The sequence below is a fragment of the Cinclus cinclus genome, chromosome 2 (genome assembly GCF_963662255.1).
Source record: "Cinclus cinclus chromosome 2, bCinCin1.1, whole genome shotgun sequence".
Lineage (NCBI taxonomy): Eukaryota > Metazoa > Chordata > Aves > Passeriformes > Cinclidae > Cinclus > Cinclus cinclus.
The window spans coordinates 24,443,531-24,586,723 of record NC_085047.1 but is presented as its reverse complement, the minus strand read 5'-3'; the positions used below and the strand labels follow the sequence as shown (position 1 = coordinate 24,586,723).

The 143,193-nt window shown below is 43.6% G+C and overlaps 5 protein-coding genes across 5 annotated transcripts; 2 read left to right on the top strand and 3 right to left on the bottom strand.

The window, feature by feature from the left end:
- The first annotated feature begins 5,840 nt into the window (after positions 1 to 5,840).
- Positions 5,841 to 6,938, top strand: GPR15 (G protein-coupled receptor 15). The gene has a single exon (XM_062512552.1). It carries the CDS (start codon positions 5,841 to 5,843, stop codon positions 6,936 to 6,938), a length of 1,098 nt encoding a protein of 365 aa, XP_062368536.1.
- A 13,068-nt stretch (positions 6,939 to 20,006) lies between these two features.
- Positions 20,007 to 21,323, bottom strand: LOC134056041 (apovitellenin-1-like). The gene is made up of 3 exons (XM_062512541.1): positions 21,263 to 21,323; positions 20,731 to 20,890; positions 20,007 to 20,106 (listed from the first exon to the last, which is right to left on the bottom strand). The coding sequence occupies exons 1-3, from the start codon at positions 21,321 to 21,323 to the stop codon at positions 20,007 to 20,009; spliced, it is 321 nt and encodes a 106-aa protein (XP_062368525.1).
- A 7,793-nt stretch (positions 21,324 to 29,116) lies between these two features.
- ILDR1 (immunoglobulin like domain containing receptor 1) lies at positions 29,117 to 50,545 on the bottom strand. The gene is made up of 10 exons (XM_062514873.1): positions 49,989 to 50,545; positions 49,663 to 49,761; positions 49,227 to 49,435; positions 46,149 to 46,319; positions 44,186 to 44,335; positions 43,435 to 43,554; positions 43,143 to 43,289; positions 32,130 to 32,261; positions 30,333 to 31,135; positions 29,117 to 29,186 (listed from the first exon to the last, which is right to left on the bottom strand). Exons 1-10 carry the CDS (start codon positions 50,543 to 50,545, stop codon positions 29,145 to 29,147), a joined length of 2,430 nt encoding a protein of 809 aa, XP_062370857.1. The 3' UTR covers positions 29,117 to 29,144.
- Positions 50,546 to 54,948: 4,403 nt separating this feature from the next.
- On the top strand, positions 54,949 to 92,698 carry CFAP44 (cilia and flagella associated protein 44). The gene is made up of 33 exons (XM_062512528.1): positions 54,949 to 54,991; positions 57,096 to 57,273; positions 58,294 to 58,456; positions 59,471 to 59,573; positions 59,890 to 60,106; positions 61,492 to 61,606; positions 62,097 to 62,261; positions 63,334 to 63,489; positions 64,088 to 64,135; positions 64,878 to 64,977; positions 66,223 to 66,317; positions 67,910 to 68,116; positions 69,029 to 69,139; positions 72,260 to 72,412; positions 74,153 to 74,371; positions 74,810 to 74,952; positions 75,797 to 76,067; positions 78,002 to 78,057; positions 78,485 to 78,647; positions 78,973 to 79,103; positions 80,045 to 80,262; positions 80,651 to 80,816; positions 81,777 to 81,954; positions 83,097 to 83,576; positions 84,896 to 85,099; positions 85,502 to 85,697; positions 86,668 to 86,772; positions 88,244 to 88,374; positions 89,488 to 89,604; positions 90,178 to 90,379; positions 91,066 to 91,226; positions 91,987 to 92,121; positions 92,615 to 92,698. Exons 1-33 carry the CDS (start codon positions 54,949 to 54,951, stop codon positions 92,696 to 92,698), a joined length of 5,214 nt encoding a protein of 1,737 aa, XP_062368512.1.
- A 1,875-nt stretch (positions 92,699 to 94,573) lies between these two features.
- Positions 94,574 to 116,853, bottom strand: BOC (BOC cell adhesion associated, oncogene regulated). The gene is made up of 18 exons (XM_062512515.1): positions 116,769 to 116,853; positions 116,110 to 116,388; positions 108,377 to 108,523; positions 107,936 to 108,079; positions 107,239 to 107,532; positions 106,352 to 106,624; positions 105,500 to 105,798; positions 102,651 to 102,813; positions 101,955 to 102,065; positions 100,561 to 100,767; positions 99,558 to 99,739; positions 98,330 to 98,435; positions 98,021 to 98,143; positions 97,191 to 97,412; positions 96,583 to 96,809; positions 95,917 to 95,996; positions 95,092 to 95,285; positions 94,574 to 94,758 (listed from the first exon to the last, which is right to left on the bottom strand). The coding sequence occupies exons 1-18, from the start codon at positions 116,851 to 116,853 to the stop codon at positions 94,574 to 94,576; spliced, it is 3,321 nt and encodes a 1,106-aa protein (XP_062368499.1).
- Between the last annotated feature and the right edge of the window lie 26,340 nt (positions 116,854 to 143,193).

Sequence of the window (143,193 nt, the reverse complement as noted above, 5' to 3'; positions counted from 1 at the left end):
GAAAAGTTACCGAAGGTTGAAGCCAGAAAACATTAAAAAGAAAAAAAAGTCAACAAAACCCCTGTGTATTCTAAGCCATGGTAAAAGCAGAATCTGAACCATTTACTGTAAAGTGCAGTGAATTATCTAATACTGGCCATCTTCAGCTTTTCTCCTAAAAGATCTAATTTTGTAAAAATGAAAATGAATTCTGAAAAACTTTGCAGCCATTACGACTTCCATTATTAAATTAGGCTACACTGGCCTCTTCTTTTTTTCTAATCTGCCCTGATCATTGTGAAATGTGCAGTTGCTCAAAATCATCTAGAGCAAAGAGATGCATTTTCATTTTATTTACTTAAAATCAAATACTCTCTACAGACTTCACCTGGACTTTTTTTTTTCTGGAAAAATACCCTTCTATATACTAAGAGTAACCCAATAAAAACATTACAAGTGAATGAATGGGGTCATTCCTTGCCAACAACTATCTTTTTTCCTTTTTCTCTTCCTTTCACACCTCCTCAATGTGCCACAGCAGAACTGCTATTTACTGCTGGTTTTGATCAGTTTAGTTACAGAACAGGATCAGTTGAGAAGGTTTTAAAAGTAAAAGTTTGCTTTACTGTGCACAGGAAAGCATAAAGGGAATAATGCTGAGGGAGTAAGCTGAGGGCTATAGCATAAATGCTATTTCTGCTTTTTGCAAAAGTGAAGTTTCTTTGATAGCAGACCTGGATCACGAGCATTACTAACTTCTCGGGCACTGACAGAGAGTTTAATCAGAGTACTGCAAACAAAACTAAACCAAACCCCAATATGTTACAAAAATAAGTAAATTGTTTAATACAAAATGTCTGTAATTTTAATTCTCACAATCTAAGAAGATAAGTAAACATTTGTAGGAGGTGGCTCTGTTTATATTAAATGAAGCTGATATAGGATGAAAAAAGAACAAAACCTTCTACATATATCACATTCACATCAGGAGTTATTGATTCAGACCTGAAAGAGGTATTTTAAAGTCTGCCCATTTTTTTCCAAAACCACTAGTTAATTTACATGATGTCACCTCCTCCAACAAATACTCTCTTTGCGATAACAGAAAGGGCAGTTTTAATTTTAGGCACAATCTATGAGCATTTTACACAGACTGAGTGAGCAGAAAATCCCTTTAATTCATTCCCCTCGGACCTCTTTATGCAGTTTGCCTGGTTTTATTTCTGCCTTCTTTATTTTTATTTAATACTTTTGTAACAAAGGACACAGTATAATTTTCACAGACAGAAAACCTTCTAGATATGCTTCTCCCAAGTACCATGAATAGCACTGGGGCACTATAATGATACTCATCCTCTATGACAGTGGTCTCCAAACCTTTTTATCATGTACCTTGTCAGTAAAAAATTTTTGAGCAGGCACCCCTATGAAATGTAAATGTTGTTTTAGAATTATATACATGTACTGCAGCACCAATATATAATGTACATTATAAAACATACACAAAAGTATAAATTAAATACAATAAGATAAATGGCAAGGAAAAGAATCAATATTTTAAAATTAAGTGTACAAAATCATCTTCTTCCTGCACTGCATTTTGTAGACTGCTGCTCTCAGCATGAAACTATTTCAGTCTATCCTGATAAATTGTCTCAGTGCCCACAGTTTTACCTGAATAGGTTCCACCCTTTCCTCTTTGTTGAGGGATGAAACTTCCATTGGTTAGTCTTCATGTGGTTTCCTCTGAGCCTGCCTTCAACTAGCCATAGCATGGTAGGGCAGTTTCAGCCAATTTAGTGTGTAGGTTTCTTTTATTTTTTTCTTTTTAAACTTGATTTGGTTTTTTATGTGTTTTTTTAAGTAAAATCATTCAGAAACTACTATACTTCATTTTACAGCAAAATGGACCTCTGTCCTTCTCAGCATTTAAGACTATTAATAATTTATAGATATGCAGCTTATTTTATCTAGATGCCTGTGCTTATATAAAGATTCATGTACAAGCTTGAATAAAATTACATTTAAACTATCAGTAAAACAGAGGGTGTAAAACAATGACAAAAAAAAAAAAAGAAACAAACAAAAAAACCAAACCCACATCTTGCTATGTGAAATGCTTCAATTACAGAAATTCATATGGGTGAGGTGGTGTGTGTAATAAAATAAATCAGCAATAGTGCCTACTTCCTGTGCAGGTATTTGCCCCACAAATTACGTGACTTCCAACCACAATACATGTATCACAGACAGTATAGAACTCTGAACAAAGACATGAAACCTCTTCCCTTGCTGCTGTTGGAAATACCTCCACATTCCTATTAGGAAAATTTAAGGAATGCAAACTCTGACCTGGCAGATCTCACAGGTGCATTTGAGAGAGGCAAAACCATCAGAGAAACAGACAATTTAAAGCAGATCTGGCTAAATGCAGGGCCACCATCATATCACAATACCTGCTCTGAATGTCTGGGTGCAAAAGTTGGTTCTCAGGTTCAAAACTACTCAGCATCCAGAAGCTTCATTTATTTCAGAGCTGCATCAAGAGCTGGACAAGATGGGTATCCCAAATGGAAGAGCAAGCACCTGAGCCAATACAGTAGTTGCTTGCTTCAACAGAGAATTTTTTTATGGCAAAAGGGTTTACATGTATCTGGTGAAGCTTGGGAGGAGGAAAATGCTGTGGAAATATAGGAGTGGGATGAGGAGAGGATGGAGTGTGTCATCCTCAGCTTTCTGGAATATCTATGCAGGAGTGTTATGAGAGGAATTTCCACATCCTCAGTATTTTTGATAGCTTATCTCTGTCTCAGGAAAGAGAGCTGTGGGAAAATTAAGACCCTACATGATGCCCTAAGTGAATCACTATCACATAAAAACACCCCAGACTGCTGACAAATATGCCTGCAAGCTGCTCCACTCAGATAATTACAGATCACTTTATTTCACAACAATGCTTTAGATTATCTTTGCAAATCTGCCCATATAAGGAAGTGCCATATGTGGAATATGTCAACATGCAGTGAGATATCTCTAAGTATGCTTAGAGCATTCAAGAAATACAGAGAAAAATCAGTAGAGCAGAGCTGGTCCCCATTGGAAAAGGTTTACTATTTATTTTTCTATTTTAGTGAGTAAGGCTATTAATCTAAAAGGAGACAACACAGTGGGGAACCACAAACACAGGAATACACAGACATAAACTTGTATTTATGATGCCTTTAAGCTTTTAAAAGTTACTCACTTTTTTGTTTGCTCTGAGGTGGAGAGGGAAGAAGTGAATTTCAAGGAGTATGAAGTAGTGTGCAATGGAGGGAAGTTTGTGTCTGATTTCTAAAGCTGTTATTTTCTAACCACAGAGTAAAATAACACATAGATCCACCTCTGCAAGAGAGGCAGAAGTAGTGTAGAATTGACTGTAGGGTTCAGCTAGTCTCCGGCTCTAGTACTAATGGAAAGAGATTGCCTCTATTTCCCAGTGCTTCTCAGAGAATCACAAAAACCAACAAAACTAAAACACATTCCTTGAAGCAGCAATAAGCAAAGATCACAGAAAATTCACCTCTGCACTGAATTCATCAAACATCACTTTTGTAAAGTGTAAGCTACTTGGGCACAAGTCTTGGCTGAAAACTCAGTATATTCTTTGTACTCTTCAGATGGTGAGAGGATGATTTTAGCCTGTGCTTTCTTGCAGGTTTACACTTGATGTCGCTTGCATACAAATTGCAATGTCCTCAACACAACCTGATTTTAAGAGTTTTAGGAGTTTGCTGCTCTGTTTCCTTCTCCCAGATTTGCCATGGAAGAAATAAGCTGGCATCAAATCCATACTGTAACTGACCACTGACAAGTCTGTCATAAAGTAAAAGATTTGCAGCACCAGCACCTATTGACTTTAATCATCAGGGAAGAGACTTTTACATTTCATTGAAAATAAGAACTGTGTTTTAGACAATCAGGTGCAGGAGATTACTTCTAGAATAACAACATCTTTCAAATCTGTGGAGTTTTTTTACTCTGATTCATGAGTGAATTAACTAAACAGAGTCACTGCCTTGTACTTAGAAGAAGATATAATGATTTCTAGGGTGAACGCTTACAACCCACTTTGAGATGGCAGGAAGATGGTTGTTAGCCTGTTATTTGTTACAGGTTCACATTTACTTCTGTGACATACAAATCAATAATCTTAGCTGGGGTGTTTTTATTCACCTTGATCCTTTTTCAGAGTTTGTGATGGCTGAATTACGCTCACTAAGTTAATGCTTACACATTCCATAAAAATAGTCAGCTAGAGTTCACTACAGTTAGGAAGGCAGTTGTGTATAAGTGGGTACTTTTTAGATATCAGCATATCTACACATGAGCCAGTGCCCGCCTAAATACCCTTCCATCCAGCAGTCAGTTGCTATACAGCAGTTTCTTCTTTTCCAGGTGCCTGGAAGTCTACCAGCCACCTGCTGCACAGGAGCACATAACCTGAGCACTGAGAGAGTGAATCTGAGTGCATCCAGAGTGCGCTGGAGGAACTAACTCTCTATGCATAAAATCTGGAGTTGCTCTTTACATGTGGAGACACATACAGATGCAAGCTGTCTGCCCAGGGATGGAGCATGCACCAGGAGGCAATTTCTTTCAAAGCTTTGAGAATCCTGGAGACTTGCCTGGTCTGTGAACATGCTGGTAGGAGGGAGAGGAAGGTGAAAATGAATTTATTTTTAGAAGAGAGGAAAGATGATGAAGACCAATAGTGCAGGTTTCAAATTAGTATACACTGAAAAAGCTGTAATGAATTCAGTAGTTTTAAAAATGAGAGTTTCTGTTTGATTTATGCAACGCTGAAAAGGCTGTCTGTAAGGTATGTCACAGCTGGATCAATACTGATACTGCAAATGAAAGATGAAGGAAATCAGAGGTCGTTAAAACAAGTGAGTGCTGTATATAAGAACAGCTCAAGAGCCATGCAGGCTGTACAGCCAGAAGGAGGAGGAACAAACCACTGCTCTGGAGTCCAGGACTGTGGCTGGTAAGGAAGCCTGTGTAGGGGATGGGAGCATCAAGTCAAGTTTCAAATGACAGAAGAATAGACAATACTTTGGAAAACTGTTCTTGAAGTTTCTAATACATTCCTAATGTTGGGTGTGGAGAGTCCCTGTCTAGGGGAATTGGCAAGGCTGCAGGGCAGGAGGGGGGCAGTGGCAGGGCAGCTAAGAACCTGGGACTGGTAAAGAACAACCAGCTCTAGGGCAGAATGGATAGACGAGTTTTAAATGTTTCTCCATACATATATTCATATGAGAGAATTTCTTTCAAAGAGAAAACAACAATCATAAACAGTCAAATAAAGTAAAAACCTCCAAGCCTCAGGAAAGTCAGACTTGCCCTGACAGGCAATTTATAAAAAAAGTTTTGAATATAGATAAAGATTGGGGCACCTGAATTCACTGATCTTGGGCTTCTTATAAAATGGTACAATCTCAAATTTCTTCAAACTACCAATGTACTTTCCTGGAAAAAAAATAAGTTCAGAATCTCAAAAACTACCTTCCCTCCACCAAAAGAAAAGCAAAACCTGAAGCCGGAAAATGCAAAATGGAGATAGAACCAGTAAAATTAAACCTGATTTAAAAAAAAACAAACATGCACATTTCTTCTGAAGGCAGGGTTTTAACTAATCAGATACTCTTGTCGCTTCTCCCTTGCCTATGCAGTTGGTTAATAGTGTACAAATTACCTCCCCACAAAACCACGTTCCTCCTCCTCCCCCCATTCCCCCTCCTCCCCGCTCACTGATAGAATGTTTTTAAAGACCTGGAAGGAAAGGGTAGGGGAAGCTCAGAGCCTCTCTCAGAGAGAAGATGAGGACAACAGGGCCAGAAATGGACTTCCCCTTGTCATCCATGGCTACAGTCACCTTCAACTATGACTACTATTACAATGACCAGTGCCAGTACCAGCACCTTCAACATATGTCTACTTTCCTCCCTATCCTTTATAGTGCCGTGTTCCTGGTGGGCATTGTTGGCAACTCAATCCTGATAGCAGCCTTGGTCTTCAAGCGACGGGTCCAGAGGCTGATTGACATCTTTATCATCAACCTTGCTGCATCTGACTTCATCTTCCTCATCACACTGCCCTTCTGGGTGGACATGGAGGTGTCGGATGAGAGCTGGAGGGTAGGATCTTTCCTCTGCAAAGCTAGTTCCTATGTCATCTCAGTCAACATGTACTGCAGCATCCTGCTCCTCACCTGTATGAGTGCTGACCGGTACCTTGCTATCCTGCACCCCTCTGTTGCACGACGGATCAGGACAAGATCCTATTCCAGAGCACTCTGCATCTGTGTCTGGTTATTATCCTGCTGCTTAGGGATGCCAACCCTTTTGTCCAGAGAACTGAAGAAGGAATATGGAAAGACTTACTGCACAGACAAAGCTGTGACAGAAGTCAAACAGATCATGTCACTGATGCTTTTAATCCTGGCCTTCTTCTTCCCACTGTTGAGTATCTTAACCTTTTATTGCTCCATCACCAAGAGACTCTGTGTGCACTATCAGAAGGGTGGGAAATGTGATAAGAAACTGAGAAAATCCATCAAGATTGTCTTTATTGTAGTGGTAGCTTTTGTTGTCTCCTGGGTTCCTTACAATCTTTTCAAGCTTATGGCCATCCTTTTGCGACTCCTAAAGCAGCCCGACTGTTTTTCTGGCAGGGTTGCCCAGCTGGGCATAAAGGTGAGCAGCCCTTTTGCTTTTGCCAATAGCTGTGCCAACCCTTTCATTTACTTTTGCTTTGACAACTACATCCGCAGAGCAATGCTCCAGTGCCTGTGCCCACAGGTAAAAATCAGCAGCAACAGCTCTGATACCCTGGACACCCATCTGAGCCATTCCTTATCCAATTTTGTGGCAGGGGAATATGCCACCAGGAAGAGGAAGTGCTCTGTGTCCCTCTGACTGAGAGCTGGGACTGTGGAGGAAGGAACTTCTTCTCCCAAAACTGGCAGGAAAAGAAAAAGAGAAACAAGCAACAGAGACAGGTACAAGTGTAATGCAACCAGTACTTCAGGTGGGAGGGATGTTGCTTCCTTTTAAATGCAGATAGATGGAATAGGAAACCTTAGCCAAAGAATTACTTCACAATGATTGCTGTGATGATGGATGGTGTAAATGTGAAACCATCATGCCAAGAAAATCATACCAAGCTACAATTGCTTATGCAAACTACAGAAAAGAACCATGTGATTCAGCCAAGCCTCTCCGATACAAGCTTTGAACTTATGGGTATATAGGTTTTTATTCTGTGCAAAAAAAAGCAACACGAGCATTTCTTTTTGGTTTCTAGCTTGCCCACAAATAATTTGCAATGTCCTCAAACTGACCTGACCAATTCTGGGGTTTTGGAGGTTTTTTGAACTTAGAAATCCAGTATTTTAATGAATTTGTGTGTTACCAGTTCTCATAAATTGAGTCTTGTGCATTTTATGTCTCAGCTTCTTATTACAGCATTAAATCTTTAGTTTTAATTGTAATAATTAAAGTGTTTAGTCCCTCAGATTTCAGGAAAAAAAACAGAACTTGAAGGCAGAGAAGCCAGGAGACAAGAAAAACCTTGCATTTAACCTTTTTCTTAAAGAAAATAAGACAAACAAAAGCACACTTGCGCTTTTTAAGAATTTTTTGAGGACCTGATCTAATTTCTGATTGCTTGGATCAGAACTAAAGAACCACTGCCTTCTACTAAGGAAAAGGACACAGTGTGAGTAGAAGGTTACACACAGGCAAACCTGCTAAAAGGCTTCAAAGGGAAGACAGCTATGTCAGCTAACACAGCTCATGAAGAAGCTGTCTGTTCAGCAGAGAAAAAAACCTCAGAGAATGGATGATGGAAGTGGTATTTCTCTGATGTAACTGCAGCATGTGTTCACTATGGCTTTTCTTTTCACACCTCTGTATTTTCTAAACATCTGTAAATGGGAATAACTCTTTTGAGTGTTACAAATAAATCCTGGTATTTGCATTTTGTATCGAACCTTGTTGAATGGTTGAGCTGTTTAATGTTTGCAGAGGAACAAGAGCAGACCTCGTGCAAAGGCAGTGCAAGCCTAGAAACCAAGGTGTGTATGTCTTGCCCAGCTCCCCAGACACTGGACCACTGGCTAGCAGAGCACGTGGAGAGCTGGTTCTGCAGGCTCAGGGGAGGCAGAAGTGTCTTTCAGCAATTGCTGGTAGCAGAGTGCTCTCTGGCACACAGTGGGATACTGGGATATGCACCTGAGCTAAAACAGGGGTATCACAGAGACAAACACAAGCTTTTTGCTCTCCCCTCCCTTCACTGCATGTGTTTCTTTCCTCCCTCACTACCTCTTCTAAAAGATTTTGTTTTCTTTCCTCCTAATGACAGATTTTCGCTCCCACCCCCACCTAACTGCCCAACTCCTTTCTCAAGCTTATGGCTACATGAAGAGCATCAACTCTTCCTAGACCTGCCAGTTTGAGAATGAGGTCAGTGTCAGTTCCAATTTCAAAATTATAAAGTTTTACATCTATTTGCAGTGACCCTCAGAAACTACTGTCTCTTCTCAATCTCTTACCTAGTTTCTACCTTTATAAGTGTATAACAAGTTATACTTTTTTTTAAATAAGCCTATGATCTGTATTTCAACTAAGATATGATTTTTATTATAGAAAAAATCAGTAATTCAGACTTGTTCATTATTAGTCCCTGCCCAAAGCACTACAAAACTTCAGAATACATCCAATCTACAAGACTTCTAATAATTCTAGTTAGAGCTGCTGGTTTCATTCTTTCATATTTTTTTAATACTTCAAAATACCAGATCAAATTGGAAAAAATTGCTGAGGAACTACATCAATATATCATGCCTAAAGCTTTAGTTTCTGGAAAATAACAAATGAACTTGATAAATATTGCCCGGTTTGAGGAGAATTGGGTGGAAATGTCACAGCAAACACGCCACATGAGCAAAGAAATAAAATATACAAGAGGTAACTAATTCAGCAAAGGAAAACTCACTAGAATCTTTCAGACTTTCATCCGAATTAGTGTAACTTCTTTTTTTTTGTTAACTGCAGGTCATTTGACACTTTCATGACATGGTAAATATTTTTTCTTTTTTTTTTTTCTTTTTTTTCAAGAAAAGACAACCTATGTTTGAACAGCCTTACTTCAGGAAGTTTTAATATTCCATGTTAAAATTTATTCTTTGTTTGTTGGCACTAACATCTTAGGATGATACCAAAATAATTGTGATGGAAAGTATTTAATGTGGTAGGCTTGAATAATGTAACAGGATGTCTATTTTGTCTATGTTAAAAATATTGAATGACAGTAAATTGGTTTGCTGTGTAAAATGGAAATAGTGCAATTCTGATATTACACCTGCTGAAGACCTTGACAATTAATTTGGATTTGGCTTTTTTCCCTACAACATTTATTATTTTAAATCAAATCCAGTATGTCTGCAGCTAATAAATATGGTTTGGCTTTTTGTAATCTAACTTCTGCTTTCATTGTCATGAAAAAGTAGCAAAGCATTTCTAGAAAATCTGTCAGTCAGTCTGGATGGGAACATTCATCTGTCCATCCCACAAACATTTTCATTATTTCAGAGATGCTTTTATATCACCTTAGAATTAAATCAAGACTGTTTGAGGTTTTTAATGAAAACAACTACACTACCAGTACCACCCCCGGTCTAGAGGCTGGTGCACTTTCTTGAGGTGTGCACAATCAAAGTTGGGGTGCCTTTGCTTCTTGATATGAATCAAGATCCTGTTAGATACATCTCTTGCTCTCCATTTTGGCTTGGACGAATCAGCAGTTTTCAGAAATAAAGTATTTAATCTCAACACAAAGAAAAATTGTGCCCAAACCTGATGTTTGCTTAAATAGGCAAAGAATTTTTGCAACCTTAATTTCAGCAGCAAATGTGGTAACACTGACAACTGCTCTGCAGCTAAATCGAACTTTGAGCTGTGGAGAACTGAGGACAAAGTCACACAAGGAACAGCTTCAGACCCAGGATAAGTAGGGCAAACTTGCAGCCCTCAAAACAAGAAAGGTGGTGTAGTCACTGTGTGGACTGACCCTCCACAAGTACTTCAGTGATGATCGGGTCCTGGAAGTCAAGAGGAGACCTTCCACTGACTTAGATGCATCCAGATTTCATCTGCAGCTTCTTGTCCTGGCTCATCCAAACTGGTGAGATAAAAAGCCCCTGGCATCATGTCTGTGCCTCAGGTTTCTCAAAGGGTAGACTACAAAAAGAACATCGCCTGACTTTGCAACAATGTTGCAATGATATATTTGTGGACTGCTACACAGGAAGAGTAAGGTTCTTGACAAAAGAAGGTTTGGGGTTTTTCCTCAGGTGCTTGCAGGGCTACTGTACAAAGAGATGTCAGCTCATGGGTGGGGACACTTACGTGTACTCCTAACAGATACATTGTTACTACTGGAATACTGAGTTCTTAGCCCCGTAGGATCACTTACATTCCTGAGATCAGCAGGAACTTGTGAGTAGATTTGCAAGGTGTGAGCACAGACCATTACACGTCCCAAAATGTCTGACTGAAACACTTGGACTCAATGCTCTTAAAGGTCTTTCCCAATCAAAATGGCTCTGTGATTCTTCTCTGGCTTAAAAGGCTTCAACCAGTTAAGCAGCACATTTCACAGCAAGTGAAGAACAGAAAGCAGTGACCACAATCCTGAAATGGAAAATCCACCACCTCAGGCTATTTACCAAATATGTTAACATTTTGCATATTGTCAAGGAAAGAGATCAGTTCATGAATAGGAACAAAGAAAGAGCTGCCTAAATCCAACAAGGATGGAAACAGGTTCTGGCCATGCATCAAATAGCCTCAGAAGTAATTACAATGCTACCAAATGTCTCACACAGAGGTGGCTGGGAACCCCTAGAAAAACAGAAAGAGCCATGTTATCTCATCTAACATTTTAATATTATACCACAAAGCCTGCAATTAATGCACTCTAGGTCTCAATAACAACCGAAGTATCTGCTCAGTTTGCAGGTGCAGGTGTTCAATACTCTGCTGGAGTCTTGCTGCAAGTGACAGGAGGTTTTGGAATAGTCCAGTCTCACTAAATGACAAAGGGGCTTTGGCCCCAAGCATCAGGGCAGCTAACACCTGAGTTCATAATGAAGTAAAAGAATGCAAAATATGGGAGATGAGAAAGCAAGTGGGTTGGAAAGCAACAGCCTTCAAGGAGAAGTGCAGTCTTCCACTCTGAGATGGTAAAAAATTCATGCCAAAGGCCAGGCTGCTTGTGTTGATACTTTTTTAAAAGTATGAGTTGAAATGTAGGGGTTTTTTTCCCAATTCACCTCACCTATGTTTCTGTAAGAGATTGCAGCAGCTTTGGAAATTGAGGCTGCTTTTTATGGTTATATTATCAATATCAATCAACTAAATAATGCTTTGTGACCAAAATACATATTTTCAAACTTCAAAACAGTTTCATTATTAGTAAGAGACCCCATTCTAAGTCAGAATCTCCCTCTAAGTCTAGCCAGTAAACATACATCCTCTGCTGTTTATTTCTCACATTTTCTAGAGTTCATGCGATTTTACAAGAGGCATCTCAGCAACAGATCACAAAAAAAGAAAAGGCAAATGTTTCTCTTGAAATTTGGACTGCATTTAGCTGCTTTGGGGACTAGAGTAGGTTACAGGGAAGGTAAGGTGAGAATCTCAAAGAAAATGCTTCCCACAAGGTGAATTCAGAGGCTTTAATTTGTGTTAGTTCAGATCCTTTGCAAAGCACTGATATCCAGAAAAGGTGAATACTCACTTTCTAAACAGCAGATCCTTCAAAAGTGAAGTGGATTCAAGAATATGAGGAAATAACTGGATGCATCCAAAAATTACTAGATAGTTCTGGAAAAGAAACCAACAAACTCCATCTTTTACTGTGCACTGGAGTCCCCAGAATTCAATGCCCTCTTTCTTTCTACACTGATAAAACTAGTTAATATGACTATAAAAGAACAGCTGTTTCTCTAAGGATGCCCTTTCTTTAACCCTCAATTTGAGGCAAAGAAAACCAGCCTGTGAAACTGTGTGGCATCTGCTCAGAGAATGAAACTTGGTCTGTGATTTTAAAATTGGTCCAAATTTTCAGTCTAGCTTTAAAACTGTTACACAAAACATCCAAAAAGTCAGACTTGAAATGCAAAGAGCAGCTTTTGCACTGAGAAACACCACGTATAAATAAATGCAGCACAAATGTTTGCCACATATAGTACCATGAACCTGACTTGACCACTCACTTGAGTTCCCTCTATGCACTGCCTAAACAACTGCACAAGTACAACCACCATTTCCCCTGTCATCCACTTCTCACCCCCCTCCTCTGGCAACCACAGAAACTTCTACCCATGCCTCACACAAAGAAAACATGCAAAGAGAGAGAGAGAAAGAAAAGAGACAGGTGCATATTTGGTTTTGCCTGTGTTTGAACCTGCGGGAGTAACCCACCATGGGTACAATCACACCACCTAAAAGGTGTTGCAAGAAAGAGTAGAAGCTTGACAGCTTTCAAGAAACACATATATGTACACAAACTTCTGCTCTCCCCATAACCATCCAGGACACTATGGATAGAGGGGTGCTGAGAAGCAGAGAGGGCAACAAATGCACTGAAATGTGCAGTGACATGCCCAAAATCTCAGCTCTAGATAAAGTGTCAGATATTGTAAAATCTAGTCAAAGGACATGGTACTTCTGACCACTTAGGAACATACTCAAGTAATTGAAAAACTTTTTCGGTTATCTCACCAAAAGACAGAAGAGAAGAGAAGAGAAGAGAAGAGAAGAGAAGAGAAGAGAAGAGAAGAGAAGAGAAGAGAAGAGAAGAGAAGAGAAGAGAAGAGAAGAGAAGAGAAGAGAAGAGAAGAGAAGAGAAGAGAAGAGAAGAGAAGAGAAGAGAAGAGAAGAGGAAGAGAAGAGGAAGAGAAGAGGAAGAGAAGAGGAAGAGAAGAGAAGACCTTGAACAACCCTTATAATTCCCTAGCTTCCAGGGCTCATGTTTTGGCAACTGCATTGATGGTACTGTGACACACACTTTTGCACAGCACTTAAGAGGTTGTGACTTTCCTATTAAAAATGTCTGAAACCCCTGCTGATTCCTAAAGGAGAGGTAACCGTCCTACTCTTCTAATTTTTAAGTACTTGTGCAACTGGACAAATTATAATTACAGGTCCTTATTTCCACTGTTGTCCAAATAAATACTAACTAAATTCAGAATGGAAACTGCTGGTTTTGTTGAAAGTCAACTGGAATTTTATATTACTAACTTCAAGAAAGCTGGGGTTTGGCTGACTGAGAAGATCAAAAGCCTAACTCACAGACTACTTAACCCAGTAGCAAACCCAGCTGAATTAGTGTGTCTTTTAGAATTCATGCTAATGATTCATCTCCAAAAGCTCTGAAGACCAATGAAACTCCTAATTCTGTGGCCTCACACAGATAGAGGAGCCATCCAAATAGGTGCTCCCACCTATGCTGCTGGACTAGGTTTCCTGATGCTGCTGGCTGCACCTTCTTTAAAGTGCCTTTAAGCAACTTGGATAAAACGTAGGGCAAGGTGACAGTGATTTAGGCATCTCTGTTCCCTGCTCTTCTCCCACTATAAAAACACAACAGCTGAAGTGTCTGCTAACAGCTGTAGGATAACTACTGGGCTTTGACATAGTGTGTCTCATGTTCATGGAGAGGACAAATACTGACATGGATATTCTTCCTTTGAATCAGAGAAAAAGGAAGCCTGTGTTCTGACTCATGCTCTAACAAGTGCCATTACCAGCACAGCTGGAGAAGACTGCAGCCAGTCATCTGGTTCTCTAAGAGCAAATACTTAATAGATTATTTTTCCTATATATCTGCCAAAACCTGTAAGGGTAGGTAGCCATCCTTTATCCTCAGAACTCACAAATTCACTGAAAATCATGAGATTCAGAGGTTCCTTTTACTTGCTTTTGAACTGTTGGTTTACCCTTTAACCACACACTTTCCTTGCACACACTGGAAGGGAAACAAACATTCCTTTAAAAGGAAAGCTGAAGGGTTTTGAGGGTATAACCACCTATTAGCATCACACATAGTCAGTCTACTCAAGAAACAGACTTGCTGCCACATACCAATTTAGGTGCTTAAAAAACACCTAAACCTTGGGTTTTTTATTTACTCAGTTATTTAAGTCAGGTCTGAGATTTGCTTCATCAAGGGAGACAGTCATAAACCCTGGTACCCTGTGGGAGCAAATGTGTGTCAAGAACTGAAGTGCTTTCTGCATTTGCGCTCCATATTTTGATTTTATGTGTTATGACATAAGTCTGCAATGTCTGCATTACCTAGCAGCCCTCTATGATGGATAGCTGCCAACGAGCTGCCCAAAAATCTTCTAAAAGTGCCTACTGTTCTCATCTTTTGATACAATAATTTTTCTCTAGGTTTGCAGATGACAATCACCTGCACCATATTTCTAACACTGCACATGAACTGGCAAAAATTACTGACGTATGGTGAGTCAATTCAACAGAGAAATATTTATTTTCCTCTCTCCTTCTCCCCCACAGTGAATCCTCCACAATAATATATGATGGAGCAAAAGGCACTTACAATTGAAGTGGAAAAATTTTAAACCTAATTGCTATTAAGAAGTCCTCAGAAGAAGGATGGTGTTTATCTGAACCCAGGACGTTTTTAGAAACACAGTTAATCAGACTAATGACTGGTTTTGGATGAAGCATTGCTTCTCAATAAATAGTAAAGTATTATGTGTCATGTGTATGTACGTTGATTTTATATAATAGATCTTTATTTTTCTGGGGTATCAAAGTAGTATTTGGAAAAATGGTTAACTCCAAATAAAATTATAATTTTCTCTTTCCAGCAAAATCTACCAGTTATTTTTTACAAAATAGGACTTCTAAAAAGTCAACCTTAGAATAATAAAAGCTCTTTTGAAATCTAAAAACCACAAGCATTTTCCTGACCAGAAAAGGCTTGATTAGTTACTTAGATTGCTAAAATAATTGTATATAGCTCCAACTATTTTTGCCACCCAAAAAGAAGAAACAGGAGATTTCCCCACTTTCTTGCAGAACAAAGCAGCTCAGACATATGGGCGACCTAAAAGACTGAATTGGCCAACAGCCACAGTGGCAGTTTAACCGACAAAAGGCAGCACTAAATTAAGGACACAGCCTGTGGCCATTAACAAGGTTTGATTTATGTGGGTTTCCTTCCTTAACAAAACAACAAAACTTTGGATTTAATTGACCACAACTGAAAAGAGATTATTCCTGTGGGTCACACAGCCACATTGGCTGTTTTGCAGTTCAGTGCCCTCCAAGTATCAAAGCTGATCTGAGCACGGCATTTGGAAGCTGCTACTGAAGAGGTTACCTGGGAGGGTCTGTGCTCCATTTCAAAGGGAGCAATGCTTCACTGTCAGGACTTTTAATATCAGGCACCCCAGAGAAATGCAAGAGACAATTAGACCTTTGGAAAGAAGAGAAAAATGTTACAATCATGAAAAAATAATAATCTTGAAGTAATGTTTCTAAGCAGAGAACTTAATCCTGTTGTTTTCAAACACTGGGTCACTCACACATTTTTGCTCACATCTGAAGATTTTGTCTCTTGAGAGACAAAACCGTGAACTGAGAATAAAACAGCCCCCAAACCAACATCTGAACCCATTTAACAAGGTAAACCTGGTATGGTAAACCTGGAGATAGGAAGCTGTGAATATAAAAGTGAATATAAAGGATCTGTGCTCTTCACTGACATGTACAGCAGCTGTACTTGCAAATATTTCTTCTGTTAAAATCTTCAGTAGTCAGTGCAACTCGGGATTGATAGCAAATGGTCTTTAAACACTCCCATATGACAGTGAGCAGGTTAATGCTTCTCCCATGAGGCACAGGTGGTACCTGATACTGTGGTGGAACACCACCATGTTACGGCACTGGGAAAATTTAATAAAGCATTTTAGTCACAGCTACTGTCAGAGCAGTTAGCTTGGACCGGTGCTGTAATTTTCTAGGTTTTTGAATAGCAAACCCAGAAACACTTTGAGAAGTGGCCTAGTTGCATATCACTCCCAAATCTAAACATAAATAAATCTGCAACATAGGAACACAACTCGACACACCCTTTCTCTCCCACAAAAAAAACAAACTGTGCTTGCAAAGCACAGCGTGGTCACTACACACCCAGACGAAAGAAGCCCCCACCTCTCTGGTGAGCACGCAGGTAAGCCAGCAAACACATGCGAAAAACTTTCCGTGTATTACGGAAACAACATTCAAACCTTCCCCACCCAACGCCGGCCCGCTGCAGCCTTTCAAAGCAACCGGGCCCATGCCGAAACACGCTTCCCATTCCACGGGGTCAGGCGGCCAGCAGGGGTGAATTTACCTCTCCCAGCCTCATCAAAGAATGGGATTATGGCTGTAAAATCGCTTCTCCTTTCCTCCAGCCATTCTTGCTCGGCTCCCGCCTCCTCGAGCATCCCCTGCTGGGTTGGGGACCCCTTGTCCTGCCTAGGCAGCTCCCGCCGTCTGAGCGTGTCTGCGCTCCCTGTGAGGGGGATGAGGAGATCCGGCGACATCGCGTGCGAAGCGGCGGCGGCGGTGGTGCCGTTCTGAGTCAGTGCCTGCCCTGCGGCTGGGAGCGCGGGCGGGGAGCGAAAGGTAGCGGGCGCTGACTGATCCCGGCCGCCCTGCCGGCACGCAAGGCCCCGGGCTCCCGCCGAGCCCCTCCGAGGGAGCGCTGCCCCGCAGCCACCCGCTGCATCCCTGTGCCTTTCCTTCCTTACTGACTTCACCCATGCACACACAAGTGCCCCGTTTGTGGCTTTGGCGTTTACGTTCAAAATCTGGAAAAGCCTCTTTGCCGAAATCCGTGGGGAAGGGCAGAGCCTTCAGAACGATGGCTGTGTCAGCTCTGCGCCTTAGCGCGAGTCCAGCATCTCAGCCTACTCCTTCCCCTCGCTGTGCCTGCCCGCACGGCCCTCACCAGAGGACAAAAACTGTGGTACCCTCAGATAGAATGTGTGTAGATATGAGTATCAGCCATAGGTTTCAAATATTTTACAAGACTTTTTCCAGTCCTTGCCTTCTTAAACATCCTGCACTGGACTTTCTGCTGCTGAAGGACTTGGGCTGTTCCTCGACAAAGGCAGCAACCACTGCTCAAACCAGCACAGAGCCCAAGGCGTGGGTTCCCTTAGCATTAATCAGTAATTTTCCCAACTGTTAAAGAGGCAAGGGGATCTAGGAGGTGTAAAAACCATCAACACTCCGAGCCACTGAAAATGGTGTAAAGTACCCAACATAATAAATACTTTGCAAGAAAGGGTGTTTTTTGCAGAAATCATGAACACTTGAAGGGTTATTCCCCCATCTCAGAAACAACAGAAACCTGATATTTCTTAAGATTTCATTTTAATTGACTCAGTTGAACCAGTTGCACCACAAGATTTTCCAAATCTGTGAAGTGAATTATTATTACTCAGCAAGAAAGTTTCTATGACATGAATCTCACTGAAATTAATACTTCACTTACAAAGCCTCTCCAAGAATCTTGAAGCATTCAGTGAACTCTGTAACAGACATCACTTGGGAAATGATTTCTGTACATATTTTATAAAGAAATTACAGATTAACCTGTTTATTCCAAATGAAAATTGAGAATAGATATGAAATATCTGAGATATAAAATGGCCCTCTCATTACATGTCCCATAAATTTGCCCCAGGGTCCTTTTTGGGATAAAAATATTTTTTTTCCTCAACCCAATCCCAGTCTCAGCTGCTAGTTTCTGTCTCAAAGGATGCCACTAACATTAGGGAAAAAAGTGACAGTGGAAAGTTGTCTAGTTTGCTCTTCATAGGTTGCCCCATGTTGCAGATTGTACAAAAGATTACCTGGAATGTTTTCTACTTATTTTTTTCAAGTGTAAAAATGCATAGATAACTAACTACATGATCAGGAGATTGAGTACAAACAAGCACAGAGATCTATAGTCTGATTCTGTTTTGCTCATCTGCCAAAATCAGACATCAAACTGCTAATCAGGATTTGTCTGGCTTGGATTTTCTGGAAGTTACATTGCAAAGAAGTGAAAGGATATAATTAAGTGCACTGAACAAAATGTCAACTTTGTTAAGTTTTAGCACAGAATTAATATCAGCTACTGCACTGCTCCAGCTGGGCAGTGATGCAGTACAGAAATGCCACTGGGTTGCATTGGTGAAGTCACACAACAGGCTCAAAATGCAGCACGTGGAGCCCTATACTTTCCAAACTTTTTCCTACTCTTTTTGGCAGTGCATGCAAATAGATTGCAAAGGCTGAAGCACCAAACACCACATTCTTAAGAGACTATTAGGCTCTTTCATATGACTCATGACTTTCACTCTTTCAGAAAGAAATACTTTTGAAATGCCAGAAAAACAAGCTCTACTCTTAGAAAATTCACAATGTTGAATTATTCCTTATGATAAGATAGGATTTAAGTTGCAGGGCTTGTCATTTTAAAGTCTTTATTTAGGGAAAAAATAATGAAACACGCAAAACATGCAGGAAGAAAATCATCCCTGTAGCAAAAGAGCTAAAGGTCCTGGCTTTTTCATGTGGTTAACATTCTTATTGTTCTTATCAGCCAAAACTTCTGCCTTTCTGAATCTCCTCCTGAATACTGGTGCATTTACATAACACATATGCATGTTTGTGGCCAGACAAGCACAGACTGTCTAAAGAAAACAAGCAGCAATGAATAAACCTGCAAATGAGCTCTGCAGAAGTGGTGAAGCCACTGGAGATGGAAGAACTTGCTGCTCTGCATGGGGACACTGATTTCATTCTGATTGCACACAGTAAAAATGAGCTACTGGGATAAAGAAAATGGAAAATGAGGGGATTTTATTCCAGTCAAGTGGCTAAGTGCAAGCTTACAGCTGACCTGACTGACAATTAAAGAAACAAAACAACAAAATAATGGGCTTGCTTTAGCCTATGCCACAGTCTCCCACTGTGATTTCAGAAAAAATGTCTACTTGCTTCTGCTTGCTTAACAAGAAAGAAGATGGATTTCTTTGTCCAGTGTGGGCATCTGGGCTGATGCAGTTACACAAGGACTGATGAGGACCTGCCAGATCTTCATGCACAGTGCTGGGCATAGGTGTCCCTCTCATAAACTGGTCAAGATAGTGAGAACTTTTCCACCTATATCTCCTTTGAAAAAGCTCATTCAGTAGCCTCTCTGGCTGGCCAATGAAACAACACTTCCAAAGTCCAAAGTTTAGGTCGGCGGACAGTTTAATTTACTGGCACATGTTTTCCCAAATTATCTGAAATCTTCAGCCTCATGATACTGGTGCACCTAATTGTTTCCTACCTAACCAAGGAGCACAATCAGTTGTACGATGAATTGTGGCTACTCTGAAAGACTCAGGTAGTGCCTCCTCCACCCAAGAAGAATCTGAGCTTAGTTAAAAGTGCCTGAACACTCAGGGTTTGTTAGCACTGACTGCAAAAACTTCCTGTGAATCAGCTACATTCGCAGCAGAATGGGATGCCAAGGTGAGTCAGATTCCATAACAGTCAATACAAACAAGAAACTTAAGGAAGTGTAACAACCAACATTTTTTTTATTAGAGGGGCAATGGCCAAGCCATTCAGGAGGAATTAATTTTCAAGATTTGGCTACAGAAGAACTCTACAATCTCTATATTGCCTTCCCCGTGCCCAGCCGCTTGATTTTTTTTTTCCGGGGAGGCTTCAGCAGATGCCTTCATCAGATGCCTTCAATCTTTTGGCCTTTGGGTTCCCTCTAGTGGCATTAAGAGGAGCATCGATTCTGTCTTATTGAATGATCTTGGTGCATATGAGAGGCAGGAGGAAAGAGGGCACTGCAGGGTGTTACACACCCACATCAGGAAACACTGACTTGCCTTTATTTGGCTAATAGCCTAGGACTCGTGTGTACCACAGGTTCTTTATTTTTTCAATCAGCTGTTCAAACATTACACTGACTTTAGTTGCTTCTTTGGCGAATCTCTGTCTGCAAGAGACAACAGAATATGTGGTAAAATACACAAGTATGTGAGGGCAATCCCCATCTGCTGCAGTTACCACTCTGAAGAGCTCCTCGGCAGTCCTAGAGAGGCTTTCCTCAGAAGACAGGAATAGGCAGTACGTGTCTGCCATGAGTTACATGAAACTGTCCGTAGGGTGATCATGCTTTTCCTTTTGTGAGGAAATTCATAACCCTACCTTGAGCAAGACATGCATACAGCTAGAGCCAACTCTGTGATTTGCATCAAGAGATACTGGCACACAGAGTACTCAGCCCCTCACAGCACTGCAACACCCTTCCAGAGGAGCTGATTCCCCACCAGTCAGCAGCCTCCTCCCTCACTACCCATGGATAAAGAGCAGTACCAGCCATCCATGTGAACATTGTCATGTACAATGTGCCTCCCTGGGAAGAGTTCACAGGAGACTCTATCACCTCACCCCACCCTCCAGCACCTTGCTTCCTTGGTACATCAGGCTTTGGTTGCTGATTAAATTCCCCTCAGATCTCCCCATATAGATAGTTGATTAATCTGCTCTTTCTCGCACACCTCCCTCTCCCTTTTCACACATGGATATTGAAGTGTTAGTACAGAGAAGCTTTTCATACCTGGCCGCAATAACTGTTGGACTCTGGACAGTATCCAACAAGAACTGACTGACTTTAGGAGACACCTTGTTCACAGCTTCATAAAAGTAAGATGCAATAGCCTCAGGGATGGCCAGCAAGTCACGACGGTCTTTCTCAAAGATGGACTTTGACTGCACTTCTGAGAAAAAAAGGCAAAACCCCATGAGGCTTCCATGTCACTTGTGTCTCTGGCATCTTCCCCCAGGTGCAGGGGAAGAGATCTGAAATTCTGAGATTCAGAACCTCTCCCAGAATTTGCTCTACAGAATTCAGCACCCCCTCTTCACCCAGTCATGGGTATCGAAGTCATAGACCTTCCATGGCAGAGTATTTGCACACAGTATGGGCAGTTTTCATGCCAGTTCTCTACTGACCTGTTCCACACTATCGAGCATGACGTATTCATAGTGAATATAACTGAATTATTCAACTGAATTATTGTGCTTCAGTCTTACTTCACAATGCATGAGAACCTGCAGAGCTGAGTTTTGTCTCAGACAAACAGACTTACCGGGGAGAGTGGCGCTAAGGAGCAGAATCAGAGCTATCACCAATGCCTTGGATTGCAGCATGGTGTGAGTACCAGTTCTGCTCTCTACACAGAGCAACCTGCAGGAATCAGCATACAACATTTGGGTTGTTTTCAGAGAAATAAAACATGTTGGTTTAACACCAGGTTTTTGCAACAAACCTAACCAATAAATGAAGACAAGACCAGAAAGATCATGGTGCATTTCCTCTGAAGAAGTGAGGAAAAGGCAGTAAAAAAAATGAAGGTGTTCTCTTATATGTATAATCACAAATATCCACAATAATAGCTTTCAGAGCTCAAAGAAATATGGACAGTTAAAGCTAGTTCTTTTATATGAGTGCTAAAATCCCTTGCTTCAGATGTCTGCTAGAGGTCAGAACAGGTTTCCTCCATGCTTAAGTACAATTGAGAAATTCATATTGTGGGATTTCTTTGTTTGATTTGTTCTGGTAAATTGCTCTAAAGAGCATTGTGCTAGTTGGTATGTCACATACAATGATCATCTTAGTGACCCAGTGATCTGAGTACTTTGTCTTGCTTTAGCTGAAGAAAGTCCCAAGTAGCTAACTAGCTTCCCTTGTCTTTTTCATTCTGGGATTAATACAGCAGACAGTAGCCCAAGCAGAACAAGTTCCCAAAAGTGAGTGAGTGCAAAATTTAGCTTCATCCGACTTCCTTTACTCTTGTCTTTCTCCAAAAGAATTGGAGAATTGAAAATTTGCCACTTGGTACACTGAAGATATGATATTACATATAAACAAGCTTTCAAACACACCACACTTAAAAGGTGTTTAGAAATTAAAATTGATTCATGCCCCCAATTAGAGGGCTGCATCACTTAGAGCGACAGAAGAAAATAGTGAACATAGGAATTGAAATGACAAAATAGGCTGAAAAACTACTGTATGTGAATGCTTTGCTAAATCCTGTACCAGGTAGTTACAAGTCAATGTTCGTTTTATCCCACATTAAGGAGATTTCCATCCATTTTTATTTCCTTCTGTGCACACATTACCTTCAAAAGCTACCACCCAGTTAACTAGATGTTTGTACAGTTGCTCCTTTATTACCCTTCCTTGATTTTCAATACCAGAGCCAGTTTCTCCCTGTGTACACAAAAGGCAGAAATATGCTTCCCAGGAGCATGAACAGGTGCTCCTTACCCACTTTAGAACCTGCAGTCCCTGTGGTGAAGGCACCTAGCAAAGGGTTACATATCTCCCAACACTGAAATTCTGCAATTCCGACCATGGGCTTGACCCTCCTATGAGTGTCTTACACAGCATCCATCACTCAGCTTCAGAGCAGGTCACCCCAAGTACTCCCACCTTCCTCTGTTTCAGCACCATTCCTGGCTATGGAGTGTGAGAAGGGCTCACACTTTGGTTTGCAATAGGAGATGAGGCAAAATAGAAGACTACCTCCACTCACTTTTCTATGATCTATATACACCAGTCACAAAGTCCATGTCACCCAGAACAGAGTTCAGCTCTTACCTGTTCTGCTTTCTCTCTTTCTCAGGCCCAAGCTGAGGTAGGTGCTCATGAGACCCCGGCATTTATGCAGAGCTAATATAGTGGTAGCAAGGGGTCAAAGGTCCTGCTTTGTTTCCCCATTTGCTCTTTTGCAAGCACATCCAGCTCAGTGGGACAGGCAAGAAGCTGTGGAGGACTCTGGACCTGTTACTGAGATTTGGTAATGGAGGGTCAGTCTGACCTGAGCCCAAGAGATGTGGAAGGCAGCTTCTGGGTCACTGAGTTCCCTGTTTTTGCAGGCAACCATGTCATAGAGGCCCCTTTCATAAACTGACCGAACTCGACATTAGTAGTAGCTAGAGCTGGGCTGAATTTTGCTCCTACTCTTCCTGGGCTCTAACCCCACTGCTCTGACAGTTGGCACTTACCTGCAGCTGTTACACCAGTTTCCTCTCCATTCACAGCAAATACATTAACCAAATGGTGCACAGAGGTGTGCACCCCCTCACACTTGTTTCCCCATGAGCAACTCTTTTTGCACAGGCTGAGTAGATAAGAATACACCCAAGACAGCTATCAAAACTTAGCAGGAGAAACATCTAGCTCCAGGATCTCCAGCCCAAGAAGTACAGAGCTGTTAGAGCGGATCCACAGTGGCACAAAAAATTATCATGGGGTTAGAACACCTCTCCTATGGGGAAAGGCTCAAAGAACTGTGGCTGTTCAGCCTGGAGAGAAAGCTCCAAGGAGATCTTATTGTAGCTTTTCAATACTTAAAGACTCACTCAGCCAAGGCTTGTATTGACAGGAGAAAGGGAAAGGTTTAAATTGAAAGATGGTAGCTTTACACTGGATGAAAGGAAGAATTCTTTACTGTGAGGGTAATGAGACACTGGAACAGCTTGCTTAGAGAAACTGTGGACACTGGAAGTATTCAAGGCCAGGCTGGATGGAGCTTTGAGCAATCTGGTTTAGTGGAAGTTGTCCCTGCCTAAAACAGGGGCAGGGTGGATGAGATTATCTTGTAAGGTCCCTTCCAATGCAAACCATTCTTAAGATTATATGGTTACATCTCTCGAGGCTCCCCAGTCCCAGTTAGAAAGTGGTTGCATTGCTGCTGTAGGGAATGTTTTCCCATAACTCATGTCCCAAGTGCCCCCTGGGTCTCCAGTAGGTCCTGTCACCCATGTTTGGCACACGCAGCCAGGGGCAAGTGCCAAAAATCTGCAACACTGAACCACGAAGGGCACAGCTGGAGGAATGGGAGGACAGAACTAAGGCCTACTGTGTGAGACCCAACAGATTTCCATTCTTATGGTGACCACTTATTTATTAGGTGACTCTCAAGTGTGAAAAGCTCAACCAGTACATTCATTTATCAACCAAACAAGATTTCTAGAGGACTATCCCTCTCACAGTGCTCCAAGTGCTTTAGAACCAAACAGTAAGTGGTCTCATTTTACAGACATGGGAGCCAAGCTACAGTGAGTCACATCACTGAAGAGGGCTGCCAGTGGTTTCCAGACATTTTCCCACTCTCTAGCTATTTACCCAAATGATCTTTTTTCTTAGAAAAAGAGAGGGAAAAATGTCTCCCAGAATAAGAAAAAAAATTAAATCCCACATGCAAGCAAACCATTTTGCATTTTTGTCCAAAAAAACCCCACAAAACCTAATGTAAGATTCTTACTGATGTGTAAAAAGGTTAACTTGAGAAATAAGAATAGAGACTTTTCAGTTCCACTTCTGGTGCAAACACTAATTTGTGGTCTAGGAAGAACACACTAGAGCAACAGGTTGAAAGTTCTCTTATATTTCAATTAGACATTTGACAGTCATTAAAGAGAATCTACACATTTATCATCTTCTTTTACAGCTGGAGTAACATTCAGAAGACCAGCACAAGGCACACCACAGGCATTAAACTTAGCAGAAACAGGAATGAGCAGTCATTACTTTAAGGGGTTAATTTAAGATAACCTCAAGTGTAATTTCTTTCTAATGTCAGGTCAACAAATGGGAAGCTCTAAGTGGGTGTTTTAAACTGATATACTGCAGGAGGTAGTAACAGAAGGGACTTAGCTGCCCTGTGTGGTAATTCATACCGCTGAAGAGCTTTGCATTGTGGCTGTTATTACACAACGTAAGTTCCCTGGATCTGAAGTCAGTCTAACTTTAGGCAGTGATATCATGAATACAATCCCAGAGATAGCAACTGGGCATTTCAGCACTTTCTAGTGCCAAACAGGCACTTGCCAAGACCAGATCAATGATTGCACAGAAGCAGCTCTTGCCCCCCATTCTTAGAATGGCATTCCAGATGGCAGGGCGTTCTGCAAATAAGAGATAAAGCCAGATATTGCCAAGTACTTTCTTAATCACAGAAAAATTACACTATTCTTTATCTCTCTTACGCATCTCTGTTCTTAGGTAAAAGCAGCTGACTGTAGCATGGGTGACCTTATCTGACCCTGCGTGGCATGGCCACTTCTCATTACATTATTTTAAATTAGGGTAACACCAGTGGCTTTGAAGGCACTTTATCTGAGACAGAAGATTCATTCTTTAGGGGTAAGGTATATTTCTTGTTCTTCTGGCAAGAATGGAAGAACAAAAGCCTAGAATAGCAACAACTCCCATATGTGAAATATTCAACTTTTCCCATCATGAATGGGCTGACATATGAATGCCAGCTCTCTGGAATGGCTAAAAAATTAAGCATAAATAAACTGAAATTTAGAAAGAATGAGGCTAGGATATTTCCTGCTGTTATTTCTTTCAGTGTTCTCTATGGGAGCTGCTCAGTTCTCTCTCTCTCTTAAAAAGTCAAACACCCTGTGATCTTAGTGGAAAACGGTCCATGGTGTATTGTGCAATACTAACACAATTGGTTTAATTTATAGCCAATTAAAATCAGAAATAAGCATCTAAAGCAGAGCCCATTTTCTTCCCACTTTTTTGTCTGCTTGCAGTTCAAGGACGCAAAGACAGATTTCCTTTGTCATTATTTCACAGCCCACTAACTGGTCCTTTATGAACCACAGTGATTTGCAGACCAGTAAGCCTGGTATAATTTCTGCTTCCCTGCTGGATCACCTAATCTACTTCTGTCACAATTTAAGAAGTTACAGAATTAACACAGTGATACAATCAATTTTCCCTGAAGAGTTTTGTTTAATGTTTCCATAAACATGAACAAAGTGACTGAAGAGGAAATCCAGTACCATATAGATAAAACACTTCAGATTTCACAGTTTGTGAATTGTGTTCACAAATCTACAATTAGTCATCCTAGCTCAATTATGGGGACTACAGGAACAAATAAAGATGGAAGACTCTTTCACAGGATGGAGATAAAAAAGCACCACCTCTGCTGTTAGCATGCTCATGTTCCAGCAGCTCTAACAGCTGTTCCTGTTACAGAGATAATCATCTTGGTTTTCTTGCAGTGCGAGTAGCTTCTTCCTCTTGGGAAAACTTGCTGGGTATGTGTTCGCTTGTACACACTTGAATGTGAAGGAAAGTGAACTCGTTTCATGCAACTATCTTGGGATGTCACCACATGTCTCAAATAGCCTCTACTCTGATGGAGAAAAGGTCATCCCTTTCCTAAAGACCAGACATTTGGGCTAGGACAGGAAAAAGTTGTCATGCATGATGTATGAACGAATGAACCTGTGAATGAACCTATTGGAGGCACAAGGAGAGAGTCAAATTCCAAGTTACCAATTCAGCTTCCAAGGGCAGAATCTGCAGGGCCCTGTCTATCTGCTAGAAGTCAGCAGAGGGTAAAGCTAATATCAAAATTGGTTGCTAGTTTTGGAAGAAGCAGCTCCATATAATTTTCTGTCATTGTAGTCATCACAAATGCCTCCTAAATAATAAAAATATCAGTCCATTATAAAAAAAAGGTGGCTCATAAAATCCTAAGCATGTCATAAAATTAGAAAAAAATGATCCACAGACAGTGGCTGATAGATTCAAGAGTGATCCTAGCTTTGCAAGTTCAGTCTGGGCCTAATGCAGAGAACTATGCTAATTACAGCACTCCTTTCTTTAATTCAAATATTGGAGTTACTCTTTCAGCTCTTTTAAAAAAATGTTGTGATAGACATCAGCTGTGGGTAAAGAAACCCTGTGTCTTCAAAAAGCAGATCTCCAGTTCTGAAACAAAGTGAACCAGAGAAGCTTGGTCCTCCTGCTTTATCTCCACAGCCAGGAATTACGAATAAGTATGTTCAGCCAAGAAACTGATGAAAGGTGAGCACTCTAGAGAGTAGCCTGGGCTGACCAGCAACTGCATTGGATATCCAACTAGGACCATTTGTTCAAAGTGTGATGTTTCCCATCATTGTCCAAAGAAAAGAAAAAAAAGGAGGTGGACAAAGTGTAAGTCTCTCCAAGTCTTCTAGGGAAAAGCATAAGCACATCAGTAATTAGGGTATTAAAGAACAAACTGTATCAAGTGTCCCATGTGGCACCGCTGTGAAATAAGCTAGACAAGACAGTCATTGGTACTGGCCAATCTCCAGTGCCTCTGGGTTACAAAATAATTCACAACATTCTCCAAAAGCTCCTTGCCAACTGTGAAGTCTCTTAAATCCAAGAAGCACCTCTGGCAAGACAGTTTCCTGTGGAAGCAGCCAGCATCCAGAAAGCTTCTTTTTCTCCAGCACATTTTAAATTAAAATAGTGGATTAATTGTAGAGAAGACTAATCCCTCTGCAGACACCCTTGTGAGGTCCCCCTAGCACTTTCTCTGAGATAAGAAAAACTACTTGCTTAGAATGACTCATGCTAGAAAAAATGTAAGCTCTTCCTCTTTTTAGAATATTATTGGTTAGGTTTGATTCTTTATAACTGGTTGTCCCAAACAAAGAAAGATAATGTAGTTGGCCAAAATGTGTTAACCCTGTTTTCTATTGGTTTACTTGTGATCCCCCCAGACCCTATAAAATTATATGTGTGATCCCCCATCTTTGGATTTGTAGCCTCATCCCTTCATGGATGATAATAAAGCCTGTAGAAAAAGTCTGAGCTGCTCTCCCAGTCTTTTTATGCCCACTGGAAAGTAAGGTTTCTGTGAGAAACTACAAAATTAAGTGCCTGAAAGGCCAGCGCTCACAAATCTTGTAACCTTCCCCTGCCCAAAAACAACAGGGAAGGGGGGACAAGAAAAAGTTACAGTTAAGCACATCAGAGAAATGACAAGTTATCCTTCACAACTGGTCTCAGCGCACAGAGAAATTTGGTGTTCTAGTTTCAAGGTGAGAACTGAGGAAACCCTACAATCCAGCTCCAGACAGACACCACACATGCAGTTGGTATAAGTGTCAGTAGTAAAATGGTGACTGTAAGACTTCTTCAGAGCCCTTTATCGCACCCCATGTATATGATACATGGCATGGAGAGGAAAGGGAGAATATAAAATGCATGGAAAAGAGAACATGGCTTAGGTAAGTTATATTCACCAAGACCATGCCTCCTTGAGCCGAAGGAAATTCTGGTCCATTGTGTAAAGGAGAGTAGTCATACTTGCTAAGTCCCTGTAGGGAAGGACTAACTTCAGTAAATTTAGTCCTTTAAGTTTACAAGTAAATTCAAGTCTGGATGAAAGGCTAGAACAAGTATCTTTTAAGGCACTAAGGTCTAAGCTCAAAGTAAAGCAGGTTGTTTCAGTCAGTAAAAAAGAGCAAAGCTGGCAATTTACAGACATGCCAGTGAGACCTTATTAAGGCACTCAGCGTTATTCCAACACGCTGATCCTCCTGGCTTAGTGAGGACAAAAGGAAGCAACTGTCCCAGCTATGCTGAGCAGCCAAGCAGAAGCAACAAACATTACCCATTCTGAAGCACAACAAAGGGCCTTAGAAAGACGTTGCATCTTCCCCCACAAAGCTCCCAGGGGACTGGATCAGATGACCTCCAGAGGCCTCTTCCAATCTAAATTATTCTGTTGTCTTGTGACTTTACAACTCTGTGAACATTGGTACCTTTCTCTGGTAGCTGGTGTGCAAAGCACCATCATTCTACAGACTGGGCTCCTTGCAGTGCCACTGCACTTAAAGAGAACTGGTATCTCTCATTAAAGACTGGGAATACACTGTTTACATAAAAAATCTGCTGTTTCTACTGGAATGTTTCCAACAAACCTCAGCCCATTAGAACTTAGCCTAATCTAAGCTTCCAAATCACAGCAATAAAAATAGGTTATGTATGGCTTTCATGGCACTAGATATACATTCTTTAGAGTTGTAAGTCTAAGGGGAAGCTGCTTCATCTGTTTTATTGTTGTTTGTCTGTTCAAACAAAAGCAGCCATCCAACCTAAATAGCAGAAAAACTAGGAGGAGTCCAGTAGGAATCTTAGCTCTTTCAGTACTGACATTAAATGACTATGCTTCTTCCACTGTGGGAACTTCCTCTGTCCTGCAACAGAAAATAAAAGATTTAGGAACAAGGAATGATGAATGAAAATCCCATGTCTTCCTACCTGCTCTGAGCACCATAACAAAAACCATTCATGCATATACGCATTCCAGCTGGAACTAGAATTGCACTTCTTCCCACAACACAGAAGGGAAAATGGTAATATGCAACATACAGCCCCTCAAAATACTCCTACCTGGTAAAATTCTGCATATGTGTGATAAGAGACACTTAACATTTTTTTATTTAAAAGAATCTTCTTTTTTTTTTTCAGGGGGAATACACTGTCTAATTTGGAGATTAGCAATTGGATATGAAGCTTTTCACACTTAGGTTGCTACCTGAAGTCTAATCCCAGTGCAAACTGACAAACAGCAATGAACAATAGCTGTTCACTGCCCACATAATGTATGCTCAGTTCTCAGGAGTCCCAAGAAGGGAGTCATCCTCTTCCACCTGGTCTGGAGAAGGACACATTTTTTATCCATGTCACCCATTACCTTTATGCCTATTTCATGTAGCTTTAGCCATCTGACCTGGACGTTTTCCCATTTGTGCCTTCTTAAAAATATCATGCACATTTTAAAAGAATTCAGAAGTAAACCAACACCAGAGATGGTTACAGAAGGATGGATGCTGCTACCTAGTCTAGAAGTGCTTTCTCCCCAGTCAGTACCAGAATAGCTATTTTAACACCAAAATATACACAGAATCCCAAAAGCCCCTAGATGAGGACAGAAATATAACATGTCACCATGTAGGGGGATTTAATTTATTTCAGAATCACAGAATCATAGCATGGTTTGGGTTGGAATGGACCTTAACGATCACCTGGTTCCAATTCTCCCACCCTGGGCAGGGACACCTTCCGCTAGTCCAGGTTGCTCAGGACCCCATCCAACTTGGCATTGAACACTTCCAGGGATTTGACTTTTTACTTTGCCCCTAAACACACCACATCCAGACAGTGCCTATCAAAAGGTGGGTACTCAGCAGCCTCTTCATAACCATGCTGTGCAGAGCACTCCTTGTTCCCTGGCCTCTGTTTGAAAGACAACAGGCTACAGAAAGTAGCAAACACTCCCTCTCACTCCCTAAATCCCACCTTTTCCCTTAGATGGGAAAGCACAAAGGCATCTGACTCACCAAGTGGGTCCCTGCACTGCCTTTGTGCTTCTTGTCTTGAGCTGGGATGATTTCTAAGGAGCGATAACTGGGTGGTTTCTCTTCTGGCCACTCCCGGGACCTGCGGTTCCTCCGCCTCCGGTTCAACACCGGGACACGGATTTGCTCTTCTGAGGAGCTCCACGAGCCCCTGCGAGAAGAGGTGGGGGAGTAGCTGTGCCGCCTCTGGCCGGAGTAATTGCTCCTCCCAGCATGGTGCTCATATTCTCGCCTTCCCCGGGACTCCTGCCTCCCACCACAATGATGGCTGGAGTGCTCCTTGGTTTCCGGATAGAAACTGCTGCTGCTCTTGCCGGTCTCAGCTTGGCGTGGGGGTGACACGTCCTGTCTGGAGTGCTGGGGCTTGCCATTGTAGCCACCTGCCCTCTGCCTCTGAGGATGATCCTCTCGCTGCCTGTCCCAGAGCTCCTGACTGTAGCTGGAATGAGAATCCCCACTGGAACGCAAGCACCACCTCCGGTTTTCCCTTCTGTCCTCTGCTGCAGAGTCCCAGGGCCTGGGGGTGCAGGAAGCTCTTTGCAGTCGTGAGGAGTTGCTGCTCCCATGGATGGAGGAGATGTGGTCAGCAAGAGCAGGTGGCATGATGTCGGAGCCCAGTGAGGACAGCAAGCTGGGCTGCACAGCCTGCCACTGGTGGGAGGGTGGCCGCAGCTGGGACATGTTCAGGTTTTGGATTTCAGACTCCAAATAGTCCAAAACACCACTGTTATGGGAAAGCTGGGCTGGTGGCTGCACAAGTGGAAGACTGTTCTGCAGAGATACATCTAAGGACAAAAGCACAGGAGAACAGAGCAAGTCAAGAGGAAACACTGAAGAGAAGGCCCTTCTGCACTCATGATCATGGCCGAGTTGCTTCTATTCTGCTCCACCTCACTGCAAGAGCTGCACAAGTCTTAAGGCACTGCAACCAGCACATCCAGACCAAATGAGGCAAGGTGCAAAGAGTAGTAACTAATGAGCTGCAGCACGATCTAACATGTTTTAGGCAGTACAGAGGTAAGAAGTCCAGCATACCTGGAAATATAGTCTGTGTATTTAGAGGAACAATTCTTTCCTACAGCAATGATACCATATTTTATTTACAAATAATCAGAGAAAGACCATAGTGTTTCATTTTGCATTTCATTGAACCAGAAGAAATACGGCAAAAGAAAATGAAAATAAAACCCAAAAATTTTTATACATGTGCACACATACACACACACACATGTATGTACAGATATAAGCAACAAATAGAGAAGAAAATTCTTCCCTGGTTCATTAAAGAGTCCTTCATTTTTTGCTGCTAGATCTGTTGCACAGAAGGCAGTATGCCCTGAATCATTTGAAGACTAGACATTTGATAAGAACTCAAACAAATTGCACCTCACTTGTCCGTCAGTTTTGGCTATAAGGAGTTGACCGTGACCAGCACAGCAGAACAAAGAGACCGTACCCTCCTCTGCCACACAAAGCAAGATAAGCTGGGTATATTTACCCTGCAGTGACTGGGGTGTAGTACAGATACACCTTAGTTAGTATTAAACTGCTTCACTGAGCCCAGCAAGACACTTAGGTAACAGGCTGTTTTTATGCACGTACACGAGATTATGGTGAACTGCAGATGTGGTAGAGCTGTCATTGTAAGACATGCAATCATGCCAGGAACATCTTTCTCTCTTTGCTGGTATAGAGGTTGAAGCCTCAATGCTGAACTTCTCAAAGAAGTTACATGTTTCTTATCTTGATTTCCCTCTGAAATTATGCCTGTGGTCTCACCTTGTTGTAGCAGAGGGTTCAGCTGGTAAGAAGAAAGTTTGGAGTTCCTGTTGCCAGCTCCATAGAACACGTTGGGTGATAACCAAGGTGCAAGTGCCTGAGCCCGCTTCATCAACTGGTGCTGTTCCAGTACTGTGAAAGAAAAAGAAAGCTTACAGCCCTTGTCCAGAGGGCACAGCTTGCAGATCACATATCATTTTGCTTCACAGGTTGTAGCCTTTGGATACAGCAAGTTCACAAATTTAAAATCTCTCTCCACCCTATGATAAAAGTAAAGAGAACACAGGAAACTGCACTTCAAAGTTGTACATCTTCAAAAAAGTACCTGAAACAGAAGAAAATCTTTACTACCTAACATTCTGATTCCAGTCCCAGCAATTGGGAACAAATAACACTATGATTAAGTATGCAGAACATAACTCAGTTAAGACTTCTACTTGTCCTGTCATTATGAGTAGAACTGCAGAAATAATGTTTCATACATAAAGACATGCAATAGTTTTCTATCTCTCAAAATTCTTTCAGCTCATCACTGGTCCTTTCCCCTTCTGGCTTTGATTTCCTGCTAAATTAGACCTTTTCTTGCCACCATGATGTGGGTTCTGTCCAGATCATGTTTTTCCACTCTACACTCCATTATTTCCTCTCTTCTCACAAAGTTGGCACTCAGAGGTGCACTGTCCAGCTTTTCCCTTTCTAGTCTTTTGACCATTCTTTTTGTCACTCCATAATCTACCTCAAAATGACTGCTAAAATTAAATCATCTAAGACAGTGTGGTAAAAGTGGTGAACAAACTAAATTTCCTGCTCTCAACAGCAATGTCCAGTATGCCAAGAGTGCAAACAGTGGAAATTTCTCTTTTTCACAGGGTTTCCACCACTCCTAACTCAGACTCCTATTTGTGGGGTCAGACTCCAAATTTACTTTCCTTTTTTAAGCATTTCTGTATCACTTCCTCAACACATACAAGCTCACTTGCCTTCAAACCATAGCTCATTGCTGCTTCTTTTGGGGAATACCTAAAAACATCTTACAGAAAACAATTTCTTCTGCCACAATCTAAACTTAAGCTTACAAGCAAGTAAATTCTGCAAGTCCCTGACCTTACAAAGCCTGGCTTGTCTGTTATTGCTAGCTGAAGCTTTTCAGCAACAGCGCCTTTAAAATCTTCTCTTTTATGGCTTTCCTGGGGTTCCAGAAGTGACAGACTTTTACTGCAGGCTCTTGTCTGGTCAGGCATGAACAAAACATTACAGTTCAAGAAACACATAGGAACATAATTGCCTTTGAGACTTTTACCCCTCTAATCAATCTGGCTGAACTTGGCTGATGAAATTAAAATCTATTGGAGGGTAAGAGACAAGGGAGAGACAGACAAGTCGACTGCATAAGATTTGCTTCTTTAAGAAACCAGACTACAGCTAAGCTCCAATTAATTCTGTCCCCTGGGTTCACTGCAGTAGGCTGCACTTAGACTGCACACTCTTTAGGACTGAGCACTCCAGGTATTAAACATGTCCTCCTTCAGCTGTTTCACTGGATTTATCCAGAGCACCACTTGCAGCAAAAGAGGAACTGACCATGCCTCTCAACACATCCTTTTCTCCACAGATCATGCAGCTCCACTTAATTCTCCACTGCAACCCCCCCTCACCCTCCCCCATCTGGCTTCAACCAGAGGGAACTACAAAGCTGTAAACTTCAGGGATTTTAATTCTAATAATCTGGTATCCTCAGAGCTGTGTGGTCTGAGGTAACAGCTTCCAAGAACTTTATGTCAAACTTGATTCTTTTTTTTTTTCTGTCCCAAAGGATATCCTTCCAGTTTGTTTCAAATTTAGAGGATGAGATAAAGAAGGCAAAGAAAAGGGATAAATAGAAGGGGAAGGCCTTATCTCTCCCTCTCCCATTCCTCCAGTTATTACCTTGAGAATGTCCTAGAGCCTGCTGAGTGCATGTCTTGGAGTTTTGACTTTAGTCTTTGCCTGAGGAGTAAAAGGTCCAGCACCTGTGGGCATACCTGCTTAGCATTCTCCCTCTTAAGGCAGGAAGGCTGTCACTAGGACCAAAGTAATCCTGACCCTGTCATTTTCTGATCTCTCCATACAGCTGAACAAATCCAGAATTAGCCCTGGTCTTCTTTCATTACCACTAACCCTTCTTCCCTCCCCAGATACTTTGCCTTCCAATTTGAATCTAATATATACTCTGATTCCCCATCTGCAAAACAGAAGTTTCAGATCTTTTTAAAGTGAACATTTTATCTGAGGAAGGTCAGATTCACCCTAATTCCAAAACTCCTACCCTGTTGGCCAGAAAGTTGTGTTGCTCCCTCCACTTACTCTCTGTTGGAAAAATCTGTTCTTCATCTTTGACAGACTTCAACAGCTGCTGGGCCAATTATAAAAATAAAATGTTTTGCAACTTAGTGAGATCTAGGAGCAAGTATATCCTATTTTTCCCTGATTAATTACTAGAAAAAGTCCACAGCAGAAAAGGAACAAATAGGAACAGAAGGAGGTCATATGTATATTTATTTTGATGGGCTTTTCTCAGAGCTTTCCATGGGGAATGTAATTGCTTGCTCCTGGGGCGTGTCTAATATTTCTGTACATCAATCCTGAATTAGTCAAACAATGCACTCCTTTTATTGCTCGGTTCAAACCCACGCTCATTAATGACATGATTCACAGCACCCAGGATTATCCCTCCCCACTGGCACCTGTAACTGTTCAGCAGATCCACGCTGCCCTCTAGTGGCCAACGACAAGGAAGGCAGCATCCACACTCGCCCTGTGACCCTACTCAGGTCAGGATTTCTGCCTTCTCTTCAGCTGTATAGAATGTTATTCTTCAGCACTTTTTTTAAGATGTCCCCTGAATCTATCTTCTTGTGTTTTTTAAGGCATCCAGTTCATTTCTTGGAGGGCCAGAAAAGTAAAGTAAAAAGACGAAGTAAAGAGAAGGTGTATTAGCAGAGAGGAGCAGGCATGTGGATCTTTTGCGAAGTGGATACAGAGGGCAGGAAGCTTAAATGGAAATTACAGACCCAGAATCCATCATCCAGTCAAGGAGGTTGGACTTGTCTGTACTTCTCTCATGAACACAGAGAGGTTTAGAAAACCTTGCAAGAATCCCTCCTCTTTAACAGGAGGAAAAAACAGCAGCAGTCTAGAGTGAGCTATAATCTGCAGCACAGAAAAAGAGAAAGGAGCTCACAAACTCTGAATCTGTTTTTTTGCTGAGAACTAGGAATTCTGGAGGTGTGAGTCTCTCATCTCCATCCCTTCTCTCTGCCTTCACAGAAAATGATTTTTCTGCCAGATTTCTATAGCCTCTTCAGCACTACACATTTTACATGACAACCTGTAAGACCTCCAATGTTTAGTTTTGGTTTTAGCAATAAAAGAGATGTTCTGCAAGGGCTAAGCAAATTAAGCTTAAATCTAAAACTCTCACAGCTATACTAAATAGCTGTTTTGAAGGTAAAGGTAAACCTCAAACAAGAGATCCTTGATCATAACTCCACTCGGTGTGGTATCTAGGGAAGAACCTGGTGATTTCAATGATAAATAAACATATTTGTTGTATTTTGTTACTGTCAAAGTGTGTAAACTTCAGGGAGACTAGTCTACTTGTTGCTAAAGAAGTTTCAGTTACAGGAATGCCAAGGTTATATGAAAATAAACAGCCAAAATTTAAACAGTTGCCTTATTAAAAGAACAGGGTCTGGCTGCAGAAACTTTATTACTAATAAAAGCAAACACAACTAAGTTTCAAAACTTCAGAATGCATTTGCAAGGCTGACCAGCAAGAGAGACTATCTTTCTCCACTTTCTTCTCACTTCCTTCCCCAAAGAAAATTAAACAGTACCTTTTTCTAGTAGAAGGAACAATTCTGAAGAAACATGCAGATAAAAAAAAAAATCCAATTTTTATGTAATTCTTCTCAAAGCAACATACTTGAAAGTAAGGTGTTGGGGGTTGGTTTCTTTCCCTTTTCCCTCTGTGGAATTTTCCCCATTGTCATGCTAAGATACCTGTTGACTGGGCCCTGGTGACAAGGGGGAGGGGACGGGAGGGAAGAGGGAACCCCGCGAGATTCAAACAGCCAGAAGAGGAAGCGGAAGGCTGGGCCTTGGCCCATTTTCCCCCGCGGAGTTCGGACGAGAAGGACGATCGCCGCCTCCTGCCTCTCTGTCCCATCCCAGCGTCGGGAAATCACTATCAGACCCTGCCCGGCTGTCTTCTCGCTGTGAACTACCACCATCCAGCACTCTGCTGAGTACCAGGACCAACACCGTGAGCGGAGAGCTCTCTCTCCATCTCTCTCTCCTCCTGGGACAGCGCTGCCATCACCCCCAGCCCTCCTGCGGCTCTGTGGGACCCGCCCGCCCCCAGCACCGGGAACTGCAGCTCAGGGAAAAGGTGCCTGCAGCCAAAAAACACTGGGACTGAGTTACTGTTCTGTTTGTGGGTAATTTCATAGCTGTTGTTGTTCTTGTTTGTTGTGTTAGATACACTAGTAAAGAACTGTTATTCCTACCCCCATATCTTTGCCTGAGAGCTCTCTTAATTCCAAAATTATAATAATCGGAAGAATCACAATTTTTTTTCAGTCCAAGGGGAAGCTTCTGCTTTCCTTGGCAAACACCTGTCTTTCAAACCAAGACAGATTTTGGCGCCCAACGTGCGGCCCCAGGGCATTGAGAGAAAAGGGTGAAAAAGGAATAACAGTTCTTGAGTTACCTCAGTTTTGTGTTAGGTGACATCATGTTGTCCAGCTTACCGTGGTTTGGGCTCCATGTGGCCACAGCTTTATCTCTCCCATTTGCAATCCCTTACTTGAACATGGGTCCTATAACTCAGGCTGCTGTAACTATTATCCAGTTCCTTTTGTGGGCTGATAACGGGAGAAATTCATGGATTTTTAACTTCCTCTGGAAGGTGGGCACATGGATTCGGAGCTATCACACTCTAACTGTATGTTTTTGGGGCTACTTTAATAATGGTACATACTGTGAGGATATGACACCAGGGAAAATTTTGTCCCAACCCCTTACACAATTTTTTGGGTCTGCTCCACCAGCTTTTGAGGGGTTCAAATCTCTTCTAAGCAGTAATGATATCATACAGTGGCTGACATTGCTAATAGGCCTTGTAAACCTGTTCTATTTAACATTCCGAGATGAGGGGAGATTGACTTGGATGACAACCCTGATACGTCCCCCAAGGAATAGGGATTCTGCCCCAGAGCCTGGCCCTGCCCCAGAGACTAAGGATTCTGCCCCAGAGACTAAGGATTCTGCCCCAGAGGTTAAGGATGTTGCCCCTGAGCCTGATTCTGCCCCAGAGCTCACCTCAGAAAGGAACCATCCAGAGTGGGTGGGGTTTCTAGTGAAGGAGATGGGCCAAATGCTGAAGGAGTACCTTTCCCCAGCTCTTGAGAAACTCTCCCTCTGCCTTAAAGAGGGAGAACCTGATGGTGCAGCAGTGGAACCCACAAATGTGACATCTCTCCAGGCTCCAGCTGAACTGCAAGGGCACTCACAGCCAGCAGCAGTTGCCCCCGTGGAAACTAGGAAGTCTAAGGTGAAAACAAAGCACCTAGATAATAATGATCAGAAAGCAGGGCCCTCACAACCAGCAGGGGAGCCAGAGGTTGAGATCGTCACAGAGTCCCTGTCATACGAGAGTCTCCATAATCTGCGTAAAGATTTTGTATGAAGGGGCTGTGAGGCTTTTACAACGTGGTTACTGCAGGTCTGGGACCTTATGGGTACAGGTGTGCAGCTGGATGGTACTGAGGCAAGGAATTTGGGACCCCTGACCCAGGACTCAGGTGTGGATCACATATTCGTAAGGAAACCAGGCCCCCTTTCCCTCTGGGAGCGGCTTTTAATGAGTGTAAGAGAGAGGTTTGTCCATAGAGAGAGAATGCAGGAGCACCACCATAGAATGCGCTGGAAGACCGCTGAGGAGGGGATCCAACAGCTGAGAGAAGTAGCAATACTGGAGGTACTCTTTGGGAGGGGTGGACAACATGACAATGACCCCGACAAGGTCAGGTGCACAGGGCAGATGTGGAATCTGGCACACCTGGGGCCATCTCAATACACCACATTCATTGCAGCCATTAATGCTGACACCAACCACGAGACACTGGGTTCTGTTGCCAATAAGCTCAGAAATTTTGAGAGTATAATGAATGGCCCAATGCAGGCTCAGGTCTCTGCCGTGATTAGGGAACTCAGAGAGGAGTTCAAGGAGGAGATAAGAGGGGTGAGGGAGGAGATGAGGAAGGTCAATGCAGCACCAGTGCGAGTCACAGATCCCAGAGTTAGAGCCCAACGTCCCCCAGCTAGGGAGAGAGGATACACCCCACAAGCTGACCTGTGGTTCTTTCTGCGTGACCATGGCGAAGACATGAGGAGGTGGGATGGGAAACCCACTTCTGCCCTGGCAGCACGGGTGCGTCAGCTCAGGGAGGGAAACACTAACCAAGGGAGCTCCACTAAAGTGAAGGTAGCCTCAACTTCCCATAACCAAGATGCAGGGTATTACAAAAGGGAGGATGATTTGTCAGATCCCCTTGAGGGAACCTCCAATATGTATGCCCAGGAAGGAAATAATAACCAGTGCTAGAGGGGCCCTGCCTCTAGCCAGGGAGAGGCACGGGAAAACTGGGTTTTTTGGATGGTGTGGATCCGATGGCCTGGCACATCAGAGCCACAAAAACATAGGGCATTAGTTGACACACTGGTTCACAGGTCACCCTAATACCATCAGAACATGTGGGGGAAGAGCATGTTTCTATTGCTGGGGTGACAGGGGAATCACAGGAATTGAGTTTGCTGGAGGCTGAGGTGAGCCTGACTGGGAAGGAGTGGCAGAAGCATCCAATTGTGACTGGCCCAGAAGCACCGTGTATTCTAGGCATAGACTTCCTCAGGAATGGCTATTACAAAGACCCAAAGGGACTCAGGTGGGCTTTTGGAATAGCTGCTGTAGAGGCAGAAAACATTAAGCAATTGAATACCTTGCTTGGACTGTCAGAGAACCCATCTGCAGTGGGACTCCTGAAGGTGAAGGAGCAGCAAGTGCCAATTGCCACCTCCACAGTGCACCACCGGCAGTACAGGACAAATCGAGATGCCGTGATCCCCATCCACAAGATGATCCGTGAGCTGGAGGGCCAAGGGGTGGTCAGCAAAACCCACTCACCCTTCAACAGCCCCATCTGGCCTGTGCGCAAGTCTGACGGAGAATGGAGATTGACTGTGGACTATCGTTCATTGAATGAAGAGACTCCACCGCTGAGCGCTGCCATGTCGGACATGCTGGAACTCCAGTACGAGCTGGAGTGCAAGGCAGCAAAGTGGTACGCCACCATTGACATTGCCAATGCATTTTTGTCCATTCCTCTGGCAGCAGAGTGCAAGCCTCAGTTTGCTTTCACCTGGAGGGGCGTGCAGTACACCTGGAACTGACTGCCCCAGGGGTGGAAACACAGCCCCACCATCTGCCATGGACTGATCCAGGCTGCACTGGAAAAGGGTGAAGCTCCAGAACATCTGCAATAGATCGATGACATCATTGTGTGGGGGAACACGGCAATGGAAGTATTTGAGAAAGGAGAGAAGATCATCCAGATTCTGCTGGGAGCCGGTTTTGCCATCAAGAGGAGCAAAGTCAAAGGTCCTGCCCGAGAGATCCAGTTCCTGGGAGTAAAGTGGCAAGACGGGCAGCGCCAAATCCCCACTGAGGTCATCAATAAGATCACCGCGATGTCTCCACCAACCAACAAGAAGGAAACACAAGCTTTCCTAGGTGCCATAGGCTTTTGGAGAATGCACATTCCTGAGTACAGCCAGATCGTGAGCCCTCTCTACCTGGTCACCCGGAAGAAGAACGAATTCCACTGGGGCCCTGAGCAGCAGCAAGCCTTTGCCCAGATCAAGCAGGAGATCGCTCATGCTGTAGCCCTCGGCCCAGTCAGGACAGGACCAGAGGTGAAGAATGTGCTCTACTCTGCAGCCGGGAACAAGGGCTTGTCCTGGAGCCTTTGGCAGAAGGTACCTGGTGAGACCCGAGGCCGACCTCTGGGATTCTGGAGCTGAAGTTACAGAGGGTCTGAAGCCAACTACACCCCAACAGAGAAGGAGATCTTGGCTGCTTATGAAGGAGTTCAAGCTGCCTCAGAGGTGATTGGCACAGAAGCACAGCTCCTCCTGGCACCCCGACTACCAGTGCTGGGGTGGATGTTTAAAGGGAAGGTCCCCTCTACCCACCACGCCACCAATGCCACATGGAGCAAGTGGATTGCCCTCATCACACAGCGCGCCCGTATCGGAAACCCAAATTGCCCTGGGATTTTGGAAATAATTACAAACTGGCCAGAAGGTGAAAATTTTGGTCTTGCCGATGAAGAGGAGCAAGAACAAGTGACCCGGGCTGATGAAGCCCCGCCATACAACCAACTGCCAGCAGATGAAACTCGCTACGCTCTTTTCACTGACGGTTCCTGTTGCATCGTGGGGATGAACCGGAAGTGGAAAGCAGCCGTATGGAGCCCCACACGACAGGTTGCACAAGCTACTGAAGGAGAAGGTGGATCAAGTCAACTTACTGAACTCAAAGCCGTTCAGCTGGCCCTGGACATTGCTGAAAGAGAGAAGTGGCCAAAGGTCTACCTTTACACGGATTCGTGGATGGTAGCCAATGCTCTGTGGGGCTGGCTGGAAAGATGGAAAAAAGCTAACTGGCAGCGTAGGGGAAAACCAATCTGGGCTGCTGATGAGTGGAAAGACATTGCCAGTTGGGTAGAGAAGCTACCCGTAAAGGTCCGTCATGTAGATGCCCATGTCCCCAAGAGTCGGGCTAATGAGGAGCACCAACACAATGAGCAAGTAGATCAGGCTGCAAGGATAGAGGTGTCACAGATAGACTTAGACTGGCAACACAAGGGAGAATTGTTCCTGGCTCGATGGGCCCACGATGCCTCAGGTCACCAAGGCAGAGATGCTACCTATAAGTGGGCACGAGACCGAGGGGTGGATCTCACCACGGACAGTATTTCCCACGTTATCCATGACTGTGAGACGTGTGCTGCCATCAAGCAAGCCAAGCGAGTGAAGCCCCTCTGGTATGGGGGGCGGTGGTCCAAATATAAGTATGGGGAGGCCTGGCAGATTGACTACATCACACTGCCTCAGACACGCCAAGGCAAGCGCTACGTGCTGACCATGGTGGAAGCCACCACTGGATGGTTGGAGACCTACCCTGTGCCTCATGCCACTGCCCGCAACACCATCCTGGGCCTGGAAAAGCAAGTCCTTTGGAGACATGGTACCCCTGAGAGAATTGAGTCAGACAATGGGACTCATTTCAAGAACAGCCTCATAAGCACCTGGGCCAGAGAACACGGCATCGAGTTGGTGTACCACATTCCTTATCACGCACCAGCGGCTGGGAAAGTGGAACGGTGCAATGGGCTGCTTAAAACCACCTTGAAGGTACTAGGTGGGGGGACATTCAAAAACTGGGAGATGAATCTACCAAAGGCCACATGGTTAGTGAACACCCGAGGTTCCACTAATTGAGCAGGCCCTGCCCAGCCTGAGCCCTTGAGAACACCAGATGGGGACAAAGTTCCAGTGGTGCATATGAGAGGTATGCTAGGAAAAACTGTTTGGGTGAACCCTGCCTCCAGCAAAGACAATCCAATTCGTGGGGTGGTTTTTGCTCAAGGGCCAGGGTGTACCTGGTGGATCATGCAAAGGGATGGAAAGACCCAATGCATACCCCAAGGAGACCTTGTTTTAGGGTGAACTACCTACAATACTGTGCCTGTATCTGTAACTGTATGGATGTCTATAATTTGAAGATTTTAATTTGGCATGATGATAGGGGAAAATTCGGGGTGGATAATGTTGGGGGTTGGTTTCTTTCCCTTTTCCCTCTGTGGAATTTTCCCCATTGTCATGCTAAGATACCTGTTGACTGGGCCCTGGTGACAAGGGGGAGGGGACGGGAGGGAAGAGGGAACCCTGCGAGATTCAAACAGCCAGAAGAGGAAGCGGAAGGCTGGGCCTTGGCCCATTTTCCCCCGCGGAGTTCGGACGAGAAGGACGATCGCCGCTTCTCCTCCATCTCCGCCATCCCAGTGTCGGGAAACCACTATCAGACCCTGCCCGGCTGTCTTCTCGCTGTAAACTACCACCATCCAGCACTCTACTGAGCACCGGGACCGACACCGTGAGCGGAGAGCTCTCTCTCCATCTCTCTCTCCTCCTGGGACAGCGCTGCCATCACCCCCAGCCCTCCTGCGGCTCTGCGGGACCCGCCCGCCCCCAGCACCGGGAACTGCAGCTCAGGGAAAAGGTGCCTGCAGCCAAAAAACACTGGGACTGAGTTACTGTTCTGTTTGTGGGTAATTTCATAGCTGTTGTTGTTCTTGTTTGTCGTGTTAGATACACTAGTAAAGAACTGTTATTCCTACCCCCATATCTTTGCCTGAGAGCTCTCTTAATTCCAAAATTATAATAATCGGAAGAATTACAATTTTTTTTCAGTCCAAGGGGAAGCTTCTGCTTTCCTTGGCAAACACCTGTCTTTCAAACCAAGACATAAGGCTAGTTTGGAGACTAGTACCAAGCCATTTGCTTGCTTTTCTCACATGCACAGGCATATGAAGGACAAGACAAGAAAGAAAAGTCCTGAGCTACCCAGACAAGGGAACTGATTGTACTCTAGATGGTGTGAGAGAAGCTGGTAACAAGGTGTGAGTGAGGAGAAACTTCTGATAGTTGAACACAGATACATTCCATGTATCTGAGATCTCCTCCTCTAATTTCAGATTAGCTGTTCTTGGAGGTCACACTGACCACAGAAATGTCTCTTTGCTTATATGGATGCTAAGCAAAAGGCAGAAAGTGTAGCTCAGCAAGCTCCCAGCCAAGCTTCTGTCTTGACAGAAGCCATAAATGGATGCACATTTGCTCGAACCCCACCTTTCTGATTACAGCAGCAACGTGTTGGACAGCAGCCACACTGGATGTGGCAGCAGCAATACTGGGGGCAGCACTGGCACCAGCATAACCCGATCAGCAGAAGGAGGAGGAGGCCACCAAGAATGATGAGGAGTACTGTGAGCCAGTCTGTGGGAGAAAAGGAGAGAGAAAAAGGATTGATCCTGATGTATCTGGCCATGGTAGTTTACTGAGCACTTCTCCACTGCTGGAGATGTCTTGGTGTGGAGGACAACAGGGGGTGATATCTTGGCAACAAAGCACAGGCACTTACGGAGAACAATCAGCTTAACTTCTTTGTCCGCATCACCTGAGGTATCTCCTGGTGCTTCCACAGAGCAGTAGTACATGCCGTGGTCCCACCACATGACCTCACTGATGACAAGGTCTGCTCCTGTGGGAGAGGGACTGAGAGGTCAGTGGGCTATTTGTGACTGACAGACACTACTTTCAGGCTCTACCTGAAAAGAGCCTTCTGCCTGCAGGAGACACAGAGTAATGCATCTCCCCTCTTCCCAAGCATAGCCATCACCTTCAAATAATCTCATTTGAGTCTACTGAGAGCTCCTACAAAGAGCATTCACTGCCAGTCCTTGTTTTCTGTGTTGCTGAGAGCCAACCCTACTGGTTTTGGAACACAGATCACTGTCCCTCTTAGGTCAGCAATCCCAGTGGCTCTTCTGGCAGGAACAATATCTATTATTCCATGGACAGCAAGGGAGCACGTAACACACCTGGACAATTATGCAGTACTTGGAAGGATGAACTGTCTTACAGTCTCTGAGCTCCTCAGATGTTATGCTCCTCAGCAAAATGCTCTGGCATCCTCAGATCAGCCTTAGGTTGAAGTGCCTCCAACGCCCTCAGGCCCACTGGGGACAGGGCCCTTCACTGGTCTCATTCCATTACCATGTGCAGTATATAAGCTACAGATGACATTAGCCCTGTTTATGCTTCTCCTCACTTAGCAGACCCAGATATTGGGACAGTTCCTGAGTTCATTGCGTGCCTGGGAGGTCACTCACGGTTTTGAATGGTGATCTTTCGCTGCTGGTAGTCGATGCCTAGCACAGGGTCCTTCTGCCCAAATTTCTGGATTACAATGCGCACCTTCCGCTGGCTGTCATTGCAGTCATCAGAGGGGTCCTGGCCAAGGGCTAAACCAGCCTGGTATGCTACAAATACACATCATTAGTGATGTCAGAATAGCAGAGATTTTGAGAATGCGGGAGCTGCAGAGGAAATGCTCCTCTACTCAAAACTGAAAGAACAACAGTAAAAATAAGCTCATGGTGGTAGGCTGGAAGGCAGCTCCCAGTATGAAGCGAAAGGAGAAAAATCATAAAATAGAACGCTCAGGAGTACTAGAACTAAAACAAAGGGTGTTTATCTACCAAGCAAAATATCCAGACATACATGAACTACTCTATCAATTGTCTCCCTTTCCCTCCTGTATCCCATTACATGTTGTGAAGATCATAAAGACAGAAAATAATCCATCATCTGATTCCAGCTAAGGATTAAATGTAAAGACACACTGGAGAATTAATGGAGGACTAGAGGCAATTTCTGTACAATACTCTTCTGACAGACTCACATCATGAACCAGCATTGAATGTCCAAGTATTTAGGAGCTGAGATTAGGGGAAACAGCTGATTCAGTCAGCATTTTCTGTAGAGTTCACAGTGAAGAGAGATGAGGACAAAGCTTGTGGAAGGCTCTTTCACTGCTATACCTAAAATGGAGCATGAAGCCCCTCTTGGGGGCCATTAGCTTGAGCCTGAGCTAAAAGCATTCACATTCTGCTGGGATCAGCTGAGCCAGGGACCCACCTGCATGGGAACTAGGCTGTAGAGTACTTGGTAACATGCCTACCCAACCCATCCGGATTGCATAAAGGAGAGTTTGGGTACCAAGTACCCACTGTGAGCTCAGTTCTAAGTGTACAGTTATGATATGGCTGGCTACCATAACTGTACACTTTGGGGTTTGCAAACAACAGAACAGAGCAGAATAGTTCAGTTGGCAGGGACATACAAAGGTTTCCTAGTCCAACTGTCTGATCACTTCAGGACTGACTAAAATGTAAAGCAGCATACTACTGTAAAGCAGCATACTATGAGCCATTCCCACACATCCTATCACTGGTTACCAGGAAGAGGAGATCAGTACCTCCCTCTTCACCTACCCTTCTCAAGAAGCTATAGAGAGCAATGAGGTCACCCCTCAGTCCCCTTTTTTCTGAACTGGACGAGCCTAAAGTTCTTAGCTGCTCCTCACAGAATGTGTCTCCCAGGGCTTTTATCAGCTTTGTTGCCCTCCTCTGGATGCATTCAAATACCTTAATATCCTTAAATCCTGGTGTCCAGAACCGCATACAATACTCCAGTTGATGCCACACCAACCCTAAACATAGAGGGATCATCACTTTTTTGGATCAAGTGGTTATCCTCGGATGCAGCTTGTGTACCTTAATAAACACCCCTGAATTAAGGTGCCAGACTGTCTGCACATGAAGTCCTCCCACCACTACCAAATGTTATGACTTAGAAGTCTTCATGCCTTTCAAAATGCATGTGTTTCTTCCATTTCCTAAAATCAGTAACATCTGGTCACAGGTATCCAGCTCCAACCATATGGAATCCTAAAGCCCACTTGTTGCAGTGCCCTTGCTTTCAAACATGCTAAAGCATAAGATGGGGTTGCCAAGATTGACTTGGGTCAACCACAGCTGAACTACCCTGTATTCTGAGTCAACGACAAGGAGGAAAAAGACCTGCTTTGGATGGGATTTCTGTGATCTCATAAGGCCTTGACATTTCAAAGGAAATCACAGACATGACCTGCATTTCCTTGGAGTGCAGGGAAATGCCACCACCTGTTTTTTGCATAGAAGGGATCAAAACCATGTACTACCCCAGTGAGTCTGCCTTCCCCTTTCTTCCCACTTGAAGAGGGATTACTTGGAAGACGAGCCTGACACTTACAGGCTGAGTAGTAGTCAAAGATGGGGTCCTTGCAGAAGGATTTGAAGCGCCAGGTCACCACCACGTCTTGCAGCTGTGCTGAGGTGCTGTAGTCACACTTGAGGATGACAGTGGCAAATAAAGTGGTGTAACGCTCGACATCCTGCACTGTCACCAGGAGTGAGAGGCAACCTGCAAACATGAGCACAGGAGGCTGTCAGCCCACAGATTCCTCAGGCCTCCCATCACACCATCTGCACCAGACCAACGACCCAAGTACATCTCCTTTGGCCCCATCCAGGACCTGAACCTATAGACCTTCCAGCTTCTCCGGTAAAGTCATCCAGGGTTACAAACCCTGGTTAGAACATGAGCCCTACCTTTCCCTGACAGAGGAAAGCTTCACTGGCCCACCTTATGGACTGAATTATTTTCTCTAAGGCATGAATAGCCATTATCCAGCACATCACTCTGTGCTCTCCTTCTACATAGGAAAAACTGTCCTAGAAGCACATGCGATGGGACTCTCTTGGCTTTTAATCCTAATCAGAAAACTTCTGCAGCACCATATGTTTGCATAAACAGCAAATTACTTTTATCAAGGTCTTCCTCAGACACTCATCATAATGTTATCTAGTGGTGACCAGGACTGAGACAATACAACTTTCAGGCTGTAGCACTACAGTTAATTGTTTATCACCACTTCAGAACAGCACACACCAATTACCCCTTTTTTCCTTTTAAATTAAGCTATCATTATGTAATTTTTATGTACTCATCATAACAACCTCCACACCACTTCCCATCTAAGCAGCTGCACATACTCAGGGAGGTTTTACAAAGTTTCTCACAAGCTATGCTGTAGTTCAGCTTTACTCCAGAAACATCTCTATCTTATTTAAACTTTGATAGTACAGTAAGTTGTGCTTGTCATTACCAATAGCAGTTATCACCAGTTGCCTTTGATAAGGGAATACAAACAGTGCAGGGCAAGTGTGGGATGCCCTATTTGGAATACATGCCAGAGAACCAGACAGGGATTGCAATTCTGTACTAGATGCTTCTTAACTGCTGAGCACGACAGCAGGAAAGGCAGGAAGGAAAGTGGGATACCTGAAGGTACCAACTGTACCTCCATGAACCAACCCTCGATTTTTATCACATATTCAGATTTTCCCTCTAGTCCATGTTTTCAGGATGAGAGTGAGAGAACAAGTTGCTACTACTATGCAGTAACATCTGGACCACAACTGCAAACATAATTCTTTGTCAAGCATCATTTGGTGTCCTCTAAGGCTTGCACCTCCACACTACATTCCAGGCAAATACAAGCTCACACAGTTTCCACACTGTGGAAAAGATGCTGCAGAGGTGCATGCTGCCTCAACAAGTCATTCCACAGTAGGGTACTGTCCATGCAGTACTTGCTCAGTTTCTGGTTTGAAACGGGACTCCTTGTCAGCCAACTGAAAACACAGAGCAAACTCATTTGCCTTAAGAATACCACACAAATGCAGAGAGGGCCAGGGAAATACCTGAATCCAAGGCTTTTCTGAAAAATAAGATATACGCACATGCACTTAAACACAGAAAAAACAGTAGCTGTGCAAAGCTCCAGAAAAAACAAGTTTTTACAATGCTGTAGCACAGTAATGTCCAGACTGCTGACAGGTACATAAAATTGCTCTTATTTAAAAGCACTGTAGTTCAACACATCTTGTTTCAGCTTTCATTGTGAAATAGCTGACTCTGGGGTCTTAATGCAGAAAATCACAAGAAACCAATTCAAACTCTCAAGATTGGCAAAACCTTGATCTCAGTGTCAATTAAATAAAACCCCATACGAATTCTGACTTGTCAAGGCTTATGGGACCAGAATGTTTTCTGTGGATTTGCTACAACAGCATCTCTCTGGCAAGAATAAAACATCCAAAATCACCATGTGCTTTCACTAACAAAACCCACACTTCTTATTGTATGGATGGTTTCTCATTACCTCAGTTCTGCAAAACAGCCAAAGTTGAAGGGTAAGTTCCTTATTTTCTAAAGAGATGGAAAACCTACTGTTCCTCCCCAGAGAAGAGTCAGATGTTGCTGCATGTCCAATGTTTCCCATTAACCTCCTCCAAGAAAACTGAAAAGTTGTGAAATTAAGGTTGGTTCCTAAACCTCGACTGCATTACTCCACTGCAATATGCTATCTTTCTTACTGTGGTTGGAAAGAATAAATATGGACACCACCAATCCAATTCTGGCTACATCTATGGCTCTGCAGTGAAAATATGAACCTCTGGAGCCAGTGTAGCCAAGTTTTGGCTAGAGCATCTCCCAGGTGCACAGCTGTCAAGCAAGACAATAAACAAGCATACCCTCCATACTCTTTTGCTTCCTTCACTGGTTCTCATTGAAAAAAACAAACTTTAGTATTTAAAGCCAGATCAACAGCCAAGAACCAGGCATCCAAGAAGCGAAATGATCACTTTTATTTCCAAGAGAAGGTTAGAAGCTGTCAGGCAACCCTCAAAGCTTGGCAGAGAGAACTCTCTGGCTGAAGGCCGCCCGTGGGCAGGGATGCGAGCTCCTGCTCCCCACACGAGCAGGTGCCCAGCAGGTACAGCAGCACTGCAGCTACCCCAGAAATTCCCAAGAGGTTGAGGCTGTTGAGCCAGCAGCAAAAAAGCTCGGGTGGGTGCTTGAGAAATGTCAAAGGGGATCCCTGCAGTGCCCGTGCCCAGCGCCCAGGTCCCAGCCGAGCTGGCCGCACGCGACCGATACCGGAGGCTGCCAGGAAGCAGGAGGCCACTTCCTCCTAGGAGAGAGGTCAGCCGCACCTTTGGGGAGCGAAACTCGTCTCCGCACGGCTTCGTACCGAAAGTCCCGCGGGCGAGAAAGGGCACCGAGGGGAATAGCGCCCGCGCGGACCGGGCCTCCCCTTCCCCTCACCGCGGGGCCGCCACCGCTCCCTCGACCCCGCGCCACCTTAACCGAGGGCGAAACCCGAGGGCGCCTCCCGAGTCCCGGCCCCCGTGCCGCGGGGGTGTCCCGGGGCAGAGCGGACCGGGGTTCCGGAGGAGGCCGTGAGCCCCGAGCCGCACTCACCGGCCGGCAGCCAGGCCAGCAGCAGCGCCCACCGGCAGTGTCTGCGCGTGGTCATGGCGCGCTTTCGTCCTCCTCCCTCTTCTCCTCCTCCTCCTCCTCCGCCCGGGGACGTCGCGCCCACTGTCCCTCCCCTTCCGTGGTACCTGTCCTGGGCAGGGCCCTGCCGCTGGCTGCAGTCCCTTCCCTCTACCTGGACCCTCCGCCGGCACCTCAGACAAAATAACAGCCGGCAGCTTCAAGAACTGCTTTTAAGATAAATAAACTGCTTTTAAGTAAAATGAATAATATATATTCCAAAACATGTATCTATTGTATCAATACAAAATGTATGTATATATAATATGTCTTGAGCATATATATATATATATATATATATATATATATATATATATATATATATATATATATATAAATATAAAATATAACCTGAGCACACGTGTATGGGAAGTTACCCGAGCTGCGCCGCACGGGGCAGCGAGACCCAAGCGAGGGGCGCACGTGAGCGCACGCTAAAGACTGCAGGCGGGAAGAATGTCTGGAGAATTCACGGAAACACAGAATCGGATCGGTTGGAAAAGACCTCCGAGACCATCCAGTTCAGCCTATGACTGAAGACCGCCATGTCAACTAGACCACGTCACTGAGTGCCTCGTCCAGTCTTTCCTTAAACACCTCCGGCGATGGTGACCCCATCACCTTCCTGGGCAGCCCATTCCAATATCTAATCATCCCTCTGTGAAGAAATTCTTCCTAATGTCCAACCTAAACCTCCTCTGGCGCAGCTCAAGATTGTCTCCTCTAGACCTGCCGCTAATTTTCCCGCCGAGTTCTGACAAGACCGCAACCGTGGCCAAAGCAGAGGTTACTTTAAAGAAAAAAACCCGAACAACCCAAAGTGAAACAACTACCACTCTCTCGCAATTCGCCCGGTAGCGCCGCGGGCCCGACCGCTGGCTCCGCTCCCGGCGCGCTACGCCACCGCCCCGGTTGCCCGGAGACGAGAGCGCGGCGGTGGAGCGGGCCCAGTACCGGGGCTGTGGGGAGGCCGCGGCCGTTCCGGGCCCAGGTACCGGGGCTGTGGGGAGGCCGCGGCCGCTCCGGGCACGGCCGCCCCCAGCTGAGCCGCGGGTGCCGTGGGTTGGTCCCGGTAGCCCCGCTCCCCCAGGGCCCCTATGTGACCGCACCCTCCCTATGGCCCCGCTGAGGTTCCCCCCCTCGCTGCGCGCGCCCTGCCGAGCTCCAGAGGTCCCTTGCCTGCCCTCTGCTAGCCCCGCTAAACAGGAATGAATGTCCTGCGACAGGACCGTCCCGTACTTCATCTGAAATGTGGGACTTGTTGGGTTTTCTTCACCATGTGTGAAACAGTTAATTTTATTGCCTGCTGTATTTGTGGTACTCCTCTCATACTAATTTTTATGGTTTTTCTTTATGCTGTAAGTTAATAAGTAACTGGTGATGTCACCTGCTTTTATTTCTGCTTAGCAAAAACCTGGTAACTTTTATTCACAGGGCAGGCTTTAATAGACTTGAAGCTTGTGCTTGCATGTGGCAGAGCTAGGATATGTGGATTATACAGAGAGCTACTTTAGGTGTAAGATTGTAAATTCGATTTAGATTTATTTCTCCTAATGAAATAGGAAAATACTTTGCATGTGTGCAATATAGTAATAGCGAGGCAAACAATAGTAAGGCTCCGGTCCATGTCTTTTCTTTCTCTGATGAGGGAGAAGAGAGACAATGGGACTATGATAAAGATAATGTGTCTACATCCTGCTTTGTAGCTTTATCCTTGCTGCCTATTGGACTCTGACTAGTAAATAATTTATATACTTGACTGCTGTGAGAATTTATACCTTCTGCTATTCTTGCTCTCAAGTCTTCTAGCTGTTGGAAGAGCAGCCATATTCTCTAGTACTTTTTTCCTTGGGATCTTGGGTTGATTGCCTAAACTGACTTTTATTACTAATTTTCTAGTGCTGATGGATAATTATATACAGACAGCACTGGTTTCTATGCCTGATTTACACTTGGATATTTTTCTTTCAGTGTATAAACACTATAAGACTTCATATTTTTTTAAAGAAAGTAAGTTTTACAAGACTCTTCTGTTTGCCCATTTTGCACTCATCAGCGGCCCAGTAAATTGCTGATGTACTCTGATGTGGTCTGAAGGCAAAAAAGAGTGATGAGAGAGATGTTCAATGGTCTGCTGTTTTTCAAAAAGAAATTAAAGATTCAGAAAAAAGTGCTGAGGATAGACTGTGCTTGAAAGTGAGTTAAAGAAACAAAACTTGGCAGATAGGAAGAAACCTGACACATCCAAAGCAGAGCTAGACTTGAAGAAGATGCCTCATCCTGGAAGAGATGATCAGTGTGGAGCTCCTCATGGTAGACCCCCCTCATGATACCCTAAAATGCTGCAGCTTTGTTTTAGACCAGTGGTACCCCCAGGTCAGAAAGAGCAGAGAGGGCAGCCTGGAAGGCTCACAGTCCAGTGCTAAGGGTAGTCAGGACTGGAAGTCCTAGGACAAACTGAGTTCCTTCATGTGGAATGAAAACAACTAAAGGAATAACACAATCTCTCCTGAAAGAAAAACCAAGTGTCCTTTTTTTTTTTATCCTTCCCCAAAGCCCACCAGTGGGTAAAGTTTTTCTACAAAAAAAATTAACACATTTTGGAATGAAGCGAACAAATAAAATCCTGCAGAAATAGCACAATGTAGAGATAATTTTTAAAATCTCTTGCATATTTCTGGTACTTAGAGCACTGCACTTTTTTTTCTGCAGTAATAGTTCCCTATTTCTACATAAATTGATTTAGTTGTCAGAACTGATGATCTCTCTTCTGTGGACGTAAAAGCTCATAGGTGATGTCATTTAAGCACACTTAAACAGTTAATGGTGGGGCAGAGACATCTTAAAATAATTGTTAGATATGTTCTGTTTTCTAAAGTAAAACTGTAGGCTGCATTTTGATAATTATTTAATTTCATGTACTTTATGCAGTTGAAGTGTCAGTCACAGGGTTTACGAAGGCAATAACTGCCTTTATGAGGCTTATACACTTAAACATCTTTTTTCTGGAGAGAAGAAAAGTGTAGAATGACAAAATAGAAAGAAATTCTCACTGAATTTGTTTACGTGTTAGGAAATAAACACCTGTTTGATTTAATTATGCTGCATTTTGAATAAATCAGACAATTGTCCGAGATAAGAAATCCCTTAATGTCCAAATTTACTGAGAATTTTTGAGAAGCTTCCAAATATAAGGATTCTGTGTGGTAGCAAAATTGACCAAAAAAAATTAGTTTTGAAATAACTGAAGTAATATACCTGAATGAACATATTTCTCCATTCTGTGGCTTTTGAGAACATAGCTAAGAAAAAGGCAATTTGGAAGAAAATGGATCTTTGCTGAAATTCTCACCTTGTAGCACTGTCCACTGAAACAAGGATAACCTAAATTCAGTCCTGACTTGGAACGAGTTCCTGAGTTCTTGGAAATGATGAAACTGATGTGGATCTGGTACAGTATTTCAAGTCAGTGTCTTGATTTACTAGGACTAGGAGGAAAATATTCAGCCCTTCAGGGCCTGACCCTACAGGTCAAGCATTGGCAGAAAAATATGATTGCTAACTTGTTTTTTTCTTACTAGATTTGTCACACCAGTTCTACTTGTCACTATCTCAGTTTTCAGTATCAAAAGGCTTAAATCTTTCTGATTTAGGATATCCGTCACAAAATACCCTGTCAACTCCCCTCAGGAAAATAAAATCAACATTCAGAGAGATGCATGCCTCATGTGAGCCCGCGCAAGAATTTTCTGCATCAGCCAATTCATGAAACCTAGAATCTGCAGCCAAAGTAGACACGTTACCCCCCCAAGCTTCTGAGTCCTTAAATTCAAAATTTGCTTTGGCACAGTGCTTGAATGCCTTCAAAAAATATGCACAGTGGACATTGCAGTATCTTTCTTTAACTAGAACCCAGATATCAATGCAAGTGGAAATGTTCGTATCCTCTTTCAGCCTAAAGCATTTTCCAGATAAGAATTGATAATGAAAACTATGATAGTTTTAATTTTTAGAAGATGAATGATTGCTAATTAGTTACAATAATTTGAAATCTTATAGCTCTTTTCTCTGTGGATATCAAAACACTTTGCTAAGATGGGTAAGTATTATTATCTAATTTTTCACAGGAGATAACTGAGACAGCCAGAGGTGAAATGGTGGATACAAATTGTACACATTATTACTGGGTTTGGAATTAAAATTCAGGTCTCTGAACACTCCACTATCAAATTATGCAAATAGTCTATAACTATTTCTTTAACTTCAGTGATATCAGTTGTGTTACCCCATTAAAACCTCATTAATTTCATTTAAATATATTGAAATATATTGCAATTGTTTTATTTTAATTTGTTTTCTAAATGTATAACATTCTGCTTGTCTATTTGCAAGTTTTTCTCAGCACTCCTAAGGGGTGAAAGCTCATTTGTAATTCTTATGTGAAATTTTGCAGGGAAGTCAGATTCTGGCAGATACTCAGGAGTTTCGCATGAAGATTGGCTATATAACAGGAATGACATATCTGAAATATTTATTTGTCCTTCTTGTCCTTCTTATGGGTGGCATTAAAGTGGCATAGGACATTTTGTCTTTCTTGAAATATCAGAAAATCCTGAAATTCCTCAAAATATTTTTTCCAAATGGATTCTGACCCAAAACTGGAAACAGGAAATGCATTTCTGGGGACTTGTTAGTGGTATCAGAGTCATGATTACAAGTGAAGAGACATTTGCTTGCATCCTGCCCATATTTCTTATTCTGTGTGTTCATGTTTCTTTTTATGCTACTTCTGAATTTTCAGATTTTGGATAGATTTTAAATGTTGTAATATTGATAAAAAGCTGCTCCAATGTGCATTTTAAGGAGTTTCATTTGGCAATGGAGAACATATATGAAATCAAGAGGCAGAAAAAATTTAAAGTAAGCATTGCTTATGCTTTTTCCTTCTTTTTGAGACTTTTTAAGAAATGGTCAATGTTTTTGGGTTTTATGTGACAAATACAGACCTTTTCCACTTCAAAGGACAATAACTAGTGAAAATCGTAGCACCCTGAAAAAGATGGTCTGAAAGATGAAAATTATGTGAGGGAGGAATTAAGCTGTTCTTGTTTTTGTTTTTAATTGTGTCAACTTTTGAAATTTGTTGTCCATTATAAAATGTTTTGGAAGAAAATCCTTTTTTCTTAAAGATTCATCTCTCTTGCTTTTCCTTTCAAGATATTAGGTGATCTCAGAATGTCTGTCTCCAGCTATTTTTGTGAAGTCCACCACAAAGATGAAGGAATAGCCTTGTTGTCTCAAAAGCAGATCTCATCCCACTATATTAAAGAGAAGCTCAACACATTTAAATCATGTTTTTACAGTAACACATGTACAATACAGTAAACACATTACACAGTATTTAGATTAAAATCTTGCTGTAGTGGTTTATTCAGAGCCCGAAGTCCTAAAACCTTAGCTAATTAATTCACTGTACAAAGTAGGACATATCTTTTATCCCTGGTTATCCCAGGCAGAAGACCTGCCATCTTTGGGAATCCCAGGTCATTCAAGACGAAATGAAAATGGTCTAAATGGCAAACAAAGGCAATGATACTAAAGGTTTGTCTTTACCACTTCCAGGGAGAGAGGACATCCATCTTTTCCAATGGAACAGGAACCAGCAGAAAATGCACAGGCAGATCCCAGTGGTGAGTATTTTCACGTAACATCATGATTTCAGTACTGAACCTAGAGTAACTTCTGACTTCTTCCACCAGTCACCTTTTCTTGCTTCATTTCCAGTTCCTGCTCTTGGTGTTGCCAAATTTTGTTATATATAACTAAAACTTTATAAAAGAAAGACCTTATAAAACTATATTTTAGGCCTTATTACTTTAGCTAAGCTAAGAGCTAGCCTGATAATTTTCCATGAGAATAGAATCCCTCAGGATAGTGTAAATCTGCTTATTCTCATAAGGAATTCTAAAATTGTGACAGTTAACAGCACTTGTGAAAACTATTCTGGATCGTTAGAGGAAGAATGCAAACATTTCTAAAGAAAGAAACCATAGTAAGCACATGGCCACTACTAACAAACTAACTAATCAAACAAGGTATCAACTGGTACCAACCAATTACAGTTAAGCATGATACTTTAAAAAACACTATAAATTCAAGCTTTGGTTAATAAAGACGCCTTTTTTCACTACTTAAAAAAGTGTGTATTTCATCTATCTCTAACGCAAATCATAGTGACAAAATTTTATTTTTACTCTGGTCATAGTGAAGTTCTGGACTAAGCTCTGTGTCTGCTGTTCCTCTTGTGCCTCAGCTCTCAAAGTCCCTCCCTTGAAAATTTTTGCTGCGTAGACCTGTCTCTGTAGCTAATACTGAAAACAGGTTTTTAACTCCACCAGATTCTTTCAGTAAGAGGCCAGTATTTTTCTTTTTAATGTATTTTTCGTCTTGAAATGCCTGTGCAGTGTCTATTTCAGGTGTCCTGCATGTCATGTAACACACTAGATCCAGGTAGCATGAATAACAAATCCACTTTGGAAGGATTTTTTGGTGCATTGCTGCATTACTTTTGGCATTTCTTTGATCTTCCCATTACATTTTTTTTTCTGTTAGAGAATGTGTTTGTTTCTTTCCTTCCACTAAGTTTTAAATTACTATTTTTTTGAAGTAAGCTTCTCCTCTACACTTAATTAACAGCATGAAGTCTGTTGTTGGACAGAGGAGATTCTTTTACTACTACAGAACTACATATTTATTTAATATGGCATGTATGAGCAAATTAGTCAAATGAATTTATACCTAAGAGGGTGATCCCAATTATAGTTTGCAAAAGAAAATAAAACTAGTGTTTCAAGGGAATCACCAACTGCAGAGGAACAGGAGGAAGAAGGGGAGCAAGTGGAATCAGACATTGAGAGCACTGCTGAGAACTAGCGTCCACTGAGGAGATGTTGGCACAAACTTAAAACCCCCAGTACTTTCTAGCTTTCATTGATTTTACTGTTATTATTAGGAACAGCGTAACAGCCTCAGACTGTAATCAGTTTCAGTGATAGAGAATTTCTGCTCCCTTTCAGTTGGCTTAACTTTGCTCTTTACTTTGCTGGTCTCTGATCCCTTTGCTTGTTTCTCATGGCATGCCTAGGAGAGAGAAGAGTCAGGACAGCATGAAATGCTTACAAAATAGATTTAACTTGAGATAAACAACTGGAAACTACTTTTAATGAGTGCTTATGACTAGTTGGAAGTCAAGGTGACAGTGTTATGCATTGCAATCCAGTGAGGAGCTACACTGTGTCACACATCAGCAATTTGCTTTCTTGAGGACAGTGTTGTCTTCTGGTGGTCCACTATATGTTGTTTTAATAATTGTTTCATGTAACAATGTGCATTCAATAGCTACTGAAAAGGGACACTTTAAAATTTGTTTGGTTTTTAAAGTGGAGACCTAAATATCAAGCAAACCTCAACTGAACTGCTTTGGTAAGTTTAAGACTTAAAGTTTTAAAACCAGTATTTTTCAAATGGTCTCAAATTTTTTCTTGCTTAAATTCTTCAGTTTTGAATATTTACAGTGAAGTTTTTAAAAGCCTGTGGGAGTATTTGTTGCAGACTGTTCCAGGACAAGTAGTTACTGAGACATGGGACACTTGTTTTGAGCAATGAAGTATTGATTGCTCTGTCAAAGGGGGCAAAGAATTGTGACTCCTTCCCTTTTATGGTTAGGTGCATATATCAGCAACTAACCCAAAACATATGGTGTGTATAAATTTCTGTTTTGTTCCCACTTCTGATGTGCAGAAGGCAATTTGGATGAGCAAGATCATAGTCAAGTATCCTCAGAATCACAAAAAAAGCCTGGGAAGGTAAAAAAGAAAATCGCAGAAACCTTCTTCTATACGTATGAAGATGTATATTCAGGACCATATGCCACTAATGACCTTGAGATATCCACTGACCTTCTTATTTTTAAGTATCCTTTTTGTTGACCGTGTGCAAATTCAAAGCTGGTGAAATTTAATATATGTTCTCAAAACTGTATTGGTCAAATTTGGAGTAGCCTATGTGGCATTAGTGGGATACCTTTATTGAGACACAGGTTAAAATCCTGGCCAATTATGCTTCTGGGTGAATTTAATCTTAAGTGTTGTCTTGACCTCATAAACATTTCTTACTGGGTATAGTGCTTACTATTATAAGCAGTCCTGTAGGACTAGATCATGGAGAATCTAATGTGACCAGGCAGAAGACTGGCATAAGAATATGCCTTGCAAAGCTCTCCTTTTCTCTGTAGCCACACCAGTGTTCACCAAGAAGCTGAGGGAGGGCAGAAGAGCTCCTGTGTAACTTGTAAGGGAGAAGTGGGAAAGGAACCAGGTAGATTTGTATTCTTGTGCTCAGAAGATCTGAACTGGTAGAATGAAGTGGTGCCTATCAGTTAAGAGCCATGATAAACTCTTTGGTAGGTATGGTCCAAAAGGGTAGGATATGATATATGACTTTCATATATGCTGGTGGTTTTCTCTGCAGACACAGTTCAGTTGCTGTTGAAGACTGGATTTCCCCTTTTATACATCTGCCTGTAAACAATTAAGTGAGTTTGAAAACTTGCTTGGTTTGATCTCTTGTCTGTAGAACAGATTGTGGTAATCTGATGCACATCTTTTATATTTCATTTGAAAAGAGAACACAGATAAAATATGAATTCAATGCAGCTACAAATGATCCAGTAGAAGCAAGAGGTGTACCCATAGTGGAGATGAAAAAATGGGATATGAACTTTAGAAGGCTTTTACTTGTGCCTTCCTTTCAGTTATAGAGTCAAGATAGATTTTACTTTCACTGTATACTGAGGAAAATTATCTATCCTGCCATCAGGCTTAGTCACTAGTTTTAGTGTTCCCATTTCAGTTTCAGTTTAAGCATTTCTATCCACTTAGTAAACTGTCTAGAAAGCCAGTGTCTAATCTTTTCCTTATTGGACTGTTCCCAGACATTCTTTTGGGTATGACTGTACCAGACCTGTAAACCTGATGATGATGGATAGACATACTGTGGGGTATATAGCAGGCAACCAGGTGGTGCTCCAGAACCTGAGAACTAAGTATCAGAAATACATCCGGAGCAGCGGTGGCGGTGGAATTGGGTTTATCACAGTATGGCTTTTGTTTCTTGTTTAAGAACTTTAGTTGCTTTCTAGGGAAAAAAAAAAGTTTGCTTGATTGTGGTTGCCAGATATGAGGGACTCCTACAGCTGCACATGCATATACATAAGAAAGTGTGATATTGATTAAAGGACTGTGTGGACCATTCAGGATTGGCTTCTCATCCCATCAATATAATTGGCAGAGAACAAGTATCTGCACACCTTAGTCCCAGGCTCAGCTACCTAAAAGGACTAACAGGTCTAGCTGGGATTAATTTTTAGCACTTTTGCATTCTTATTTAAATCTTTTGGCTCATAGCAATTAGTTTACTTTTTTTTCAACGCTTCATCTGTTCTAATCACAACTGATACTAATACAGAGTGTTACTTGCAGTTAAAATTTAGAAAATCAAGCTCCCACACAAATGAAGAGAACAAGTATCTGGTTTCACTCTAATAAAATTATCAAAAGCTTGAAGTCTCAAGTTCTGTCTCTGAATTTGAAGCACCTTACCCTGTGAAAGCTCTACCATCTCTCAGTTTTACTGCACATGAGTGAGGCTTTCAGACTACCAGCCTCAGACTGTCCTGCTTCATCAAAAGCAACCTTTTCTGGGGAACCAGTGTACATTTTCACGTCTTCAGAGTAGTGTCATTCAGGATAGCTTTTCTGAAGCTGTCTGCTGAAGTAGATGGCTGCTGACACAAATACTGCTATGGAAAGATCAACTAGTGGGTTGAGTTAGGTGGGAATAGTAAAAGAATGCATCACAAAACAGATTGTTTTACCATTTGACATGATGCTGCAGTATATGTGTGATATAGCATTTTGTGTGCATAGTGGCTTCATTCTGATATTGAGCAATAGGCTAGCAGTTGTTCAGAATAAACACAGGCAAATGCAATCTAGTATTTATGGCAGTATGTTTTGACTAATGAGTGAGTGAATGCAATAACACAATACTTAGCAGGATAAAGACAAAGGTGTTATTACAGCATGCAACAGGACTTCTACTTTTTCAAGGCACACCCTAGTAAGGAGTACTTTGCAGTAGGAGAAAAAGGAAAGAAGCCAAATATTGTCATCTACACATATCCTTCGGCAAGGCCCTACAGAATACTGAAAGGTAGCGTAAAATGTTACATTTTCATTTTATAGAGATGGGCTCATGTTTAAAGATCCCAGCAGATGGAGTAGTGGATCATTTTTAGTTCAGAAGGAAATAGAATCTTTTGGTCCTTCACAACAAAAATAAAAAACATTGGTTTCAAGCTTTTTAATTATTGCATGGGAAGAAACTTTTATTTGATTGAGATAGCCAACCTAAAGCTATTACTTATGGAAAAAAAAATCAGTGAAAGTTGAGCTTCTTCTGAATATATTTTTGTGTTGTTTCTACCTCTTTCCTGTGCATGTGTATTGGGGCTTGTACGTTTCCTTAGGTGGAACAGAGGTAGCCTATGTTTTTGGTGATTTCAACCGTGCTGGCACTTTGCTGGCCAGTGTTGGGAGCAGCCCTGACTACATGTTGACTATCTGGGACTGGAAACAAGAAGAGACTCTGTTGAGGTCAAAAGCTTTTGCACAGGATGTTTACAAGGTCATGTTTTCTGCTGAGAATGAAGAGCATCTAACTACAGGTGGATCAGGACACATCAGGTAGGTTTGCTGGTTAGGATTAATACATAACACCTCTGCAGTCATAATACACAGGAGATGACTAACAATAATCTATCAATAGCAAACATGTACCAATGAGGAATGCTATTTTATCTGGCCCTTACAATTACAAAAAGGAGGAATTTCAAATCCTTCAGCCAGTCAAACAAATCTTTCAATATCTTAGCTGTCCAAATAAGATGATGCTTGGTGTTAAATATCAGTACCTCTGGCTCCATTATTGTAATTTTAACAAGCGCTGGGAAGTAGTAATGAAAAATACATATATATACATGTCTTCTAGCTGGTAATGTAGGATATATGCCTTCTGGGCTTTCTACCTTTGATTTCTTGTGCTCATCTGCTCTTTGGACAGCCATTAGAGCTGGTTGCCAAGTCATGGATCAGAAACCCTCTGATCACACCAAAAGCCTAAAAAAGATGTTTCCATCCATTCCTTTCTCTGCTAAGATCATGGGATTTTTGTTCTGTGTTTATCCAGTACTCAAATATTAACACAGCAGAGAGTTATTCTATGAGTGGGATTCTGTTGTAAGAAAAATGATATCTTTAAGATTATAATGCGTCTAAAGTTTCTTTGAATTTTAATGGAGAAATCAGATCAAAATCTGAGATTTGCTTTATAGTTTGATTGCAAGGTGGGTCTGAAATAGCAAATGATTTGTTTATTCACAGAATGTGGTTTAGAATGCATTATTTATGGAAATAGGAAAAAAAAAGTCCCTTACAAACTTTCTTTTGAGCTAAAATACTACAAATAAATTCTGACATAGATTTTATTACAGGATGAATGTGACCTTTCACCCAAATGTGGACCCAAATTACAATTTCCAATTGTTATCTTAAAAGTAATGTCTCCTGCACACACAGGAGACATTAATATTTAGGATAAAACCTTTGGCTCAGCAAGATTTTATAATACAGTTTAATTCCACTAGAGGACTTGGATGACATTCAGCAAAGACCTCATTCCCTTAGATTTACAAAACTAAGCATTTACAAAACTCCACAGCAAGAATAAAATAGGTATCCCCAACTATGTGTATGGGTTGCAGCTGGAAAGATGTAGCTGTGGATTTTGCACTTAATTTTAAATAGTAGTTTAATCTTCATTCTGCGTATTCCAAATCCTTTTTCTAACTTTTTCATAGGAGTAGTATAGGGAAATGTTTGTGTAGTTGTAAAGCTTTATGTTATTTTCAAGTAAAAAAACCCCCAAGTTCTCCTGCAAAAAAGAGTACTGCATGAGGACCCCTTGCCTCATAGCACTGGCATGCCTGGTAAGGGTATTGCAATGTCTAAGAGCGACTGAATGGTGTTTAGGAAATCTTGTATCAGAGAGGGGTGTGTTTTTCTGTACTCAGGTTCTGGAAGATGGCTCTCACATTAACTGGTCTCAAGTTACAAGGAGCTTTGGGCAGGTTTGGGAAAACTGCAGTATCTGACATTTTAAGTTTTGTGGAGCTGCCTGATGGGAAGGTAAGTAAGAAAAAGTGACAAAAAGAAAAAAAATATGTACCCTTTTAGGCTTTGATATAAAGTCTGCTTCGTAAGCTAGATAGTTACTATTTGCTTAAAAATGTTTTTAAAAATCAGGCCTGTGATGCATTGTTCTGGGAAGAAAATATTGACATCAATTTGCCCAAACCCTGTCTTGCTTTGTAATAATTGGAAGATAGTTAGTGTTGTGATTCCCAGAGAAAGATCTGTGTCGGCTTAGAGCTGAGTGTCTTCTAATGTGAAAACAGTGTACAGAAATACAAAGAGACTTTTGGTCCTAATCTTCAACCATTTCAGTGCTGCAAATTGCTAAAAAGTTGAACTCCTCAGCCTTTACATTTTCTCTTGCAAATGTCTGTACTTTGCCATTGATTTAATGCTTTCATGGAAGGAAGCCACAAATGTTAATTTCTTGCCTGTATTTCTGCACATGCACATGCTTATCTACTTATCTCCATTTGCACTGAAGGTTGTCTCAGGAACTGAGTGGGGCAATTTGCTTCTTTGGGAAGGTGGCCTCATTAAAGTAGAGCTCTGTCAAGTTGGACACAAGCGCTGTCATGAGGGCCCTGTCAGCCAGTTAGTTTTTGATGAAGGAGAACTTTACTCTGTTGGAAAAGATGGTGTCATTCGGGTGAGTGTTTCCGTTTGCCTTTAGGTGTGCAAATGTATGGTCAGCAGATAAATGTTACTTATTTCCTTTACTAGGTTTTTGGAGGAAACTTTGGAGTGCAGTTTCTTTCTGAAAATTATATTTTAGAACAAAGAAAATAAGAGCACATCTCCACAGTGTACATATTTGAACTGGATAGCATGGCACTCAGTATTCCTTGTTTAATAGTAATAAATAAATCAATCAATCTGGTTTTACTTTAGTAAATCAAAATAATCTTCAGTGGTTTTCTGTCAGCTCTGTTCTTGACTGCATTCTAACATTTTGTAATTTTCAGACCTATTAACATATGGTGTCATCTAAAAGATATATAATAAACTACAGGAATATTTAAAATTAATTTTCTGCGTGTTTAGAAGCTCAGATTATTAATGTTAAAGTAACACAGAAATTAACTAGCATCTCAGAGATACACATCCTGAAATAAGGGAAAATTAAAAGAAAAAGCATCTTGAAGTTAACAAATAATTCTATAAATTAAGGTCATAATGTTTTCCTTATGCATAACACCACTTTCTGATCTCACATATCAATTATCAATAATTTTGCAATCTTATTTCCCTCCTCTTTAAGGGAGGACATGATGTGTCCTCTGCTGATGTGTAAAATGAGCCAGATAATCAGTAGGAAACTGACCTATAGATAGTGGAGGGTTTCAAATGCTCTTATTGTTGTTATTGTGTTTTATAGGTTGTTGTTATCCCCTTAGGAAAATTCACTTGGTTATAAGTGTGCTAACTGATATGTTGTCCTTATCCTACAGAGCAGAACATGGAAGGGTTAGACTTCCCATTATTTTGTTGTTGCCTCAATGTGAGCCATGCTGAGTGCCCACAGATACCATTTATTCTGAAGCTGCCATGTATAGCTCTGCTAGTAGCAGGGCTGAATTGAAGCTCCTGACAGTGTTCTAGGTTATGTTCAAAGCAGTGATTTTGCTTTCTTAAAATTTTTGTTTTCCATATTTATTGTGTATGAAAACAACCTGATCTTATTAGCACTTTTTTTTTTTAATGCTTCCAATGCCATGAAGATGTGGAACTTTGAGGTAATAGATACTGCTGATCCTGTGGATGACACAGGGTTAGTGGAGATGGAGCCTATGAATGAACTTTGGCTTGGCAAGAATGTCAGCCTGAATTTCATGACAAAAATTCTTGACCATGGACAACCCTTTTGGTATGCTCAGGTAAGACACACTCAGGTACATGCATCCCTGTGGAAAAACACAAAATGAGGGAGGTAGTGGTAAGCCACAGCAGGAGTCCATTCCAAATTGGTGTGTTTCTTTCTGGTTGAATTCAGTTTTCTTCTGGATATATAGAAAATCATCTTCTACCTACTTACCTCCAGATTTGTTTTTTTAAACACTGAAACAGGCTTCCTGGAGAGGTGGTTTAAGTTCCAAGCCTGTCAGTGTTTAAAAGGCACATAATAGAAGCCCTTAATAATATACTTAAACTTTTGGTCAGGCCTGAAGTGATCTGGCAATTGGATGAGATGATCCTTGCTGGTCTTTTCCAACTGAATTATGCTATGTTATGCTGTGCTGTATTTCTAGTGTACAGTAATGTGTGAGACTCTGGCATAAGAACAGGAGAATGCCAGAGTATTGTCCAAGTTCTATTATCTGCAAGAGATGGATGGGGTTCATAAGACCCACATAATTGCATTTAGTTATTTCTGTTTCACAATGATAATCATTAGAGTTTTCAAGAAGTCACCATGTGCAGTTTTATTTCCAAATTGAGTCTGAAAGCATTCAATTAATGTTTTTTCTTCTTCAGGATACAAGAGGAGCAATATGGAAGCTGGATTTGACTTTTTCGAATATGGTAATTTTGTTTTTTCTTACTTCTAATTCCTTCAGTTCATTTGCAATAAGAACCATATCCTATTACATCCCATAGCTATACTGGTTGCATCTGGAATAGTTGCACAGTAGAAAATGGTAGCATTGACACAGATATTTTATTTCATAAAAATTTTCAAATGTAATTGATTGTAATGATTGTGCAGGATGATAAAGATGAATTTGATTTTCAATTCCTGCCAAATTCAAGTTACTTTAAAGGAGTTTGATTCTGATAAACTGGTAATGAAAGTTGCATGGAGGAAAGGAGTTCAAGGAGTGTTGTTATATCCTCTGTAGGTGTTTGAACCAATCTTTACTGTAGTCTTTAAATGACAGAAAGAACTAGAATAAAACAAGGAGAAGATGAAACACACTTGAAGTGTTTTATCCTACTCATAACTAATGGTATTGCTGGAGATGTTTTTGATGGAGAAATAGATGACAGAGGTGAAAAAGGGGGCATTTAATTTTTGCTCTGGAGCGTAATAAAGTAAATAGGAACAATCCCTTTTGGGGAATAAAATTCTAACGTGAAAAGCAAAATATTTTCCAAAAATTTTATGGTAAATAAAAGATGCATACAATACAAACTAATGTTAAGAAACGTATAGCAAAGTCTGTAATTCCTTGAATGATGAAATTCTTTCTCAAGCAGCATAAGCCCAAAGTGGAGAGCAGAAGTGTAAAATGCAGCAGAATTTCTCTTCTGTTTTGAACTACAGACCCACAACCCAGAGCGCGTCTGTACCTTCCACTCCGGGAGGATCGAAGCCATTGGTGTCTCTCCCTTTACATGCCTGATGGCCACCACAGCTCTTGACCGTAAGTACACTGTTCCTTTCCTCTCATGCCACTGCTATTATTGGTTTTGAAGGGCAATGATGATTGGCTTGGAACTACTGAGTTTTGTGTTTGCGCATCTGCTCTTGCAAAGTCTCTTTACATGCAATTGTTATTTCAGTGATTAGTTCTTTAATATTTAAGGCAAATCATTAATTTTTTTAAACAATATGTTAAGACTGCTTCATCTTAAAAACCTGGGATTTTAGCAACAGACGTTTTTAATGGGAAACGTTGCAAATTGTTCTGAAGGATTGGCTGAAAAGGTGAGACATCTGGTTTGAGTAACAGCACTTGTATTCAGGGCTGGGGATTAATAAGTGTTGGGATTTTTATCTTTTAAGAAATTACATACACCTCCAGCATTGTGTAAGCCATTGTAAATATTAATGTTTGTGCCTTTCTTAGAAAATGCAATAGCTATTATGCTCTCAACAACAGATAACAAGTAATTACAGACATATTAATTCATTTTGTAAATACTGCTGTTTAGTCCTCTCACTGCTAGCTTTACTGTGCTTTGAAAGAAGAACTACTGATTAGAACTCTAACAATGTCATTTGCACTGTTCAGAAAAGACTAAAATGTTTTTAACTCAATTCTTGTCAGTACTGTCTTGTAATTTGTCTGTTATACGATACACATATTCTTCTAGCCTGAAGACAAACTCCTACCAGTTGAGCATATATGCCAGTTGTAATGAAATTTTATGCAGTCCGTATGTGTGCCTATGAATCTGTTAATTTTCCCTCTGATGAAATTGGATCTTTTGTCGACAATCTCTTACATTTTCCTCCCTTTAAATGTTTTCTTCCCTCTAAATGTTTTCGTCCCTGGGCAGTCCCAAGTAGTAGCCTATCATCTTTTCATGTGTTGTCAGTAAAGATTTTCCTTAGAGTATGCCGCAATTCTGTGCTCACTTGAAAATTACATGTGGATTGTCAGCCTGGGACTTCTTATTACAACCCTCAGCCTCGAAAACTCTCGGCTCTGTATAAGTTGAAAAGTGAAAGAAAATATATATGTTCATGAGCACCATGAGTGCCATGCTAGCTATGGTACTCTGTAACCATCAGTCATCTTTCCAGGCAGGCATTTTGTTACTCAAAAGAGAAAACATACATTTTATCCAGATTTAAATTCAAATAAATAGACATTTCTCCATAAATCCTAACAATGTAAGTAACATTGCCAGAAATAAATTCTTACTATCTCCTTTCCACACAGGGTCAGTGCGCATCTATGATTTTGGCAGCAACAGTCAACTGACTGTAATCAAGTTTAAACAGGGAGGAACAGCACTGACATGGGCATCGGCTGTTGTGAGTTTTTCCTAGCATGTTAGCAAAAATTCATAAAGGAACCTATGAGCCTGTCAGCATCCAGGAAGCTGCACACCAAAAAAGACATTAGAAGTCACTTGTTAGGCCATGGTGGAATTTACCATAGCAGGATGTATAGATAAGTTTGTTTGGAGTATGTTTGTATACAGTATGGGAACAGTTTACTATGGATTACCAGGTATCCTACTTTGTGCCTTCCTAAGATTTTAAAATCAGATCTCAGTGTGCAGTATGGGAAGTAGTCTGAGTTTGTTGACTAAGAGCTTCTATTTAACCCACCCAAAGCAATTGTCAATTAACATGAGTTAGTTAACACATTTTGTAATGACAACCCAGACAAATCACAAAACATTTGGAGATAAATCATTAAAAACTGTTGCCAGAACTGATAATTTGTGGAGTGTGGAGTCTATCACTTTTAGACATATTTGCTAATTTTAATTAAAATAATGTCTAGTTATGTTCTTGAGAAAAGATAGCAAGCCTGGTGGGTTAATTGCAAAGCAAATTTAGGAGGAAAATAATTACTTGAATGTTGAAGGTGAGAGTTCCACTAGGGGAGTGCCTTTATTTTATAAAAATATAGTTCTGGCCATGCAGGCTTTCAGAGATGCTGTTAAGTGGTGGCCTGTGCCTTCGTGAGGTAAGCTGTATGCCACAATAAATTGTATGGCATCACAAAACTGATTCAGTTCAGTTTTACAAAAGTTGTTAGTAGACACAGTCTGACAAACAAAGGGTACTTAGTCTATCCAGCTGCATTTAAAATTGCATTATATACTTGGTCACAGTTTAAAGTGTGCAAATGTATTTTAAAATCTGTGCTATTAATCTAAGAAAACTTAGAAGCGTCTGTTTACCATAATCTCATAGGCAACCTAGCAGTATTCTTGTTAGATAAGTGAACACTGACAAGTCAGCTTGTAATTGACTTCAAGATATTCAAATGACAAATATAAGCTAAATCCACAACTCCAGCTATATCCAACTAAAACACAGGCCTGTTTCTGTTAACCTTTATCACAGTTCAAGCCTGTCTTAATTGTTAGCAATTGGCTTACCTACAGGACTTATTGTAGACTCCTTTCTACCTCAAGTAGCAGTCCCTGTTGACTCCTGTACTTTATATGGAGTCAGTCAGACCCAAGCCTGTGCCCTGACCTTTTAAAAAATAATACTTATATTTGGTGTTATATTCAGGGTAATATAATCCCTTCTTTTGAGTTCCAACTCTTCTGCTTAAGAAATTATTGATATATCTTTATGTTAGTATGAATTATATCTTCCTCGGACATTACAACCACATCCTCATTAACATCTTCAGTCTCGATGGCATGTTGTCACTAAAAATACCAAAACACAATCCAACCCAAAAAATAAACCCCAGTCCTCTCTCTTCCTTTCTGGTACTGTATTAGAGAGAATAAACATGTGTGAAATATTATTTGTGCTTTAGCAGCCCTTCCATGTCAGGTGAGTTTAAAGGTAAACAGCAGAGCATATGTCATATGGATAATTCTTCTAAACTCTCAGATGTACACTGTGATTTTTTTTCTTCATTTCTCTTAAAGGTGAATTCTGAAGGAGGTTTAATTGCTGTGGGGTTTGAAGATGGCGTTGTCCGCATAATTGAGGTTTATGATCCTAAACTGCTCCCTGGTCATGAAGGGCAGGCCAAGGAGAGTGCAGAGATAAATCTGAAACAAGTTTTCAAACCTCATGCTGCTGCAGTTACAGCCTTGGCATATGAACAGAAGGGAGATGTGTTTGCTACAGGGGTATGTATTGTTTATTTTGGTTGTTTTTATTAAGCCACAAAGCATTTTAAATGAGATAAGGTAAAGTTTGTTTACTGACAACACAGTTTTACTTCTATTGCTAATGCTAATTGCTTGTTGTAGTTCTCTGTGCTGGGAGAAGAATCTGTTTGCACTCACATTTGTTTTTCTGAAGGAAAGCAACTGTGCAATTCACACAATTCATTTTGTGAATGACAGGACTGTTCAGTGTGAATTCTGTAATCCCCTTTGAAGATGGATTTGGTTTATTTTGGAATTAGTTTAGTAGAATCTTGGAATTAGTAATAGCAAATCTGTTGATACACCACACTGACAGCAATCCAGCTGCTGCCTAGCCCTGCTTGGCCTTACCACAGGGTCAGTCAGTCAGTTTGTCATTATGCCTGGTAGTCTTTGAGATGGTTTCCAGTTAATGAGGTGTCTCTTTTAAAAAACTAGTCCTTAGCCATCATCAGTGCATTTGCCTTACATGTTCCTTGGGCTGAATTGCCATGCGTTTAATTTAATGTAGGTTTTAAGCTACAATGAATCATGTTGTATACCAGTTCTGCATTTTCTTGTCATCTGGGGAAATCAGCTTGTGCTTCCTTATCTGAAAAATCAGGCCTGAGCCTGGGATTTAAAGGAGCTGTGGTGCAATGGGCAGAAAGCATGTGGCTGGGGATGCCAGAGGAGGACCATGAGAACGATTAAAAGCTATGGGTGCAATATGTTCTTGGAGCAACATGGGCAGGATTTTTATTTCCTCACAGTCATAGAAATCCAGTCCTAAGTTCCCCTGTTTAAACACAAAAAAAATGGAGGTATGTGCTTATGTCATTAAGTGCTTACAGTCTTTTGAATTTTTGGTCAGCTTTGATTCAGTCATCATCTTAGTTTGTTTTTCCTCAGAGTAAAGACAAAACAGTTTTCTTCTTTGCTATTGAGGATGAATATAAGCCAATTGGATTCATCTGTGTCCCTGGGCCTGTACAGGCATTACAGTGGTCTCCACCTTCTCATGTGAGTACTGCATATTTGTTTTCTTTCCTTCACAGCAGTGTTAACATATAATTTAAAAAATAATTTCCAATGAAAATAGATGAGGATGCATGACTCTAATCATGTACTCTATAGACAATACAAATACTGTTTTAATACTTTGTTCTTCAGGCTGCTTCTACATGACAGATTCTAAAAGGTTCTATGTACTCTATCTCTGGTTCAGTCACTATGGACATATTTGGAGTTTTGGATAATGCAAACCACAAGATTTTTGTATGCTTTTTGAGCCCTTGACTTGAAGAAACGATCTTATTCCTTAGGTTTTGTAAGGTCTGATTCTCTTTGACAAAGAAGTTATGTGGGCATTACTGTCCATGACTCTTGCCCATATTAAAACAGGCTTTTGAAAAGCTTTTTGACAAGATTAAGAAAGATTTTGGGTGCTTCTTGAAATTCGCATTCTATGTTTGAAATGTGTCAGGACATACTGAAAAAGGTTTTTGCTAATATTTAAAAGTGTTCTAGGGTTAGGGTAACATCTGTGTCTTGGTTTAGTTTTTCGTTTTGTGGCTAACGCACCAAAAATGTCATAGTTTGGTTTGCCAATTTCAATATATTTACTTTTTGTTGGAAATAGAATTAGGAGCAAAAGCAAAGCAGGCTTAAAACTTAAAAGGGGATAAAGAAAAATTTTATTAGTAACACAAAGAAAATAATAAATTCAGAACAGATCTTCAGACCACTCCCTTGTCCCCTTTTTCACACCTTAACAACATACAGAGACACTTCAGTTAATTCCTTACTTAAATAATCTTTTTCAGTTCACTTTATGGAGAAGAATTTCTTCTTGTTCAGCTATAGGGATCTTTTTCAAGAGAGGAAATAACCAGTTCTCTCCTGACTCCACATTTTTCTCGAAGAGCAGTCGCCCAGGAATCTGCAATCGTGAAACTCCTCCCACCTTCACAGCCTTCCCTGTGCTGTGCTTGTGGGCCATGTCAAAGTCATGGGGTATTACTTTTAAGGATGAGTTACTCAAACGCAAAAGTTCTGTTTTTTCAGCTTTCTTCTCTCTGTTCATACTTCATTTCCAGGAACAGAGATCCCCTTTTTCCCTCAGGGCAAAGGATCTTCCGAACACTTCACATCACACTACACTCCCCCATGTCTTTTTTCATGGTTTAAAGGAATTTTTCAGTGTAGTACAGTCCACCCCTATAACTTACAAAAAGATTTTTCAGCCAACCTTCATGGCGTCTCCTTATTCTCCTTCCATCTAAAACCTTAGCTTTTGCTTCACTGACTTTGATGTATCCTTTCTGTTCTTCTTCCTCTCGCCCAAGGAAGGATGGAAGGTCTGTAAGCTGTGTTAGGATCTTAGGCTGCCCAGACCGCGCTGGGGGGAGGGGGCGGACGAAAACTGCTAAATCCAGCCAGAGGAGAAAACGGTGACAAGCCTCTGGCTTCAAGGCTTTCCTCCGGCGCTGACCGCCCCCAACTCCAGCCGCAGGCCGGGGGTTCTCCCTCTGCCCTGCCCAGCACACAAAGCCCTGGGGGCTCTCCCGAACCGGGCCCGGCTGCCTCCCCTCAGGCCGTGAGGGCGGCCGGGCGGGCTCGGCCACCCCAGGGCTGCTCCGAGCCGGGGCAGGGCAGGGCAGGGCCCCCCGAGCCACGGACACACCGGGAAAAGGGCGAGGATCTCAGCAATGGGCTTTTCTTCTTTTGTGCTATTGGGGCCCTTGGTTGAAAACAGGGCCCAGCAAACTCCTGAGCTCACCCCTGCCTGGCCCGGGCCACATGGGAGGGGGACCTGGGCCAGGTCATTGTTACCTTGTGAGAGGCCGGAAATAAAAGAGAGCTTTTCCAGGGTTTTACTTGCTTCAAATGTGATTCACGGAGCCAACTGACTTCTCCAATTGGTTTCTCAGGCTGTCAACAACTAAACCAGCCTCCACTTGGTCCCATCATTTCACAGAGGAAGTTCTCATGGAGGTGCCTATGAGGCATAATGAGCACAATCTGAAATTTTGTTTGGTCCAGTATCCTTATTTAGAGGACAGACTATTCATTATATTTAGATGCTAGCAAGATACATTTTACAGGTGCATAGTGGCAATTTATTGGTATTTTCACTTGTTAATTTGAACTCCTAAAAAATGGCAAAAGAATTCTTGTTGGTATGAATTCTATCTTACTGCAGAAACAATAGATCTGGATCTGACAATTGCATATTGAGTCCTTTCCTTGAAGACAAAGTACTCTTCCTTACTAAAAAAAGCCCTCTTTGTGTCTTGGATGTGTTAGATTCTGCCTGAGTAATTTTCTCTACCAATATCTGGCCTCCATTCCTAGATGAGAGCACTTGCTTAATATCTGAATGCCACTGCTACTTTCTGTTTGTTTGTTTTAAAGAAGCATTGGTGATTAAATACATTATATAATGAATGCATCTTTAAACTGAGATCCTATAGACACAGGAACTGTATCATTCCTAGTTAGTGTTTCCATAGCAACTCTAATATGCCTTCTTTGTGCATTTTTAGTGTTGAGTTAGATAAAATCAGCCTTTCTCTCTTTTCTCCAGATAGCTCATGAAAATTGAAACTAAATACAGACTTTTAAAATCTCAAAACACTGTATAATTATTACCCTCACCTCACCTGTTCTTCCTAACTTTGCGTTTTAAAGGACTTGTCAAGTACCAGCAAAAAACAAACAAACTGAAAGGTAAGTAGCATTTGGCAAGACTCCGAGCGAAGTCTTGATGATATAAAGGATTTATTAGTATGGAAATATATGAAATTATCAACCCAAAACCTCCTAACTCTTGGGTCAAATCCATCTTTTGATTTAACCAAATTTCCAAAATATCATCATGTTGCTTTCAAGCTAAGCAGTGTCAGAATTATAGCTGGTTTGGACGCAGCAAGGATTTCTTCAATTCCTTAGCTTTGCCTAGCGTAAAAGAAGCTCACTGATTTCTGATGTCCATTTAAAAATGTCCACAGAAATAAGAACACAGGTAAGTGTGGCTGGAGTTTCTGCCTGTGCATCTGCCTAACTAGCTTTTCTTCCCATTTGTCTTGATTCCATTTATACATCTGCCCTATATTTGTATTCTTTGTGTTTTTATACCAGGACAAGAGCACGCTGCTCATCCTTTGTGAGAATGGCTTTGCTGTCCAGGTTCCTGCCCCTCTCCCTGGGAAGCAGGATACAGCGACCACCTACCACTTAAAAAACCTGCCAACACAGTACTTCCATTTTTATAGTATTAAATCCCGAATCAAGGTAAAAAACTCTCCTGTGGCAGAATTTCATCTTCATTGTGCCAGGGGATCAAACTATCCAAAAGAGTTTCTACACTCTGTATTTCATCACAGGGTGTTTGCTAAGCTCCTTGAAAGGGAATACCAAGTAGAAGCCATTTGTGGCTTGAAACCACAAGTTACTTTTGGTTTATTCAGACCTATATCACACTGAAAGTGTGGTGTGAATTTTGATTATAATTAGAAGACAGCATTAGAGAAAGGGAAAGGTAGTATTACTGCATTAGTTCTCAATTTTAATTTTGGTGATTTTCACAAAAAGAATATTTCTTGTGGTTGATGTTGGCCTTGTAGGAAGTTCCTTGTAGGAAGTTTCCTATAAAACCCCCAGGTAGTCATCTTGAAGCAAACATGAAACATATCCTTTTTTTTTTTAATCAATGTTTCTGACTTCTAAAAAAAAATATTTTAAGTTTAAAGGTGCGCATTTTAGTTCTGAATGACCCTTACTATTTTAAAAGAGTATGTGGGGCCAATGGAAAAGAGTTATGCCAACTCACAGCTATAATTTTGTGCAACTGGAAAGGAACCTGATGTTAGGCTCAGAAGGAGAATCCAAGGAACAGACTCTCAGTTCCATACTCAATCCACTATAATCCAACAGCCTCTATGGTTCTCTTGTTAACCTGTGATTTCTCTGCCTTCTCTGTTAGCTACTGCTGTATTACTGAATGTCAGGCAAAGCTTCATTTAATGTTATAACTTGTGAAGTCAGAATTCAGGAGAAAGATCTCTAGGTGTTTTTTCACAGCATTATCTATAACAATGATCACAAAGCATGCATATGAAAGAAAATATGAAAATAATTTTGTGTAGAGTTTTGTTGGTTTTCTTGCTTGTTTGGTTTGTTTTGTTTTTTAGTCAAATTAGAAGAATAATGTTGAGAAACACTCTAAATTACTAAAAATAAAAAATGTTTCTATAGCGAGAAAGAGTATTAATGGCTCTCTTTTTCCTCTGGAAATAGATCAATAATTAATAAGTTACAATGAGGGTGTTTTAATGCAAGGAAAGATTTCTCACAGGGTGGTGAAGCACTGAAGTAGTTTTTATAGTTTACAGAGTCCCTAGAACATAGATTTTTAAAAAGTTTAATCAGACAAAGATCAGCTGAAAATATTTAAGGGTTTGCTGGTTTGGCTACTTAATGCGTTCTTAGGAAGCCACTGTTTTAGGGAATATTTGATACTTGTTGATGCTACACTAGGCTTGAATGGAAGAGGGTTTTAAAAGTTTGATAAATCTTTCCTTCATTGTTGAGAAGAAGTTAAGTTCATTACAGCTTCTCTCTTTTGCTCTATACCAATGATGCACTAGAACTTGTTTGAGTTCAGCTTTCCAGTGCTTTTCTTTCTCCAGGGCAGGCAGGGGACAGGACTTAGGATTTCTGCAGGAGTAAGCATAGTGATAAAGATTTGGAATAATCTCTCTGAGGAAATGTTTAAATCTGCTTGTCATTTGGAATTATTTCTGTTTCAAAGGAGTAAAAGAAATACTTCTGAGGAGGGAAATGGGGAGCATTTCACTGGAGAGTCCCATGAAGTGTGGTTGATCTCTGCTAAGTTGACAGGACAGAGATTTCTGTAGATATTCTGTATGTATAATGTTAGGACCACCTTGGATTTCATTTATGAGACTCCTTCAGTCAGTGATGTGTGGCACGCCTTGGTTTCATGTCTTGGTATTTCTCTTCTTGTAATAGCTGGAAGAGGAGATTGTATGGAGAGAGAAAAAAAAGCAGGAGAAGGAGAAAGCAAGGCTTGAATGGATAAAACAGCAAAAGGAGATGGGACTTGAGGCAGAAGAAACTAAAGAGGAAGAACCCGAAGAAGAGCCATTGCCAGCTATCTACATACCAGAGGAGCCCAGTCCCATCCTCTGTGGCTTTTATTCAGAACCAGGAAAATTTTGGCTTTCCTTGGTAAATAGGTTTTTACTTCATGTTGATGATGTGACATCCTTTCCCTTTGAAATGTGTCATCCTTAGGACATTGAAGTCCTTTCATTCTTGACAGTTTCAGTGGTTTGTGTGAAGTAAACCAATAGTGTCACTACAATGCAGATTGTTTGGTAGATTTCCAGAAGGTGCCCTTCTTGGTAGTGCATGGATAAACACAAAGACTGAGCTGTTCCCTCACAAGCAGAAGGTAGAATTTTAACACAGTGGTAGAGTGGCTTGTAATGCCAGTGATCATGACAGGCTGTGAATAAATAGGATCTCTAGGTGTTTGGAAGTAGCATTTTCTAACCTATCACAGATCCTTAAGAAAGGAAGAATTATTCTGAAATTTGCATTTACCTGGTCAGCTGCTTCAGTTTTCTTTTGTCACCATTTCTTTGTGGTCCTTCTCTTCTTCAGGGTGGGTATGACTCAGGGTTTCTGTATCATTGTGAATTCTCACATGATGATGAAGAAGACCCTGAGAAGAGGAAAGATGAACCCTTTGATGTGATTTCTATGGAGGGCACCAACGACAATCCCATTCACCAAATCTCCTTCTGGTAAAACACTGTAATGTAACAAAATAGCTCTGGGATAAAGCTTGATGAAATTGAACTTGGAAGGGAAGAGTCTGTGCTCCTTTGTCCCTTTTTAATTGTGGCTCAACTCCAGTATACAGTAATCTCTCTGGTTTTCCTGGCACTGAGTTTCACTTAAAATTCCTAATGGACATAGCTGGGCCATGTGTCTGACAGAATAATTTTAAAAGACCTTAAAAAATGAAAAAGTTGGATTTCTAAGTAAGTACTGACTAGAACTCAACTATCCTAGATTGTAGAACTCCAGGAGAATCCTTAAAAGTGCCTGCATATAGTGATCACCAGAACAGCAGTTCTTTATCATAGTTAACAAAGAGAATTAAAACATGGAGTGGTCAGTTCATCTCTCTTGTACTAAAAATATAGGCTTCTTAGGATATTATGTGAACTGTATGAATGGAAAGGCTGGATTCTTTTTGGACTCCTTGTATTAGGTTCCCTGTAAGAGTAGGCATGTTCTGCATCAAAAGGAGGGAGGTTTAATTCAGGCTTTAATCTACTGCTGGCTGCATTCACCACCATCTGTACTAAATGAGGCACAGGAAAGACAAAACTGCTTCTCTAGCTTTTAACTTGGTGTCTGCTACACTGTCCAGCTCAGGGCTGAGACTAGTTCTAAGATACCTAGCAAGTGCTGGAATGTTCCTGAACAGCCAGTTAGCTGGAAAACATTTTGTAGTGGAATCACACATACTTCGGGTGGTCCACATACTTTGCTTTCAGCTTCCAAAAGCTTTGCTTTCATATTTTGATCTTTCTTGTTAGAAGTTGCTGCTATTACTGTTTCTTATTATTTATTTAACAGTACCAGCAAGCCCCTGATGTTCTGTGGGATGCAGGATGGCTCTCTTCGTGCTTATCCTCTCAGTGTTAAAGACCTCACAGCAGGTGTCCTGAAGGACTACTGGTACATGAATGTACATGACAATGAAAATGGGCAGATCCGGGGAATCTGTTGTAGTCATGATGAGGGGTGTCTGATTACCTGTGGTGGAGATGGAAACATTTTTACATTTGACCTCTGGTCAGAGGAAGAGCTTCCCAAAGAACTAAAAGTCATAATCCCCCCTCCTAGGGTAAGTTGGTACCCTCTTTCACTGAATTAGGCCTATTTGGTATGAAACTACCCAGATGGGCAAACATGGTTCAATTTTTCTTCAAGATCTTTCCTAGCGAAAGTTGAAGTTTCCCAAACTGTTTAGAAGAACAATTCTTGCAAAACATTCACTAATAAATGGGCTCTGGGACTGCACTGTTCCTTCTCAGTGTTTTGTGTTTTTCTCCAAATAAACATAGTATGTGTTATTCATATGTAATATTCTACCAGTGCTTTCCCATTCAAAGGTAGTCATGTGTATTCTTAGAATGAAAGAATTGCAAGGATTTCTCATACTTCATACCTTTCTTGGGTTTAATTCCAGTGAAGTATTAATCTGCTCTGGATGGGGATTCTAAAAATACTACTGGAGAATACCAAATATGTAGTTTCTCCCTACATCTAGTACCATTTATCTAAAATTCACAATGCATTTTTTACATTTGCAAAATAGCACAACACAATGCTGATCCCATTGATCTCTCACTTTTGGACAGCATTAGTAATGAATTTAGAGGTGTCCTTTACTCACTGCAGAGCTGATCATCTCTAGCATGTTTAAATAAATGACACTGGAACTCAGAAGCGGTTCCACTGATAATGCACAAGAAGAGGGATGTCAACTTCTCCACTGAAAATGTTCAGACTTTACTGAATTTGTAAAAAGTCTTAAGAGTGTCTGAATTAAATAAATACAACTTGAAAGAAGCAGTGAGAGCTCTTGAGTAAAGAAGTGCCATCATGCACAATAAATATTACAGTAGACTTACATTCAGTACAGTTTAAACTTTTTTAAAGTGTCAACATCAAACAAATTAAACTTTTAAGTATGTTTTAATACTGGTTGGTGACTACATTTTGAAGGATGCTTGGCAACAGAAACAAAAGAAATTGTGATTTTGGTCATTCAGCTAAATTGTTCATGACTAGTGGGAATTCTTTACCAGTATGACAAGAATATATAACATTGAGAATAGAGGCAGAAATATTTTCTATAAGTGAATAATTAAAACCTTTGATATCAGAGCCTTGCTAACTCCAGTATTACAAGAAGTGATTAATATACAATTATAAAGCATATATTACAGATTTATTGTTTTGAATATGTAAGTAGCTCTATATAAAGATCCTTATGGTCAGTTCTATTGTTCAGGCTAACAACATTGCTTAATGACCATCCTAATACAGTTTTTTCCTTTTCAAAGTATATCTTCATTAAGTATCTATTCTAGTTTTAAGTCGTGGAAGATTTAAAAATTCTATCTTCATTAAACTTAATGAGATTCTTGGAGAATCAAATACAAATCATCTGAGACTGAGTTACATTACAGATCAATTAAGTACAACTAAATTGTTGGGTGATAGTTCCCCCTCTTTTTTTCAGAGCATGATTGCCTAGGGAAATGAGGCTTGTGCTACTGCAATGTCTATCCATCTGTCGTTCTTCACAGCTAATAACTGTGAATATATTATGCATTAGCAAAAGTCAATCAGATTAATTGCAGATGTGACTTGGAATTAGTCCATGACACTCTGACTCTTGTCACTGTTGCAGTGAGGGGAAACAAGAGAATTAGGCTGGGGGTAGAAAAGCAAAGATGTTACTGGACCGAGTGAAGTTAGGACAAGCAATGATGTAACAATTTATGCTACTGGGAAGGTTATAGGATTTGCGTTCTCTGTCCCTAAGAACTAAGTTTCATTAGTTCTTTTACATATAAACCAGCTTCGTTGCTTTTTCTGCTTGAAACATAACAACATAATATTTAAGGCTCAAATAGCAATATTGAAAATGAAGATTTATTTTGGTTTTGTGAAAGCTGGTGGGAGCTCTGTCTTAATGTTTATAGAAACTTTATTGTCTGTTGAAACTATAACTGCTTGTTTAAAGCCAAGATAATATTTTTATTCCAGAGTGGTCTTGAGAAGGAGGAGGCTACTGAAGACATTAATGATCCTGATGCCTACACGTAAGAGATGCTTAGATAATGATGAAAGAGATTTTCAAGTGTTGGTAGCTCTTTTCTCAGCCCATGTATTTCTTTTTGCCTATAAAGAGGAGGGACGAGTTGATCGACCTGAATTTGGGTCATTTCTTTGTGAAACACACAGTTCGTTCAGCCTTTCTCTCCATTTCATCTATTTTTCTCTGTCAGTAATTCAAATATTGTACTATGAGGCAGTTAACTTCAGACTACAGAGACAACAAAATGTCAAAGACCTTTGATGTTAGGAGTGTACAAATATACAGGAAGATTATTCATTTCTAACTTACCATAAGAGCTATTGAGTTCACTGGGAATTTAAGAATGTCAAGGAAATCTAAAAGGTTGTATAAACTGTAATCTTTCCTCTCTTGCACTGAGATAACACCATTTCCTTTTTATGCATTTTCAGTATTGAGGAATACAAGCAGAAAAAGGAGTATGAACGGAAAATGAAGGAAGCTGAAGAAAAGAAAAATAAGAAAAGAGAGGAGTTAAATGCACTGAGACAAGACTTTGTTTTTCTCCTTAAAAAGAATCAGAAGTTGCCCAAGCACATGCAGTTGCACAGAGAGGTACTCCTGGCTTTTATGAGGGTCATTTACCTTTAGGGGCACCTTCTTCTAAAATGTTACTATATATCATGTTGAGGCCAAAGATGGTCAGTGCTTTGGATTAAGGTAGTTTTAAGAATATATAAATTACTGGGACTTCTGAATCGCATCTGATGATTTGTGCCAATTAAGAAGCACAGGAAAAAGTGTGGTTCCCTGTGGAGATAGCTTCTGAAATAAAGGATACTGTTGATGTGCATGCAGCTATGGCACCTAGGTTAAAAAATTTATTATCAAGACCTAGTAAACGAAATTATGTGATGCTGGGTTTTCCATCTTCCTGCAGGAGTTTGAGATGAACCATAGGATCTTTGAAGAGCTGGATAGGCAGACACTACAGAGAATCGAGCTAGTGCAAGAGAAGCTGGCTTGGGAGCATGAGAAACAATTGATTGGGTTGCAGAAACTACAAACACAGTAATTACTGCTTTTCTTCTACTTCTCTCCCTGACCTTCTATGAGGCTTATTGTCTATGAAGTTGTACCTCCCACAAGGAAGAAGAATCTGATTGGTTTTTTTTTCTCTCTCTCTCTCATATAATCAGTATTTAATTTGTCCTGCTATGATTCTGTTCATATTTTACTTGGAACATACGCGAGAGTATACATTCATATTTATGTGTAATTACTTCTATTGAATCTTTGGTGAAAATTCAGATAGTCAAATGAAGAAAATTACTTCATTCTGATTCACTTCTATATGAAGAATGCTGTTTGAGACTGTTTGCCTGGGGTTTTGCCAATACATTCAATAACAATCAAGAACTCTTACTGATATCTTGAAAAACTACCTGTGAAATGAACACCTGTTTTTAAGACATGTTGTGTATCTGTCAGATATTTTACCGTCATCGCTAACACAATGTTCTCTATACAATTTGAAGTTATAAAATGAACTTTCTCAAGAACATAGGTTTAAGTATGTAGTGCATTTTGAGTTGGTTTTCACAGATCTAGGTAAGAGCAAGAGATTAATTAATAAAATAAATACACAATAAATAAAAACTACTTAGGCATACAGAGTATGTGACTGGAAAAAAGAATACAATGAGCATGTTTTCAATCAGTCCTTAATGGAAGATGTAAGTTACAGATGAAGAACGTGGTCTAAGTTTCAATAGTGGGAAAGGTCTTCATGTGTTTATTCTTGCGCATCTCCATTCCTAGACTGGATAAAAGTCAATAGATAATAGTGTCAGATGTAATCATGCTATGCAATTACTTACTGACTTGCACATTTACATGTAATGATTGCATATGTAATAAGGTAACTACACTATTCATGCCCTTTTGGTCAAGGCAAAATGGAATGTTGTGCCCACTGACATCAGACAGTTTTATCTAATTTGGGATTCCAGGTTTCGGGACTCTCTGGAATTTGCTCTCACTGTTCATGCTATTCAAAGCAATCATCAGATTTCCACCTACAGCCTTCTAACAGTGTCTGAGAAATATGCCCAACGTAAGAAACATGGGGACAGCAAGTGGACAGTATGTAAAGAGAAGTGGACAGCACTTAAAAAGGCAGAACAAGCAGAAGAGGAAATCCCCAGAGAGACAAGCCCTGCGCATAGAGGTAATGATAACCATTTAACTCATACAGCAATATGATTTCTGTCTTTCATCTTGGTTTGTTTTCTGAGTCCAAGATAAAGAAATACATGTGTAAGTGCAGGTAAAGAAAGATAGCTGTGATGTGTTTTTTTAGTACCTACCTGCAAAGTAGCACTTATACATAGTTTTCCATGTTTAGATCAATGTCATCAATTGTCAATCAGCCCCATGGGTAGAATGTGACTAAAAGTCAAGTCAAAGAACCTGAATACTTTCTGAACATCCACTGCAATGGAACTATCCTGATTTACATCAGCTCTACAGGAGCTGTCTGATGGAGTTTCCAGTAGCTGGGACTGCACTGTGCTGCATACATAGTTACATCTTCATATGGTTATGTTTTGTTTCAGAAAGTACAGTTTTTGAGAAAGAGGCTGAAATGCTGGAGACACCACAGGTCCAAAAGCCGACCACGTGTTATATAGAAAGCAGACGTGAGAAAATCAGAAGACTTGTTGAGAAATATGATGGACTGAAAGCCAAGATTCTGAAAAGAAGGGCAGAATGGCATGAATTGTGAGTCTTGAACTGGACTCTGTTCCCTTTAAGTTCTGCTTCTTGTCTGAGGACAAGTAATGCAACTTAGCATATGCCTTCGTGGCCCATGCTGGTCTTTATCTTATAGAGAGGCAAGAAAGGGGACAGGACATCTTTCACAGAATCATAAAATATCCTGAGTTGGAAGGGACCCAAAAGGATCATCAGAGTCCAACTCCTGTCTCTGCACATGGCAGCCTCAAGAGTCACACCCTGTGTCTGAGTTCATTGTCCAAACACTCCTTGAAGTCTGTCAGGCTTGGTGCTGTGACCACTTCCCTGGGGAGCCTGTTCCAGTGGCCAAGCACCCGCTGGGTGAAGAACCTTTTCCAAATATCTAACCTAATCATATCTTTGAATGACTTCTTTTTCAAAGCTGGGTTATATGGGGCTTTGAGTGATCTGGTCTAGTGGAAGGTGCCCCTGTCCATGGCAGGGGCACTGGAATGAGATGATCTTTAAGGTCCCTGACAACCCAAACCATTCTCTGCTCATGAAAGTATAGAAGTTCTTCCTCAGGACATGAATGGCATGGAATGGGACCTGTGTAGAGTCAGAATTCAAAGCTTTTAAAGTTACTGAGGGTTTAACAGTGTAGAGTAGGATCAGGTAATCTGTGCTACAAGCTGGTAGATTGTTGATGTGTGGCTCCATGAAGTTGGTAGCAGCATGTACTCCCTTAACCCAGAACTCAGTATGAATGTGAAGGTTTAAACTTTCCCATGACAGAGGTACGTTTTAAGAGTTTTTAGGGGGAAAAAAACCGTGGGATTTTCATTTAAATGCACAAGGGTATTCTTTCCAAAGTAGCCATTCTTTTCTGAAAGAAATCTCTTTCACCTCCCTAACTTTGCTACACTAGTTGGAGAGTATGAAATGACTGTTTGTTCATTTGTATGGTTTCTGTCTTGAAGTTCAACTTTATTTTATACCTACCAGATACAAGAGCAAACCTAGAGATACCTATGAGGATTCCAAAGATGCCAAGGAGATCAAAGAAGCACAGGAGAGTATAGGATGTTACAGGCTGAACACTGCCACTAACTATACACTCACTGAAGACGAGCATATAAACACTGAAAAGAAGATGATGCAACTTGAAGCCCTGGAAGACTTGGTATGTACAACTGTGTATATTGCCCCATTTTTGGGGGGAAGTTAGGATAGTGTATTAATCACTGAAGAAATTTTTTGAAATTATTTCAGAGAGTGTGGGAACAGGCCTTGAAGGACAGACCACTGTTTTGAGTAAGATTTAGTTACAAATCAGCCCTTCTCTTGTGAACTGTCTTGTGCTTCACCAAACCCAAACCTGAATCAATCCAGGGTGGCTCTTTATAAATGAGAAAGAGAATTTACCTTTACTAGTACTTCAGCAGGAGCACCTGTCTCTTTAAATTACAGATTTACTAGATATGTAGATAATATAGATATATAGATAGTATAGATATATTATCTTTAAATTATAGATTTATTTTAAATACTACACTTATAATCTAGTAAAACACTGAGCTAAGTAACCCCTGCCATTAAATACCTTTAAAAAAAAAGGATCTGAGCAAGGACAAGTGTTCTAGTGTGCCCTCTCTGTATTTGTACTTGGGCAATCACTGCTTCTAGAATTGGAATCTTCCTGAGAAACCAGGTCTTTTGGAGCCACTTTGCTACAGTAGGACTCCTAGTTACCCCACATCTTTTAACCTCGAAGACACAATAAGTTCAAATGTTGTGCAGTATCTTTGTTGCTTTCCTTATGACTCCTTTCCTCCCATCCTTCTCATAGGAATGGTTTTTCATTATATTTGGCTGGAGTGCAAAAGAGTGACATTGGATAACTTTGACAGCAAAGTCTAAGCATTACAGAAGCAAAGTCTCAGGGGATTTGTTGGATCATTTTAGTCTCATGCTTGGGTTTCAGCTCTTCACTGTAGTGCTGATACTACCAGATATCCAATGATTAACCTAACTCATTAGGACAAAGGGAATAGTTCTTGTCATAAATTCTGGGTTTATACAGATGAAGAATTCCAGTTGCTTCAGGTGGGTGGTGTGTTATTCTCTTTTGTAAAGATCAGAGAAGTTTTTGTCAAGTATATTAATGAGAGATCACAGTCAATTATTACTTCACATAAAAAGAGTCAACTAATGTAGTGTCCCCTTATCACAGAATGATTAATAATCCTAATTTTAGCCTCCTTGAGTTGGGTAAAACTACTTCCTGTGGTGGAGAATCCTACTAAAATTGCTTTTTCTTTGCAGATCCATAACATGAAAGTGAATATGAACAAAGAGATTGTGTCTTTACGGGATCTCAAGGTTTCTATTATTGATGAAATCAAGAGTTTAGTGAAGAAAGTGAAATCCATACAGGCTAGCTTAGATGTACCAGAACATCTCCCTATTCCCCTGATCCCTCAGTTACACCCAGATGAGGTTCCTGAAAAAATAGTTGAGTACAACAGTGATGTCCTCCTAAAGTTCAAAGAGGAGCAGGAGGCCAAAGCAAAGCTCAAGGAACCACTGGAAGCGTGTCCCTCATCTTGTGCATTAAGGCACGTGTTTTTTCAAACTACTCCAGTGGAAGAGGGTGACCCCATAGCACAGGCTGGAGGTGCATCAGCTGTGGTCACAGAGGAGGCTTTTGAGATGGAGAAAGCAGAGCCAACAGAAATGGAACTGGAAATTTTAAAGAGGGAGAAGATAAAAAATTTATACTTGCAGGAGACCTTGATTAAAAAGGTAGGAAATTGAAAATTATTTTTGTCAGATTAAAAAATCCCACTGGATCATAAATGAAACCAAAACCCCTTCTATCTGAGGGTTGCAGCTAGTCTTGCCTTTCTGCAGTCCAGGAAAATGCTAACTGTTGCAAATTTGCAGTGTAAATCATTATAAATCCATAACTATAACCTGTGTTCTGACTATTATCACTTGAAAAACAGATCTTAGATTTCTTATTGATTGTGCCATGAATCTTAGCAATCAAAGGGGAAAAAAAAAGCAAAAACGAGTAAAATGTTAGACATAACTTGAAAAATTACAGACTTAGAAAAAGCAGCACCACTGCAACTTTGTAGATTCACATTGTCAGTTCTTAAATAACTGTAGTCTCAACTTTTTGGTCCAAAAATTACTTTGTAGGATTAGAAAAGGTACAAAACAAAGTAACCAAAATGCTTAGACATAGAAAAGATTCTTTTAAAAGTGAATCTAAGTGGATAAAGTATCTTTGGCCTGCAAAAAAGGGCAACTGAAATGGTTTTAGAGGTGTGATAAAATTCTGAATAGCATAGAAAAGGAAAGTGGGAATCATCTCTTAAAAGGAGAGATATCAAATGAAATGGTCACATAGGAGGCTTGAAGCATGCAAATGAAAATAGATCTCCTATCCAACAGTAGGCTAAGCTTTGGAACTTAGCACTAGGGTGTGGGGGAAGCTATAATTTGATAGTGTGGAAAAAAAGTTCATTCAAAGCTGTTGAACACAAGAATGCTGCTTCAAGCTCAGGATGCTCTTAAGTGAGAGCTTAGAAGGGTACAGAGGGCAGTACACCAGAGGTTGTTCACTGTTCACTGGTTTGCTCTGTTTCTTTGCATCTCTCCTCTAATTTCCTCTACTGGGCACTGATTCTTTGGTGTACCTGAACACAAACACCAAAAAATGTCTAAGGGAAGAGCTGGCAGCTATTTCAAAAGTCTGTCAAGGCAGAAGAGTTATTTATTGATGCATATCAATAAATATTGGGATTGTCACATAAACTACTCTTAACTACAGACTACTCTAAAACATTCTCTGAAGAGTAAAATACTTAACGGATGGAGGGGATGCAGTGAAAGATTCCCGTGAAGCCCTGGTGATTATTTTACTGTTGTGCTGGGAACAAAGACACATTTGGGATTTACTTTCTAAGTGCATCAGTACTCTCTATGAGATAGCATTTCTGAGTTGTTGATTTGTCAGAAAGAATTTTTCCCTTCTGCTCCCTTCTCTAGCTTTGCATACTTAACTGCACTGGTAATGCTTTTCCTGTTCCCCATTTGACACTCCTTTGCTCCAGATCAACACACTGGTCATCAACTTTGATGCTGAACTTTGCCTTTTGCGGCACAAGAAACTGAAGATGGATGTGCAGATGAAAAGTGCTGGCTTGCGCTGCATTATGTGCTGTGAAGAACTGCTTATCCTGAAGAAACTTGAGATACATGAGGACCTTCTTGAGGAGCAAATTTGTGCCCTCATGAATGAACAGGAGGACATACAAGTAAGTAGGCCATGTGTATCATTAATTTAAATTTAACAGTACCATTAATTCATGGCTTGAAACAAAAGCAAACCGTAAAGGGTGGCATCCCTTGGCTTTGTTTTAGCACCGATCCAGTGACTAGTGCTAAATTTTGAAAAACAAGAAACTCTTTATGATCAGCGTACTAGAATGGTCACTTCTAACTTCCAATACTTAATTTTAAAATAATCTTAACATTTGTATTTTAGTAGATAAGTGACTAATCACATGCTTTAAGAACATACTCCTAGGGGATGCTTGATTGCACCATCAGTTTAATCAAGAGAGAAAGACAAGTTTAGCATTTCCAGATCTTCACAGATGTATCCTAGATACATACGCATGGGTTGTACCTTTTAACTGAAGTAGTTTTTTGTTTAGTCAAAATTGAAGAGCTACCTTGCACAAATAGAGGATAGAAAGTGTGAGATTGCAATGCTTCAGGAACGTGAGAAAGCTCTTTATACCAGCTTCGAAGCTTCCCTTGGAGAAAACAATGAATTTGCTGATTTTCTGACCAACATTTTGAAGATGGAAGTTGAGTGTGTGGAAAAAGAAGAAGTAAGAAGAGAAGCAGGTTGGAAATTTCTTCTTTTTTTATGGATTTGTTGTACATATTTCCATGTGGTCAAGTACATGTCTCTCAGACTGGAATACACTCCAGTCAGTTCAAAAACCTGCAGGTCAGACCTACCCAGAGTTGTTTATACACTGACAGTGTGTTCTTTGGCCATCATCTTGAATGGTAACAATGATGTAATCTAGTTTCTAACATGACTGCAGATGGTCTGATAACAGCTCCTGCAATTTACATACTGTAAGTCAATACTGAGGACTGTTAATTGGTCAGAGGAAGAGGCACAGCTTTAAATAGGTGTTTCCTATACTGTACCAATGGGAGCTATGGATAAGTGATTAGTCTGTCACATTCATGGCATTGTACGCTAATCTGTCCATTGACTAATGAAAGATCATAAACCTCATCTGCAATCATCTATTAGTCACAGGACTAAGCATATTACGAAAGGATTTCATTTGTCTTAGTGACTCAGTTTGAAGGTGTTAAAGCTAGGCAGTCTTACTGAGCTAAAAAACTTGTGCTCTCTCTGTCTTTGCTTTTAATTTCAAGTGGGATATAATTAGCAAAAAGTGCAGACAATGGTGATGCTTTTATGACATTTGTGCTTCCATATTCTTCTTGGCTGATTAATCTCTGTAGTAGAATGGTAAGCCCACACTGTTTAAGTTCCTAACACATATAAAGAGAGGAAATATATTGAAGTCCCAAAAACATGGAGTGCACCTGTGCCTGTTCTACTACTAGGTGATCTCTCTCTCTCTCTCTTTTTTTCCCTCCTCTTTTTTATTTTTTCATTTCTTTGAAAACATTGCATCAGATCAATGCCATAGGTACAAAGTGCCTGGATTCACATATCACCAGAATGATAACTTTCATGGTTTACTGGGCTTGTGTTCACCAGCACATTGGCATAATGCATAGCTGGTGGGTCTGGAGTGTTTTGCAAGCTAGTGTCTGTTTCTTTCAGGTGAAGAAAATGAGAATGAACAGGAGGATAATGAAAAGCCTGACTTAAAGATTGATGAAAATTTTGTATCTGAAGATGTAGTCTTTGACTCTGTTTACCCAGCAGGTACCTAAGCTGTTATTTCCTTGTGTTAGTTGTTTAGCTTTATGGGGAGCATCATGTGTTTGAAAAGCAAACACTTATTTTTTAATTATCCACTGCATGGTAAAGTCATGAAGGGCTGGAATGTGTGTACCCCTCCTGTGTGCAGTGTTTTTCCCTAGGAAACTTTGGTCAAGATAATAAAACCGCAGGTACTGTAGACTACCCTAATTTAAAAAGATTGGAAAAATGAAACTTAGCTAAGCAGTAAGAATTAATTATTTTGTGTACAGAAGCATTCACCATTTCACGGCTGTTAACTGGAGAGAAAAGGCTCTGCTCTGGAGTGGAGCAGTGGTAAGGCTGTAGCTACTTTCTGGAAACCGGGTTGCCCGGCCTGGCTGGATCCCTCCCTGTTTAGGGAAGTTCTGAAGGGATCCTCACGCTGTTAATTAAAGCTCTCTGTTACCCCCTCGTGGATTTATTCAGCAATTGCCTGTTGCTAGGCTGCTCTGAAAAGTTAGGAGCTTTACTTTGCAAAATCCTCCTCATTTGCACATTCAAATAAGGCAGGCAACTCCTCTCCCTCCTTTTGTACAAGCTTAGCTAATCTAGGATGTTGGTTTTTTAAAAAAAGAAATCTTTGAGTGATGTGTCAATGACCATGTAACAGTACTGCTTCATTTTCAAGTTCAAACTTACCAACAATTTGTCTTCCCTTTATTTTAAACTGGATTTTAAAATCATTTACACAAATTGAATTTTTTGTTAACTCCTGGTTCGTCTAATTTTTCAATGGAACATTGGAAAGAAATAAAGATCTTAACTTCTTAATTTAAAAGTCCAAATTGCTAATTTAATAGGGAAATTGCATGTTGCGTTAGCCTCTTCATAGTTGTCTCTTTATGTGGAATTTTTTTTTCCTTTATTGGGCTCTCTTTTTTATCATTATGCCTGCTGATTTGGGCATAATTATGCACTTGTTTAACATTACTGAAATCACAGTATTAGAAATTCACAGATCTTCCTTTACCACCAGGTTCTATGAAATAGAGCTTTGTTTACAAATAGAGCTATAAATGACCCCTACAGCAAGTTCCTAATTTATAGTGAAGGGTGTTATGGAGAAACAACTATGTGCTCACATAACTGAAGATTTTACTTCAACACGTATTACTGGGTCTGCATTACTTACAAAACCTAATTTTGAGCACTTGCCTTTAATGCTGGCTTTGATGCATTTAATCTGACTTCTGGAAACAAACTGTCTTGTCTGAATGTGAAAAAGAAAAAGATCCATCCAAGACATTCACCCAGTCATAGAGGCACATGGCCTATGGGTTTATGTTTAAGGAAGCTCTAGGGAACCAAATCCATGGTGTTATTATGTGGAATGCTGGGAATGTGCATAGCAGGAGCACAGCACTAGCTCTACTCATTAAGTCCAGTGCAGTCACAGTGAAAGTAAGCACTTCTTTGACCCTTTCCCTCTCAGGCTGCAGTGAGGATCTCTTCCTGAACACTGTCCAGCTGCAGCAGCATCGAATAAACATTGAGAAAGCTTTAGCAGAGGAGAAGAAAGTTGCTGCTGACCTCAAAAAGGAATATAATGCCTTGGCACTAAAGGTATTGTAGTGTTTTCTCAGCAAGCATGTTAAATACAGTGCTAGTGATTAGTGCTAGTCTCAGATTTAAAAACAAAATCCTCACCCTCTGAGAGGCCTGTTTGGGAAGAGATATCTGTGGTAGCACAGAGGCAGGAGGCAGCTTGACATAGGTCACCTGTTCTCCTGAAAAGGGTAAATCAAGTTGATCCAGCCTTAGCTTTCATGGGGCTGGATACAGGCTTGAGGTTCAGTTCCTTCCCAGCTGTCTAGGCTCGTGCAGCAGCAAGAAATGGATTCTCTGTTTTGGATGAAACACATGGTGTGGGCTGGCCTATCCTCTGTGTGTATGGGAACAGAGATTGAAGAACACTTACCCTAACATAAATCCAGGTTAAAATAAATGCATAAAAATTCTATTCTTCCAGCTATTTATTTTGCTTTTCAATATTTTCCTTTGCTCTTTGTCACAGGTAATCAATAAATAAACTATTCTGATAAAAAAATTGCATTTAGCTATTTTGAATTCCTGCATTTATTAAGAAATGTTATTTGTATTAATTTAAAAATGTCTTATTTTGAAGGATTATTTGGAAGAGAGAGAGTGCTACCAAAGTAACATTATGCAAGTCTTGCACTTTTTTTTTTTGTCTCAAAAATGTTTCATCAAGAATGCTTAACATACAACATTTTTTAGTTTTTAGACTTTCCTAAGTGCCAACTGCCATACATTCACCCTGGGGCATAACATTTGAGTCTGAATTGTTTATTTCTCATGCAGAATCAATAGGCATTTCCAGGCATAGCACAGTAAAAATTATCTTGCAGGCTCTGTAGATCTACACGTGTTTCAGAAGCTAAACAAAGCAGCTGTCTCTTGATACATACAGGGCTTCTCTAAGGAGACATTCATAAATGTGTATGTTTGCAGAGGTATTCAGGTTAAAATCTTGCTTGAATATATGTAGATGATCCTTGGGTCTGCTTATGGAACTCACCTATCATATGTAGTTTAAGAAAAGCACATTTTTATATACTTCTTTCCTTTTGGATCAGGAATGCTAACAGAACCTTGTTGCCTCATGTATTCTAAGTATCACAGGATTTTGTTTGTCCAAAATTTGTCTTTCTGCAGGCAAAAGAAGTAGAAACCAGTCTGGATGTAACAAACAGGGAACTGGAGGCCTTTCAGTGGGAAAAGCTGCGCAGACTGAATGATCTGTATGTAGTTGTGCCTTTGAGACTCCATCAGGTAATTCAAGATGTGCATCTGCACATGCAGAGTGGCCTGTGTATGTCTAAACAATGGTGATACTGTTCTTTGGGGCCCTTAATTCCTGATTCACTGTGGTCTTCTGGCAGGGAAGTGCCGTTAACTGAACTTCATGCTGCTATATCCTTTAAAGTCCCTTTTTTTTTTTCTTCTCCTGTACTGACAGAAATGAGGTAAGGAGAGGCAGGCTGGCCCATTGCTGAAATGCACATAGTCTTCAAGTGCTGTATAGGTTTGGCATGGTATTCTCTTTCAGTTCCATACCTACTGATATTCTCCTGGTGGAAAAAAAAAGACACTCCCCCCCCCAAAAAAAAATCAAGAAAGCCCCAAAAACTTGAAACTAGTGGGAATTCTGCCTAATTCAATAATGCCAGAATGGATACAATGCATTCATTCACACAATTCCCTGGCCCAAAAAAAGAGTCATTCCCGTGCTTAATATTACCTTACTCACTAGTTCTCTATTGCTCACACACCTGATATAAAGAGACATCTCCATCACCATTAATAAGTAAAGCCAGCCTTGCTTATTTCTGGCTGCTTTTGCAGGTACAGTGCTTGGTTGATGGGGAGATTCCCCATGACTTCTCCCAGACTTTCGTGTTTACCAACCAATCCTTGCAGTACCTGCAGAAGAGAATTGTGGACCTACATAATGAAAAGATAATGCAAAGAGAGATCCATAAGAAGGCCCAGGAACGACATAAGCAGCTGCTCCAGGACAAAAAGGAGATGAAGATGGAGATTCAACGTGAGTAACAGCATTGAACAACACGGCATTGATAATGTTCCTTCTGTCCCTCTCACTGAGTGTAGGTAACACACCGCTGTGTCTCTGTACTCATACAGATGTCATGGGGTTACTGCAGAAAATAGATCAAGTGGGCTGTTTTGATGGATTAGCAGTTGTCCAGCACTGCAGGGTCATCAGGTTGTGTGAAATAATTTGGGAATTTAGTATAAGTAGAGCTGACTGGGATGAGACACTGGAAATCTGGACATGTTTGCTATTTCTACTTGTAAACCAGAAATCCTAGAAAGAAAAAATAGTTTCCCAAAAGATACACAAGGTTTTTCTGGTAATTTCTTCCCCCTTGGAACATCTGAAGAAGGAAACAAGCCCTATTCAAAAACACTTTCTCAAGAGCCAAATGCAAAGCTGTGTCTAGCACCACCAGACCTGCAGAGGTCTTATAGAGCCTGTGGTGTGAGAGTGGCTTACTAGGATTGGCTTAGTGGTGGCTTAGTGACCACACAGGCATGATGATGGGCAAGGACAAATGGCATGACTCAGCTGTGAGCTCTGTGTAGCTTTGTGTGAATTATTTATTACAGAGCAAAGACCAAAGAGCTCAGACAAAAAGATGGGGTAAGGAAGAAATTCTTATAAACCAATGAATGGTAGTGCTGTCATTTCTGACAATGTCCCTCTGTTAGGACTGGAGGAGAGGTGCAATCATCTGATGTTGGAGAAGTTTGGTCGGCTGGTTGATTTTGAAGCAGTTCAAGCCCACTCTGTTAATATACCCATGGAGCAAATGAAAGTGAGAATAATGGAGAAAGAGTATGAGCATATTGTGGAGCTCAAAGAATGGGAGGTAGGCATCAGGAAGAGGAAGACATGTTGTGATGATTTGTTAAGGCTTTGTTTCCCTGGGGGCTGAAAAGTTATGCTAAAATCTTTTGTGAACATGCTCATGTTTGATTTTTTTACTTGTCCTTAAGAGACCATAGTGTTTAACAATAATTTCCCATCATCATTCATACCTCTGCTCCAGTTGCTGGTGCACATCCTATTTTTCATGGAGGTAGTTAATCTCTGTTTTGCTTTCCTCAAACACATTGTCTTAGTTCATTCCCTATGTGAAGCTCTTGCAGAGTGCTTTTCTGTGGTTCTCAGGTGCCATTCAGCACCTCCTGCCTTTTCTCAGTGCCTTTGGTGACAAACTGTTTGAGTACTGGGCAGGTTCTGGAACATGCCTGGGGTGCCAATCTGTGCAGTCTGAAAAGTTCATGTGTCCGTTTGGTGAGGCCTAAGGCTCAGCTACTGTGGCACAAGCAGGCAGCACGCTTATGCTGCCCTTACAGAAGAGGCTGAGGTGGGTACAGAAGTACTATGTACCTAATGGATTTCTTTTTCCCACACTTTGCCTAACTGCTTTACTTACTTAGGCATTTGTAATTTATATATATTAAAAACAAATAGATGACATCGCATTAAAGTTATTGTGGGATCAGGTGGTGTAGCAGGATCAGTCTGTTGTTTACCTGTGACATTTACATTGTGCCTAGCACTGCTTCCCCACTCCACACTTTTTGTCCTCTCTCATCCCAGATCAACTTTTTATAACTTTCTAGGAAAGAATTGTAGGCCTGCAGCATCAGCTAACAATGCTGACAAGGGAAAACACCAGCAAACTGCACCAGCTGAACAGGTTTTGCCATGAAATGCATCAGCTTGAAGCTGAGCTGGAATCACTGACAACTGGTCAGGTGAGCCTTTTAGCCACTGCAGTGCTTGGGACTGTTCAGAAATGGGTAAAGGATTATCTGTCCCTCACCAGCTTCCTGGTCTCAAATCCTGACCTGCAGTCAGCAATTTGGGTAAGAGTGGAACAGGCTGAATGGCTGCTCCATATGTTAGGATCTCTGCAATTTCTTACTCAGATGCTTTCTAACACTGAGACAAACTCATTTCTAATTAAAATATGCCTTGAAGGAATTAAAAGAATATTCCTTTGTTATGTGGAAACAGTCATATTGCAGTCATGTAACAGCATTACAACAAGGATTTATTGCTCTGTACCAGTGAGTAAGTCTAAATTAGTGAATCTTCACTGTTTCACATAGTTCTGACTAAGAAGTAGTCATGGATATGTCCTAGTTCTTGGAAAGCCTCACTTTCCCGATAGAAATCAATTCCCACTGTTCATTTTCAATGTTTTATAGGAGCCGTTTTTTTCCTCTCCAATTTTTAACTCTACAGGGTGGAGAATTTGAGGACATCAAAAGTAGTGACATCAACGAGACAGCCAGGCTGGAGTCACGGCTCATGCACATGACTTTGTGAGGTGGCCCTTCTGAGAAAGGAAATTAACCATGGCAGAATTGATGGGTCCTTAGCAGAAAAGGTGGGTGCCTCTTTCTACCACAGGACTCTGAGACTTCAACTGCCTGTTCAGAAATAGTAACTAACAATCCAAGTCACCCTTAAAATTAACTGTGGCAGCAGTCATGCCTGGAAGTGCAAAATTAATTGTTTTGGCGTGCCAGGGGTTTAGTTGTAAAGGGTTGTCTTTGGTTTCTTCTATCAAAATATGACTGTAACAACATAAAATAGCAAATAAAATTACTAAATACTGTTACCAATCCATTGTAGAGGGTTGCACTGGACAAGGGACCCTGTGGGTGCATTATGTCTATGTCTACTCTTCAAACAAGTAGCTCTGGAAAGCTGGCTTGAAGACTCACAGGGGAAAACAATGGTTTAGTAATTTTTTCTCAAAAATGGTAAAAGAAGTCTACCTCAAATGAGCATTTGTTACTGCTGAGCAGCAGTGGCCCTGCTCTGCTAACTGAGCTAGTTAGAGTCAAAGGACTTACTACTGGCTAGGAAAAAGCAAAGGGGCCTTTTTCCTCAGGGCAGGACTCAGCATTTACCTGGCAGGAGTAGGGTGTAACAATGCAAAGTCAGCCTGTAATTCCACTGGTTTGCATCTGCCTGATCAGTGGGAAGGCCAAGCTCTGTGTGTTTTCAGGTGTTGCTCTTTTTTCCTTCTCTCATGGCGTGATCTCAGTATGTGATCATCAGCATTCACCCTTTGTGACTGTGAAACCTTCCTTCTTCCACAGGGTGGAGGGGTTGTATTCTTCCCCTGCAAGGCAGATGAGGTGCTAATTTTTAATTTAATAAACTGAACAACCTCCAGCTGCTCTTGCTATTCTTCCCCACTTCCCACCTCTTGCCGCAGGTCTTTATGTCTCTGTCTGGTATGTGCTCAGCAGGGCTCCAGTCATATCCCTGCCAGGCACAAGAAGTTCCTGCTGGTCCCAGCACAAGCCTGTGCATGGTGCTTGTGCAGCCTGCCTGCCTTTACAGGGGGTTCCTGCTGAGGAACACAGCTGGTACTGGGAACTGTTGTGCAGCTGCAGGTTGTGCCCTGGCCTGGAGGTGGGAAATGGCTGGAGCCCCAGGCAAGGGGCTGTCTGGCACCAAGCCCTTGCCTAACAAAGGGTAAGGACATCCAATTCCGGCTAGGTAACCCGACACCCAGAGACTCAGCTGGAGACAGGGAACAAGAAGACCCTAGGCTAAGTATCACCAGTGACTATTTGGAAAACTCTTTAACTGCAGGAAAATGTCCTGCTTGCTTTATGTCTGCAAGTGAAAAAGAAGGCTCATTTTGTGTGATGAATCAGCACAGATTAGACAAAAGACAGCAAAGACTAAAGCCTTTATTTTCGATGTTAAAGCATGGATTTGTCTTTACAGATAGGTGGCTGCAGATGGTGTATATGTGAAAGGCTGTTTAAGTTGATCAAGCAGAGTGCATAACTCCAGTCCATTCGCAGGAGTGTGTTCCTGGAACAAACCTTTCTGGGCGTGGAGTAAAAGACCTTTTTGACAGCATTATTTGTTATGAAGCCCCCTCTGCAAGAGGGTACTGGCTCTTGGTGGTGGCAGGTCTCTTTGGACCCATGTCCCGCAGTGTCTGTTGTCCAGCTGATGCCATCGGGTGCTCTTATGGTGCTACTCAGAGCTGCTGCCTTGTTTCCTGGGTCCTCCTGTGACCTTGCTGAGGATGCCTTCTGTCTCCATAGCATTATAGAAGACACCTATACATCTATATACAAGTGCATAAATATATAAATAGGGGTGTTATACAAAAATAAATACCCTCTTTTTCTCTTTAGAATAAGTCTTTTGCAAAAGGCAGCTTGGTCCCTAGCTGGTGGGAGGATGAGTCTCTAAGGGTCTCAGTGGTGGAGGGCTGCTGTTCACATGTCTTGGTAGGTCTTGACCCAAAGATGTGATCACTGGATTCTGGGCATGGAGATCTCCTCTGGACTGGCAGCAATCTAGTCTTTCTACCTCTTCAACTGGCACTAGGCCTAAGCAGCAAGGGCTTCCTGAGGGGGAAAGGAGCAAGAAATTATTACAATGCACCCTGGAATGAGAGATACTGTGGGAGGTTTCAAGTGAACAACTCACTTTATGAGGAGGGGTACTGTGATCAAAGAGGAAGATCTGCATTCAGAAAGTCTGTGTGGAATTTGATGCCATGATCACACACAACATGTTTGATCTGCACTATAGGGGTGGATCAATGGATTAGGTCCTAGGGAGATGGATTCACATCACTTGAACGTGAGCCCTCAGAAAGGCTCTGCACTGAGATTTACCTTCAAGAGCAGCCTAACATGATGAGATGAAGGAGGTATGGAATTTTCCAAACCACTGACCTTGATGGAAGAGGGTATCCTGTCGAGCATCTAGGCTAGGGCCTCCCACTTTGCTTCCCATCACTGGATGATGGAAGCCAACAAAGTGCTCTTGAAGGTGAGGACAGTCATCTTGTGGCTGAAGAAGCTGGTGAGTGGAGTCATCTGGGAGACTGTAGAGAAAAGAGCTGTCTTCTGTTCTGGAGCTGGGCAATCTGGGGAAGCAGGCAAAGAGGTTTAGTGCTGTTTACAGATCCTTCCTCCTTGAAAGATGTAACTTGTGCCATGTCTCAGCCAGCTCATCAGTGCTGTGACACACAACATTCCTAAATGAGGGGAAAAACAGAAATTGGGATGTACTTGTGGGATGGGAATGAGGTGAGGTGGGACCTGGTATCCATGATCCAGCAGCTGATGAGTGCCACAGGAGTTGGGAGGAATAGTGCCTCACAGGGAGCATGGTAATGAAGATGTCTGAACAGTGAGACACAAAGCACTCACAACTGGACACCAGGCAGATTCTGGGGCATCTGTTTATCAGCATCAATCATATATGTTTGCTTCTTTTATCCTGCTTTTCAGTCTCCCACTTAGAAACAAGAGGAGGAAAAGGGGACAGAGGGGAGTAGATCTTGGCCACCTCTACAATTAAATTAAATTTCTTCCTGAAATCCTAAGAGTTGTGCAAAGAGTATTTAGACCAAGGTGTCCTAGTGCTGGAGCATGGATTTGTTTCCCAAGAGTTGGGACAGATAGGAGTGTATTGAGGGCAGGCTTTTGTGAGCATGTAGTCTTGTGGGTCCCAGTGGATTGTTCCACCCTCCCTCTCCACACTCCAGGACTAACCTGGAGGGCTGGTAGTCTTGCTGGGCACTCCCATTCTGCAGCATTCTTGCCTGCAGCAAGGCATTGGTCTCCTGGCATGACTGGAAGGAGAGAGAAGGACTCTTAGCAAAGCAATGGCACACAGTAACATTAAGAGGCAGGTGCTGATCTGTGAGTCAGAGAGAGCCCGGGGGCAGACTGCTGAAGCTCTTACAGCAGTAGCCAGAAAAAGCTGAAACTGTTTCTTTTGCTACCGAGGGCAGTGGAACTGAGCAGTGAAAATCTCATTTTACACTTACTGCTGAATCAGTGGGGGATTTGTAATTTATAGTCTCAGATCTGGCACTGCCTGTTACCCTTTTACAGAGCCCTCAGCACTGGCAGTCCCTGTGAGCTTTGCTCAAGGAACACAGGAACCATTCCCAGAAGAGTCACCTTTTTTCACTGCCTCCTTCATACTTAAGAGGCACTGGCCCAACAAACCACTCCTTCACCAGTGTTTCGGAGACCTTCCTGTTCCCCCCATGCCTCAGACTTCACTACAAAGGGGCAATCTCTTTTGCGAAGCCAGCCTTGCCACTTCTACATGCTGGAAAGTGTGCCATCCATGCCTGGAGAAGCTCTCTCACTTCAAGTGTGGCTTCCAGCTCATGACAAACCAGCTCTTGATCCCAGGTGTGGACTCACCTGTTGCATTTCATCAGGGCTGTAATCTTGGGGCTTGGTGCTTGCGTACCCCACTCCTGCAGAGGTGCAGATTTCATTCAGATGTGCCCTGCTGGCATAGGGCTGCCCATTAACAAAGGGATGTCCATTGTCACAAGGAGCAGTGATGCCTCCCAAAGGCACCATGGTGTACTGGCAGGACGACACCAGCAGCCCAGCTCCTGGGAAGCTCATGTCAATGGTTTGCTCTGCAAAGGGAAGGAAGACAGTCTGAGGCAAAAATGAGAGGTAAAGTCAAGCTTGTTGAAGCTCAGCATGCATAGGGTTGGGCTGTCCTATGAGGCAGCTATTTTGGCACTCAAAGCACTCTTGGAGATAAATGGAGGAAAGTGGCCCTTTGCTCTCAGTCCCAAAGGTTCCTTTGCAACACAGCAAGCAGGACAAGGGACAAACAGTGCTCTTTGTCTTTATGGGGTTCCACAGCACATCTGGGACTCGCCCTCTGACCTCCCTTTCCCTTCTTCTCAGAATTCCCTCACATTTTGAGTGTTGATGCAAAAAAATTGAGTTAGATTTAATCTACAGGCAAACCGTATCGTGTAAATCAGCCCCCAAAAATCAACTCTTACTCTGCTTGGACCAAGCTCTCCAAAGGCAAAAGGGGATGAAAGCCACAATGAGGAGAACGATGGAGCCCAGCACAACACCCACTATCAAGTATGGCAAGTCACTGGAACGGGCCACCATGGCTCCTGTCCCCAGGCCACTGTGCCCACCACTGAGTGGAGGACGCTGCTGAGGGGGCACTGTGGAAGGTGGAAGATGATTTGGAGGACCAAGAGACTTCCGAGCTGTGGAAGGAAGAGAGAGAGAGAACATTAGACAGAACATGGCAGGTGGCACAGCAGCCCAGTCCAGGGATGTTTATGCTGCTGTGGAGTGGCCAGACTTCTATAGTGGCTTTAAAGAAGCACTCCTGGATGATAGGATTCCTTAGGCATATGGTGGCAGTACAGACAAGGCCTCTGTGCCTGGCTTACAGCTCTGCCAGATCTGCTCGTGGACTGCTCAAGCAAAGGCAAATCCAAAATCACTTCTCCAAAGCACACACTTGGACTTAATGCTGCTACTGTCATTACAGTGCAACAACTTTGAAGACAACATGGGGCCTGCTTCTAATGCAACATGGAGTTCAGCACAGCAAGGGAAAGTCAGCCCTTCTGTTTCCAGTCACCACCTATGTGATAGTTAAAAAAACAGAAGGTAACTGCTGCTCTGAGGGACAGTGATGGACTCTGCACAAAGGGTGAGCAGAGATTAGTCACACTGATCAACATGGATGAGCCTGTGCCTTTCTTCTCTGTCAGTCAAGGATGGTTCCTGCCGTCTTTGCTGTAACAGCTGTGGGCAGAGAAGGCAGCAGGCTGTGCTCCCAGAGCTGCCCTGGGAAGCCACTTACCTTTGGTTTCACAGATCATCACGTTGCTGAACTCACTTTCACCTCCCTCATTGAAGCATTGCATCTTAATGTCATATGAGGTCTCTGGCTGCAGGTGGCTGATGGAGTGCCAGTACCGATCTCCTGAGGAGAGAACAAAGAACATGGAGCTCTTAACTTCCTCAGGGAACAGGCAGCTGGCCCAGCTCTGCAGCAGTGCCCAGTAAAGTAGCCTGGACAGCTGCTGCCTTTTGTGTGCAGGGCTCCTTTTGGTTGTGCTGTCTTCCAGTAGGAATCAGCAGCTAGAACCAGTCTCTCAATTTCTCCTACCTTCCACTATGTCCTTCTTGTAGTCACTGTCATTGTCACTATCAGTGGGGCGGTAGTAGATGTAAAATCCATGGATGGGAGTGTTGTTGTTGCTAGCTGGGATGTACTGCAGAGAATGGGAGGGAGAGCAGAAATTAGCAGAGATGTCCATGCTTGTACTGTAGTAGGTGAGGAGCAGCTGGGATAAATGGAATGGGACAGGAAGATAACCTAGCAGAGGGATCTTCCCCATGTTGACATTGGTTTGCACAATGAGGGTTTTTCTACAAAAGCTCAGTGCTATTTTCTACTCTCAAGCTTTGTTTCTCTCAGGTAACAGACAAATTGTGAATTTGGGCCTGCCACTCCAGGCATCCAGTGCTCTATTGCCTCTCAGCAACCACAGCCAATGATACAGAGAAAAAAATTCCCAAACAACAGTGACTCAGCTGGGCATAGGCAAGCACATCATCATCTTGACAGGGTAGGCTTATGGCTTTCACACAAACTGGGTCTTGCCAGGAACTGGTCACTGCAGGAGCTTTGTGTTTCTAAAGACAGCTCTCTTCCTCCCCCACACCCAGGGCAGTACTGTCCCAGTTCCATGTGTTCTTGCTGTCTTTCATCCAGGACTTTATCAGCTACTGTTTGAGTTCAAATGAACAGCTGTGCCCATCCTGCCCTGTGCCAATTTCTGGCTAGAAGGAGCGAGAAGAGGAGAGCATCCCTCTGAATAAGCTCTAAGCTGTTGAGAACACTTGAGTCTGGGCTTGTGATCCAAAAGATCCTACCCACTAAAAATCCTCTGGAGTGGACTGCTATAAATGATTATCAGCATTTAGGACTGTTACCCAGCAAATGAGAGTGAAGGACATATCTGCAGGAAAATACTAGGACAGAGGGAGCTGCTAATGGATTTCAGCAATTTGGCCAGGAGAGCAAGCAGTCATCTACCCTGTGCATTGCTGAACTGTGCTTATCAAACAGAATGGTCAAGACTCCGAGGTTATCCACTGAAATCTTCCTGTATACAATGTTGGATTCAGATGCAAAGGGTTTCCTAGGCTGACTTCATGCCCTTCTATGTATCCCAAGCCCAGTTCTTATTTGGTGGAGGCAGCTACTGGATCCCAGATCCATTTGTGCTAGTAACAGGCTCAAGTGCCGTAACCTGGAAGAGGTGTAAGCTGGGCAAGGAGCATGCTCACACTTCCTCCCCTATGGCACTCTCCACCCCCACAAACCTTACCATCCACTTGAGCATGATGGTGGTCTCGTTGATGGCGTCTGTGAAGGTGATGTAGGGCCCAGCCACAGGGCGCTCGTAGACACGGTTGCTGTACCCCAACACCACGTACGGCCGAGATGCTGCGCTGGGCTCACTCTCACCAAGGATGTTCAGTGCCCGGACACGGAATTTATAGGATGTGCCTATGGGGAAAATGGGAAATAGAACAGTTGCAGGGATTGGAGTTTTCCAAGATTTCTACTGTCAGCATGGCCCTGACTGTGAAGAGGGGCTACATCTCCAGATGGCAGAGAGCCTACTGCAAGTTTGTTGTAGAGTTGCAAACACTGAATGGCGACATTTCAGCCATGTCCTGGATGGAGCCTGTTTTTATTTACCTTCCCCAATTCCTGTCTGGATGGTCCAAAGGTCAGATAGCAGTTTTGGAAGGTGTGCAGGGGGTTAAGAAATGCCTGAAAGGATATCCTAACCTGAAAGCAGGTATGGAAAAGCGTTTTTTCTCTACTCCATGGGAATTAAGTACATAAACATCAGTTCAAAGCTCAAAGCCTACAAAATTTTAACCAAACTTCATTTTACTGGTCTTTAGTTTGGGGTAGTTATGTTCCCCTTTTTTCCACTGTTCAGCTCAGTGATGAAATCTTTTCTCATGGGAAGTGCAATGGGATTTGTGTGCCCATCTGTCTTGTCTGTAGCTAAGGGAAGTTCTGTCCTGTCTTGTAAAAGGCAAAACCAAATGCCTTTATTAACTGTATCCTGTAATACAGAAAAGCATGCCTAAGCCTCCCTGAGGGAGGTCAAACCTATGCTGGTCTCTGCAGCTGGAGAAATTGGGAGAATTTGCAGGTTTTTCCCCATGCACCTAAGGCAGGAGTCAGGAAAGCTTTGTTTTGCACACACATGCCAGGGCTGAGCAGGATGTGACAGAGGGTTAACCATCCTACAGGGACCCTGCAGCTTTCCTACAGACCTCCAGGAAGCAGGGAGGAGAGCACCTGCCTACCTTTCTCCAGGCCTGGGATTTCCACAGAGAGGCGAGAGGGAGGAATGTCACTGGTGGCCAAGACCCAGTCTCCCAACTTCTTCAGTTTCTTATACTCCACACGGAAAGACTGAATGGGGAACCCACCATTCCCACGGGGGATCCAGGTCACATACACAGATGTCTCTGAGGCCATGGAGATGGTTGGACGGTCTGGTGCCTCTGGAGCTGCAAAGGACATCAGAAGGACATCAGGACATGAAACATATTCTTCTCACCCTGTCTGGAGGATCCTGTAGCTCACAGGTATGTGGGTGAAGGACTTCCTGCATTGCACCTAGGCACATGCTCTGCATCTCCTGAATGCTCTCTTCCGTCTCTTCATTAGATCTGGCACCCCCTAATCCTCATGCCTTTCAGTTTGTGCCTACAAACAGCTTTTACTCCTGCTCCTTTTCCAGTCCCAGCTCAAGTAGGATGAGACAAGGTTTGAGGTGTGATCACCCATCATGGGAGGGAAAGCAGTGAGAGGGGTGGATGCAGGGCTGGAGATGGAACAAAAAGCCTGGGTGATGCAGAAGCAGTGAGCAGGGGCAGACTGATGCTGGGAACAACCAAGTGTAGGAGATGGAAACAGGAGAGATTAGGAAGAAACACCTGAGAAGAAAGTAAGGAAAAGTTCTGAACTGTGGAAATGCAATTTGAAAGGAAAACAATCAAAAGAGGGAAGGGAAAGAGATGAATGGAGCTATGGATATGAAAATAAAGACAACGAATGAGTATGGGGGAGACTGAAGGATGGGATTTCACAGGAGGATTAGGATTGAAGGAAAGAATTTCACAGAAATGATAAAGGCAATAGTAATGATAGAGACAAGGTGGGAAACAACAAATTAGATTTGACCAATAAAGATCTGATGTTTCTCCAGTGCAACAAGATGCCAAAATGGAGCGCTCTGCACCCCTAGAATGGGAACTAATTGCCCCTAGCCAGGGCTTGGCTAAGAGAAGAGGATGCCAAGACATGTGGGGACTTGGTCCCCATTCCTCCTTCACACTCCATCAGCCACTGGTACAGTGCAGTTTGTTGTTCCTGTGCCCCACAGTCACAGATTCCAAGACAGGGCTTTCTGAACCCTGCATGCAGAACTCAGCAAGAGACAAGAGTTGCTGAGATGTCCTTGCACTAAAGCTGGGGCCAGGCAGTGGGATCTGCCTCCTCTCCAGGACTGTCTGCCAAAGGCAGTAGAAGGAGAGCCTAAGACTGATCTCTCCTTGTTAGAAGCTAGAAATCACCCATCCAGCACTACAGTCTTGATTTACCCAGCAGAGACTTCAACCCCAGCATGGCCTGGCCGCTGCCACTCACAAGAGACCCTGCACCTTCCCCATTGCCAGTTCAGGGAGGGCCTTACAGGACAGACGGCTGTTGTCGGCCTGGTTACTGCTCTGATTGCTCGTGCCTGGGTCATCCCTCTGGATCTGCTGCTCTTTGCTGGCAACAATCTCTGGTTTTGGGCGCCGGCCTGTGTAGAAGGGAAAGGTGGCATCAGTAACAGAGAGATGCGCTCAGAATTAACTTTTTCTGTGATGAGGAAAGCAAATATTCCCAGAGAGAATACAGAGGTAAGTATTTCCTGGATTCAACAGCCCTAGGGGCTCAAAGCACTCAGCCTGCTGGCAAGAACTAAAGCTAAAGGGGAAGATTTCTTAACAGATCCCCCTCATATTTAATTTTCTACAACTTTTAATTAGTTTTATTGAAATGTTACTAGGTTTCTGTCTCCAGGCAGAGGATGGATTAAACAACTTCTTGACATTTATGCTAGACCCATTTTCTACAGTTCTGCAGGTGTTCAACTGAGACACCAAGGAAAGAAGGGACTTATTCCAACCCACACAGAAGATGGGTTGGAATCTTCCCCAAACTACCCTCCACTTTCCCTTCTGACAGTTGTTCTTAAGTTGAGGGCAGATGGGTTTCCAGAGGAGAAACACTCCCATTATCCTAAGGCTGGTTCCTTGTGCCTCAGGGCTGGGACAAGATATTTCAGAAGGGCTCTCCCTTGACTCAGAGCAAAGGAGAACCCAGGGAGAGATGTGTCCTTTACCGGTGCGGAAGGTCACCATGGCCGTCTGTCCCTCGCCGGCACAGTTGTGAGCAGCCATCTCTACCTCATAGAGGCTCCCAGGGTCCAGCCTGGTGAGGGTCAGATGGTGTTGTGAGGCTGGAACATCCCTCACAGCCCAGTTGTCCGAGGTGTTGGTGACCTGCTGAGAGATCAATGCAGTGGTTGTAGAGCTTGGGGCAGGCTGGGCTTCTTGTGGGCACTGAGTTCAGAAACTTTATTACTAAGTTGTGTTCCAACCACATCTACCTTCCCTTCCCTCTCTTCAAAGGAGGGAGAGGTTTCCAGCCTGATTTTGCAAAGCAATTTGGATATAAGCAGGACAACTCACCCAAGCCCCAAAGTGTTTTCTTGACTCCAAGGTTCAGTCAGTCCTGTTCTCTTCTGTTTCCCTTTGATACCACAACTCCTCAATGTACGTAAATCTCCTGAGTGGCTGCGCCCCACAAAATACAGCATTAGCCACAGGACTGAGCTGCTTTAGGAGCCAAATCTCTCCTGCAGCCCACCTGCAGTTACTCATTTAGATACTAACCCTTTCCATGGGATAAGGTACCCAGACACAACTTGGTTTTACTGAATTTTACCAAGCCTCACCCCTGCCATTTTGGGGCTGAAATAAAGAACCATAATGCTGGAGCAAAGGTTTCTGCAGGGAAAAAACTGTGTATGGCCACAGTCCTCAGAAAAGCTTGGAAACACAGTTTGTTGTTTGGTGATACCCTGATGCCCCACGCAGAGGAGGGAGGGAAGCTAGAACCTTCCTCCTTCTCCTCAGCTGCAAAGATAATATTTTTGCAGGCAAATGGGCAGGACACTGAAATGACCCAGTGCCGAAAGGAGCATTAGTAATGCAGGCAACGCAACAGAACGGAAATGCCAAGACTCTGCTGTATCATTCATCTTCTCCAAGTGTTTGACACTGACTGATTAATGCCTGCCTTGTTTTATTTTTATTCCTGAGCCTGCAAAGTTGTAAGGCCAGGGAGGGAAGTCCTAAAGGCTGCTAATATCCAGGAAAGGAAAAGAGAAATCCTTAAGAAACAAAAATAAGGGCTGCATGGCATCTGACTGCTTGCAGAGTTTAGGGGCAGTGTAGGAACAGCATAAAAAAAAGATATTCACGGATATTTTCTAGAGAAGCAGCAGAACCTTGCCCAGTACAAATGTAGGTCTCCTGTTGGTAGGTCTAATTTTCCTTACAGCCATCTTCTACACACAGACCCTTTTCTTTTGTTGCTAAATTGATTAATTCCCTCTCCACACACATTCTTTTCCAGTCAGAAATGTCAAAACCGTATCATTATATAACTTGATCCTAATGATCTTGGACAGAAAGAGACTCTTTCTAAACAATTTTAAGGGTTATTGGGACTAATTCCTTTCCACACAATCATTAAGCATCCCAAGAAAGAGTCTCCAGCTGAGAATTTGGACTACACTGAAAACATATTACTGCAAACTGCAGTGACCCATAGTGACCTTCACTCCCCCACAGCTACTTCCAGGTGAAGCGCTGAAAAACAAATCAAATATGGACAAACTCCAAGGCTGCAAGTTAAGATTGCAAGAAGAATTGTTAGTTACATGATACACCACTGGGGAATAAATCTCTTCGTGGCAGACAACCAGAGCCAATAGTCTGGGGATGCTTTTGGCATCTTTGTTTTGTATTTAAGCTTTCCCTATTGTGTTCCTGTGCTGGCATCTTCTGCCTTTGTTTTAAAGGGCTCTTCAAAAAGATGGTTAGCTGAAATCCTCATCTTAAGTTTTTTTTAGAAAGAAATCAAGGATTGTGACAGTCTTCTATTACACTGTATTTTCACAAAAACACACAATTCCAGGAAAATAGATACATATATTCACATGTACTTGAAAATAGTGCCTTGCAGTGGCTGGAAATCCCAAACATGTGATCTGGCATGTTTTTGTAATATACACAAACCTTCTGGGGTTTGAGGCAAAACCTGCCTCTCTACTGCAACTCCCTACCTACCCAAAGGAAAGAAAAGCAACAGACAAATAAATTCAAGCTCCTTTTTTTCCACTTATCCCCAGCAAAATGGACAGAGACACTTTAGACCTCAAAAGCAGATTTTTTGCCTCAACAATGCTTCACCATTTAAAGAAACTGCTGGTTACAGCACTGTGCCTGTGGTACCTGAAGCACCCCAGATGGAGTGCTGGCTTGGGCTCCAGCAGGACTTGGCTGTGCACAGTGTGCTCACACTGTGCCATCTGCAAGTGATTTACTCCACAGTGCACTGCCTTCCAGCTTCCAGAATAAAATGGGGGATGAGGACCTTCCTAGAAGATTTAGGATGGCTATGACAGCTCTCTGCTGGCTCCTCACTCACCCTGAGTGAGTGCTGCTGAGCAAGGTAGGCACGTGCCAGCAGAGGCTGCTGCTCTGTGTCCTGCAGCCCAAGCCATTCAAGGCAGAGGTATCCCCATGGCTTGTCCCAAGACAAAAGCATTCCAGAGCAAGTCATTATGCAACCTGCCCTCAGGGCTTCCTATCTGTGCAAGCACACAACTGGGTATTGGACAGGAAGCTACTGGAGAAGTGTGTGCATGTGCCTTCTGCATATTAGGCAGACAGGCACTGCGACTGGGCTCTTCCTTGACAGCTCAACAAACCTGTCACAGCCTGTACCCATCACACCTCAACAGGCTAAGGCTGCAGCTCAGGAGGTCCCACTAATCAGTGCCAGCAGTGAGCGATGGGTGCCCTGCACCAACGCACCTGCTCATGAAGTGTGAAACGTGGTGAGGCCACCAGCCTGCCCATGGAATGGTGCAGAGGGAAGGGGGGAGCAAAACAGTGATACCTTGCGATGCTTCACCATGTAATAGAGGATGGGGGTTCTGCTGTCAGGCCGGGGTCGCCACACCAGGTCATAGCTGTCAGTCTTGGATGTCCGTGGAGAACTGAGGATGATGGGGGCTTCAGCTGGAGTCACCAGCTCCTTGTTGGCTGAACACTGTGGAGATGCTGAGAGAGGGGTTGTCCCAGGCTTTGGCAGTCCAGCATTATCCAAGGGCAGCTCTAAGGCGCTGTCCCTGGAAGGTGGTGTTGCAGGTTGAGCAGAGTACAGCTGGGCATCTCGCCCAGGGTTGAGGTGAGCTCCTGGAAGACAAGGTGTCGCAGCAGGGTGAACACTCATCCCAGTCTGTGGTTAAGGCAGAGCTGTGAGCCCCTTGTGTGGTGCTCCCTGTTGTGCCACTTGAAAAGGTGTTGGAAACAATCCCTCTTTCCCCTGCTGTAAACCACAGGGTTCCCTGTCTCTCTGAAGTCCCTCTTACCCTGTGTAAGTTCAACATGGTCCAAGGAATCAGATGGTACCTCTCTTACCCTAGGTGAATTCAGTTTTTAAGCTCTTGCTCAGTGCAAGTCCAGAGGCAGAGCTAAGCCAAGGGGTGAGACACTACACCCAGATGTCTTGTGTCTCTCATGTAGAGATTGCCCAAATGTGCACACCCTTAGAAACCCAAATGGCCCTGCCCTCAAAAGCAAAACTGGTATTGTGTGTTCCCACAGGGAGATATAGAGACCTCGGGCAGAGCAGCAGTTGCAGTGTAGGTTAAAGAGGAATCAGGGACAACACACCAACTTTCTTTCCCTGCTTCCCCTGTCCTTGTCCTGTGTGTTAGGCTGTGACCCTTTGGAAAGAGGGGCTTACCCGGGCGGGCTGTCCTCAGCTGTACCATGGCTTGGGCACTGCCCACTTCGTTCTCGGCCATGCACTGGTAGATGCCCTCATCCTCGGGCCCCACGCTGACCAGGCGCAGGGCCCGGCGTGACAGCCGCAGCCGGTGGCTGCCCAACAGCGGCACCGCATTACGCAGCCACATCACTGAGGGCTGCGGGTTCCCTCGCACCCTGCATGTGAACTTGGCACTCTGGCCCCAAGGAATGATCTGCTGGGACAGCTCCATGGTGACCTCTGGGGGTTCTGTAAGAGGAAAAAACACAGACTGCTGAATGCCACTTGGCAGGGAGCATGGCACGGTCATGGCTTTGCATTTCCCTCTCTGGCAGGGATGAGACCAGAATGATGGATCCTTTCCTACCCTAAAGTCCCACTCCCTTTGTGGGGGCCCACATGGGTCTGCTTCAATGCCCCTCCCCTTCAGCATCCACATAAACCACAAAGGGAGGTAGACAAAAGTCATCTGCCCTCTCACATGACATCAGAGATGTATATGTCACATTTTTCTGAGCTGAACTGCTACTCTGCAAAGATTGTGCTTGTGCCACAACAACACATTGGCACCTGATGAGCAATTTGTGAAACAGAGGCTTAGCCTTCCTAACAATTATGAGAATGAGAAGTGTACAAAGGAAGGATCCATCATCTCCAGCCCATGGTGGGAGCGAAGAAGGAGGAACTACTACCTTCAAGAAAGAATTAGTCTGGTCTCCTGGAAACTGGAACCACAAACAGGGGTTTGTATTACACTGTGGTTTGTCCAGGGGGGAAAAGAGTGCTTCAGTACTAGTATCTTCCCCTAGAAGAAGATGAGTTGTCCAAGCCCTTCCTGAAACAATGGCTCCAGCAGCACTCACCAAACACCTGCACATTGTAGAAGATGAACGCGGCCCCAGCCTCCCCAACACCATTGTCAGCCATGCAGCTGTAGGTGCCCGAGTCCTCCTCGCTCGTGGGGTCAATCAAGAGGTTGCTGAGCAGGAAGCGCGTCTTGTTGTAGGCAGAGACACCAGAGCCATCCTTGGCCCAAGTGACCCGTGGTGGGGGGATCCCGCTGGCCACGCACTCCAGAATGAGGCTCTGGCCCTTGGTGACAATGATGGTCTGAGCCTCAGGAGGGTAGATTATCCGGGCTGCCTCTGCTGTGGAGCCTGGGGAGGAGAGATGAAGGAGGTGCATGGGAAGGAAGGTGGCTGGTGGGAGAGCACCCTGTGCACTGGGTAGGTAAGGGATAATGGTAGGGCACCCTGTTTTCCTGTACTGGGGCAGGTAGATGGCCATGGGACATTCTGTAAGGGCTCTGTATACACAACAAAGCCACCTTGCCAAAGGGCTAAGGGCCTTTGCCCACCCACCACCAAGAACAAATCCTAAGGAAGTATGGGCAATCCCAGGGCTGCATACACATACTCCAGGAGCAGACCTTGGGGGCCTTCTGCTGCTGGAAAGGAGTTTTCTCAGCAACTGATAATGGTTCACACAGAAAACCAGCTGTGATAGCACTGGTCAGTGGCCCCAGAGATGGAGATGTGCATTGAAGGGAGAATGGCTTACGTCTCACACGGAGCCTCTCACTGGAGACTGAAGTTTTCACCTCCTGTGTCACGGGGTTGTAGGCAGCACATTTATAAGTTCCCTCATCCTCCTGGCTGGCATTAACAATCTGAAGGTTCCCAGATGGCATAATAAGATAATTGTCTGTAGAGAGAGAAAAGTGGCACATGGATGCAAGATATGCTCCTGTCCAGCCTCCTGGAAGACATGCAGTGTCCTGAAGAAAAGGTGGACAAGGAGGAAAGAAAATACCATGACGTCCTAGGCAGCATGGACATCAGGGAGATCATGCCAGGGACCCTAAACTAACTTGTGCTCAGACAGGTGGCAAAGGGACAAGGAGGCAGCAAGCAGGAAGAGACAGCTACTGCTGATAAGGAAGGGCGAAACCAAGGGTCCTGTGATGGAAGAACCTGTTGGGACAGACCACCGTGGACTCACCTCGAGAGGCCTCCAGCCACTCCTGCTTCACACTGTAGCGGACCTGAGCCTTGGGGTGACTTTCAGGCAGGTCACAGGCAATCACAGCTGTGTTCCCTTCATCCACCTCGATCACATGCTGGCCATCAAACTTGAAATCTTTGAGATCTGCGAAGAGAGCAAAAGACAAGACAAGCCACATCTCAGTGTCAGCTCATCCTCTGCCCATGGACTCAGGGCTGTTTCATGTGCCATCATGGTGCCAGCAGAGGACTGCTCTGATCCCAGCAGCTAGAGGAACTGGCTTGCTTTCACAGTTGTTTTTTCCCCCCCTCCTTTTTCCTACAAAATGAGTAACTTAAAACACAGCTTCTGGAGAAACTGCCTGCTCCAGGGAAACTGGGTGTGAAAAATCCTGGCCTGAGAGTAAAAAAATAAACCAATTTACTGCAGTACTGAAAGGGAGGCCAAAAATGGCCCTTCTGCTGCCTGCTATTTCACACACACAGCTGCTGTCCTGCTACTGAGAAGCTGACTCTATAGCCATAAGTCAGGGAGCCCAGCCTGCTTCAGGGGTGCACAGATGCCAGGTGGGAAGAACTGTGTGATGCTCCCTGAGCTCCTCCCACACATGAGAAATCAGCATTTCTGTTCTGGGCACTCTTGCTCCCAAACATCTTGCAGCTCAAATTTGATTAACTAAAGATGCTTCACATGTGCCCAAGGTCCAGCTAAAAGAACAGAGACTTGCAAGGAAAACCAGCTCCTCCTCTGTATGGCACAGTTGCTCCTTCCCTAAAGCAGCTGTGAAAACCCTGTCTCACCACATCCCTCTGTCCCTCAGGCTATGATGGGAGCTCCCACCCTGGCTGAGCTGATGTGGGCAGCAGGACTGGAAGCACAGGAACTAAGAGGAAGGGGTAACTGACTTTTTGTTTTCTTTTCCCTGTTTTTTTTAAAGCAGGAGGACAGAACTGCAGCAAAACCCCACAGATCTGGCAGGGCAGCAAGCATGCCAACCTGGCCCCACCAAACTTCCCAGTGAGAAAACTGGATTCCATTCTCTCTGGTCACGATGGCAAATCTTGCCTTGCCAAGGCACTGCAAGATTGAAGTTTGTTTCAGATAGCCTGTGCTATGAGGGAGGCGGCTTTGTGCCAGGAAAAAAGTCCCTCGTGCATTTTTAAAATGCTGTACATCAGCCCAGGTGACCACTAGTGAAAAGGGCACATCCTGCAGTTGGTTGTCACAGGTGAAAGGTCACGTTGTCACATCAAGGCTCAAGTTGGTGCCTTTTCCCAGGACCTATGGCTAACAGATCTCCTGAATGGAATGCCACTAAATCGGGATGAGACCACACTTCCTTTGCAAAATCCCACTCTAAGGCAGTGTGTTGCATCTATAGCCATTGCATGGCCACGTGCTGTTCACAGCTCCCTCACCCCTAGAAACCCAACCCAGGACACCCGTGACCTTGGGCACGCTGGGGAGCCAGGGGGCAACAGGAGGGCTGGTGGCAGGCAGCCTCCCTTGGCAGCCCCAGCCAGCAGAAAAATGTGGGGTTTGTTCTCTGAGAAATGCAACAGTACTCCAAGAGCAAAAGACAACTCTGGCTCCGAGCTTCTCCCACCCACAGTCATGGAAAAGTGACGTGAAATTTCTCAAGCAGAGTTTCTGATTAAAGCAAGATCCTTTATGGAGTTTAAATAAAAAACAGCTCTCTTGGCAAGGCATCGAGAAAGCCTCCCTGAGTGCAGTGTGGAGGGGCTGTTGAGTGGATGCTGGAAGAGCCAGCGGTCCCAGGCCCAGATCTGAGGGAAGGGAAAGAGGTTGAAAAGAAAAAAGGAGGTTTTGCAATGTCATAAAAATGATTTGCAGTGAACATGCTAAATACTTCTGGAATTTTTTGGCATTGTACAATTGAGAAAGAGAGAAAAAAAAAGGAATACGGGTGAACTTCAGAAATGTGATTAATCCTTAAAGACAAGCTGAGGAGGGGAGCCATGCTTCCACTGGATATTAAAGCCAGATGAAAATTAACTCTTAACTTGTGAAAAGTTGGCAGCGCTTCACACTCCTCCTCCAAAGAAAGTTACTGCTGGGGAGGGGAAGGATGATGGATATTTTCTCCTCTTTGCTTTTTGTATTTGATTAAGTAATAAACCAGTAAGAACCACAGAAATGGAAAGAGGTGGAGAAGTGGCGAAAGCCCAGTGTCTGCCTGCCCACATTGCATATGTTTCTCTGATCAACAAAATATAAACAAGCATCAGGAAAATTAATGTGTGCCTTGGTGGTCTGGATTCATCACAGCCAAATTAAGATTTTGGAGCCAAGGCACAGGCTCCAGCAATGCTGACAGAGATCTGCATACACACACTTACACACGTACATGTACCTGCACACGCACCCTGAAGAGGAGAAGGGGCCCAAGAGCTTAGAAAAAGAGCAGACCCAAACTCATGGCATAGCAGAGCCATCTTGAAGATGGAAAATTATGACCCTGTGCCAGGGCATCCCCTGGGATGACTGTGGGCTGGGCAGACATGGGGACCTCTCACATGCAGCCCCCCCCCCCCCCCCCCCCCAAATTGTGGCTCACCCACATCTCATAGCTGTGGGTGTTGCAGCCCCACAGTAGGGAGCAGGACCTGCAGCTCTTCCTGGCTTCCCCTCAGCCCAGAAGTGAGGGACAAGGGGCAAAACTGTGGACAGAGGGGTAAAGAACAGAGGAAAGGGATCCGGGGTGGCTGGGGGAGCGGAATGAGGTGCCTCTGGAGAAGCAGAGTGAAACTGGCAGGGGAGAGGGGAAAAATAGCAGAACTGGGACAAACTACTTTCTCATATGCCAAGAGTACAAGCTTCCTGCCAAACTGCTCTCCTAGCTTCCTACTTCCCTGCAGAGAACAAGACTGGTTTATTTGCAAGTGGATTTTGGCCATGGGCGCTCTCAACTGCCGCCATTGCCACTCATATGGGCATGCAGAGCCATCCTTTAGCACTGATGGGTCAGCCAGAGCTGGTGAGGGGTGGTCAGGGTCACCCCTGTCCCCCTCTGTACATGGGACAAGCTCCCCCACACACATCCTGTTGCATTTGGTCCCAGCACAGCTAAACAGAGGGCACAGTGCCAAGCTGGGACAACCAGCTTCATCCTGGGGGGTTCAAACAAGCTCCCCCTGAATTGCGGGGGACCATGCCTGTCCCCCCAATCGGGGAGGGTAGAGGAGAGGATCCATGCCAGGGGGATATGCAGTACTTGCCCCTTCAGCTGCCCAATCAGCAGAAGCCAGGCCCCACATCTAACATGCAATTTGCACCACAGTCTAACAACCACTGCAGCTGGGAGAAACCACATCCCCTCTCACTGGCTGGGCTTTCCTTCTCATATGGCAGCACCCAGCATGCCAGCCCACGTTCTTGTCCTTAAAAGACATGCCTGACCACAGTGAAGCAAGTCCTCATCTACCAACCATTGTCCAGGAGGTGCTGCAGATAGACAGACTGAGCACTGCCAATCCCAGCCATGCTGGGATAAGAGGGCTTTTTTCTCCCCCCTTTTTTTTTTTGTTTAGGAGGGAGTGCAACCAAAGGCTATTGCTTGTGTCCATCTGCAGCCAGCTCCAAGGCACGATGGGGTGAACCGGGGTGCAGGGAGGGTCAGCACTGCAGCCAACTGTGCTGCTGTCACTGGGGAGGGAAATCAGCTGAATCTCAGGACTGGGGGCCAAGCAATGAGGCAGTCGAGACAGAGCTGATTAAATGAATGGGAGGCCATAAATAACTTTGGAGAAGAAGCAACAGTAAATAAAATGATGGCCCCCAAGGTAAAAGTTCTCACTGCCATAGGGAAGAGTGAAAGGGAAGGGAAGGAGCCTGAGAAGGGAAATAGACAGGAATGGAGCTCTCCAGCCTGGGGGGGAGGCACCTTCCACTATTCGCCCCTCAGCTGTGAAAGCAACCTAGGGCTATGGCTCTCTTTCCCCATCCAGCCAGTACTGCAGGAGCCTGGGCACTGGTGCTGTCACCACAGATTCCTCCTATCCTACTGAGAAAGTCACAGCACCACAGACTCCTGCCTACTCACACCCCCCCAGCACATCTCCCCCACCCTGGGCCCATCAAACAGTCCTCATGCCACAGCTTCTCTGGCTCACAAAACACCACCTGTGTTTTCATTCTCTCCCCTCCTCACACTGCCTTTGTCCCCAGGGCCAGAGCCCCCTTGCCTGCTCTGCAAATGCTTTTCCAACAGGCAGCCATCTCCTTCCTTCCTTCCTCCCTCCCGCCATTGCCTCCGGGGAGTATCAGCAGAGGCCCGGGTGAAGGAAAATGAGTGGGGCTGCCTTCAGAAAGCAGCTGCAAATTCCTGGGGGATGCCCAGCCTGACCCCGTGCAGGGTTACTGCCCACAAGCACTGCATGCTGAGGCCCAGCTTCCCACACCTGCTGCCACAAGGCCGAGGATTGACCTCGCCCATGGCACTGATGGAGGGAACAGGACAATGAGCCTCCCTCGCCCACAGCATTCCCAGACACAGGTACCTGCAATCCCACACTCCTGGCCACAGGGACACTGGAACAGGTAGAGTTTCTTTGCTGTGCCCCTCATCTATTTTTCCTTCTGTTTTGTTTTCAAATGTCATGTCTATCCAAGTCAGGCTTGCCATTGTGTTTGCTACCCTGATTTTCTATGCATACAGATGAGTGCTGGGAGTTACATAGCTCTTGCTGCCTCTGCTCATCAACTTTGCTCCAGCCCTGCACTTCAGTTGCCCCTGTGAGCTCCACGAAGAGCTCCTGACTTTACAAGCCTCTAGCTGTTACAGAACCAGCCCTCAGCACCATGTACAAGTGCCTGGTGGAATTACTTGGACCCACCAGAACTCACTGCACTCGTGCCTTTTACATACAGCACCTCTACCAAGGAGAGAGGAAAGGGCAGGGCTTTCTGTCAGGATAGCAACTTTGCTATCTAGAATCAGGCACAGAAAATAGCTCTCTCTTCTTTGCAGCTGTCATTCATGTGAAGGCTTAAAACCTGGCTTGGAAAACCAGGAATACTCCTGGTTTAATACTGTTTTATCCATACAAGCTGTCCCAGACTGCACTGCTGCCCTGGGGCCTGCAGGGCTGATCTTGTACACCATGGTCAGGCGAGGAGTGGTCAGCAGGTGTGACCTGCACTGATATGCCATAGGCTGCCAAGGTTGCGTGGAGCATCAGCTCAGCTCTAACTGGACTCAAAGGTGCCCAAGTGCTGCTCCCTTTGTCACTTTATGAAGTCTTTCCCTTCTGCAAATCCTTCCTCCCTCCACCTCTTGGATATACAACAGCTATTTTATCTCTGCTGGCAAAATCAAATGCAAGTTTCAAACAGCTCTCTGGGCCAGGGGGAAGAGAGATGGCCTTGGCATCCCATTGCTGAAGATGAGAGAAGGAGGTATCAGGCACAGCTGCCAGCACTGCAGCGATGGTTATCTGCTTGCTGACTGTCAGAAAAGCACAGCAGGCCCTGGGGGACACACAGAACCTGGGGCACTCCAGAGTGATTACTTCAAAGAAGGCCAAAAGAAAGGAGGGGAACTAGCCTAAAAGTTGGCCAGACAATGTTACCTTACACTCCTCAAAAACTAAGTCACTTCTTCCAGTGACTCCAGGTCCTCTTCCAAAATAAACCTAAACCCTGAAAATGCCAGTTTCAGTTTCCCCCTGCCACCCCAAAATAATTTTTGGATGGAACTAAGACTTTCAGAGAGTTTTCTTTCAGTCCTGAACCTTATCTGGAGATGTATCAACCTGCAATGCTGACCTGCCAGCATCTTTTCTCTCGCCATGGTTGCCACTGAATGAGCTCTGAGCAAGGTCCTGTAGAGGTCTGGTGCAGGAGAGAGTGCCCAGGGCACACCTGCTATTACAGCTTTCAAACTCAGTCCCACCACCAGGTAGTGCTCCCTGTTCTTTCAGACCAATGCAGTGCCACTCTTGCAAGCTCATGAACATTTGAACCTCTCCAGGTTTTCCTCCCACACCTTCAGTCCCACATCTTTACTGGGATGCCCTATCACTCTCTTCACTCACTGACTGCTAAATCTTCCCTACCTGGGTGTTCTCTATCACCCAAGGCTATCCAGGTGTGTGGGATACAGCCTCTGCCATCCCCAGCTACTCCTGAGGATGAGGGAGCCATGCAGCACAGCACAGCGGTTTTCCACAGTGGATTAGTTGCTTGATCATCCAACCTCTGGCTCCAGTTTTGTGAGCTCCACCGAGTGGTACTCCTGACTTCCTCTCAGAAATGCATTTACCACGACATGGGCCACAGCAATAGACAAGTCCTTTTCTTTTGCACTCACATCCTCAATTGCAATTCAGTAGGCAAAGGTGATTTGGCTCCTGGAGAGGGCTGGTGTACTACTCAGTGGCTTTGATTTGTCCTGAATAGTGGGACCTTCTGGTGATTCAGGACCTGTCTCCCATCCACCACTGATGCTAGACTAAAGCAGTCAAATAGGTCAGACATACTTTTCCCAGGAGATAAGAGCTGCTGGTGGCGAGCTGAGGTGTGAGTAAAAAAAGAAAACGGGATCAGCTAAGCAGGAGCTGATCAGGCTGAGGAGCTGTGCACATCCTACTCTCCTAAATGCAAACCACGCCCTTGGTAACCCCATCCACCTCTCGTCTCCTTCTCTCTATCAGGCCACCAGCACACACAGCCCCCTTTCTGCACTGGAATGTGTCCTCTGAAACTTAATCTCAGCATGGAGCTCAGGCTAAATCCTCTGACAGATTTGGTCCATGACAACACCTTCCCACCCTGCTTCGGAGTTCAGCAAGTCTCTTGTTGCTTTCCCTGGCCTCCTCCTCCCACCCAGCCTGGCCTAAACATTTCACTCCTGATTAATGTATCAGTGACAAGCCAATAGTTCTTGGCTTTAAAGCAAAGCCAGGCCCCACTTTGCACAAATATCTTCACTTCTTTTCTTAAGACTTAGCCCCAAACTCCTTTTTGCTGGGAAAGTTGAAGCCCTTTCTACATTCAGAGACTGTCACTGCAAGGCAATGGCAGCCTCCTCTGCACACATTTGCTCCACCAAACACTGTGGATTTCTGAGAAAGTGGGGCTCTCCACTGCTCTTGGATGCATCTAAATACAGCACCTTCTGGCTAAATATACACAACATCTGGCCAAAACCAGGTGTTTGTAAGAAAAATTGCCCACCTAAGACACCACTGCCCACACACGTCTCCCAGTGCCAGAAGGCAGCAGTGAGGAGCACATAAGCTCAGGGATAGGAGCAAAGTCCCTTGCTCAGAGCTGTGCCTCAGGAAGACAGTAAAACTTAGCACACACTGACCCTGTGCTGGCAGCAGTCCCGCAGCAGTTGGGCCATCAGCACCAGCAGGTACTATCTATAAACTTCATCAGCAAGTAAGGAACCAGAGGACTAAGCCTGACTGTCAGGAAACCAACCACTCGCACAAACCCCATAGCTCATGTATGGTCTTGCTCCCTGGTCTTGCAAAAACTTCTCCCTGCAGGACAGGTCTACAGCCTACCACGCAGGAAGAGGACAGCTTGAGTCAGACTGGGCCATGTCAGCCAGTCCACTATCAAAAATGCTACAAAAGGGCCTACGCCAAAGAAATCAATCCCTGATGCCACCACGAACAAGCAAGAATGGATGAGCCTCTCAAGATGTGTGAGTGATGGCCCAAGTAAAGCAGGGGCTGAGAAGAACTAAAGCTACTCACTAGCTAAGGTGACCATTGCAGGGACACTGGCAATGACTCCTTCAGGTACACGAGCGATGCACTGGTATCGGCCCACGGTGTGGTTGTTGAGAGCTGTGATGATGAGCTTCCCTCGCTCCACATGGATGCCCAGTACCTTGTCTGATCCAGCCAGCTCCTTCCCGTTCAGTCTCCAGGTGAGGTTCACTCGGGGGGGGTCCACCACACACCCCAGGCTGACTGGGCCGCCAAGTTTCTGGACAATAGAAGCAGGTTGCACTGTAACCTGCAGAGATTCACCTGCACAGAGGGAAAAATCAGGAATAAGAAAGCTCTGTGAGACTCAGCAATAGAAGGGACAGAGAAAAAAAGCTGCAGCATCGTACATTTTGCATTCCTCACGGCCTCTGCTTGTGTTGCACCATCCCTCTGACTCCTGACCCACACACCCTAATTTTTTAAGAGATGTACACCAACCCCATTTCTTCTTGGCATTCCCTGAGAGAGATGTTCCACTCCAAATGTATCTCTCCCGCTGGAGAACGGTTTGAACCTAGACCTTTGTTCAAGGCTACTCAGGGAACAGCAGAGAGAGGAAACCTCTTTGTCCTTGAGGCATGGTTATGCTAAACAGCATCATGGCAAACGGCAAACCAGAATGGGTAAGAAAAGGCACTCACTCAGTCTGGCAAAACAGCTGGCAGCCACAAGCACGAGGCAAGGGATGGGGGACATAAGCCTCTTCCTTCCATGTGTCATTGCCATCCCATGCGGTGTGACCTGGGGCACCCAGGGAAGGGTCCCATAAGCTGCCTCAGGGGATGCAGTGGATCTGTGGCAGTGGATTCCTGTGGATAACAAGAGACATGATGGATGAAACCCTCAGGTTTCCCTCTGCTTTCCCACCCTGCCTGGTATCTCTACCAACATCCCTAAACTGCTACAGATTCACCAAGTCAATGGCCCAAGGAGACTACAGATGTTGATGCAAGCATTTCTCCAGCCTCTCCCCCAGTCACAACTGGGAGTCTCTCAAGACATCCCATCCTCAAGTACACATGTACACACAGACACACACTCCCCCATTTCATACTAGGCACAGTGAATGACAGTGATGCACACAAGGCAATCTTCAGGAGCAAAACACAAACATTTCCAACAAAGTGTCACTGAACATATCCACTGAGTGATGCTGCCACTTCTTGGCTATTTCTAAAATATATTCTATTTTGAACACTAAAGTAAATGAGCAGTACAGGTCCATTCTAACTAAGAGACTCAACCTATGAAAATGCTTCAGATTAACTGTTCTGCCTGAAACACACCACCAATTTTAAGTCTATACAAACCACCAGGTTCATACTTGAAAGTATCAACAATCTCCAAAAAACTAGAAATGTAAGGCCACCTGTCACAACCCAGGTTGCTGTGAAGAGCTGCACACTGCAGTAGCTGTTTTGGAGACTCATGAAGGAACACTAAAGCAGACAAGCCAGGTTAGGCTTGTAGCCCTCAGTAGCTGCCCCAAGAGACACCTCAGATGTCAGACTGAATTAATCTTTAATCAAATACAACAGGGTGAAGGCAAGAGGAAATGTCCCTCTACAGGCATTGTAACAGGATCTTGAGCTCCCTTCAGCTGCAGCACTAAGATGACCTGCAAGCCTTAAGGCACTTCAGAATTGCTCCTGTTGCATGTCTATAGGGAAGAAGCCCAAGACCAAAGTCAAAGCAGCCACAGCAGCCAGCCCAAGTGGTAGTTATACTGCCTGCTCTCCCTGAAGCAATCAGCTCATTAGCCACAATCATGACCCTCAGGAGCACCTGACTCTGCAGGGTGGCTATTTCCTACTTCCACCATGGTCACTGCTTGAGCCATCACCTGCGTGAGCATGTGCTCTCCATACCCATCTTAGTCAAAAAGAGATCACAAGTCCCTTTAAGCATAACCTCCAAAATTAAACCTCCTAACTCCTGAAGTAAGGACTGACACATACTCCCCTGAGATGCTTGGTGAGTTGTTCAAGGCAAGGCTGATTACTGCTAGCAAGGAGACCACACCATCTGGGCAAGTATCACTAAGCTACTCTCAAATGACTTTGCTTGGCTTTTGGTGACAACAAAGGTACAAAAGTGCAGTGCAGGGCAATGCCCATGGCCGGCCATGCTGAGGCCCCCAGCGTAACAGCAAGAATCCAGCAGGCTGGCTTGCACACCTCTCTGCAAATTGGGCTATCCCTCTGACAGCCTCACAAGAAGTCCCTTTCCCCTCCCCATACCAGAGCCCTGCTTGAAGGAGAAGCCATGGGAGAGACATCAATATAACGTTCAGAAGAGAGAAAAGCTTCCTCTGAGCTGGTCTGATTTCAAAAGGAAGAAACACCAGGTAAAGAGACATGCTGCTGGAGTTTTGGAAAGGCCACAAAGAACATCTTTACATGGCCCTTTGCAGGCCAGTATGAGTTCAGTGCACTGGCTCTACACAAGGCAACTCTTTCCAGGAGTTAAACAGTCATGGGTAGAGTAGCTGTGAGGCCAAGATGACAAGCCCTGATGAGAGGCAGAGTAAATTAAGTCAAGCTTGGCATGGCCCAATGTGGCTTCCAGGCAACCAGGAGCATGGACAGAGCTCAGAGATTGGGCATATTGTGAAAGCATCCAGAGAGAACAGCTAGGCCATACTCCAGCTACTACAGGCCACAGCCCCATTACGAATGAAAATCCCTGTGGGTAACCTCCAGTACCAAAAGAGACAAGGCAACAACTTCCCTCCCACACACCTCATGCTTCTTGGTATTCACTCTCCTCACCTGAAAAGAGTCTCAAAATTTCCCCCATGAACCAGTGCACAGTGTCGTACAAGATACTTCAGTGATTGATCTGGAGACCCATCTGAGGTGCTCAAGTTTATTTCTCCATGTAAGACAGCCACCAAACCAGCCCTCATTATGTCACAGCCACTATGGCAAGTCACCACTAATAATGGCTCTAAAAGTGCCCTGGGTCTTTCCACACCAGAATATGCAGTGTTGACACCACTGCTGATGTAAAAGTTAAGGTCCCACTAACTACTCTCATCTGGAAAAGACTTTTAGGTAGTTCAGGCTTAAAAACACCTCACACCCTAAGGTTTACTGGAGATTGAAAACCTTTCACTGATGTAGAAGAAACATTTTGGGGTAGGACATACCGTCTGGTTCAGTGTTGGACACCTACAGAGCAAAGTTGACTCATTCCCCCTATCTGGATGGGTTTTGCAGCAGGATGGAAAAATGCTGGATGAAAAGGAGTTGCTCCCTGGAGCCCAGGCTGAGGGAGGGGGTAGGCAAAGACATGCCTAACCAGATCTCCCCGCAGCTCTGCATTGCACAGAGCGTCTGGCCAGAAGGCCAAAGCCAAAGGCGCAGAAATGTGCATGAGACCCTTAGTGAGCTAGGACCACCCAGGCACATTGATGCAATGACTGAACCGGCTGCCCCCAGGTCTGTGAAAAGATAAAGAGCAATAGGTGGGGAGAAAAAAAGGGGAGCTCAAAATGAGGAGCTAAAAAAAAAACCCAAAAAAACTGGCCGCAGCACTGTGCAGATTGAACAGTATTGAGCAAATAATGAGAAGAGAAGGTGTGTTGCAACAAGTGTATGTATGGTACCTCCCCAAATCTCCAGGCAAGAGTACAAGCTCTAAATAGGGACATGTGGCCATTTCTTTCACAGCTGAGTGAAGTACAAAAAGTAAATGGCCAGCATGAAAATAATGAGAAAAATGAATGAAAACATCAATTCCAAAAGAACTATTAGGATCCAAGGCCAGATTTTGAAATTCTCAGCTTCCACAATTGAAGCCAGATTTTCAAAAGCATTCAGTTCTTGACATGCTGAGCTCTCCTGAATAGGCAACCAACTTATTTCGATGCTTAAATAGGAGCTGACCTCTTTTGAAAATGCTGCCTTTAAGCAGCCTGAAATAGCGCAAAGCAAGGAACTTTATTAATCAGGCAGCTTTCAGGCAGCTTTTCGATCTGCCTCGTGTCTTGACCAGCAGCACCAGAGTGGACTGCAGTGGGAGAGAAGGCAGAGGTGGAGAGTGGAACAGACCTCAGGCACTCCAGCTGACTTCCCAGAGATGGCGGTCCTGGGCAGGGGCTGCACCAGGGGCTGCAGAGGACTGCTGCATGACAAGGTCCTGTTCTGCTGCCTCCCCTCCCCAAGGCAGGTTGCTTGTGAGGTGCCCCTGCTTGCCAACACTTCTGCAGCCACCAACACCGCCAGCCTTGACAACTCCTGCTTAACTGCTAGCTAGGAAAAGAAAGAGTTAAAGTAATTTAAAGACCTTCAAGAGGGAGGGAAAACAAACAAAAAAATTGTTTATTTTAAATTCTTTCCTGACAGGTTAAAATAACAATTTCCTGCCGGTGGAGCTCTAAGTCACTTTCAGACAGCCCACTAAATCAAGAAGGGCCATTAAGAGAACAAAATTAACGAGAGCCTAATCAGTTAAGGAGGGGTGGTGGGGGTGTAAAATCTGTCGGCTCGGCTTTCCACCACACATCTAAGCCCAGCGAGGCCCCTGCCTGCAGCCAAAGCTGTGCCGCGGCGATGGAGGGCACTGCAAAGCCAGCTGAGCGAGAAAGGATAAGCAAAGGTGAAGATATAAAAGGGCAGAAAGACTAGCGCCTGCGCGGAGGGGGTGACACAGCTTGAAAGGAGAAAGGGATTTGAATTTAGCACAGGGCACAGAAGAGGTGTTTGCTAATTGGAAACTGAAAGTTTACTGAGGAAATGCAGCTCACAGCCCCAAGCCCCCTCGTGCTTAACAAGGGCAAGCCAAGCAGCCCCTGTTAGTGCCACACTGCCTGTAATTTACAAGGCTCTCAAACAGGAACCAGCCTGTGCCCCAGCTCGGGTGCAGCATCCCCGCACCACACATCCCCGCCCCACCGGCAGGCTGCGGGGATGCACAGGCACCAGGAGCTGCGCAAAGCCACCGATGCACATGGCAGTGGTCCAGGGTTGTGTCAGGCAGACGGACCTTGGGAACTTCTTCCTGCAAGGGATGAAACGGTGGGAAGGGGTAGGGACTGCTCTGCACCTAGGGAAAGGCTGCAGCAACTTCAGCCCAGCTACCAGCTGAGGACACCCTGGGTGACTCTGGAGAATTCACTGCAGCTGCTCTGTGTCCAGCAGGTCAAGTAGGGACAGTGATACTCCCAGCTCTGTTTCATACATTGAAACCTCAGCTTTTCAGAAAAAGCAATGTCTTACACAGTATTATGAGCCAATTTTTTCTTGTAATCATTAGTTTTTAAATAAAAGACAGTACTTTTTTCCCCCATAAAGTAAAAACCACAGGGGAAAAAAAAAGTGAAAGAGAAAAGAGCAATAGTACTCCTTTGTTTTACAGACTGAGGAATCTGAGGACTAGAAGAGGAAGCCAATCTGGCCCAAGGTTATCCAGTAGAGCAGTGGCAGGCAGACTGGAAATCAAAAGCTCTCTGACTGGAACTTCCATCCCACCAAGCAAGATGTTCTTGGATCCCAAATATTTAACATCCCCTCTGAAAAAACCTACTGTACAACTGTATAATCCTCTACCTGCAAAAATACTGTCCAGGTGACATACCTGAGTAGATCACCTGCCAAGTCCCTGCATGATTCCTGGGCATGGACAGCAATCTGGGCATCCCTGACTGCTTCCTCCCAACCCATCAAACAGAAACATGCTACAAGGCAAAATGAACCTCTAGCCAACCCCTGTCCCCATTTCAAAGTATTAATTTCACACTGTAAAGTTATGCTCATTTTCTCTGAAAGGGTTTGGGAAAAGGAGAGGCTGGTGCAGGACAGAACTCCCCCTCCTACAGAACAGCATGGGCAGCTGATGGGGATGGGTGTGCAGGTGTCATAGGGAGTGGCAGGATCCCAAATGGGAAGCGCCTGGTATCAGAAGAGGGCAGGAAGGTGCAACCCAGTGTTACACCACCATGTCTGAAGTCCAGGAGGTAGCAGAGTGTTTCTGGAAACCGGGATAAAAGCTTGCCTGTTTTTCCCTCTCTAATACTAAAAGCTGCTGATTTCAGAGTACATTAGCTCTTTTAACATAGCCCTTGACTAACTGCATGACTACCACTTTCTTAGAAGCGATTAGACAAAAGATTCTCTTAGTGCCTGCTTTGTGAGCTCAGAGAGTCCATCAAAAAGCCACAACAGAGAAAGCCTGGGATAAATTCATGCTCATAGCCAGAAGGAAAATATCCAGGATAAAACCTGGCATGGCACAACCACCACAGATCAGAGAGTTTTCCTAAAAACTGCAACTGGGTGACCCTAAAAATGAACCAGTTTTAATTCAAGCAAGTCCTGAGCAACAGACACCCGTTTTAAAAAATAAACTAAACTTGCAGGTAAAATATCTCCTTTCCTTGAACAGAACTGCTCATGCAAACCAAACCAGCAACAAATCAAAGAAGCAGACATCTCTAACTTTTTTGTCTTCCTCAAGATGAAGCTACTTCCCTGAGCAATTCCTTTCCACAACAGCCTGCAGCATCACCAGGGAGAGGACTGGGCATGCTGGCTTTGAATTAGCAACAGGATGTAAAGCCTTCTCACAACCTGTCTGACTTTCGCTCATATCCCTGAGGGCCCGATGCCTGCAGTTTCTGGCACCTCTGAACTGAGCACCACTTTCCAGCTGGCATTTATCAGGCTGACTTTGCTGAGACCCCAGCAAAGCCTTTCACATTGGCATTTCAGTCAGCCAGCAAGCGTGAAGCCACTTTGTCACAACCTGCCAGTACAGGTGGGGGTCGTGATGGTTTGTTTTGATCTCGAGGTGCAAAAGACAAAGCAGAGGGACAACAGTATGCTTCAATATAGTACTTTATTTGATGCTAACAATTCAGTTATGCAATAGAGGGGAGAGTATAAGGAAACAAAGAGGTAGAGAAAAGAGGGGAAAAGAGGGGAAGGGAAGTAGCTACCAGCAGATGGGACAGCATCCTCGTGGTCATCAGCCAGCAGACGGGTGTCTTCCTGGTCTTTGGCCAATAGAGCTGTGGGGAGATCTCCAAGGGCTTCTCCAAAGAGTCACCTTTTTAGTTTTTCCTCAAAGCGAGTGGCATCTGGCCAAGAGGTAGGGAGATTTATGGACCATTGTGTGCTTAGAGGAGCAGGTGCCAGCATGACTAGGCTATTGTCTGTTCAAGAGTGGTGTACCATGACGGTACAGCACAGCACACACAGCACACCTACACACATCATCTACCTCGGCTGCGCCAGAAAACTCCTATCTGGAGCGAGTGGGGCTCACCAGGGTCTCCTTGCGACAGTCATGAGGCAAATGAGGGAAACTTTGGATCGTCTCTTACACACTTGAAGAATGAAATGCCACCTTCCTACCTGCTATGGGCTCCCCAGTGTCACCATGGCAGTGGTGACATGCAATGAGTGTGGCTCACCTTGGGCGCCGCCTGTGTGGTCCCAGGGTGCTTGGACCTGCCAAGCTGTCCCTAGAGGGGACAGCTCTAGTGCAGGCAGGCCACGGATGCAAGGATGGTGGATACACATCCTTTTTTATACAGTTACCAGAAGAGAAGCCCTGTGCTAAAACACAGAGTACCCACACTGGCTTTTGCTGCCCCTTGGCATGCCCTGAAAGCAGGTCCACTCCACTCCTTGAAAAGACAAGGCTAAAGCATAAGATCAAAAGACAACCCACGTCCTTTCTTCAATATCATACTCTCCCCATGTCCTAGACACTTAATTTCCCTCCTTACCCCCTATTGCCCACCCCCCTACCTACCCCCCCCTTCCCCTTCCATTCTGAGTAAATTCAATTTGACAACCCTGCTAATTGGATAAACGCTGCTCTCTAAACTCCTTTAAGGCTGCCTGCTTTTCTCTCCTTGTTTTTGGAGGGCAATTGTGGCTGTTCTTTAACATGAATTCCATCTGCTTTATTTCTCCTCTGCCCATTCAAGATCCCTCCTGAATATGTATGAGGGGCTGCACCCCCGCCCTTTCTCCTCCATCCCACCTCCCTCCCTCATCATCCCCCACCCCTCTCCCTGCCCTCTCCCACTGACCAGGACAATAACCCCCCAAATGCCCCCTTATCCCACCCAGGCCCTTTTTGCTTTAGATAAACACAGGCAGTGTCAAGTGTGAGGAGGGGGGGGGGAAAGGATGGGGTTCAACTGCCAGTCAAGCCTTGGGCCCTCAATGAAGCCCGGAGGCCTACCCTAATCTGCTGCATGCTTGCCATATGGGAGCTGTGTTGCCCTGGGAAACACTAACAGGCAGAACGGAGCTTAATAGAGTCCATATTCATTGTAATGCAGTGAAATGGCTCGAGGGACTATTGCGCCTTGGGTCTGTTTTCATTCTTCTGTTCTCCCTCTTTCTTTTCTCTATTTTATTTTTTTTTTCATAAATTATTTTTTCCTCCCCTCCTTCTCCCCCTCCATTTTTTTTCCTAGTTTTTTTTTTTTTCCTTCTTTCTTCCTTTCAAAAGGACGAAGTCCCTGGAGAGCTTTAATCTGGAGAGGCTGGGGGCTCCCCGAAGGGCTGGCCAGCCAATGGGGCAGGAGCGGGAATGGGGAAGGCACAGGGTGGAGGTGGTCAGGGAGGCGAAGGAGAGGTGGAGGGCAAGAGGAAAGTAGTAACTAATAAGCATGCAGCCGGCCAGCTGTCAAGATGCTGACAATACTGCTCCGGGTGCAAAGAACATGACAGCCAGTGCTGGCATGGAGCTGGTGCAGGGTGCCCCCGGGAAGTGCCTGCCTCCCCTAAGAGCCTCCCTGAACAGGCAGAAAAAGAAAAAAAAGAAAGGGCGCAGATGGAGCATGTTGGACAGCCTCTTCAGAAACAAAGTGCACCTAGGAAACAGATGTTGTTGCTGCAACAAGCCTGGAACTACTGGCTGCTCTCCGGCTCCTTCTCCCAAGTGCCTGCAGGGAGAAAGTGGCCCTGGAGCAGCTGCTGGGGCTGTCCCCGTGGCTGGGACATGCTGCCTCTCCAATCAAAACCCTTCAGTCCAGCTTCACTCCCAAACTGGGAGAGCTGCCACAGTTTTAGACCAACTTTTCCTCTGCACTCTCCACCCTTTTCATTCTTGATCCACCTGTAGACTCTATGGCCTCGCAGCTAAGGTCCCAGTTTAGAGAGCTGAAGAATCTGAAAGGGGTGTACATCTGTAGCACTTACACAAGGGTGAAGGTCTGCATTCAGGGGCCAGATCTTTAAATGTCAGAGAACCAGCAGAACTGCTGTTATCAAGGTCATGAGAGATCAAGGCCCGCCCCAAAGAGGCGCAACTCAACCTACTCTCTTGCCAAGGCAAGAAAAAAAGGGTCAGGATCCCCTTGAAAACCACGTCAATGTAGTCACATAGTTGTGATTAATTATCTGCCCTGGAGTGTTTTCAGTTTTTCTCACAGCTGCTACAAACTCAGCTGATGGTGCAGCAACAAAGTCTTGCTTTTCTGAGGCTTTGCTATGGGACAGTTCTAAATCTTCATGGTAAGAAATATTTCAGAGGAGGCAGCAGGAAAGGCGTCACCCAGTGCTACCAGTATGATGTGAAAACACACCTTCAGTCTTAGAAGCAAGGGATTTAGTACACTGTATTACTTGCCTGAGTATTCCATCTCTTGCCATATGATAACAATACTCACTTTATCATTCCCATCACAACTAAAGCTGGAGTGTCAATGCATTCAGAGCTGCAGGCAGATGCTGTACTGAACATAGAAGAACAATCCAAATGTCCTCTAGGCTTGACACCATTGGGTAGAGGAATTAGTTACTCTAGGATGCTTGATACAAGTACTAACAAAATTTACCTGTCAATACCTTTCTGCTCTTTTGACAAAGAGGAAAAGCATCTAATAGAGAGCTGGGAATTAGTGTAAGTGTACATCAGGGCAAGAAAAGCCCAGGGAACGGCTCTACTGGCAACTGATGCAGTGGGACCCACAGGATGGGTGGCAAGTGGCAGCTGATGCAGCTGGCTCTCGTCTAAGCTCCACCATGCTGAATCCTACATCAACATGGGCCAAGCCTCAAGTTTTTCTGTCCCCTTCAGCAGCTGCCGTGGCGGAGGGCGCTTGGAGCCATGGACAGTTCCCACCAGGAGCTGTTATCACTCAGGCACAGATGTGCCACTGGGTAGTTTACATTACTCAGTGCACTGCTTTTGTTTTTTCCTTCTCATCCTTTGCAAACAGAAAACCCCCAAACCTTGAAATCTGATGTTGAGAGTATAATTGCCTCTTGGGTTAGGGAGAGGTCAGAGAGATGGCAGGCCCAGCAGATGCAGAGGAAGTTATGTGGGGTGAAAGCCCTCAGAGATACTAAAGGGAAGTGTGGAATAAAGGTGACAGAAAAGAAAAAGAAGAAAATTTAATTTAGATGAGAGGGTCAAGAAAGGAGAAACAGAGGAGTTGGGATTTTAGCAGATTTCCTTATGTTGTGTTTGTCACCACTGCTTCAGGGCAAGGACATGGCAATGCCACAGCTCACCTTCCACATGTGTACCCAGACTCAAGTCCTCTTCCTGTTTCCCTCTGAGCAGGGGCTATCACCTCACACCATCACCTCTTAAATAATTCTCTCTCCCCAGCTGACACTCTTCCACTTAATTTAAATCTGGCCTGCTCAGAATAGCAGGAAAGCTACTCCTGCTCTCCAGCAGAAACTTCTTGCTGCTCTAAAACAAAAGCTTAATCAAGAGATACAATTCCACAATATACTCTGGTCCCAGTGAAACAGCATTTTTCCATGAGGATTCCAAACAGGATGCTCTTCTCCAAAGCTGTTATCACTCTGAATCACTTCCCCAGCAGCTCCTGTGGAACCCCACACAGCCAACTCCCACTCTCCAACAACAAGACATCAAAATGTTGACCAGAACATTGATTTTGCCATTGATGTGGCAGCAACGCTAAAAATACCCAAATCTTAGGCTACCTAATATCACCCTACAGCCTCTCTGCAGCCAGAGCAGTGGTCAATAATGGGAAGGAAGACCACAAATAATGGCAAAGGTATGAATGACATGGAGCTGCCCTGAAAAGGCCCATCTACATTTTATTGTTTCTGTCACATGATGGGGTCAACCTTGCAACAGGACAGACAATAAATATCCCAGCATCCATTCATGCTGGTAACCACCAGCTGAAAGACTCCTCTCTCTGTATAATATAAACCAAAGTACAGAGGAGTGGTGGACAAACCCCACCAGTCATCATCTACATGAAGTACAGCAGGAGTGCTTGGGGAGCAAGCACAATTCAGTGTCTGTCAGCTACAGCCACCTGCAAACTGAGACTCAGAAGCCCCTGTTCACAGAGTAGATCACAAGCCAGAGAGAACAGATATGGAGGCTTTTTAAGAGCAGCCCACCTCTTCATATGCTTAAACATGAGCCTACCTTGAAGTACCAAACTAAAAAAAAAAAAAAAGAAAAACCAAATAATCTTTTTCTAGGAACAAGAGAAAAATCTTGTCCATGTCCAATTAGAAACAGTAATAGAGTGAAACAAACACACGAATAAAATAAAACAAACCACAAACCAGGAAAATGCACAGAAACTGCCAGTGACACTGTTAAGCCTTCCTTGGGGGAAGCTGCTGTGGGGAAATTTTCCTGTTGGTGGAACAAAAACTTGGGTAGCTTTTCTAGGCTCTGAACCTTCTTCCAGTATGTAGTTGAAGAGGAAGGGTGCCTACAGCTGTTGCCATAAAAAACTGACCAAGCTTATCATAAACATACGCCAGTGGCACAGGAGAATTTACCTGCTAAAACAACACATCCTCTGGATTACAACAGAGGACTTAATTCTACTGCCACCAAAATCAGCCTGATCTTTGCCATGACTTCAATGGGAGCAGGCCCAGAAACTGCATTAACAAGCACAAGGCTAGTTTAACACAGTTGACATCAAAATCCAGAAGAGCACACAAAAGAGACAGGACAAAGTACTTGCCAGTAACGTCAATACAAAGTTTAATCCCCAGATGACTGGCTTTAGAGACATCCCTATCACCACCATAAAGAGAAATTGCCTTCTCGTTTGCACTCCTTTCAGCAATGACTTGTTGCTGGAATGCAGAAGAGCACAGACCTCTTTTTCTTGTCCTTTGAAGATGGTATTTAAAAGTTGGGGATGTTTTTTTCTTTCATAAATTTGGGAATGAATGGGAGTTTTTACTCTCCATAGCGGTCACTAAATTGCTTTTCACTAACAATAAAAATTTTCGTTATAGGAGCAGGTCGAAAAACTCTAGAACTCTCTGCTGGGATAAAGTTCCCCGGGAAGGCATGTCACTACTCCAAAAAACACAAGAGGAAGCTCAAGGCTAGCAAAACAAAGGGGCAGAAATGGCTGTCCATAGAAAATGCTCTGGCTTGTGCCAAATGCCTAAGGTGGGGTATGGGGATTAGTGCCGAGTGCTAGAACCTAGATGGGCTGAGCCAGAGCCCTACTTTGTGTCATGATCAGCAGCTGTCACGCTGCTCCAAAACCCCATGGGGCCCACCTCGAGGTGAAAAACCATGGGGGACACACACAATGGGGTGTCAGGATGGGTGACAGATTTCCCCTCTTCCCAGAGATGAAGAGGAGAGGGTTGCATTGCTTTGGCTTTTTTAAAGGTTGTGTTTGCATGTGACTTGCCCCATTTATCATCACAACGATAAACGCGCCTTTCCAAAAAATGATGGTCCGGCTGAGGACAGTGAGCCAAACATGGCAGGAGATGAAGCAAGACCTCAGGTCGCCCTGCACAGGTAGATGGGCAGGGCTAGCATATGGCTTCTCCCTTTCAACAAGTGGATGCTCCATAACAAAAGGATGGCAAAATGCTGCTGCCTCAGAGCCTGGGAGGGACACTCACCTGCCTGTGCCCTGGCCAGATCCTTGGACACACTGGCAAGTGCCACATCCAGGCTTGTCAAGCAGCAGTACCTGTGATGACTGGGCACAGCACAGACCTGCCACCACTTGCCACTCCTGCCTATTCACACTCAAACCCACGCTGAAAGCACGAGCTCAGAGCCCAAGGCCCCTCCCCAGGCCTTTCACACAACAAGCATCAGCAGCAATTCCAGCTGTAAAGTTTGCTTTCCTTGAGGCACAGCTTACTTTCTCCATTCCCCCCACATCCCACCCCTGCCACTTACCCCTCACTCCAAAAAGGCTCTCTCAAACAGGCTTAAGCTTTAAACAAATAAGGGCTTGGCAAGCAGCGCCCTGCTCCCGTTTCCCTCCCCACCAGCCCTGCTCTCCCCCCGCTGCCTCCACCTCTGAGCCTTGGCGCAAGCAGAGCTGGCGAGCACCACGCAGGCACAGAAAACAAACACGTGGAGCAGAGCCAGCTGTGAAGTTGGATTTCGCATACATTGTTTGCAGGATGAATAAAAGCATGGGAGAAGAGGGAATGGGAGAAGGGGGATGGAGAGGGGAGCCAGGGGTGCCCTGGGCTCAAGGGGAGAGCGTGACTCTGTTACAAAGACCTGGCACATGCCTGCTGGAGGGTCTTGTGCCCTGCATGGAAGTGGAGGGGGGGACAGTTCTACAGCCACATTTCCTGAGCTATTTGGCACCACACTTCCCCACCCCTTTTCTAGTGAGCTGGACTGTTTTTGCATGTACTTGGCCTCCCTCCTAGGCAAAAATTAGTGTGTTCTGACACAACATGTGAAAAATAGATGCACTTTTACCCCATCAGGGCATGCAACTCTCCCCCTTTTCTTTCTTAGTGTTTCTATTTTCCATGCATATTATGCTTGAGGGCCCCACAGCACAGGAAACCCTGACCCAACTGCCCATCACCTCAGCTGAGATTATGTATGTTGAAGGTCCACATTCACACTAATCCCCCTCCCAACTGTCCCTTTCTGAAAAGGTTTCAGACAAAATATCCCTTCTCTTAAACCCAAGCTCCCAGGAGATGTTAGCTTGCGTATTATTATTCTGCCCTCATCAGTCTGGTCTAGCCATGGGAATGGTACTGGAAGGCCTTAGGAATAGATTACCTATGGCCTTACATCAACACTGGATCCATGCAGGTTCTCTTCCATCTCCCAGTCATCTCCAAGCAAAATGAAACAGAAATGTATGCAATCTGCATATGTTTGGGGCAGAATCCAGCGATTTGACGTGGTTTGCATGTGGTTTCCACTCAAAACCATAAACCAACCCAGGTTTGCTTAGGAGGTCCTCAGCTGTGTTTGGAGACTGTAAGAAAAGTTGCAGTGTCCTACCTGGTCTTGGACCCTCTCCAAAACAGGCCAGTTGCTGGATGGATGAACAGCCCAGCCTGACCACCCAGACACCTGCAGACATGTTTTCACAAGTCTTATTACCACCCCTGAAACACAATAAGAACGTTACCCTCTCTGGGCCAGCCATGAAAACTTGTCCCTCAACATTGCTCCAAACCACCAAACTGACAACAAGAGACAGTATTTAGATAGTTTTCTTCCCAAGAACTGCATTATGGACCCCGATCACAGCAAAGTACAGTAACTTACCTTGTAGAAATCTTGCCATTGCCTTTTACTTATTGGGTGGAATTTACTAAATAAAGCCATGGATTACTGCAAATAAAGCATTGCTTGAAACCAACCATCCCACTCTGATCTCTTTCCCTTTTGGAGGCAAATTAGCAAGACAGAGAGGGATCAAAACTCATAGTCTTGAAGGTTATGATGCCACATTTCTGGAATCACCTCCTCTACTGGACAAAATATACCCCTACCCTGTGTCTCAGCTTTCCAGGCTGCAAAAACAGGAACAGCAAACTCCAACTGGTACAAGCAGTAACGAGATGAACATGAGTCAGACAATTTCTCATATGAAAGGTGCTAGACAGGTATGTAGTGTTATTATCTGTACTGCTTCCTGGTAGCCCCAGGATTTTTTGATTAATAAAATACAGATGTCAGCATCTTGGGGATACTGCCTTGGTAACTGAACCAAGCAGGGAGGGGCATGCTGATTGCAACAAGGAGAAAATATGAATTTGCACCACACACAAAATATTGTGGTTAAGGGAGACAGAGAGATACCACTGACAACAGAAAACAGGATAATTCATTGGGGCTTGTCAGACTAAACTTTCTGCAATCAGAGACTTCAGGGAAAGTGTTTGTCAAGCAAACATTCAAACATCCAGCTGCCAAGAACTTATTAAACAGAGAAAGAGAAGTAGCAGAGCCAATGTGGCACCACTTGCAAATACCCCATGATCAGCAGTCACAGGCCAACTGAGACCCTCAGCAGGCACTAGTGAGGCCAAGGGCATGAACTACTGTAGGAAGATCCACCACCTGGACGGATAAACAGTGAGCAATTCACACCTTCAAAACATTTTCATCCAAAATAGCATTTGCAGAACTGGGCAGGTGTGAGTAGAGCAATCTGTGTGGGTTCAGTGGACACCTTCCTGTATCACACACATGTAATCACCCGGGCAAGTGAAATGAACCCAAAGTCCAGCCTGAAAGGAGTCCTCCAAGATAGCAAGCAATACCCAACAACTCTGGTACCATGCATTTTAGTCCTACTTCACTTAAAAGCCTGCAGTGGTATTTACTGTGCTTATGAGGAGCCAGAGACCAGGGTAAAAGATCTGAGGGCAAACCAGCTAATCCCAGCCCTGAAGCCAAGGGTGCCTAGTGGCACTGGGCAAGGGAGGGGAAATGCTGGTCTCTGCTTCCCACCTAAGTGCCTATCCATCAGTCAGTGCTTCCCTCCCATGGTTCACGAGACTGCTGGAAAGGGCACCTGGATGACTTAATGGATCCAAGAAAATGGATGAAAAATATGCAAGTTTAGGCATGCTGTGCCGTAAGACATGCACATGGAATTTCCAACCAGGTCTACTGACCTCCATGGGAAAAGCATTCAAGATTGAACGCGTCAAAAATAAAGCTGAAATCCATCACAGGCAATCCTACACAAGCATCTTCTGTCTATGTGCCCCAATTATTCTGCGCCTCATTCCAATAATGATACCGAAGTGGCATTATACTAATTTCCTATAGATCAGACCTCTCTTGGCTGTCTGAAAGAAGTGTAAGAGAAACAGAACATGTTTCAAGGCCAGCACTGGATGCATCACTTCTCTGTTAGTCAGATGCTATGGATGCACCCAGAATAGTGTTGGTATAACCATTTCTTGGTATGTTTGTGACCAGCTGCATTCTGCACAAGTGATCAAAAACTCTCACACTGCAGCCAAAGGTGCTGGGAAGATGAAGTTTGTGGTTCGGCAGCCCAAAATTACTGACACCTTTGTACCTAGACTGTGTTAAATGTTCAGGAGATTCATGGGGGGTTGGGAAAGCTGTCATCACCCTCCTAGCTAGAAAAGGACTGTGAGAGATCAAAGGGCCCAGAGAAGCTGTTGGCCTTAAAGAAAAAGAGGCTTGCAGGTTTAGTTGCGGTGAACAGTGACTCTACCTGAGTTGACACAAAGGGACTTGATGCATTTTATGCATACAGCATCGGTTCACTCCAACTTTGATGGAAGAGGGTGGCCTTCCAAGGAAAACCCCACCCAGATTTAAAAGGCTGAACCTCCATACTAAGAAACAGTCCAGTACCACAGACAAAAAACCCTTGAGTTTCTTTTCACCAGGAGATAAATTACCTCCTCCAGAATCCTGACAGAAGTGCTCCAAGTATTTATAACCTGCAAGAGATATTAATGAAGAGGCAGAGTTGCTTTAACTTTCCTTTCTCTGCTCCCCTCCTGTATCCTCACCCTCAATTTGCTACTGTGCAACCAGCCCTTGGGTAGTTAAATTAGCACCCTACACACAATGCAATATTTAAGGCCCAAGGAGCTATAAATACGGCAGTAAATACATGCCTGTAGAGTTTTCCGTTCCCCCCCCCCATCCTCCAAACTTGCAATTTTTTCATATGGGAGACTGAGTCAAAACAGAAGGGAGGAACCAGTGCTGTGACCAGCCAGTGGTCCCTGGTACAACCACAAGCTACCTGGGGCTTGCTGCTGCTGCAGTCCCAACATTGCAGGGCTCCTTTGGTCACAGGACAAGGTGTTTCCCAAGCACCACAAGGCAAAAGTGCTTTCTGTCCTGCAATGGGAGCAGCTAAAGGAGAGTTCAGCAGCATCCCAAATCCAACCAGGTGCTTCTGGCAGGGCAGGAGACAGCACAGCAGTCCTAACCACTGTAAGGAACATGCTGATCTCATTTTTCCAAAAGCAATCATACTAGTGTTGGACCCTCACTCACAAACAAGTGCAGACTGCTTATCCACTCCTCAGGGTTTCCTAACAGAACAACCACCTCAGAATGTTGAGAGCATTTAGTCACAACAGCAGACTTTGGTTTGAGACCATTCACATCATCTGGGCCACATAACACAACACCATTTCACTTTTGGCCCAGACCTTTGCTATTTCCCTGGATGGCAGCAGCGTATCAACAAAGGGTTAAACCTGGTATAGTCTCAAAAAAATCACTCATTGCTTTCTGAAGCAAGAACATCTTTGGCAGGGTCTCCATCTGGGAAATTACATTCTGGCCCCCTTGTTTCCCTTCTTCTCCCCCTGAGTACAGAACAAAGCACTGCACTGCCCAACATGCTCCTCCACTGTTTTCATCTTGGTCCAAATCTTTCTTGTGTTTCAACTTCTGCCAAAAAGAAATGCATAAAAAATATTAAAAAGGCATTTGTGGGGCAGGGGGAGAGGAAACAGAGAGTGGAGGGAAGTCGTTAAAATAAAATCTTGATTAGCTACCAGTGGTGGAAAAAGGAAACAGGGGAGAGGAGATTTTTCTGTTGTGATATGCACCTTGAAGCTGAAGCAGTAGGCCCAGAGGAGATAAGACTTCTTCACACAATCCTCCACCAGGGACCAAAACTAACAAGCTTTGCCTTTCCAGTCTACCATATGCCATGCTATTATCAGAGAAAGAGGCATCTGCTTCCTCAAAACAATTTCTGCCAATCACCACATACATTTTTGACCACTCTCACAGCTGTAGCTCTCACAGAGTTCCTGCACCCAGCCCTGAGGCCAGCTGGCACAGGACTGGAGGACACAGCACAGCTGGCCTGCCCTTTCCACCTTGATATCAAACACAAAAGGTTTGGCCATTGCAAAGCCATAGGGAATCCTAGAGGAAATGAGCCTGGAAAAGATGGCTTGTGCTTGCTTTGTGGATAGGCTGGATGGGCCAAATGAAGTGTCGCAGACTGGCTCTGTCTCCCGAAAAGACAGACAGAAAAAATAATTTAAAAAAAAACACATTGGCTAAAGAAACATTTAAAAGGAAAACAAAAAATCCAGTCTGGTTTGTAGTCCATAACAGCTGAACCCAGGGACATGCAGAGCATGTTTTTAGTTCCTTCAGTACAAAAGCCCTTGTTTTCCCCTCCTCCTCATTCCAGCATTTTCCCATTATGGGTGTCAGAGACAGTTCAAGCCCTCACAGTATTTCAGACAAAACTGGGTCTTGCTCCACTGAGAACAAGTGGCTGGAGTCTAAGAGAACTGGCTGCGCAGGCTAAACCTGCTGCCTCTGGAGGATGGCCAAATGGTCACTCTCCAGCATCCCCATGACCTGCCACAGGCCAGTGCTTCCCTCCAGGGTTTGGATTCCCAAGGTGTGACTTTGGCTCGAAGGCTGCATGGCTAGGCCACTGGGATTCCCCAGGGCTTGCTTGTTGTACAGCTGATGCTCTGCAGCACGTCGAAGAGAGGGAGAGATTAACTCCTTTTTAAATTATCTCATTATTGTTATATTTTTAAACACAGCTGGTTGAAAATTTTCCAGCAAAACCATAAATAAATAAATACTTTGAGGAAATTTCCTGCGATCTGAAAACTTTACTGACTGGTCTAGCCTTTATCAGATTATGCTCCCTCTCCAGTATGCATAAATTCCACTTACTTTTGCTTTCTCTCCGGTAAGGACCAAATCCATTGAAACAGCAATAAAATACCAAGATTTCACTGCCTGTACTGTTTTATATTTTGACAGCCACCCTCCTGACCAGCACAGCAATCACATATTCGTTGTTGTCTCACCTGGAGATTTTTAATTTTCCTTGGAATCAGAGGTGTCACCTGCCAAGTTCCAAAGATCCAGACATTAAAAAAAAAAATAAAAAAATAAAAAAATAAAAAAAATCTATCTCCTAACCTTGTCTTGCAAAACATTTATTTTCCTGCTCCCCAGGAGAGAGATGACAGAACAGAGTCAGCTGGGAATCTGATGTCTCTGACAGGCTTTCCTCTTTCACAGATCATCCGGCTACAATGCCTCCATCATAGCAAGCTTGGTTTAGAAAGCAGTTTCTACAGCTGAGGACAACGGCCAAAATCACCATCTGTCAAGACATCCTACATAAAATAAATAAGAAAGACAATACCACCCACAACCTCCTATTAGTAGACTGTTAAGGAAAGCAAACAGTCGCCCATTTGTGAAGAAGCCCAAGACCGAAGGAGCATTTCTCTTCCAGTCAGTCCCTGCCTGCCTGTTGCTGACAAAGCCTGTTTAGTAGTGTCTGCACAAGACCCTGCTATTACATAAATAGCAAATAAAGTTCAGCTGAGAAAAGGTGCCCCAAGCGTGAGGCTCTGAACATGGAGCAATGGACATGCTTGCTTCAGAAAGGCTGCCTTTCTACAGTACTTCTCATTTTAATAGGATGGCTCCCATTTAAACCCTCTTCAGCCTTGAATGAGATGGCTTGAAGCTCCCAGCCTCCTTACCCAAATGCTAACCCACTCCTTCAGCCCAAAAAAAGGAAATAAATTAATGAACAAATAATTTCCAGTACTTTTTTCCAGACTATTGTTATGTGTCTGCATTTGGAAGTAAAGGAGGAAAAAAAAAAAAAACCAACAAATACATGACTGGGGTCAGAGTCTGGCCTAGAATAGGAGAAGAAAAAAAAGAAAACCTCTAACCCCAAACCCAATCCTCATTTTATATGTTTAGTCATTTTTGGAGAAAACTGTGAGCAGTAAAGAGACCAGAAATAAACAGAGACTCCTGGGCTTTGGGGGTAACGACAGGAGATTCTAATCTGTTCTCCATCTATCAACATATTCTGCTCAACCTAAGACATTTTTAAAACCTAAGTCTAATATGCTAATAATCTGAAGAAGTCTGCTTCATCTTCTGTTGCAAAGGACTAAGAAGCTTTTGTGTTGTGAATTGCTTCATCATTTTAGAATGTCTTTTCAATGTAGAAATCACCTTCGCTTGAGAGGTATTAGCAAATGTTTCACAGAAAAGATCAGACCATCTTCTCCAAAGACTCACCCAGCAGTGTGGTGGGAGGACACAGCAAACTCCTGACATTTGCTTGCCTACCAGGAAAAATAAATCTGGAATTCTTTAGATTATTAAAAAATGCTTATAATACTGTCCAATGAAGGAACATAAGGGGTATTAGATTCCTTTTTTGTACAGAGACTCCTTTAAGAATTCAGGTGCTCTGCAAAAGCCATCCTCTGCCTTAAGGATATTTAGCTCTAATTGCTTACAGGGACTGTCAGTGCTTTCTTTGAGAAGGGAAATCTGTGACTGTTCCACAACACTAAATACCCCCAGAAAAACCTTTCACTGTTCAATGCAAAGTCATGTGCAGATCAGCTCAGGCAGTACCTACCCTCCAAATTACATTAAAAACTGTCACTTGCTATAGACCACAAGTGCAGCATTAGAAGTGGGAAGGAATAAAGTCTTTACCATCCCTCTAACAACTGTGAAAACTCACCTAAGGGAAATACAATCTCAGAGTTACCATTAAGGAAATTCTTCACCATTTCTTATCTTGGAAAATATCATAAACTCTTTCAGGAAGAAAAGCACTCAGTTTTGTGAAAATGATGCTCCATGATTTTAGATCCAGTTGTGCAGCTGGCACACTCTGCCCTGGGGTGGGTAAAACAAGCCGTTCTTATATAGTCACATCCACAATGTGCTGCAAGATCTAATGGTTCCTCATGAAAGAAATAAGCTGTATAAACATAAAATGTTACAATGGGACAGAAAGCAGCTTCAAGAATTCTCTCTGCAAGCCCAACAGGGAAACAATTAAAATCTCCCCCTCCATTTCTTGCCAGCTGAAGTTTTTCTGTTTCTCTGCTTCACTTTGCTGATAACAAACATCTGTTGGGAGCAGCCTGCCCTGTGCAAGAGAGGAGTACATCCATAGCAGCCTTCAGAGATCTGTACTCAAGCAAAGCCTCTGGAGATCCTCCTCTGTAACAGACGCAGATAAACCTCTGCTGATCTTACCTATCGAATACAAAATTCTTCAATGGAAAATTAGCCATTTTTTGCAGCCCACAAGTAGTTCAAGTAGCTAAGGAGACCTTCAGAAAAACACAGTGAGCCTCTAGGAGAGATTATCTCTTGAGGTCCCCCATATATGCCAGAAGATCTTTATTTTAGGATCTTCTTTCCCAGCTCTTACCTACCATCAGCTCTTACTCACATATTGCTTCAGCAGAAAGCTCTAGAAGCCCAAATCAGCAGGCTCCAGGATAAAGCTGACCATCTGTGGCTCATTAACATCTCACTGAGCCTTTTTGGCCTGGTTCCTACATGCCCCTTGCAGATGCTAGCACCTCAACACACACCGTGTCCACTGCTTCTCTGGCTCCCTGTAAGGAGACAGGTCAGCATAAAAACCCTCCCAGCCTGCAAAATGCTGTGAAATCAGAAATGCTGGTGGGGACATGAACACATTGCCTTTGAACCTTCAAGCCCCAATCTACTAGATGAGGGGAATGAAGGGGAGAGATGGATCTCATTTCAAGGACGGCATTTCTCCAGAATAACCTGTGGGGAGGCAGCAGCCCTGCCTTTGTCTGCAGGCAGCCACCGTGCCCGGGCAAGGGCTCCCCAGACCCGCTCCAACATGCAGCGTGCTGCACTTGCCTCGGGTCAGCCAGGGCTGGGAGCATCTCTGCAGCAGTGGGCTGGTGCCTCGGGAGGTACCCCTAGTTGTTCCTTATCAGCCTTCCCCAAAACAAGTAAGGGCAGGGGCACCCAGGATATGGCCCAACAATCCTTTCTCAGCCCTGGCAACTGCTGCTGGCAGCACTGGGACCTCAGGCAGAGGAGGGGAAATTAAAGGCAGAAAACAGGGAGAAAAGGGGGTGCAAGGACCTGGCAGAGGCACTCACATCCTTTGGGAGGCAGCATGCACACAGGGAACAAGGGCACGCTGGAATCCTCAGCTGAAATCCTGTTATCCTTTCTCACTTAAAGGGGGCTGTGTGTTGGGAGAGAGGAATAGATTATTCTCAGTAAGCATTTTTAATGCCTTTTCCATCCCATGCCCTGTCTAAGTCAGCTGAACAGCAGTGAAGGCAGCACCTATGTTGGGACCTCTTCGCAGTCTTTCGTGAACTGGGAATGACCTGGGATCAACAGAGAAGAAAAAGCCGTAACTGTGCAGCTGTTTGACATCTCCCACCACTCTTCCACTCCCAAGGCACTGACTGCAAGGGCACAAACACCTCATTTGAGATCTCTTCTGTAATTCAATTATTTAGCTTGCAGAGAGCAGATCAAAACACTTGCCAAATGCAGGAGTCCTAGTACAGACAGGCTCCTCTTCCTGCAGAGTAGAGCAAAGAGTCATCTCTTCATGTAGACACAAAGAGCCCCTGGCACAGAGTGCCATTAAAAACAGTATGTTTCAAAGCATTCCTCTGAGCAAAAAGCCTCTGACTGTAGTTCAGGCTGTTACTCAGACAGCAGTAGGGCATGGCCATGAGCAGTCCCCCAAGACAGTATACCTGCAGCTTTTTGCAAATAGATACCAGAAGAGGATGCATCTGAATCCCCACCTGCTCTCCCAAAAAGTGCTCTAAGTCAAACAAGAAAGGAGGGAAAGTACCTGCCCATGTTTCAGTGAAGCAATTCCATCCTCCTTAAGAGACAGTTCCTAGTTAATGCATCAAGCCAGGTTTTGCTCATGTCCTGCCATGGTGTCCACACAGCTGCTCCCTACTGGGCTACCTGTGCCTGCAGGGGTCAGATTAGCATTCAGGTACCCCTCTATGTCCCCAGACACATGCTCAATGTGCTCAGGAAGAACAGCTCTTTGTAAGCCTGCTGTCCCTGCACCTCCTTACAGTGTAAGGTAATTCTTCGCTGACCTGAACATCTCCTCTTGCACCTGGGCACAATACAAGCCATGGACTTGGCCTTAGCAGCATCTGTTACAGCTTATTATTGGCTTGTGCACTGAAAGGCAATGCCTCCAGAGCAGGAGAAACACAGTCCCACACACCCTGTGAAAAGAAGGTACACAGTATTTGTGTTATGGTACTATTTAACTTGAGATTGCATACTGCAAGCAAAACACGGTTATTACACTGGCACTATCCTCTTCCAGCTACCTTTGAAAGCATGATGCCGCAACTGAAAACTGGCTGTCAGGAGAGAATTAAAGGCATAACTGGCTCCCTTCCTTTCTCTTCAGCCACACGCTCTTGTTCTCTACCTGCAGCTCTCCAGCTCCCCAAGACCCACTGCCTGCCCCAATGTAAGGCATGCACAACAGCACGATGCTACCAAAAACATTTGCAGTGCCAAGTAGCCCTCTGGGTAATCACTCACTGGACCAAATGTAGCCACTGATGTGAGCTGAGGCTAAGGAAGATGAGACTCTGCTATGGACAACTCTCTGCTTCAAGACAGACAACTTTCAATCAAGGTTTATTGACACTTGACTTTGATCTCTTCTGAGCAGGGCACAGCGGAGGATGAAGCACGAGACTGAGCATCAGGCACTGTGGGGTCTGTACGTAGCTCCAGTCTTGACCTGCCAAGTCACTCCAAGGCACACATGCCATTTTCATGCTCTATTTTTATCTCCACATTTGCCTCACTGTTTTGAATGGGGATGTAGGAACAATCTCCCACTACAAATTAACATGGTATCAATCATAGCTGTGTCCCAATCTTGGTTAAAACTTGTAGACACAACTGTAATATAAATAATAATTTAGGTTTTGGAATATGGTGATGAGGGAAGAGGGCATAGCAGGCCTTTCTCAGACCTTCATCCAGAGAGTCAAGAAACCTGTACTTATCTTCAGTGCTGAAGCTATACTAAAACTGGGTTATACTCACATTTTTGTGGCTTCTGAAATTTGCACTTGTTTGCTTGGTCACTAGTTTGGGAAATGTTTTTAAAGGTGGTTCTTGCAAGTGGCTCAGAGGTTACAGATGTCCAAAGCTATCCCCAGGGAGACTATAGGGTCAGGCATCAATGATAAACACAGCCTGCCACTTGCCCTTGATGTTGTTCTCCCTTCCCAAACCTGCAGCCCAGGCAATTGTGAGGAAAACAGACAACTGTATATTTAGCAACTATGTTCCTGCCTAATTTGCTACATGATGTAAGTAGCAGACCCTTACTTCCAGAAAAGACCACAGGCTTCATGATGCTGTTAGCAGGATCCCACAGCCCATATTGCACATTTTGCACCAGGCAAGCACAGCCAGCTCCAGTGGGAGCAGAATTAGACTGGTGCCTGTCCTGTGAGACACAGGGCTGGCTTGTCTTGCTGTAGCCATGTAAACGAGATCACTCTTCCTTAATGCTTCCTGAAACTGGCTCCATACCTCCCTACAAGAGATGAGTAGGGTCAGCAAACCCATGCTCCAGCAGCTCCAGCTCTGTACCTTGGTACTGACCCACCTTTCTCAGCATCCATCAGCAAACTAATGGGCTGCATGGTCATCTGGCATAGTTGATCATGATCCCAAGACCTTCTTCCTCTCTGCTGCCTAAGCAGCCACCTCTGACAGGATCTGCAGCTGGGGTGACAAAAGCTGAACTACACTTTCAACATTTCAGCACCTCAGGCACCCAGAGCAGCAAGGTCCTCAAAGGCAACCAGTCCTTGCATGGCCCTGGACTCTCTCTACAGCATTACAGAGGTGTTCAGGCACAAGCTGACATGGAACCAGGAGCTCAGCTCCTCATCTGCTGGAAAGCAGGTATCTTTTCCCTTCAGGCCAGTTCAGATACCCCATGGGCAAAGAGTGACGAAAGGTGATGATGGACACATCTAAAGCAGCTGGAGTGCCTCTCGGAGGAGGTCTTCATGCACCAGCTTCTCTTAGGCTTCTCTCACCCTACAAGCCTCCAGCTGCAGAAATACCTAACAGCTACAAGCCTGATACCCTTCCTGGCCAGCTGAGGGGTAGGGAAGTCCTCACAAGGACTCAAAAGCTAGTAGATATCAAGCCCTCCTCCTGCAAGAGTCCCACAGCTCTGCTGTGGTCTGGCTGGACAGGCCCAGAAGAAGTTAGTAATGGGATGCTCCTCACTGGATTAAAACCCCATTACAACTGGATAATTTGGGCCTTCTTGCCCTCTTTCTGCCCAGATGACTCTGGCTTAGAGGCTGCAAGCCAGGATATGCCTGAGTAGCCACTTACAAAACTGGGTCCACTTCCATGCAGGACTAGGTGTTCAGGACTAACCTGGGCAGCTGTTACACTGGTGACAGTGAGACTGTCCTATAAACCCACCAAGTGTGACCCTGTACTGAAAAGTGAGAAGGGGAGCTGGTATCAATGCACAGGTCTCATTGACTCTCCAGAGTATCATCAAAGTCAGCCCAGGTTTTCTTGAAATATCCCACATGGCATGTTTCTGAAAACATCATTTGATGCTGGGAATCAAACCCAACCCTTCAATCTGACAGCACTTGGGTTTGTTAAGCAAGCAGTTTTCTTCTGGAGAAATAAACCATAAAAATCATATGCCCATCACCATTCAGGGGCCCCAAAGAAATCTCTCACTGACAGCAGCAGGCTCTAAAGAACCTGGACCAGTGAGTCCTTTTTACCACCCATGGCCAACAAATGGCAGAAACCTTCCTGCTCCAGAGGGGACTGCTATCCAGAGAAGTGCTGGAGCGATGAGAATGCTACAGCTCAGGGAGCAACTTGGGACAGAAGGCACTAGATTAAATTTCTTCAGCATCCAGAACACTACTGGCTTCCAAATAATTGTCTATTTGTGTGCGTGCATGCACAAGAATCCTCACTCCATGGTCTGTCTTTGTGCCAGCATATTCCCAGTGCTGCCACTCTCTAGGGACAAGGCCCATGCTTGTATTCAATCTCAGCTTTGGCTCCCAAACACTAAGGTTTCAGATTATGTCTTACAAAACATTTTCTCTGGCAACTGGACTGTTAATGGATGTGATGTTTTTGCTCTTGCCTCCTCCCCACCTTTTAAAGCTTGGCACTAAAGGGCTTCTTTGAAGATAAGGCCAAATTTTCAATTTAAGGGGAGGAACTTCATAAAGTAGATTTGAAGAGATGGAGAGGAGGAGGGGGAAAGTAAAAAGAAAACAACCAACCCTGGAGCCACTTCGCCTGTTGAGATGTACACTGTACAGCACATAGGATTACAATGGCCTCTCTGTACCACCACTGGCTGGAGCCAGAAGTTTGCTGCAGCTGCGCTGCTGCTACCTGTGCGAGCCTCCCGGAGGGTCACGCTCAGAGAGGGCGGGCCTTTGCTATAGCTGCACACCAGCCTGCCCTCCAAACCAAAAGCATCCTGCAGCTCCTACAAGCCCCCATCCACTCAGGAAGCAGGGGCACATGTCCCCAGAGACAACCACAGGAGCCGCCCACTGGGCTGTCAGTGCCGAGAGAGGCTCTCTGATTAAATCAACTGTGGTCCTCATCCAAAAGGTTTTCTGAGGGCCAGCAAATCTATGGTCTCTCTTGATCTTGAGCAGACCTATCCTCAACACTACAAAGAGGCAGGGAAGTGCCATTTAATTTTGCAGGTGGAGAGCTGAGGCAAAGAGCAACTTCTCCCAGCTTGAGGGGAAATGTGTCATGTAGAGGAGAATCAAATGAAGCTGCCCTCACATCCCAGGCTTGCACCCTAAAACCCTGGCATTGCTAAGCAAGGTTGCTGTTCTCCCTAAAAGTACCACGATAAATTACAGTGACATTATCAGAAGAAGCTGAATTTTGCAAATAAATGCTGTATTCCAGGCCAGTGTATCCACATTTGAGGTGCATTTCTCAAAGACTACCTCAGTATGTTTG

Excerpts from the sequence above, each read along its gene's own strand:
- CFAP44 (XM_062512528.1), top strand. The coding sequence starts at position 54,949 with ATGGAACAGGAACCAGCAGAAAATGCACAGGCAGATCCCAGTG. Across the intron at positions 59,574-59,889 it reads GCCCTACAGAATACTGAAAG|GTGGAACAGAGGTAGCCTAT; the intron begins GTAGCGTAAAAT and ends ACGTTTCCTTAG. Across the intron at positions 91,227-91,986 it reads TGGAGCTCAAAGAATGGGAG|GAAAGAATTGTAGGCCTGCA; the intron begins GTAGGCATCAGG and ends ATAACTTTCTAG.
- BOC (XM_062512515.1), bottom strand. The coding sequence starts at position 116,853 with ATGGCAATGACACATGGAAGGAAGAGGCTTATGTCCCCCATCCCTTGC. Across the intron at positions 98,144-98,329 it reads CAAGAAGGACATAGTGGAAG|GAGATCGGTACTGGCACTCC; the intron begins GTAGGAGAAATT and ends TTCTCTCCTCAG. Across the intron at positions 95,997-96,582 it reads GCCCTGATGAAATGCAACAG|TCATGCCAGGAGACCAATGC; the intron begins GTGAGTCCACAC and ends CTCTCCTTCCAG.
- GPR15 (XM_062512552.1), top strand. The coding sequence starts at position 5,841 with ATGAGGACAACAGGGCCAGAAATGGACTTCCCCTTGTCATCCATGGCT.
- LOC134056041 (XM_062512541.1), bottom strand. The coding sequence starts at position 21,323 with ATGCTGCAATCCAAGGCATTGGTGATAGCTCTGATTCTGCTCCTTAGC. Across the intron at positions 20,891-21,262 it reads CCTTAGCGCCACTCTCCCCG|AAGTGCAGTCAAAGTCCATC; the intron begins GTAAGTCTGTTT and ends TTTTTTTCTCAG. Across the intron at positions 20,107-20,730 it reads CCAACAGTTATTGCGGCCAG|ACAGAGATTCGCCAAAGAAG; the intron begins GTATGAAAAGCT and ends TGTCTCTTGCAG.
- ILDR1 (XM_062514873.1), bottom strand. The coding sequence starts at position 50,545 with ATGAAGTACGGGACGGTCCTGTCGCAGGACATTCATTCCTGTTTAGCG. Across the intron at positions 44,336-46,148 it reads CTTTGACTACTACTCAGCCT|CATACCAGGCTGGTTTAGCC; the intron begins GTAAGTGTCAGG and ends GTGTATTTGTAG. Across the intron at positions 43,290-43,434 it reads AGTTAAGCTGATTGTTCTCC|ACTGGCTCACAGTACTCCTC; the intron begins GTAAGTGCCTGT and ends TTTCTCCCACAG.